The sequence below is a fragment of the Chiloscyllium plagiosum genome, unplaced genomic scaffold (assembly GCF_037043375.1).
Source record: "Chiloscyllium plagiosum isolate Xiang-an unplaced genomic scaffold, Cpla_swu_hap1 HiC_scaffold_1, whole genome shotgun sequence".
Lineage (NCBI taxonomy): Eukaryota > Metazoa > Chordata > Chondrichthyes > Orectolobiformes > Hemiscylliidae > Chiloscyllium > Chiloscyllium plagiosum.
The window spans coordinates 32,239,575-32,383,753 of record NW_028270139.1 but is presented as its reverse complement, the minus strand read 5'-3'; the positions used below and the strand labels follow the sequence as shown (position 1 = coordinate 32,383,753).

The 144,179-nt window shown below is 41.1% G+C and overlaps 1 protein-coding gene across 7 annotated transcripts; it reads left to right on the top strand.

Annotated features, from left to right (window-relative positions):
* Window positions 1-62,297: 62,297 nt before the first annotated feature.
* Window positions 62,298-124,932, top strand: LOC122553066 (TNFAIP3-interacting protein 1-like). 7 transcript variants are annotated; one of them, XM_043696547.2, is made up of 12 exons: window positions 62,314-62,536; window positions 84,496-84,625; window positions 103,221-103,322; window positions 106,175-106,240; window positions 107,351-107,473; window positions 107,709-107,837; window positions 110,984-111,109; window positions 111,459-111,584; window positions 111,706-111,780; window positions 116,213-116,380; window positions 123,187-123,262; window positions 123,570-124,932. In XM_043696547.2, exons 2-12 carry the CDS (start codon window positions 84,512-84,514, stop codon window positions 123,599-123,601), a joined length of 1,137 nt encoding a protein of 378 aa, XP_043552482.2. In that variant the 5' UTR covers window positions 62,314-62,536; window positions 84,496-84,511; the 3' UTR covers window positions 123,602-124,932. The 7 variants fall into 7 exon arrangements, with proteins under 7 accessions (XP_043552525.2, XP_043552482.2, XP_087841912.1 ...); XM_043696564.2 differs by lacking the exons at window positions 62,314-62,536; window positions 84,496-84,625 and adding exons at window positions 95,931-96,568; window positions 96,773-96,861; XM_043696590.2 differs by lacking the exon at window positions 110,984-111,109 and having other exon boundaries at window positions 62,298-62,536.
* Window positions 124,933-144,179: the final 19,247 nt, after the last annotated feature.

Here is a 144,179-nt window from a genome sequence, read left to right as displayed (position 1 = left end):
TGCTGATGTGACACGACATGTCCAGAGATAGTAATGATGTCAGAGATGTTATGTGTAAAGTATAATTCTGTGAGTGTAACTATGTCAGACTGTTGCTTGACTAGTCTGTGAGACATCTCTCCCAGTTTTGGCAATCACCCTTCCAGTGTCAGTAAGCGACAGGAGAGGTGACAGGGCTGAGTTTGCTGTTATAATTCCTGATGCCTCATTCATTGCCTCACCTTTTTTCTGTGCAGTTTATGATTTTTCCAGCTGCTGATGAGGAACAAGATGGTACCGATTTCTGACTGAAAAGCCTGAGCAGGTACTGTTGGGTGCAGCTCACCAATATGCTCTCTGGGCCTCCCTGTTGGCACTCAGTCTCTAACATCTCCTGCTACGTTCCATGGACAGCAACTATCTCCACTCAGAAGCTGGCATTGACAACACAACCATCTCATCACATCAACATGGCCAATCTCAGACCACCTCAGAACATCCTTCAACATTTCCTTCCTGCTCCTTAGAGCTCTCTGATGTTTTATATTGCAATGCTCCTGCCAGGTCACTTTGAGCGCAGGGACATCCAGCTGCACAGGATACCTGTCAGGACTCCTAACCTGCTTTTTTAGCTCTCACTCACTTTGCTCATATTTGGGCACTTACAGCATCTCGGCCTTGCCTCACCTTTCAGTGCAGATTGAAAGGTAAACAGTTTGTATTGTTTGCCAGCATTGAACAGTCAGAGGCGTGGACATGTTGCGCGGCCACATACTATGTCAATATCAAATCTATAGGTTGTGCCAGCAGCTTCTGTCACAAACACACTGCAAGTTCTTCAATGAAGTGGCAATGTCTGACAGTCATGTCAAAGGGGATTATGGTCAGTCAGGGGTGTCTCTACACTCAGTAAGTAGCGTCATCCAATCTCAGTCCACAGGGGTTGGCCACAGCCAACTGGATGCTTGCTGTAACCAGAGATCCACCGCCTTCCAGTCTAGGAACTGGGTCACGGTCAGTCCTATAGGTAAAGTCCTGCCACTTCAGTGGTTATGGGTGTGTGAGTCGGGGGTTGTAGAGACATCAGTCAGAGGTTGGGCCAGGCTTTGTCAGGTTTTTCCTTAGAAATCAGTCCTTGGTGTATCAGGGGGCCATCAATGTTTTATTTGTAAAAGTGAGAAACTGAACTGTGATAATCAAAGACATTATGTTGGGACACAGAGGGGACATTTCCTCTGAAGGGGGCGTGACTCTACATATAAAAGTAGGCTCTGATATAGTATGGGAGGGCATAGGGTACTGCAGGAAGGGGAGTTTCGCAACTCACCACTCCTGTGACATAAATGGGGGTCAATGGATAGCGATAGTGGGAATGGCTATGCAGCAGGCCAGGAATGAGGGGGAATATAAGGGATATTGATAGTTAAATAAAAGGAGTGGATGTGAACCTTAAAGCTGACAGGACTGACTCAAACAGTGGTACAAAAGGTACATGAATGCTGAGGTTGGGGAATGTTGATATTTCAAGCAGAGTCCGGAACTGACGCACAAAAATGTGACCTGGAAACTGTTCAACCTTCAGTCAAACCCTCAAATGTGCAATAGCGATGAGAAGTGGCTGCCGGCACAATCTCAGTGGATGAAGTAAGTTTGTTTAGTCTTTCAAGGAGCAATTGCATTAATCAGCCATCCGTAGATTCAATGATGACACACATCTGCTGTCAATCGCTCTGTATGTGCGGTTCAGGCAATGACTAACCACGCAGATGACAAACCTTGTTCATGAGCAATCATGACTGTTTCACTCAACATGACAAATTGATTGCCCTCATCTCTGTGAAACAATTTAAATCATTGGCAAACTTAACAGTGTTGCCTGCGTTCATTAATTTGTAAAGACACTCTGTCACAACTCATTGGGATGGCACAGTGAAACCAGCCCAGCCATTCCTGAAGACATCACAGAAGTTGAAGATTTTTAAAAAGAATATACAAATTCCCCAAACTACCCGATTTTTAAATCCCTAGTTGATATAAAGCACAGACCAGGTTTTCGTACTTCACAAAAATCATTGGTTATTACAGATAATCAGATTCTAGGCATAGGTAAATAATTAAACCATATTAATTCATTTTTACAAGTTAAAATTCCAAATCTCTTATGACCTTTCCTTTACACACAGAAAGACTGACAGAAATAGGGAAAACAAAACATATAGATGGAGGGAAAACTGGAAAAACAGTTCCATAGTTTTTTTTCACAAGATCAGTTGGGCTGTTGATGTGAGGGTTTCACCTCAATTTTTTTTTCTAAATATTTCCACCGGTTTGGAAAAGGCACAGGTTGGTTGCTTGAATTATGAAAGGAGCCTGACTTATGCAATTCAACGTCACAACTTGCAGCATGTCATAGAGTCATAGAGATGTACAGCATGTAAACAGACCCTTCAGTCTAACCCATCCATGCCGACCAGATATCCCAACCCAATCTAGTCCCACCTGCCAGCACCCGGCCCATATCCCTCCAAACCTTTCCTATTCATATACCCATCCAAATGCCTCTTTAATGTTGCAATTGTGCCAGCCTCCACCACTTCCTCTGGCAGCTCATTCCATGCATGTACCACCTTCTGCGTGAAAATGTTGCCCCTTAGGTCTCTTTTATATCTTTCCCCTCTCACCCTAAACCTATGCCCTCTAGTTCTGGACTCCCCGACCCCAGGGAAAAGACTTTGCCTATTTACCCTATCCATGTCCCTCATAATTTTGTAAACCTCTATAAGGTCACCCCTCAGCCTCCAATGCTCCAGGGAAAACAGGCCCAACCTGTTCAGCCTCTCCCTATAGCTCAAATCCTCCAACCCTGGCAACATTCTTGTCAATCTTTTCTGAATCCTTTCAAGTTTCACAACATCTTTTCAATAGGAAGGAGGCCAGAATTGCTCACAATATTCCAACAGTGGCCTAACCAATGTCTTGTACAGCTGCAACATGACCTCCCAACTCCTGTACTCAATACTCTAATCAATAAAAGAAAGCATACCAAACACCTTCTTCACTATCCTATCTACCTGCGACTCCACTTTCAAGGAGCTATGAACCGGCACTCCAAGGTTTCTTTGTTCAGCAACACTCCCTAGGACCTTACCATTAAGTGTATAAGTCTTGCTAAAATTTGCTTTCCCAAAATGCAGCACCTTGCATTTATCTGAATTAAACTCCATCTGCCACTTCTCAGCCCATTGGCCCATCTGGTCAAGATCCTGTTGTAATCTGAGGTAACCCTCTTCACTGGCCACTACATCTCCAATTTTGATGTTATCTGCAAACTTACTAACTGTACCTCTTATGCTCGCATCCAAATCATAAATGACAAAAAGTAGAGGATCCAGCACTGATCCTTGTGGCACTCCACTGGTCACAGGCCTCCAGTCTGAAAAACTCTCCACCACCACCCTCTGTCTTCTACCTTTGAGCCAGTTCTGTATCCAAATGGCTAGTTCTTCCTATATTTCACGAGATCTAACTTTGCTAATCAGTATCCCATGGGGAACCTTGTCGAACGCCTTACTGAAGTCCATATAGATCACATCTACCACTCTGCCCTCATCAATCCTCTTTGTTACTTCATCAAAAAACTCAATCAAGTTTGTGAGACATGATTTCCCATGCACAAAGCCATGTTGACGAACCCTAATCAGTCCTTGCCTTGCCAAATACATGTACATCCTCTCCCTCAGGATTCCCTCCAACAACTTGCCCACCATCGAGGTCAGGCTCACTGGTTTATAATTCCCTGGCTTGTCCTTACCACCCTTCTTAACCAGTGGCAGCACATTTGCCAACCTCCAGTTTTCCGGCACCTCACCTGTGACTATCGATGATACAAATATCTCAGCGAGAGGTCCAGCAATCACTTCTCTAGCTTTCTACAGAGTTCTCAGGTACATCTGATCAGGTCCTGTGGATTTATCCACCTTTACCCATTTCAAGACATCCAGCATTTCCTCCTCTGTAATCTGGGCATTTTGCAAGATGTCACCATCTATTTCCCTAGTCTATGTCTCCCATATCCTTTTCCACAGTAAATACTGATGCAAAATATTCATTTAGTATCTCCCCCATTTTCTGCGGCTCCACATAAAGGCCGCTTTGCTGTTCTTTGAGAGGTCATATTCTCTCCCTAGTTACCCTTTTGTCCTTAATGTATTTGTAAAAACCCTTTGGATTCTCCTTAATTCTATTTGCCAAAGCTATCTCAGGTCCCCGTTTTGCCCTCCTGATTTCCCTCTTAATTATACTCCTACTTGCTTTATACTCTTCTGAGGATCCACTCGATCTATCTTGTCTATACCTGACAAACGCTTCCTTCTTTTTCTGAACCAAACCTTCAATTTCTTTAGTCATCCAGCATTCCCTATACCTACCAGCCTTTCATTTCATCCCAACAGGAATAGACTTTCTCTGGATTCTCGTTATCTCATTCCTGAAGGCTTCGCATTTTCCAGCCACCCCTTTACCTGAGACCATCTGCCCCCAATCAGCTTTTGAAAGTTCTTGCCTAATACTGTCAAAATTGGCCTTTCTCCAATTTAAAACTTCAACATTTAGATCTGGTCTATCCTTTTCCATCACTATTTTAAATCTAATAGAATTTTGGTTGCTGGCTTCAAAGTGCTCCCCCACTGACACCTCAGTCACCTGCTCTGCCTTATTTCCCAAGACTAGGTCAAGTTTTGCACCTTCTCTAATAGGTACATCCACATACTGAATCAGAAAATGGTCTTGTACACACTTAACAAATTCCTCTCCATCTAAACCTTTAACACAATGGCAGTCCCAGTCGATGTTTGGAAAGTTGAAATCCCCAACCATAGCCACCCTATTATTGGAAAATGAATTTGTCTTCTTCAGTGGCTTACTGCAGAGAACTGAGAAAGCTATTGGCTGCTGCAGACTGGTTGGTTTTTCTTCTGGCCCAACCAGCTTCTTTCTGTCTCGTTCATATGCCATACTGTTCAGCTACCCAACAACCAATCACATGGTTGTTGGCAGGTAGATGAACTTTGTCATTGATAATGGTCCTAAGTCTTTAAAACAGTCAGCTTCATCATAAACAACCCCTCAGCCCCAGTTCATCTATATTGGAACACACAGCTAGACAAATAAGGCTTACAATAGGTATCAAATTCCTTACTTTCAAAACATGTTGCCATCCTTGTAAATTCCTCAAACAGTCCTTTCTCATTTCAGTTCATGGTTTTCAAAACCACCAAAATAAAAAAGGCACAGTCTTTACAAATGGGCGGCACGGTGGCACAGTGGTTAGCACTGCTGCCTCACAGCGCCAGAGACCTGGGTTCAATTCCCGCCTCAGGCGACTGACTGTGTGGAGTTTGCACGTTCTCCCCGTGTCTGCGTGGGTTTCCTCCGTGTGCTCCGGTTTCCTCCCACAGTCCAAAGATGTGCAGGTCAGGTGAATTGGCCATGCTAAATTGCCCATAGTGTTAGGTAAGGGGTAAATGTATGGGTGGGTTGCGCTTCGGCGGGTCGGTGTGGACTTGTTGGGCCGAAGGGCCTGTTTCCACACTGTAAGTAATCTAAAAAGCCCCATCATCACGCAAGGGTGGAAAGCTGCTCTCCTTTCAAAGAGAAATGTGAGTATGGAAGAGCATGAAAGAACATTCAAAGTTCTTTCATTGTTGATGTGAAGTGGGGGTAACTGAAAAGGTAATAGTATGACTATAACAGTGCAATATCCTGACACATTTACGTAACAAGGGTTGTGGTGCTTGCATCTGTAGAATGTGTACCCTGTCAAGGGCCCAAGTGAAGCATTTCAAGACCTATGAGGCTTCATGTCCTGCTGCATCAGGGTCGATGTTCAATTTCTGATTGACACAAACACTTAGGTATCACATCACTGATATGGTGGTACGTCTCCGATATTCATTGGATCCATCCTGAATGGGCCAGGCATGTTGTCACTGCCACAGTAAGGTATCAGCAAACCCAGGAACAACCTCCTGTACATGCCGAACAGCTTAACATGAAGAAACTGCAACTGACTCTTCCCCAGGATGCCAAAGAAGTGTAGAGAGCGAAGAATATACTGACCCCACTGCCATTTCCTCCAGATGACTGCAGCTCAGTACAGGCATAGACTAAGGATGTCCCAGGACACTTAAATAGAACAGTGTTACCCTCTGGATTAGGACTGGTGATCAACCCATTCCGGTGGCCATCAAGACGCTGGTAGGTGCCTAATCTTTATGTGACAGGCATCCTATAGGATCTCCCAATCCTTAGCTTACAAATTATCAAGAATGTCATAAATGCAAGCTGTGCAAGAACACACCACTTCATCACTTTTCTTTGTGCCTGGACAGTGGTAGTTTGCACAATCGCTGACCTCTCCCAGGTGAAGGGTGCTTTACACTATAAACATGTTACGTTGAAAGCAATGTTTTATAATCTAGTTGAATTCATTAACAGGTAAGTCATCCATTCAATCAATGTCCAACTCCTGTGTAATCATCATTACAGCATCTTTGAGGTCTGCACCTGGTAGCCCAGAATCTGTCTTGATAAGTATGTTCTTAATAACTCTCAGATGCTCTCTTCATTCAAAGGGCTGAAAACCAACAATGACTGTCTGCTGGGAGACAATGTCTACCCATTCAAACTATGGCTGATAACTTTATTAAGGTATCCCCTGATTTGGGCCTTTCAGTCCATTCCAGCTAGATAATAAGGTGCCACATAATCCTGGCATGCTGTTCTCTGCACAAGTGCAGCAAGCAAAGGGGGGAGTGACGTGTTCTGGATGCTGAGGAGCTAGGAGAGAAACAGCAGTCTTCTGAGGAGGAAGGTCAGAACATTGACCAGAAACAACATGATCTTCATCATGAGAAAGCAATGCTGCATCAGGTGTCATAAAGCCAGAGAGAACTTAATTTACATTCACTTTCAAGAGATTATGTTGGGTAATCACATCGCTCATTGAATGGAAACTTTTTATTGTGAAAAGGCACGCAGCCCCTGTTTATACATAGAACATAGAACATTACAATGTAGTACAGGCCCTTTGGTCTTGATGTTGTGCCAACTTGTGAAACCAATCTAAAGCCCATCTAACCTACACTATTCCGTTATCATCCATATGTTTAACCAATGACCATTTAAATGCCCTTAAAGTTGGCGAGTCTACTACTTTTGAAGGCAGGAACCTACCTCTGACATCTGCCCTATATCTATCACCCCTCAACTTAAAGCTATGTCCCCTTATGCTAGTCATCCCGATCCAGGAAAAAGGTTCTCACTGTCCACCCTATCTAATCCTCTGATCATCTTGTATTGCTCTATTAAGTCACCTCTTAAGCTTCTTCTCTCTAATAAAAACAGCCTCAAGTTCCTCAGCCTTTCCTCATAAGACCTTCCCTCCATACCAGGCAATATCCTAATAAATATCCTTTGAATGCTTTCCAAAGCTTCCACATCCTTCCTATAATGCAGTGACCGGAACTGCATGCAATACTCCAAGTGCGGTTGCACCAGAGTTTTGTACAACTACAGCATGACCTTATGGCTCCAAAGCTCAATCCCTCTATGAATAAAACCTAACACACTGTATGCCTTCTTAACAACTTTATCAACCTGAGGGACCTATGCGCATGGACACTGAGATCTCTCTGCTCATCCACACAATCAAGAATCTTACCATTAGCCCAGTACTCTGCATTCCTGTTACACCTTCCAAATTGAATCACCTCAGACTTTTCAGCATTAAACTCCATTTGCAACCTCTCAGCTCAGCTCTGCAGCTTATCTATGTCCTTCTGTAACCTACAACTTCCTTTGTCACTATCCACAACTCTACCGACCTTAGTGTCATCCAAAAATTGACTAATCCATCCCTCTTCACCCTCATCGAGGTCATTTATAAAAATGGCATACAGCAGTGGCCCCAAAACAGATCCTTGCAGTACCCCACCGTAACTGAACTCTAGGATGAACGTTTCCCATCAACCAATACCTTCTGACTTCTTACAGCTAGCCAATTTGTGATCCAAACCACTAAATCACCCTTAATCCCATGTCTCCGTATTTTTGCAATAACCTACCATGTGGAACCTTATCAAAGGCTTTACTGAAATCCATATATGCCACATCAACCACTTTACCCTCATCCACCTCAAAAAACCTACCCTTCACAAAACCGTGTTGACTATCCCTAATCAAATTATTCCTTTCTAGATGATTATAAATCCTATTTCTTATAATCCTTTCCAAGTCTTTGCCCACCATAGAAGTACGGCTCACCGTTTTATAATTACCAGGGTTGTCTCTACTCCCCTTCTTGAAAAAGGGACATTTGCTATCCTCTGGCACTATTCCTGTAGACAATGATGACATAAAGATCAAAGCCAAAGGCTCTGCAATCTCCTCCCTAGCTTCCCAGAAAATCCTAGGATAAATTCCATCCAGCCCAGGTGACTTATCAATTTTCACACTGTCCAGAATTGCTAACAGCTGCTCCTTGTGCACCTCAATCCCATCTAGTCTAATAACCTATATCTCAGTATTTTCCTCGACTTTTCCAGTGTGAATACTGAGGAAAAAAGTATTCATTTATTGCCTTTCCTATTTCTTTGGACAGCACGCACAATTTCCCACTACCGTCCTTGACTGGCCCTAATCTTACCCGAATCATTCTTTTATTTCTGACATACCTATAGAAGGCTTGAGGGTTTCCTTGATCCGACCTGCCAAAGACTTCTCATGTCCCCTCTGGCTCTTCTTAGCTTTCTCTTTAGATTCTTCCTGGCTAACTTGTAACTCTCAAGCTCCACGACTAAGCCTTCACGTCTCATTGTTACATAAGCCTCCTTCTTCCTCTTGATAAGAAATTTGACTTCTTTAGTAAAGCATGGTTCCCTCGCCCGACCACGTCCTCCCTGCCACATAAGTACATACTTAACAAGGACACGCAGTAGCTGTTCCTTGAACAGCTTCATGTTTCAATTGTGTCCATCCCCTGCACTTTCCTTCCCCATCCTATGCATCATAAAGCTTGCCTAATCACATCATAATTGCCTTTCCCTCAGCTATAACTCTTGCCCTGTGGTATATAGCTGTCCCTTTCCATCACTGAAGTAAACATAACCGAATTGTGGTCACTATCAGCACTATCGGTCATATGGGCAGCACGGTGGCTCAGTGGTTAGCACTGCTGCCTCACAGCGCCAGGAACCCAGGTTCGATTCCAGCCTTGGGCGACTGTCTGTGTTGAGTTTGTACATTCTCCCCGTGTCTGCGTGGGTTTCCTCCGGGTGCTCTGGTTTCCTCCCACAGTTGAAAGATGTGCAGGTCAGGTGAATTGGCCGTGCTAATTTTCCCGTAGTGTTAGGTGCATTAGTCAGAGGGAAATGGGTCTGGGTGGGTTACTCTTCGGAGGGTCGGTGTGGACCCGTTGGGCTAAAGGGCCTGTTTCCACACTATAGGGAATCTAATCTAATCACCAAATTGCTCACCTATCTCCAAGTCGAAAACCTGGCTTAATTCATTACCCAGTACCAAATCCAATGTGGCCTTGTCTGTTGTTGGCCTATCAGCATGTTTTGTCAGGAAACCCTCCTGCACACATTGGACAAGAATTGACTCATCTAAAGTACTTAAACTATAGCATTTCCAGTCAATATTTGGAAAGCTGAAGTCCCCCATAATAACTATTCTGTAACTTTTGATCCTATCCAGAATCATCTTTGCAATCCTTTCCTCTACATCTCTGGAGGCCTATAGATAACTCCCAACAGGGTGATCTCTCCTTTCTTGTTTCTAACCTCAGCCCATATAACCTCAGTGGATGACTCCTTAAACTGCTTTTCTGCCACCATAATACTGTCCTTGACCAAAAATGCCACACCTCCCCCTCTTTCATCACCATCCTTAATCTTACTGATATATTTAAACCCCGAAACCTGCAATAACCATTCCTGTCCACGTCTCCAAAATGGCCACAACATTGAAATTCCAAGTACCAACCCATGCTGCAAGTTCACCCACCTTATTCCGGATGCTCTTGGCGTTGAAGTAAGCACACTTCAAGCCACCTTCCTGCCTGCTGGTACACTCCTGCAACCTTGAAATCTTATTCATGACCTCACTACTCTCAAGCTTCTGTATACTAGAGCTACAATTCAGGTTCCCATCCCCCTGCTGAATTAGTTAAAACCTTCCTGAAAAGCATTAGCAAATCTACCCCCAGGATATTGGCACCCCTCTGGTTCAGGTGTAGATCATCCTGTTTGTAGAGTCCCACAAACCCAGAATGAGTCCCAATTATCCAGGTATCTGAATTCCTCTCTCCTGCATCATCCCTGTAACCATGTGTTCAACTGCTCTCTTTCCCTATTCCTCACCTCGCTAGCACATGCCAGGGGTAACAAACCAGGGATAACAACTCTGTTTGTCCTAGCTCTGAGCTTCCACCCCAGCTCCCTGAATTTCTGCCTTAAATCCCTATCCCTTTTCCTGCCCATGTCGTAGATACCTATGTGGACAACGACTTGGGACTGCTCCACCTTCCCCTTAAGGATCCCAAAAACACGATCTGAGACAACACGGACCTTGGCACCTGGGAGGCAACACACCAACCGTGGGTCTCTCTCGTTCCCACGGAATCAGTCCCCCTACATATGGAGTCCCCAATGACTAATGCTCTACTCCTCTCCTCCCTTCCCTTCTGAGCAATAGAGTTAGACTCTGTCCCAGAGACTTGCACCCCATGGCTTAGCCCTGGTAAGTCGTTCCCCCCAACAGTATCCAAACCGGTATACCTGTTACTGAGGGGAATGCCCACAGGGGATCCCTACCCTCACTGCTTCTTACCCTTTCTAACAGTCACCCAACTATCTTCATTTCTAGGAGTAACCACCTCCCTGTAGCTTATATCTATAACTGTCTGCCACCCGAATGATCCTGAGTTCATCCAATTCCAGGTCCAGCACCCTAACATGGTCTTCAAGGAGCTGGAGTTGGGTGCATTTTTTGTGCAGGTGTACTAAGCTGGGACACTAATGGTCTCCCTCATCTCAAACATTCCACAGGAGTAACATTGCACTGCCAGCACTGCCACTCCTGCTAACTTGCCTTACTAAGAAATGAAAGAAAAAAAAGCTTACCTGATTTCCCTCTAGTGGTGTAAGATTAGAGGAGGTGGGTGTGTGGGAGACTCAACAGGTCTCAGGTTTAGCAAAGCAAGTAGTTCCAGAAGCCTCTAGGAAGTGGTGGAGGCTGGTTCAATGCCAAGCAATGGTCATGTCCAAAAGGTGACAATCTAACCAAGAACCCTTGACATCACTGAATCCCCCAAGGCATTTTATAAGGTTCACCATGGTAGGCTCGTTCAGAAGGTCAGGATACGGGAAATTTAGCTGTCTGGATACAGAATTGGCTGGTCAACAGAAGACAGCGAGTGATAGTGGAAGGAAAGTATTCTGCCTGGAAGTCGGTGGTGAGTGGTGTTCCACAGCGCTCTGTTCTTGGACCTCTACTCTTTGCAATTTTTATTAATGACTTGGATGAGGAGATTGAAGGATGGGTTAGCAAGTTTGCAGAAGACACAAAGGTTGGAGGTGTCATTGACAATATAGAGGACTGTTGTAGGCTGCAGCGTGACATTGACAGGATGCAGAGATGGGCTGAGAGGTGGCAGATAGAGTTCAACCTGGATAAATGCTAAATGATGCATTTTGGAAGGTCGAACTTGAAAGTTGAGTACAGAATTAAAGACAGGATTCTTGGCAGTGTGGAAGAACAGCGGGATCTTGGTGTGCAGGTACATAGATCTCTTAAAATGGCCACCCAAGTGGACAGGGTTGTTAAGAAAACATATAGTGTTTTGGCTTTCATTAACAGGGGGATTGAGTTTAAGAGCCGTGAGATCTTATTGCAGCTCTATAAAACTTTGGTTAGACCGCACTTGGAATACTGTGTCCAGTTCAGTTTGCCCTCTTATAGGAAAGATGTGGATGCTTTGGAGAGGATTCAGAGGAGGTTTACCAGGATGCTGCCTGGACTGGAGGGCTTATCTTACGAAGAGAGGTTGACTGAGCTCGGACTTTTTTCATTGGAAAAAAGGAGGAGAGGGGACCTAATTGAGGTGTACAAGACAATGAGAGGCATAGATAGAGTTGATAGCCAGAGACTTTTTCCCAGGGCAGAAATTGTTAACACAAGGGGTCATAGTTTTAAACTGTTTGGTGGAAAGTATAGAGGGGATGTCAGAGGCGGGTTCTTTATGCAGAAAGTTCTGAGAGCATGGAATGCTTTGCCAACAGCAGTTGTGGAAGCGAGATCATTCGGGATATTTAAGAGACTGCTGGACATGCATATGGTCACAGAAATTTGAGTGTTCGTACATTAGGTTTACCTTACATGAGGATCAATGGTCGGCACAACATTGTGGGCTGAAGGGCCTGTTCTGTTCTATGTTCTATGTTCTATTAACAACCACTGCTACACTCAGTAGCAGCAGTGTATAATATCAACAAGACACATTGCAGCGAAGGTCCTTAGGCAGTTCCTTCTGAACTGCCACCACTTCCATCCAGAAGGACAGGAGCAGCAGAAACAAGGGAACACCACAAACTTGAAGTTCTCCTCCAAGCAATTCACTATCCTGACTTGGAAATATATCACTCTTCCTTCACTGTCATGGGTCAAATTCCTGGAATTCACTCCGTAAGGGTGTTGCTGGTCTACCTACAGTTTAGGTTTACAGTGGGTTAAGAAGGCAGCTCACCACCATCTTCTCAAGGGCAAAGTTAAAAATCACACAACACTAGGTTATAGCTGATAATGTGTTGCTGGAAAAGCGCAGCAGTTCAGGCAGCATCCAAAGAGCAGGAGAATCGATGTTTCGGGCATGAGCCCTTCTAGTCCAACAGGTTTATTTGGAAGCACTACTGCTCCTTCATCAGGTGTTTGAAGGAGCAGTGCTCCGAAAGCTAGTGTTTCTAAGTAAATGTGTTGGACTATAACCTAGTGTTGTGTGATTTTTAAATTTGTCCATCCCAGTCCAATACTGGCACCTCCAAATCATGACTTCTCAAGGGATGGGCTATAAATACTAGCCAGCCAGTAAGACACACGCCTCACAGCAAATGAATGAGTTCTTCTCCTGAAATAAGATCCACGGAGGAATTGAGTGTGATGAAAGTGGCTGGTAGAGCTGTTAGTGGCATTTTAGGAAGAGAACAGGTGGTTGGGTGTCCTCAGTGCATGAGTAGGAAGTGAAGAAGCGCTGTACATGCCAGAGTTACAGATAGCCGTCAAGTATTGGAATTTTTTTATCATATTTGTTCTGGGAAAGAACAGTAATGTTGTCTGTTGGCATCAGCCTAAGATATCAAAAAAAGATAGTTAAAAGTACTTTAGCTGTAGAAATGTTGGTGCTAGTAGAAGCTTTGGATACAGGGCTGTATTCATCTAATATACTAAAGTAAATCTGGTACATGGGGCAATCTGTAAAATGTTTGCCCATAGGATGTTTTATGGATGGCTGTTCTCTTTAAGACAATGTACAACCAACAAAGAATGTAATTGGGAATGAGTATCATCATTGTTAGTGTAAAGGAAATATTAGAAAGACTTTAGACAATTTACTGGATTGATATATAAATCACCAACTGTTAGGCTGTCTCCACAGAGAACAATCACTTGGTTCTCTCTCTCACTGACTGGCTTGGATCCAAATTCACAATGGGATACTATTCTATGAGAAATGTTATTGGAAATAATTGAACTTCAAACCCAGATTGATGACCTCATCTGGGCTTGACAAAGACATTTAGAAATAACCAAACTATGTACTGAGATGGACAGAAATATGTTGAGAATGGAATTTCCCAACTGAGCTTGCAGACATTTTCGATATTGACCTGTTTAAAGATGTTATTGCACAACACTGGAGCAGGTTGGACTTGAACCCAGTTCTCTTGGCTCAGGGGGCACTACCACTGTACCACAAGAGCCACAGCAATGATACATATATAAAATGTTAAACCATTTTCCCATTTATGTAGCTAATTAATTGGTGCTGAATATTTACCCTAGTTTTTTTTCTAATAAGCTTCAGAATTCAAAATGAAACTGATTGAAATGCATATAATTTGAATCTAATTTGGATCCAAAGTCTAGCACAAAATATGACGGCAGGAGCTAACTGAAGCCTCCTTGAACCGACAAGAGTTCATGCAGTGTTATATTTGAGCACCAGAATTACTCTTGTCATTCTATTGCAAGTCATCAATAACTTCCAACCTGCTGCTTGGTGGTGTTACCACATGCCTCTGGAGCAGGTGGTTCTTGAACCTGGGTCTCCTGGCTCAGATGCGCAACCTCAAGGTATTTTCCCTGGGATGGGGGAAGTCCAAACCTTGAGTGCAAAGGTTTGAAAGAGATCTAAGAGGCAATTTTTTCATGCAGAGGGTGATGCTCTTATGGAATGAACTGCCTGGGGAAGTACTGGAGGCTGGTAGAATTGCAACATTTAAAAGGCATCTTGATGAGTATATGAATAGGATGGGTTTACAGGGATGTGGGTCAAATGCTGGCAAATGGGACAACATTTATTGAGGATATCTGGCTGGCACAAATGAGTTGGACTGAAAGATCTGTTTCTGTGCTGTACATCTCTATTACTCTATGACACTGGGTCATAAAAACCTTGGAAGAGAGAGGGGCCATAATTATGCACTCTCCTCCATTTATTTAGAAAGACAAATAATGATTAGGGATCGTCAGTATGGCTTTGTGCATGGAAAATCATGTCTCACAAACTTGATTGAGATTTTTGAAGAAGTAACAAAGAGGATTAATGAGGGCAGAGTGGTGGATGTGATCTATATGGACTTCAGTAAGGCATTTGACAAGGTTCCCCAGACTGCTTAGCAAAGTTAGACCTCATAGAATACAGGGAGAATTGGAATTTGGATACAGAACTGGCTCGAAAGTATAAGGCAGAGGGTGATGGTGCAGGGTTATGTTTCAGACTGGATACCTGTCACCAGTGGAGTACCACAAGGATTGGTGCATGGTCCACTGCTTTTTGTCATTTATATAAATTATTTGGAAGTGAACATAAGAGGTAAGTTTGTAGTAAGTTTGCAGATACACCAAAATTGGACGTGTAGTGGACAACGAAGAAGGTTACCTCAGAATACAATGGGTTCTTGATCAGATGGGCCAATGGGCTGAGGAGTGGCAGATGAAGTTTAATTTAGATAAATGCAAGGTGCTGCATTTTGAAAAGGCAAATCTTAGCAGGACTTATACACTTAATGGTAATGTCCTGAGGAGTGTTGCTGTACAAAGGGAGCTTGGAGAGCAGGTTCATAGCTCCTTGAAAGTAGAGTAGCAGATAGATAGGATAGTGAAAGTGGCCTTTAGTATGCTTTCCTTTATTGGTCAGAGCATTGAGTACAGGTGTTGGGAGGCCATGTTGTGGCTGTACGGAACATTGGTTAGGCCACTTTTGGAATATTTCGTGAATTCTGGTCTCCTTCCTATCGGAAGGATGTTGTGAAACTTGAAAGGGTTCAGGCAAGATTTATAAGGGTTGCCAGGGTTGGAGGATTTGAGCCATAGGGGAGGCTGAATAGGTTGGGGCTGTTTTCCCTGGATTATCGGAAGCTGAGGGATGACTTATAGAGGTTTATAAAATCATGAGAGGCATGGATATGATAATTAGACAAGGTCTTTTCCCTGGGGTGGGGGGAGTCCAGAACTATCGCTATGACTCTATGACTCCATTGCTTTGTCTTTGAGTTAGAAATGGTTATACTCATCATTCTTTGTTGAACTGAATGTCTCTGTGGTGTATCTCTGAGATGTTGATAACTGCTTCAATTAATTTGTTATTTGCAGTCATTCACACTTTTTATTCCTTTCCACTTTTAAAAAAGCACAGCCTCTCATTCAGTATGCTTCAATGTTTATGACAAATGTCTCACCTGTCAGATGGTGAACCAGTTAAACCATCATATAGGCTCTGTTGTGAATAGCCCACTAGTATTAAATGCCCTTTATGTATTTATTTGAGAGGAATGGGACAGTAGATTCCATTCATTATATTTGTATGTTCCAATGTGCATTTTTTTCCTGCTCTTTAACACATTCAAAAGGTGGCAGAGGGAGGTCAGTGATACTCTGTGGACCCTACCATTTCCTGATGCTGGCTTCCCTTGGTCAGCCATTTAGGTCCCCTACCCAGCCCAAGAAAGTTCATGAGAACCTTAGACAAATTGCAATTTGGGTTACCGTTGTGGTGACTTTTTTGTTCACTGAGCTGGTTGTATCTTAGCGCCAGCAGCTTAAGTCCCTTAAGGTGGACAGTGTTTATAAAATTAATGGCCACAATTGGCAGCCAAGCTGTATAACTATCTGGGAGTCTTCTCACCAGGGACTGAATTGAATTGGGTTGCAGGGGTGCAGTGTGGAAGGAATGATGGGCCCTGACCTGCTTATCCAACTAAATTGCCCATCTCTCCAAACTTGGCCTCAGGGATGTATTAAATCCAGGTCTTTAGTTCAATGTAAACAATAATTACTTTTAGCTTTGAGCATTTGCTGGGGTCCTGAAGCTGGATGTAGAAGCTCTTTTCTCTCTTTCTAGTACAGCTAAAATCTGGGCTTCTCTTTCTGCTGCCAGAATTGCATGTGAGACAATCTAATTTACTGAATTTACCTTTGCCAAGGACATGTTTATGGGATGTTACTATATTGGAACAGTTGCTGTTTAGAAGTTAAATAAGCTGTTATTCTGTTAGGTTTTTCCCATAATGGTAAGTTGTTCCAATGCTTTGTTCTTTTGTTTGTATTTTACCTGTAGAGAGAGAATAAAGCATGTTTTGCTTTAAACCTGCTAGTTTGACCAATGGAATTGTATCTGGAACACAATGCCTTAAACTTGCCTTTAAAAATAAGAAAAAGCTGGGGTCTACGCTATCTTAGGCTACCTTCTTAATACATTTTGAGGGAGTTTGGTCTGTCCATAACAGTATCCCATCCTCCAGCCAGTTAAGGTATCATTATTTTCTACTATTTATTTTTTAAAACATAAGTTAATCCAGCTAACCAACATGCTTTGAATTTGTTGTAAGCTCATTTAACACCACCGTTACTCGAGCGAAAGTCCCTCATATCTTACGTAATATAAGGACTCATTCCATTCTCCTATTTTCTGATTTTTTTTATTCACTTGGTGAACATGGGCATCACTGGCTGGCCAGCTTTTATTGCCCATCTCTGGTTGCCCTTGAGAATGTGGTAGTGAGTTGCCTTCTTGAACCACTGCAGCCAATCCACTTTTAAGTTGACTCACTATGCCATTAGGAAGGGAATTCCAGGATTTTGACCAAGTGACAGTGAAGAAATGGTGATATATCTCTAAGTCAGATGGTGAGTGGTGGTGTTCCCACTGCCCTATGTCCAAGGGCAATACCTATTGCCCTTGTCCTTCGAGATGGAAGCGGTCATGGGTTTAGAAGGTGCTGTCTAAGGATCTTTGGTGAATTTCTGCAGTCCATCTTGTAAATGGTACACACTGATGCTACTGTGTCAGTGGTGGAAGAAGTGGATGCTTGTCGATATGGTGCCAATCAAGTCAGCTGTTTGTCCTGGGTGGGGTCAAACTTCTTGAATGTTGTTGGAGCTGTACTCATCCAAGTAAGTAGGGAACTTTCCATCACACTCCTGACTTGTGCCTTGTAGTTGGTGTTGAGAATGTGGTGCTGGAAAAGTACAGCAGGCCAGGCAGCATCTGAGGAGCAGAAAAATTGACATTTTGGGCAAAAGCCCATCATCTTCCTGATGAAGGGCTTTTATCTGAAATGTCAATTTTCCCGCTCCTCGGATGCTGCCTGACCTGCTGTGCTTTTCCAGCACCACACTCCTGACTCTAATTCCTAGCATTTACTGTCCTCACTTTCACCTTGTAGTTGGTGGACAAGCTTTGGGAGTCAGGAGGTGAGTTCCTGCTACAGGATTCTTAATCTTTGATCTGCTCGTGCAGCCATGGTATTTAAAGAGCAAGTCCAGTTCAGTTTCTGGTCAATGGTAACATCCAGGATGTTGATAGTAGGGGATTCAGTGATGGTAACACCATTGAATGTCAAGGGGCGGTGGTTAGATTTTCTCTTATTGGTGATGGTCATTGGTAATAACCTCTTGGTCTCTGTTCACATTCATGGGACAATGGTACCAGTACTAGGGAAGGCGGGAGATGTGTGTGTGTGTGTGTGTGCGTGTGTCAGCAGAGGTTAAAGTTTCCAGAACAAATAATAGGACAGAAAGTATGGAAAGTTCAGGAATCTAACTTCAGGCACAGTAGATAAGGAGACAACTGTGAGAAGAGGGGCAGTCAACACAGGACTGAGGGTGTTGAACTTAAATGCACACAATGTATGAAACAAAGTAAATGAGCTTATAGTGTAGACTGAAATTGGCAGATATGATGACAGAGATGTAACTGCAAGGGGATTAGGGCTAGGAACTAGATATCCAAAGGATACACATCCTATCAAAAGGACAGGCAGATGGGCAGAAGAGGTGGGGTTGACTTATTAGTATGAAATTAAATTAAATCGATAGCAAGGAGTGATATAAAGTCCAAAGGTGGAGAATCTGTGTGGGTACAGTTGAGGAACCTCAAAGGGAAAAAAGACCCTGGTGGGAGTTGTGTACAAGCCTCCTAGCAGTAGTCAGGATGTAGGAAGAAAGTAAATCAGGAGATAGAAAAGACAAGTAAGAAAGGCTCTATTATAATAATCATTGCAAAACTCAATCTGCAGGTGGACTGGGAAAATCAGGTTGGTAGCAGATTTTCAATAAAGGAATTTGAGGGATGTCTACGAGAAGGTTTTTTGGAGCAGCGTTTGGTAGAAGAAAGTGAGCTTTGCAGATGCTGGAGATCAGAGTAGATAATGTGGTGCTAGAAAAGCACAGCAGATCAGGCAGCATCCGAGGAGCAGGAGAGTCAACGTTTTGGGGCCTACCCCTTCCTGATGAAGGACTTATGCCTGAAGCATTGATTCTCCTGCTCCTTTGATGCTGTCTGACCAGCTGTGCTTTCTAGCACCACACACGCGACAGCTTACAGTAGAGTCCACTAGGGACCAGGTAATTCTGGATTTGGTGATGGGTAATGAGGCAGAAATGATTAAGGAGCTGAAGGTGAAGGAACCCCTAGGGGCCAGTGACCATAATATGATAGAGTTCATCTGAAGTTTGAGAGGCAGAAGCTGAAATCAGATGTCACACAATTGAGTAACCACGGCTGAAGAGTGAAGTCAGGAACAACAAAAAAGCAAAAGAAAAAGCATACAATGTAGTGAAGTTTAGTGGGAAGACAAAGAAAAGGGAAGCCTTTAAAAACCATTAGAGGATAACTAAAAAAGTAATAAGGGTGGAGAAGATGAAATATGAGAATAAGCTAGCTAATAATATAAAAGATTTATAGATCTCTAAACTAGTGGGCTAGTGGCTCAGTGATTAGCACTGTTACAAATTAGCATTCTTGTAAACCTCCTCTAGACACTTCGACCTGGTCTCGAATCCACCCTCAGGCAACTGTCTCCCTGCATCAGCATGGGTTCCCTCCAGTTGCACTGGTTTCCTCCCACAGTCCAAAGATCTGAAGTTAGGTGGATTGGCCATGTTAAGTTGCCCTTCCACACTGTAGGGATTCTATGATTCTAAAAAGAAAAAGAGAGGTAAGAATGGATATTGGCCCACTGGAAAATGCAGGCTGGAGAAGTATTAACAGAGAACAAACAAAAACATAGGTGGATGTGGTCAGTTTTCACAGTGGAAGACACAAGCAGCATAGAACTTTAAGAGAGCCAGACGGTAGAGGTGAGTGTAGAGGCTGTTACTAAGGAGAAGGTGCTGGGGAAGCTGAACAGTCTGAAGGTGGAGAAATCACCCAGACCAGATGGACTACACCCCAGGTTTTTGAAGGAGATAGCTGAGAAGGTTGTAGAGACATTGGTGGAGATCTTTCAGAATCACAGAGTCAGGGAGTATCCCAGATGATTGGAAAATGACTAATGTAACACCCCTGTTTAAAAAGAGAGGGAGGCAGAAGACAAGAAACTATAGGCCGCTTCGTCTGAACTGGGTTGTTGGTGATAAGATTTTAGCATCCATTATTAAGGATGAGATTGCGGAGTACTTGGAAGTCCATGGTAAAATAAGGTTGTGTCAGCATGGCTTCATCAAGGGGAGGTCATACCTAACAAATCTGTTAGAATTCTCTGAGGAGCAAGCGAGACAAAGGAGAGCCAATGGATATGATCTATTTGGATTTCCAAAAGGTCAAAAGGTTTACAAGAATGATTCCGGCAATGAAAGGCTTGTCATTTGAGGATTGATTGAAGACTTGGTTCTGTACTTGATGGAGTTTAGAAGGATGGGGGGGAGATCTGATTGAAACTTACTGAGAGGTCTGGATTGAGTGGACATTGAAAAGATGTTTCCATTCATAGGAAATGCTTGGAGCTGAGGGCACAGCCTCAGTGTGAAGGGGTAACTTTAGGACTGAGATAAAGAACTTTTTCAGTCAGAGAGTAGTTAATTTGGAGGACTCATTGCTGCAGAGGCTTGTGTGGGCCAAGACATTGAGTGTATCTAAAACAGACTTGATTAGTAAGGGAATCAAGGTTAAGGAGGCAGGAGAATGGGATTCAGAAACATATCATCTATAATCGAATCCTGGAGCAGTTTTGGTCGGCTGAATGGTTTAATCCTGCTTCTATATCTTATGGTCTTATTGAATATTGTACAATCATCAGTGAACATCGCACTTCTGACTTTATGATGGAGGGAAGATCTTTGATGAAGCAGCTGAAGCTGATTGAACATAGGGCGGTTCCCTGAGGAACTTCTGCAGAGGTATAGTGGGGCTACGATAACTAATCACTAATGTCTTTCTATGTGCCAGGTATGACTCTAACCAGTGGAGAATATTCTTCCTCATTCTCATTCATGCTAGTTTTGCTGGGGTTCCTTGATGCCACACTCAGTCAAATGTGGCGTTGATTCAAAGGCTATCAGCAATTTTGTCAATGTTTGAACTGACATATTGAGGTCAGGAGCTGCGTGACCCTGGCAGAATCCAAACTAGGCCTGAGTGAGCAGGTTATTGATGAGCAGGTATTGATTGACAGCACTGTTGATGACACATTCCATCACACTCAATTTGGATTTGTCTTGCTTTTTGTGTACAGGAGTAACCTGGGTAATTTTCCACATTGTCAGGCCGATGTCAGTGTTGTAACTGTATTGGAACAGCTTGACGAGAGGTGCAGCAAGTTCTGGAGCACAAGTCTTCAGTACTATTGTCAAAATGATGTCCTAGCGCATTGCCTTCTCAGTGTCCAGTGCCTCCAACCATTAGTATGATGTGGACTGAATTGAATTGTGTGATAGCGGTATCTGTGAACCACTGGAGGAGGCCAAGATGGATCAACAACTTGGCACTTCTGGCTGAAGATTGTTGTGAACGCTTCAGCCTTACCTTTTGCACTGATGTACTGGGGATGGGAATATTTGTGGTGCTTTCTTCTCCAGTGAGTTGTTTAATTGTCCACTAACATTAACGTGGCAGGGCTGCAGAGCTTAGTAATGATCTGTTGGTTAGATAAGTATATCATATGCTGCTCATGCATCTTGGCACACAAATAATCATATTTAGTAGCTTTATTAGGTTGACTGAGTCAACAGAGCTGTTTTTGCCAATGTCATTTCTGGTGCCAAGGTCGATGCCCGGTATTGTTGAGACTTAGATTCATAGAGTTATGCAGTCACACAGCATGGAAACAGACCCGTCTGTCCAATCAGTCTATGTCAACCATATATCCAAACTACACTAGCCTCACCTGCCTGCACTTGACCCACATCCCTCCAAATCTTTCTTCTTCATGAATGTATCCACATGTAACATTTTAAACATTGTAACTATACCTGCATCCACCACTTTCTCTGGAAATTCATTCCACATACGAACCAGTCTCTGTGTAAAAAAGCTGCCCCTCATGTCCTTTTTAAATCTTTCACCACTCACCTTAAAAATATGCCCTCTTATTTTGAAATCTCCCACCCTCGAGATAAAAACCCTTGTCATTCACCTAATCTATGACCCTCATGATTTTATAAAAACCTCAGTAAGGTCACCCCTCAACCTCCTATGCTCCAGTGAAAAACGTCCCAGCCTTTCCAATCTATTTTTGTATCTCTAACATTCCATTCCTGGCAACATCCTGATAAATTATTTCTGAACCCTCTCCAATATAATAATATCCTTCCTTTAGCAGGGCGATCAGAACTGCACATAGTACTCCAGAAGAGGCCTCACCAACATCCTGTACAACTTCAACATGACATTCCAAGTTCTATATTCAAACATTTGATCAATGAAGGCAAGGTCTTCTTAACTATCCTGCCTACCTGTGATGCAAATTTCAAAGAATTATGTACCTTAAACTTTATATCTCTTTGTTCTACAACACTACCTAGGGCCCTGGGTAGGACCTACTCTTGTTTGTTTCACCAAAATGCAATACGTCACATTTATCCAAATTAAACTCCATCTGCCACTCCTCAGCCATTACCCAACTGATCAAGATCCCTTTGTAATCTTAGATAACCTTCTTCACTGTCCACTATACCACCAATTTTGGTGTCATCTGCAAACTCATTAACCATGCCTCCTTTACTCTTGTCCAAATCATTTATATAAATGACAAACAAAAGTGGACTCTAAACTTATCCCTGTGGAAAACGCTGGTACAGACCTCCAGTCCGAAAAACAACCCTCCACCACCACCCTCTGTCTCATGCCTTAAAGCCAATTTTGTATACAATTGGTAAGCTCACTGTGAATCCCATGTAATCTAATTTTACTAATTAGTCTATGATAAGGAACCTTGTCAAAGGCTTTACTACAGTCCAAGTAAACAAAGTCTACCACTCTGTCTTATCAAATTTTTTGGTTACTTCATTATAAAACTTTTTAAAAAATTTGTGAGACATGACTTCTCTCACATAAGACTATGCTGAACACCCTTAACCAATCCTTGCTTTCCCAAAAACATCTAAATCTTATCTTTCAGAATCACCTCCAACAACTTACCCACTATCGATGTTAGACTCAAAGGTCTACAGTTCTCCTTACAGTCGTTTTTGAACAATGGCAAAAGATTAGCTACCTTCCAGTCCTCTGGTACTTCATCCATGTTTATAGATGATACAAGTATTTCTGTTAAGGCCTCACACTTTCCTCTCTAACTTCACACAACGTCTTGAGATACAATTGATCAGGCCCTGGAGATTTATCTACCTTTATGTTTTATAAGACCTCCAGCATTTCCTCTTCTGTAATGTGAACTGCTTTCAAAACATCAATTTCCTGAGATCTCCAGACTCTGTTTTCTTTTCAACAGTAAATACTGACACAAAATATTCGTTTAGTATCTCTCCTATCTCCTGAGGTTCAACACATTGATTGTTAAGGCATCCTACTCTCCCTCTCTAGTTGCTCTCTTGCTCTTAATGCATTTGTAAATTTTTTTTCTTTATGTTTAATGTTATCTGTCAAGGCTATCTCATATCCTCTCTTTGCCTTCCTAATTTCCTTTTTAAGAATGTCCCTACATTCTTTATCCTCTTCAAGAAATTCAGTTGATCCCAGTTGTCTATATCTAATATGTGGGATATAGGTAAAGCAGAGTTACTTCTGCAATCATAATTACTTATGCAAGGTAAATGAACTCACAACTAAGAGCTGAGTTAACAAGAATGAAAACTATGTGAAGGAAATATATAATTGTTTTTGTATTAGTTAAAATGTGCATACAAGAATGAAATGTGACTGCAAACAATGGTAGATGTTACAGACAAATAGATAAGGTGCTGTGAGGGGAGGGATTTAAGCTAGATATGCCTGTACAAACAGTAGTTATAAGCATCTGTTTCCTGCTTCTGCAAAAACAAGAGCAAAACACAATGAAGAGGTCATAAGGCCCAGTATGGGCAAAGAATAAAAGGAAATGTTGCTTTGGCAGGCAAGGGAAACATATGGTAGTGAAGAAGGATATATAACAATAGGACCACAGAGGGATGTGGTCAAACGGCCTTGTGGTGCCAGAGATAAACATTTTGCCACGGACAAGGCCAGATGAGTTCAGAGATAAACAAGAGTAGTGGGTGTCAGGCTTAGAGTAGTGGGAAATGTAAACAGAGGAGGAGCAATGGGAGGAGGGAAGAGAAACGAATTACATAAATATTGTGTTACTCGTTAGACTCGGTGTGTGTGTGAGTGACTGCCTTTGTAAACAGTAGACACCACACCCTTCTTGCAAGAGCGTAATAAACGATACTACTGCTTCAGATCTTGTCTTGGACTGATATTATTGAATTGAATGAGCTTCGTTTTCACAAATGTATGATTCTTTTTTACTCTTGACTCAATACCTTTATCCAACCATTGTTCCCTCATCTTACCAGCCTTGCCTTTCAGTCTAACAGGAACATAATGCCTCTGAACTCTCGTTATCACACTTCTGAAGGCCTCCCACTTGTCAGTCATCCATTTACCTGCGAATAATCTACTCCAATCAACTTTTGAAAGTTCTTGTTTCCTATCCTTAAAATTTGCCTTACTCCAATTAATTTGTGGTGATTGATAAACCGGGTGACTTGCTAGGCCATTTCAGAGGGCAGTTGAGAATCAACCATGTTACTGTGAATCTGGAGACACATGTAGGTCAGACCAGTTGAGGATGGCAGATTTTGTCCCCTGAAAAACTTGAGTGAGCCAGATGTATTTTTTTGTCAATTGGCAGCGGTTTTGTAGTCATCATTTAATTCTTATTTCAAATTTATATTTTATCAAATTCAAATTCACATTCTGCTATCGTGGGATTCATACCCAGGTCCCCAGAACATTAGCTGATTAATAGTCTCGCGATAATATTACTGGACCATCACCAAATCTCTTATCATCTAATAAACATTTCCATATGAACATACAAGTTAAGAGTAGAAACTGGTCATTTGAGCATGCTCTGTTGTGGCTATTTTGATTGTATTTGCAGATTCACATTCCCATCTACCTGATAACCTTTTCTAAAAACCTACTTCTACTGGCTGGCATGGACAAGGTGAACAGCCTGGGTCTTTTTTTCCAGGTTTAGTGAGTCCAAAACTAGAAGGTATAGGTTTAAGTTGACAGGGAAAATATTTAAAAGGGACCTAAGCGGCAACATTTTCAAGCTGAATGTGTACGCGTATGGAATGAGCTGCCAGAAGAAGTGGTGGAGGTTGGTACAATTACAACATTTAAAAGGCATAATTGGTTGCGTGATTAGGAAGGAGATGGGCCATATGCTGGCTAATGGAACAAAATTAATTTTGGATATCTGGTCAGCATGGACAATTTGGACTGAAGGGTCTGTTTCCATGCTGTACATCTCTATGACATTAAACGTTCCAACAACTTAAGGTTCTCTGTGAGAAATAATTCTCATCTTGATTTTCTGTTTTTTGCCAAGTTTTTATGCTGTCTTCAGGTTTTTGTTGACACTTAACCTGAACCAAACTTTATTCCATGACTGTGACAGCTATTCACTCCTTTGCCTTTTGTTGCATGACATCTTTGTTATTTAATCTTCTCACACGACCACACAAAACCTATTGAAGTCCGTCCTATTTGCATTTCTCCCTCCTTTCAGTTCTGAAGAATAATTTTCAGCTTGAAACATTATTTCTGCCTTCGTAGATGCTGCTGGACCTGTTCAGTTTTTCCAACACTTTGCTTTCATTACATGTTTGAAATTTAATGTAACAGAAAAACTGAGTGACTATTAGCAATGTGCACAAATCCATCAAAATATTGAGCATTGGTACAACACTGTCTATTACATGTAATCATGCTAAATGTGAAACATTCTACAACAAGTGCTGTAGGTCAGTGCAATTACACTGCAGCTGATGAGCAATCAACATTTTCAATTCTACAAAAGCTCTCCAGCAGTATGATTTTGTTTTGCTGTCATTAGCTGCTGTCAGATTCTCTTGGTGTGCATTTACCTGTGATTGAGCTAAGCTGTCTGTCGTTAAATTTTAAAATGTTGTAAGTAAACAGATTTACTGCTGCTGCCTCCTGATTGCAATCTTGGAAATGTCCTGTAGCTTTTCCATTACTCCGCCAGCTAAAAGGAAGGGTCAGTTTTCATGAATAAACCCAAAGTTCTTTTTAATTTCAAACATATACATTATTCATTCAAAATATCTTTATAAACATACATAGTCACTAAAGCAGTTTGGGTTCTGTATATAAAGGAACAAAGAAAAATGGAGTTTGAACAATCCAAAGGCATTTCTAACTTGCACAAGATTGTTTATGTGCATATTTGGGGCATCGGGATGGTCTGGTAACAGAACATACCCCCATTTAACTTTGGCAGAAAGACCTCAGATGGTGGTCTTTCCCCACTGTGTCTTGATGGTAGCTGCCCTGTACTTTAGCATGTCCCTCAGCACATAATCCTAGACCTTGGAATGTGTCAGGCTGTAACACTCCAACAGGATCAACTCCTGCCTCTGGAAGACCAACATGTTTCAGATAGACCAAAAGTGTCTTTCACTAAGTTGATGGTCTTCTAGGCACAGTCGATGTTTGTCTTGGTATGTAATGCGGGGAACAGACAGAGTCTGTGTCACGGAGTTGCTCGGGACAAATCTTGACAAAAACCACCCGAAGATAAGGGTCAATAGGACACATAACTACTGAGGCTATCAGAGTCAGCTCGATCCGATGTCTGTCTACAACTATCCATCACAATTTTTAATAGACACTACTGATGATATAATTTTCAACCTTTTAGTTTAATGATGCTGAGGTCATTTGCAGTCTCTCTGGTTAAGGTTAATTAACTCAAAACAGACCAGAAATCAAGTCTGGAAATCTGGATCTGTCTGATTCATGTTATGATTTTCAAATACATTTAAAAAGAGATTTGCCTTTCCCAGTGACTTATGCAAAGGAATAAATGACAAGATTGAGCACCTTAAGACTTACTGTGAGAATAAAACTAAAATCAACATTATTCAAACATCACCAAGTCATAAATGAACATACTCAACTTCAGAAAAGGTAGTTTTGATTATCTTCTTGACATAATTGAAAACCCCATGCTACATTTAAATATTGCACTACACAATCTGCAGGGTTGAAGTCTTGTGCTCAGTTGTAACAGGATCGCTCTTTGCTTCAGCATGGTGAATCTTGCAGTATTTGTCTGAACAAAATTCCCATCACTCAATGCTTTGCTGTTCCATGGTACTTGTTGGTGATTCTATGGTCTTTAGCTCTGCACAATCTATGTTTCCTAAAATATCAGTTTTATCGTCACCAGCCGTTGACTTGTTGATGAACCCAGGAGTAGTCCTTCACTTTGGTTTGGCATAGCAACACCTGTTTTAGATCACCTTGCTGTAAATCTCTCAGTCTAGCTGCCCCAGAAAGCTTGTAATTCTGTAAGTAGTGAGAACTGCTACCTGCCCTTTTCTATCCAGTTGTTAAAACATGCACTTTATTAATTAGGTTTTGATCAGGGCCCTGTTCCCCTGGCAACTAGGTCAGATGGCTTGCCTCTGAGCAGGACTCGTGGGAGGTCACATGTCATGTTGCAAATTGCTCCAGTGTAAGTTGAATTCAGGAAGGTAGTTTAAATATAACCATCCTGTAAAGTCTGGCAACTGTAACACTCACCATTCAACACATTTAACCACAGAGTCATCAAGGAAGCCCATGACTTCTCCTAAGCCACAAGCTCCACTATTGAAATAAATAAAAGCAGAAGGTATTGGGAAAAAAAAAGTTGTTATAGCAATCTGAAATACATATTGCTGTTCCTTCATTATTGCTGGACCAAAATCCTGGAACAAGTTCAAGGGCTGAGTGGACTATGTTTCTGTAACTCACTATCCCTCAATATTTGAGTGTACCTTCACCACACGCATCACTGCATTTGAAAAAGAAGGCCCATCACTACTTTCTGAATGGCAATTAGAGATGAGTAAACAACACCCTTATCAATGGTGCTTACAACCCAAGAATTAATTTAAAGCAAGGATATGAGCAGAAAAAGATTCACTCCGACACAAGTTTTCTTAACTTAACAAATATTGAGGTAAATATTGTAACTATACTCTGGCAGTGGAGGCACTAGCACCTCTAGTGGTAGAGATGCACAAATACAAGATGACAAAGGTAAGTTCCATTTACTGTACTGTACAATCTTTGTATGAAACAAGGACAAAATGTATCACTTTAAAAAGAAGATTAAATAAAATCTTATTGTACCCTCTAATGCAATGTCATTGAACATCTATTGCAAATTTTACATCTGCATACACTTCATGTTTTGATTTCCTATTAGCATGATAGACTTGTAGGGATGTCAGTTCTCAGTGAGTTTAAAGGTGTCCTTTGTTAACACCTGTCATGATTTAAAAGGTACATTTCTTTTCAATGCAGCCTTCACTTCCAGTAAACGCCTGTCTGTGGGTTTGGTGCACGGAAGGAAGACAATCACAGGCTGCTCAATGATCAGAGCTGTCAGGAATCCAGAGATAACTCATTTGTGATGGCGTTACATACACGTTACGTGGGTTTTCTCACTCATGATTTACATTCAAACAAAAACCTTGCGAATCCTTTGGTCAGATATCGAAAGAAACTGTGTGAATGCTGCTAGCCCTGAAACTAATAGCAAATTCGAGGGCTTTAAGGAGGCTGAGCAAGTTCAGTCAGTTTCCATCTATGTGCTCTATATTTCACACAGTGAAACTAAAAGGTGTCAAAATATATTTAAAGTCATTAAATAGGTCATTTTAAAAATAGTTTACAAAGGCTTTGAGTTTACAGCTTTTATATGCCATACATGTTTAGATGGTCATTCATCACTTATGAATATTGTTGCTGAGTCCAAAATTCTGCATGTTAGATGCCATGGAAAAAGAATTAACTTTCTCCTTCTTCGTAAAGAAACTGATCCACTGCATGCTATCAGTTTCAAAAGGCTATTGTAACTACGGAGGTTAGCATAGTGCTGGGTGGAAATGCTGGGATAGCTCATCTTTTATTTCCATGTTCCCACCCCAGTCTGCAGCCTCCAGTTCCAAGAAAACAAATCTGATGGTGGGGGTGGGTACGCTGCAAAGTCCAGCACAAAGCCCATTAGTTCATTGCTGTGTCTGGTTCCATTTGCTTCACTGACGTAAGCATTGCTCAGGAGCAAACCAGAAATTGCTGGAAAAGCTCAGCAGGTTTGGCAGCATCTGTAGAGCGAATTCAGAGTTAACGTTTCAGGTTCAGTGACCCTTCCTCGGAACTGATGGTAGCTAGGAAAAAGTTGGCTTCAATGCAGAAGATAGGGTGGGGGAGGGGGTAATGAATAAATGATAGGTGGGGATAGAGTCCAAAGAGAGAGAAAAACAGTTGGACAGACAAAGGAGTGGATAACAATCAGCCTATGAGAACGTAAAGCGATTAGTGAACAATTAGTGGCTAATGATGAATGGTGTGTAAAAGCAGACATTGTGACAACAAGCTGAAAATGTGTTGCTGGAAAAGGGCAGCAGGTCAGGCAGCATCCAAGGAACAGGAGACTCGACGTTTTGGGCATAAGCCCTTCTTCAGGAATCATTCCTGAAGAAGAGCTTATGCCCGAAACATCGATTCTCTTGTCCCTTGAATGCTGCCTGACCTGCTGTGCTTTTCCAACAACACATTTTCAGCTCTGATCTCCAGTATCTGCAGTCCTCACTTTCTCCCATTGTGACAACAAGGCCTGGTGTGTCAGGGTTGGGTAAGGACATGGAAGATGATGCCTCAAGCCCCATTGTTCTGGAGTGTGCCTTGACAAAGTGTGTGGCATGCAATGTACAGGGGTGGGCTTTGGCAAATTTGCTAACCAATGTGCTCTACCTCTAGAGGAAATGGTAAGCGCGTGGATGCCAGAACCTCCCTGGAATGTGCATGATCTGATGAGCAATAATGCCCCTGAAATCATCGTGCAGGATCATTCACCACTCAGGACCCAGTTGGTGTTTATGCCATGTACCGCACACCATAATAATTCAAACATGAGCTCGTCCTCCTAATCAAATGCAATATGAAGCAAGAAACGCATTGACAGAAGAAACATTAGAAGTATACAGCTGGAAAATATATCTTAACAACTGTGTAATGTTAAGAGCTTTGACCTTACATCTCTGCAGGTGTCTGAGAGATAGAAACTGTTGGTACTAGATGGCACTGAATATTTTTGATCATTAATAATGTCAGTTCCTGCGTTACATTAACCTTTTCATTCAGTCTCACGGTTTACCATTAAATTAGTATTAACCTAGATCATAACCATATGATACCATGGGCAACACTTGTTCTGTTTCACAGGATTTCTGAGTAAATTGCATGGCTTTTTATCATAAGAAAAGGCGAAGTTCATGGGTTATGCATTATTCTTGAAAATTGCTAACCAATTTTGTGCAGCTCAATTTCACAACATCATCAAAAGTTAGAAATATAAGTAAAGGTAAATCCAATGTGTTGCTTCATTTAATTCAACCCAAAATCCTGCAGACCAGTGATACTGGACAACTGAGTAACAATGTGGGTAGAGTGGTCATGGAGCAGCATATCTTCCAACTACACAAATGAGAACAGGTTATTGGAGTACTTTGGTTACAATACTGAATTGGTAACTCAGAGAGGAAAAATTACATCCATGATAAAATGGTGACAAAGTCAATTCAATAAAACTCATTATTTGCTAGATCCAGGAGAATAAAAAAGCAACAATTTCACTCATGTCTTTCAGAAACAACAATCTTGTTCATTGATTAATCTGACATAAAAGGGATCCAAGTCCATATTACATATAGACTCTTAACATAATGAGAAAACACTTAGCAGTCCTTTAATCATATAAAGATTGTTCAGAGTATTGAGTTACAGGCATTGGGAGGTCATGCTGCAGCTGTACAGGACATTGGTTAGGCCATTGGTCTCCTTCCTAATGAAAGACGTTGTGAAACTTGAAAGGGTTCAGAAAAGATTTACAAGGATGTTGCCAGGGTTGGAGGATTTGAACTATAGGTAGAGGTTGAATAGGCTAGAACTGTTTTCCCTGGAGCGTCGGAGGCTGAGGGATGACCTTATAGACCTTAAATCATGAGGGGTATGGATAGGATAAATAGACAAAGTCTTTTCCCTGGGGTGGGGGAGTCCAGAATTAGAGGGCATAGGTTTAGGGTGAGAGGGGAAAGATATAAAAGAGACATATGGGCAACTTTTTCACGCAGAGGGTGGTACATGTATGGAATGAGATATGGGCCAGGTGCTGGCTGGTGAGACTAGATTGGATTGGGATATCTGGTCGGCATGGACGACTTGGACCGAAGGGTCTGTTTCCGTGCTGTACATCTCTATGACTCTATGAACAATACATGTGGCTTAGTTTATGTAGATTACATCTAAATAAGAAATTAAAATAAAGGGAACCCATGCCAGTAATATGCATATCCAAATACATCTGTATATTTGTCTACTTCAAAAATAAACTCAACTTACGGACTTGATACACATATAGACAGATAGTTTTATTTGCATGAACTTTCGCCACTTTAAAGCTGTGCAAATTTTTATTGGTCTGAATAAAGCCTTTCATCAGAGCTTTTGTTCAGAATGTCAATTTTCCTGCTCCTCAGATGCTGCCTGACTGGCTGTGCTTTTCCAGCACCACACTCTCCATTCTGATCTCCAGCATTTGCAGTCCTCACTTTCTCCCTGTTGGCTAACACCACAACCACAAACATTCATGCCCTTAACCATTTATACATAATGCATCTGGTATCATTGTGGGCGGCACGGTGGCACAGTGGTTAGCACTGCTGCCTCACAGCGCCAGAGACCCGGGTTCAATTCCTGCCTCAGGGGACTGACTGTGTGGAGTTTGCACGTTCTCCCCGTGTCGGCGTGGGTTTCCTCCGGGTGCTCCGGTTTCCTTCCACAGTCCAAAGATGTGCAGGTCAGGTGAATTGGCCATGCTAAATTGCCCGTAGAGTTAGGTAAGGTGTAAATGTAGGGGTATGGGTGGGTTACGCTTCGGCGACTCGGTGTAGAGTTGTTGGGCCGAAGAGCATGTTTCAAAACTGTAATGTAATCTAATCTGTAATCTAATAACTACCAAATTCACCAAGGCTCCTTTGACAGCAACTGCCAAACCATCTAGAAGGACAAGGGCAGAACCTACATTGAAATTCCACCACCTGTAAGTTCCCAACAAGCCACTCAGCATCCTGAAATATATCACTGTTCCTTTAATGTCACTGGGTCAAAATCCCAGAATGCCTTTCTTAGCATCATTTTGGATTTGCCTACGGGAAATGGGTGCAGAGATTCAAGAAAGCAGCTCAGTATCTTCTCAAGGGCAAGTGGTATGGACAATAAAAGCTGGCCTAATCAGAAATGCCCACATCCTCTCTATGAATAATAATAATAAAAAAAGTTCCAAACAGGAATTGTGGGCCATAGAATGTGCATTCATAATGAGCTCAGGCAAGTTGACTGTCAGCCTGTAATCCCTCCAATGTCTGATAGCAAGAGTATGAGTGGGAGAGCCTGGCTAGCCATTCTGCAGAAGGCAAAGGCAATTCACTGGATTGTCATATGTATGGACCAAACTAATTGAAATGCATAGCCTTTGGAAAACAGGAATACAGAAAATGCTCATGCAGGCAGTATGCAGTTACAAACCAATGACATCTCATTTACAAGGCGCAATATTTTCAGAAGCAGCATTCTAACCGTAAGGAAAAATTATTATCAGGTCAATGAATCTCTAGTTTATTGCAGTCTGTGGGGACTTCAACAGTGGACCTTATGGCAGATCAAAGAATCACTGACAGCTCCATAGTTTACTTTGTATGGCTCGATGTCTAAAGATGCTGCCAGTTTAATTGTTGTAATGACTGAATACTATGGAATTTTCCAATACTATGGAATTTATCAAACATGTTTCCTACACTGTTCAGCAAATTCTAAATAATCAGAGGATTCTTGCCATTCAGGAAGTGGAACATGTCTTGAAGCTTTATATCAATTATCTTGAGAAGACCGGCATTGATGGCACACAAACAGCACTGCCCATGTGTACACCACGCATCCTTCAACATGAGCAATTTAGTACGTAGAAAGTTCAGAAGTTGTTCAATTTGTAAAATGCAGTTTCAAGTGGTAAATGTCACAGCAGCATGGTTTCTGTTCCATAAATGACTTTTATTGAACTAGAAAAGGTCAACATTTGAACTGTGCTACTTTACAGGTTGAGTAACAGACAAACGTCACTCTAAGTTAAGGTAGGAGGTATAAGAGCCATATATTCCTAAACTGAAGTGTAGTGTTTCATATCTAATAACATGGATGCTGTATGCATCAAGTAAGATTACTCCATTCTGTGAGAAAGATTTAATCAAACTTAAGCACTGTAACGTGAGTGTCTCCCAGGTGAGTGAGTTGTCTCATGCTATATAATTTATAAACTACATTACTCCGTGCCCAGGTGTAACTATTTATTTTCCTGGTAATGTATATATGAAGGGTAAACATCAAAGAATGGTGAAATTAAAGTACTATTTTTGTAGGGATATACAATTTGAGTGAGTACGCTGACTGTTACGAAACAATTGAAGTGTTGTAGACAGTTCTAGCTCTACACTTCAAGAATGTTATGAACAAATCAGAGAGGGAGCAGAAGAGGCTTGTGAGAATGATTCAAGGATGAGAAACTTCAGTTCTGAGGACACATTGAAGAAACTGGGCATATTTTCTTTGGAGAGTACAAGACTGAGGAGATTTGATATCTTTCAAACCTGTGAGGAATGTATTCTCATTTGTAAAGAAACTCTTCTCACTTATAAAGACTTGATAAAAAGAAGATATAGATTTGCTAATAAGGTAAATACAATATGAAACAGTGAGTAGTTAGTGTCTGGAATGTGCTACCTGGTAGTATGATGGAGGCCATTCTAGTGAGGCACTCATTGATAATTATTTGAATTGCAGAGGGTTATGGGGGAAAGGCACTAAGTCATGATAATGCTGGTTTGGAGAGCTGGGGTGCGGGCATGACAAGGATAGATTGCCTCATTTTGCACTGTAACTCTTTTCTAATTCTATGAATAGGCATATTGCTTGGAAAACACTTGCATGTGTTGAAATCGGTTAAGTTAGTGAGTCTAATTTCAATTATACTATATTTCTAATTGATTATTGGGTACTAATCAGGGCAGTAAGAGACAGAGGGGAATCTGTGAAATAAACTTAAAGCATTAAAATAACACACAAATTTAATGAAATTCCAAAAAAACCTGTTATATTGTGACAGTACTAATCAGGTTGGTTATCTAACTTCGACAAGCAGGAACTATTTTTAATGCACAAGAATGCAAATGTGACAAATTGGAGCTGTGAACTTTGGTGACCAAAATATCCGAATAAGCTAAATTTGCACTAGTTATGTGATTAATGTCAAGAATTACACCACACTGAGCAATATCTCATTTTCAGGTGTGCTCAGGAATACTATGTCAATTTATTTGCTTTCATCATTTTTTACATATGCTTGAACCTTATGTTTTTTCATTTTTCCTTTCGTTTTATTGCTCTTCATTCTTAAATCTTTCAGGGATTGTTTATGAGTTTGACTCTTTTAATGTTCTTTTTTACTTTCCTGGTTTTCATGCTTCTATTTCTTTCCCATTCTGTTCCCATTTTCAAAAATCAGCATGTAAAAATCATTTATGTCGAATAAACCTTTGGCATTTATGGAAACGAGACAGAACATTTATTCAGCAATACGTTTTCCAATTTCCTATGTGTCATGATCAATTTAAATGTGGATTTTCCATTAATGGCGTGTTATGACAGATCATACACTTTGATGTGCAGTATGGGAATTGCTTGGGGACTTCTGCCTCATTCATAGGAATCTATGGAATCGTTTACAGAATTTGAAGTTATTGCGTCTCAACATTTGGTTACAAAACCATAGAGCTCAATGTGGTGCTGATTGTGAAAAAATGCCACAGGCATATCCTATATGAAGCACTTTGGCACAATTTTCTTTGATTTTAGCACCAATTAAATAAGGTTCTTGTTCTGGGGGCAAAGCAGCCAGGAAAATGTATGGAATTGCAACAGACTGACTCCCAGTAGGGCTTTTCACAGAAGTGACGTGCTAACAGTAACTCGTCAAGCAGGCATTTATCAATGCTTCTTGTAGCATTGTAACAATTTTGGTGACATCACATTACCCCTCTTCCTCATTATGTCCCCATCCTGTCAAGTAACAGTGGGGCATGGCTGCACAGCAGGATCTTGAGGCTGTATTACACCTGAAGGAGATCTAACTGAAAGTGGCAAGACTGTTGAATTCCTACGGCACAGTCTTACATTGAATGTCAAATTTCTGGAGATAGATTTTGCCAATTGCCTAGAGCCTGAAGTGATCTCCACTGCTTCCGTGTTGGCTTCAGCACCTCCCTCCCATTCCTATTCATTGGGCTTTGGCAGCAGCCTCACTGGTCACTGTTGTGTAATTGGAACACAGCCCTGGAGCAACCTCATAATGACGTCACAATCCAAGGTACATGGTTGAGTATAAATACCACAAGGTCGACAGAATTAGGACACACAAGACTTGAGAAACTCTGAAAGCAGATTACAATTGCCTCTCAGAGAGAAACATTGGCAGAACATACATATGAATACACACAGAAGAATGATTACCTTACCTACTGAAACTACCAGCCCTGGGCTTGGTATATCCATCTACATCATATTAATGAATAATAAATAGTGTTACTTTTAATGTCTAAGCCTGTAGATAATCAAAGTTTGTGAGAAGATTTGTAGCTCGGGTGCTCGTTGTCGTGTTTCTGTTCGCCAAGCTGGAAATTTGTGTTGCAGACGTTTCGTCCCCTGTCTAGGTAACATCCTCAGTCAACAGACAACGGAATGAGGACATGCCACAACCCAAAGGACTAGCCATGTTACCATACATCAAGAACATTTCTGAACTGACAGCCAGACTACTACGACCACTAGGACCCATAACAGCATACAAACCAACAGCCACTCTCAGACAACAACTCACCAGGACAAAGGACCTGAAACCCAGCATGAACAAAACCAATGTAGTGTACAAAATACCATGCAAGGACTGCATAAAACACTACAAAGGACAAACAGGAAGACAGCTAATGATCCGTATCCATAAACACCAACTAGCCATGAAACGACACGACCAGCTATCCTTAGTAGCCACACACACAGATGACAAGCAACATGAGTTCGACTGGGACAACATTACTATTATAGGACAAGCCAAACAGAGAACAGCCAGGGAATTCCTAGAGGCATGGCATTCATCCAGCGATTCAATCAACAAACACATCGACCTGGACCCAATATACCGGCCACTGCAGCAGATAGCTGGAACTGAGAACTGGAAACGGCAGAGACAAACCACTATAAATGCCGGAGGAAACAACACAGAAGTGCTTCACAGGAGGCTCCCAAGCACTGAGGATGCCACCTAGACAGGGGACGAAATGTCTGCAACACAAATTTCCAGCTCGGCGAACAGAACCACAACCTGTAGATAATCCTTGACCTTGTTTTCTCCAAATCTCTATCTCCTATATCCTATTCTATTCACTCATTATTCCTGCCCATGCCCATTTAAAATTCTTAGCCATTTTTAAATTTAAAATCATTGCATTCAGTGGGTGTCACTGGTAAGGCCTACATTTATTGCCCATCCTAATTACCTTTCAGAAGGGCCACCTTACTGGCATCTGAGTGGTTTGTTCGGCCATTTCAGCAGGCAGTACAGATCAACCACAGTTTATAAAGTCACACATGGGTCAGTCTGAGTAAGAACAGTAGATATACTTACTCATGGGGCATTGGTAGGCATTTGGCTTTTACAACAATCCAGTAGTTACCTTACTGAAAATATTCTTTATTTTAAAAGGCATTGAGTTAATTTAATCAAATTCCCCATGTGTTATGACAAGATTTAAACTTATATCACAAACTAATCAGCTCACACCTGTTGATTCCTTAGCTAGTGACATAATCACAATGCTACTAGTGGTGGCCTGTGCTTCCAAATCTGCAAGCTCTGCAACCTTGTCCCAAACTCTCAATTTCTGCACTTTCATCGTCTTGGCCATTTCCCTATCGATTATTTTAGCATCCAAAGCTGTCTTTTCAGCCCCCAACATAGATCCTAAATTTTGGAATTTCTACCTGAAACCCTTTCACCTCTGTGACTCACTTTATCTTTGAAGACCTTCCTAAAATTCAATTCCTTGATAAAACATTTTCAAACCTCTCCCAATGTCTTATTCATTGGATCTCCATTCATTTCTATTGATTAAGACTAGAGATCCATTACATAATGGGTGACATGGTGGCTCAGTGGTTAGCCTCACAGCACCAAGAACCAGGGTTCAATTCCATCCATGAGTGATTGACTGCATGGAGTTTGCACATTCTCTCCCTGTTTGTGTGGTTTTCCTCTGAGTGTTCTGGTTTCTTCCTACTATCCAAAGCTGTGCAGCTTAGGTGGATTGATCATGCTAAGCTTTCCATAGTCTCCAAGGATGTGCAGGCTAAGCAGATTAGCATGAGAAATGCAGGGTTTTCAGCTAGGAGGGGTGGGTCTGCGTCAGAGTCTTTGGAGGGTCAATATGAACTGTATGGGCTGAATGGCCAGCACCCGCACTGCAGGGATGCAATAATTCTATGATAATATCATTGTGTTGGTGCTAGTTGGTTGTGTAAGAAAATCAAAATTTAGCATCTGCCTAATTAGGTCACTACAGATGCCATATTTCTCACAACTGTGGCCTCCATAAAATTGTCTCTCCCCTCCACCCTCCCCAATCTCAGAATTCAAATCTCCCCAGATTTGAGAATTCGAAAACAATTTAAATAAAATTCCATTTAAAAACAAAATGAAATAACGAGGGGAAATTTAGTTCCCAAAAGTGATAAGTGGGATGTGAAAATTGATGTGGTTTCTGCGTTAAAAAACCTACCAAATTATATTGTCTGAGTGTTCCCTATGCATTAGCCCTTGTAACATATACCGTGTAGACTGGACTGTTGTTAAAAAGATGACTTGAAATATATGAATACCTGTAACTACTTACATTGTTATAAGATCTCAGTTTTAGAGGTAGCCTATGCTTACTGAGCAACAACAACTACAAGCAAACTATGATTACTATTACTACTACCGAAGGTGAGTTCAGTACATTCTGCTGAAAGATCTTAATTATTTTAAGGTGTGCTGCTTGTCTGGTCTCGGATTCATGCAAAAATACAACAAAAACCTGAAACACAGGTTGCAAACCGGAACACAACCCACCTTGTGAGATTATTTTACTGGTTTGCAATGAGAAACGCAAATCCAGGATGATTTTCTGCGCTCTGTCATGGGGGAGTTGACGGCAACTGTTGGGCTGCCCTTGTGTTTTTCTTGGCCTTTTAATTGGAAATAGATCTTGCTATCCTCACGGGTCCACCCTATATCTGTTAAGAATCAAAATTAAGCTCTCTGTGATTTGTGCGATTCTGTAACATACTGAGTTGCAACTACTCATAAATATATTTGAAAGATTTACTGCTGTACACTCCTTTTAAGGATAAACCAGCTGCCGGTTTTGTCATTTAGTAATCCAATACCAATTGTTGCATCCCAACTGCAAAGAGGATCTAATTTTCTCTTGAAGATGGCACACACTGTGTTATGGGGCCAGCAAGTATAGTATTATTATTGCCTGCTCTTTGTCACGTCTTGCTCAGAGTGCACATTTTCTTAAAAGTACGAGATTTTACATCAATGTTAGGTTTCATGGGATGGTTCTTCTTAACATCCTGTCTTTGCTATACTCAATGATGTACATTTAACACTTCTTTATTGTATTTATGATCCTCCAACTTTTCAGAATATGCTCCATCCTGTAATTTTTGTTACAGCTGACAAAGAAAAATTAGGGCAAAGACTGAGTGGATCTTATTTCAGTAAAGTTTGTTTAACTTGTTTTGTGTTATGAATTAAAGATGAAAAGATGCTTTTAATTCTGCTTACTAACATGCTGAAAACTGAATGCAGCCTTCTTTTACATTTCCTGTTATAAAAGCTACTTTAGATCATCATTATTATTTACTTTGTTGATGCTATTTAAATTGCTTGAAATAAATCATTAAGGGAGTGTTGCACTGTTAGGAGTTTCATCTTTTTAATGTAATGTTAAACTGAGATCCCCATCTGCCATTCCAACTGGATGTGGCATTGTTTTAAGGAAGAACAGGGGAGTCCCCCCCTGTGTCCTGGTCAATATTTATCCCACAGTCAACATCCCAAACAGATCATCTGGTCATTTATTTTCTCCACCGTGTGTTTCTTAACTTGCAACGATAACTGCAGATGGAGTGGATGTTGGGAAGGTGTTTCCATTGGCAGGAGAGACTAGGACCCGAGTGCACAGCCTTAGAGTAAAGGCAAAACCCTTTAGAATGGAGATGAGGAGAACTTTCTTCAGTCAGAGAATGGTGCATCCATGAAATTCATTGCCACAGAAGGCTGTAGAGGCCAGGTCATTGCGTGTATTTAAATCAGATAGATTCTTGATTGCCAAAGGGGAATCAAGGGTTACAGAGAGAAAGTGGGAAAATGGGGTTGAAAAACCTTTCAGCCATGATTGAATGGTGGAGCAAACTTGATGGGCTGAATGGCCTAACTTTTGCTCCTATGTCTTATAGTCTTATGGTCTAAATGAATTTCTAAAATGCTTTGAGATGTCCCAAGTTTGTAGATGGAGCTCTATAAAGTCTTTCCGTTCAGTGAGGGTTTTGATTTTTTTCTGGCTGTTGTACATCTGTGGAACCAACCACTCATAGTGTAGACTGCTGCCACCAATAAAAGCTTGTTTGCTTAATAGTGGGAGTGGATGAACTGCTTTTGAGTCTTAACAAGAAGTGCTTCTGCTAATAAGAAGATGTAGTTTTGTTGAGTAATAGCAATGGTTGTGATTGCTGTCACTGCCTCTGCAGCAAATGCACTCACTGCCTAAGCAGTTGTAATGTCTGTGACGCCATTGTCAGTGACACAGCCCTTAGTGCTGAGATCAAAGAATAGCTCCAGCAATTAGAATAAGAACTAACTTTATTGTCACATATACTCAAATGAGTACATGTGAAAAGTTTATAAGTCACCACTTACAGTGTCATCTTTGGTACAAAGATATCCAGGTACAGCTCCTTGAGTTACAAGGTTAGTTACAATAAATGAGTGTTCCTCAAAGGCTGTGATTTCTGTCAATGCAACTGCAGGGGGTGGTGGCAGGAAATGCATTGATAGCAATACGGAGTATTCGACTTATTTTGCTAGTTAGACAAAATGACTGTCAGGAATCAGGAATGGTGCATCTGATCCCAACAGGAATTCAAGCTGCACTCCTCAAATCTTCGTGCAAGACTGTGTGACATTACCAAGTGGAGCATAATGCTGTCTTTATCATGAATCCTTTCAGAATCATTACTGCATACAGTATGGGCAATAATCTATTTTAAAATTTACCTTTATATAACACTTTGTAAAATAAAACTGGTAACTTAGTAGGCCAGAAACTCTTGATTTTAAGTCCCCATATGAGTAGTCTGGGTATGGCCAAGGCTGATACAACCAGCCAACCTACAACAGCATGGGGGGAGGGGGGAGATTTTAACCTGCAAATCTCACTGTATGTGGCGTGTATGTCACCTTATCTAAATCCATGGAACTGAAATCATTTTAACTGCCTGTCAAGTTTAACCAGTGGAACAGAGTTAAAATTGCCTTTTATACTTGGTCAGAGATTAGTTGCCATTACTTCAGCATCTTTTCAATGTGCAGAAAAAGAGAAGGCCTTAGCATTTCAGGTTGTTTTCTGACTTGTAGGTACAAAATCAAGGCAGGCACAAGGTGAGGAGGGCTTTAACCAACTCCCTTCTATTTGACTTCTCCAAGTGATCGCAACAAAGCTTTAAGTTTTATTTTTAGAATGTGGCAATACCCTTCTCCCATTAATATGTGGGGTGGCATGTGGCTCAGTGGCTAGCACTGTTACCTCATTGTTGTCAGGGACCTGAGTTTGATTCCAGCCTCAGGCAGCTGTCTGTGTGGAGGTTGTACATTCTCCCTGTGTCTGCGTGGGTTCCCTCCCATAATACAAAGATGTGCATGTTACGTGAATTGGCTGTGCTAAGTTGCCCAGAGTGTTCTGGGATAGATAGGTAGGTGCATTAGTCAAGGGTAAATGTAGAGAAATAGGGTGGGGCAATGGGTCGGGGAAGGTTACTCTTCAGAGGGTCAGTGTGGACTTGTTGGGCTGAATGGCCTGTTTCCACACTGTATGGATTCTATGATTTGAATATGTAGCTAACTCATTTTTACTCTTGGAGCAAATTACATGGTTTTTGTGAATGATAAAAGAACAAGTTTATTAACTCAGAAAAGTAAGAAAGTAGGTGGCATGGTGGCTCAGTGGTTAGCACTGCTGCCTCATAGCACTAGGGACCAGGGTTTAATTCGAGCCTCAGGGGACTGTCTGTGTGGAGTTTGCATTTTCTCCCGGTGTCTGTGTGGGTTTCCCCTAGGTGCTCCGGTTTCCTCTCACAGTCCATAGATGTGTGGGTTAGATGATTTGGCCATGCTAAATTGCCCATGGTGGGCAGGGATGTGTAAGTTAGGTGCATTAGTCAGGGGTAAATGTAGGGGAATGGGTGTGAGTGGGTTACTCTTTGGAGAGTCAGTGTGGACTTGTTGAGTCGAATGGCCCATTTCCACGCTGTAGGGATTTTAAAAAAATACTTCAAACATGGAACCTGATGGTGTCAAGTACAAAAGAAGGATTTTAAAAATATGGTTTAAAGTCCCCTTTGGGTAGCTTTGAGATTTTAATCTGAAACCACAAATGTTTTGTTAGGTTCTTAGACCATTAGCAGCAGCAAATATTGCAGTTATGTTTTAAGTTTTCAGTGTTCCAATATTTCTTTCCAATCAATGATGTTACCTAGCTGCTGTCCTTGAGTGACACTCACATCTCCTTGAAGTACAAACTTGTTTATATTTTCCAGGTGTATGGCAATATGTTTCTAAGGCTTGGTAGTTGTACACAATGTTTCATCTCCAACATTTAATGATTCTCATGATGGTGTACATCAACTTAGAAGAACAGGGCCTTACCACAGCTTCCAGAGAAATTTCTGGTAGGTTTAATCGTCCTTGCAGAAAATGTTCATTTTAGCTCAAGTTTCCTCCATGTTAATCCACATTAGTTTCATGAAAAATTGTCAACCTCCCCAGTCAGCTGTTGCCCATATCAGCCAAGATCAAATGGCATAGTAGACTCGATGGTTAGAATGGCCTAATTCTGCTCCGATATCATATGGTCTTTTGGCCTATGACTATTTTGAGACATTGTTTATGGTCCCTTTCAAAACTATTGCATTCCATATCAAATTGAACAATAGAATTCAAAAAGCAATACTCCGTGTTGTATGTCATTCATGACACAATGCAATCCTAAATTAAATTGAATTGAAAAATTTATTTTCACTTGTATTTTACAGTGAATAATACAGTAAAATACAGTGAAAAGCTTAAATTGTGGCCACAATTTGGTGTCATTTTCAATAGTTGAAGAATAAAAAGAATAAAAAGATATAGCTGAAAGATGTAGAGTCTGTCTTCATTCTGGCACCTCTGCCATGAATCCTGAGCCCTGAGCCATCTCACCAACAACACCTGCTCAGCCACCCCTTCTCCACCAACTCACTGCTAACTGTGCCAGAGCTACCAATGTAGGAGTGGCCACTCTTCAGGTGCCATCTTTTCATCTCTGGGCAAACCTCACCAACACCACCGTTGATGCTGATGCTGGATCCTCTGCTGGACTCACACTCGCTGCTCAACAAGGAGCCTCCAACTCCACTGATGCCACTGATAACCAGGAGTCCCTGACTCTGGGCCTACCATATCCTGGAGCTGCCACTGCCACCTAGCTGATGTCTGGAATCCCCGCTCTGGACTTAACTCAACCAGGGATCCCTGGCTCCGCTGCCAGGCCAGATCGCAGCCTTGCTGAGAGTTCCGCTCCAGCTGCCCTCGTCCATGATGTCACCTTTCTCCTCTGCTGCCGACTGGAAGAAGATGAAGAAAAACAAAGAAGATGAAAAGGTTTCGGAAAGAAGGGAGGAAGTGGCCAGACTGCAACAAGATTAGATTAGATTCCTTACAGTGTGGCAACTGGCCTTTCGGCCCAACAAGTCCACACCAACCTTTGAAGAGTAACCCACTCAGACCTATTCCCCTACCTTGTATTTACCCCTGAGTAATGCACCTAACACTACGGGCAATTTAGCATGGCTAACTCATCTAACCTGCACATCTTTGGAGTGTGGGAGGAAAGCAGAACACCCAGAGGAAATCCACACAGACATGGGGAGAATGTGCAAACTCCACATAGACAGTCACCCGAGACTGGAATTGAGCTCAGGTCCCTGGCGCTGTGAGGCAGCAGTGCTAACCACTGAGTCACTATGCTGCTCCTGGATGGGCAGATGGGCTCAGGAGGCCAAATGCTGCCTGCCTTGTCAATGCAGCCATCTTGGAATCCTCATTTATTGTGGGCATCTTTATGTTAATACAGCTAACCAGCCCCAAGCATTGGATAGCACATTATCTTTTACAGAGGTTCAGGTCCATCTCACCAAAGGAGAACTGAGTAATGAAGCACACATCAGTTGTAGCAGCCAGCCACAAGTCCATGTCTAATTGTTTAAATTGTTTAAATTCCTTGCCTTCATGGAAGATGCAATTGTCCCCAACCAAGCGAACAGAACCGTGTGTTTGAAGACATCTCTGGGAAACGGATCAGTCTGCTCACCTCCAACACAATTTTCTGCATCCACCAGCTGGTGTGTGAAAAAAAAGTGATAATAACAGCCTCTGGATTAGTGGTGCTGGAAGAGCACAGCAGTTCAGGCAGCATCCAAGGAGCTTCGAAATCGACGTTTTGGGCAAAAGCCCTTCATCAGGAATAAGGCTTTATTCCTGAGAAGGGCTGTTGCCCAAAACGTCGATTTCGAAGCTCCTTGGATGCTGCCTGAACTGCTGTGCTCTTCCAGCACCACTAATCCGGAATCTGGTTTCCAGCATCTGCAGTCATTGTTTTTACCTCCTGGATAATAACAGCCCTCATCCCACCAAATCTTTCTTACTAAACCCCATTGAGACATAGCAAATGCAGAATGAGGGATGTAAGTGTGCATATGATACTAAGGTAGGAAAAGTTTATTCCATTTTCTGAAAAATAGCCGCTATGTTTAGTATGTTATGCATGGCACCGTTGTGATCAATCAGTGTACCTTTTGTTATACAGGCAGTGATACACACGGACTGAATGATTCATTATGGGGACCGTGGAATCAGATTCTTCCTCAGTTTCTGTCCACACTCAACTTTGCTCACTTGACGAATTCTCCCCAGTTTCACAATCACTTTCATTAATCCAGAGTGCAGTGGATGTCAGAACACTGAATAAGTTTAAAGAGGAAACAGTTAATTAGTATTGAGTTAAAGGGTCATGGGGAATGGGCAGGAAAGTGGAGTTGAGGCCAAGATGAGATCAGCCATGATCATATTAAATGATGGAGCAGGTTAAAGGGGCTGAATTACCTACTCCTGCTCCCAGTTCTTCTGTGCTTAGTTCTCTTGAACCCCCAAGTAACTAAGGCCTGTATCGTTAGTGTTGCTTCTTTTCCGCTCTCACTTTCCATAGAACTGTCTGACCTGATGATCACTCTTCAAAGTCTTCAGACAGACCCTTCAAGTTACTAGGAAATGCTTTCCAGAAGCAAGTGAGGCTCAAAATACTTAATAAAAACCAAAATAACTCCAGACTCTGGAAATCAGAAATGAAAATTGGAATTGCTGCAAAGGCCCAGCGGGTGGCCTAATTCTAAGGAAGGGTCACTGGATCCAAAGCAGTAATTCTTATTTCTCTCCACAGATGCTGCTAGACCTGCTGAGCCTTTCCAGCTTTTGTTCCCAAAATTCTTAATATTTGAACAAAGCCCACTAGATGGTTGTATTTGATTTGAATGACTTGGACACCAGGATGCAGAATTAAACCAAAAGACTAAAATCTGGATTTTTAAAAAAAAATATTTCCTTTTTGAGTGAAACTTTTTTAATGCTCCCAGCCCTACAAATGTATCATAGCAGAAAGAAGCAAGTGCCATCATGTATATCACAAAAGAAAGTTTCACTTCTTTTCTTTCGCAACATGTATGCTGACTTACCACAGTTGAAGGACTCAGCATTTGTCCTGCAGAAAGGATACAAAAGATGATGTGGAGGCGCCACATTTCTTTCAGAAGTTCTTGGGGGGTTTTTTCAGGGGTGTGTCCCTCTGGCCTGAGTAAAACTAAATGTTCCACTGTTAACTGTGCACCACGTTCAATTCAGCCATCATTTTAAGGTTATGAAACCATTTCTTTTTCTTCTGCGGGATCTTTGGTTAACCTTTATTATCACTTCTACTTCGGCTTTTCAACACCCTGATGTGATGGGGATTTTTCTAAGCCCAATTGGGTCCTCCCACCGTTTCAAAATATAGTATTTGAATAAACTTTTAATATTGATGTTTGAAGATGCAGCTTTCTTGATAGTTTACTTTGTAATCAAGTAATTTTACCCTTTTTTCTTTCTTGTTATCAGAGGAAATATGCTGGACTCCTTAAAATAGATCAAAGTTATTTTTGTTAACCAGCGTCTTGCTGCAGCACTTTATGTGGGAGCTTTGCAGTCGACATTTTAAAGTGGGCTGTTCCTAGATGTCGTAGGATTGATTCAAGTAAATGACATTGATTATTTAAGGGAAAACCAGATAAATATGTACAGGGATGAATGGAATGGAAGTAAATAGGGTTAGGAAGTACCTGATGTGGAGTGTTATCACCAAGATAGGGCTTTTGGACCAAATGATTGCTCTCTGTCTGGCAGATATATATTTACACTTTCACTTGAAAACCAAATACAAAGATAATAACATCCCTTTAACAACAATATTATAATCACTTTATTCATAAAGACCATATCGTTCTAACATTATGAAAAGCTCCCAATCTACTGAAATGCGTTTCATGAATTCTAATACACCCTTGGTGATTCATGCCCTTAAAACCGGAATTAGTTTCAATGGATATTAACAGTTCACTTTTTAAGTTATTTCTCAACTTTTGAAATTCCATCTTGAAAATTACCAAATGGTGAATGAGTCATTTACTCCATGCCCTTTTCTGATTGCTACCATTTTCATATGACCTTTTACATTATCAATGCATGAATATTGTTGAGTCAATAATGGCCTTAAGCAGACTACTTTAACCATATAACATCAGTGCTGTATCTTAATTGCAGGAAAAATACATGAAAACAAGCCAAAGTATTAACATTTTGAAAATTCTTGAAAATTTCTCTTTGACTTTCTGTACATGAAGGACTTTACCCTCTCAGTGGAGTACAACATTATCAGCAATAGCCAACCTTTGGTAACTCCCCCAGACAGCGATTATTGATGTGATAATATGGTATTGAGTACAGATCACAATCAAGTTGAATCCTGTCCTCAAATGTCTCCATTCTATACACTTCCAGTAGAGGTCATTGTACAACACCAGTTCCAGGGACGCAGACAAACTTACATTTTCGTAATCTAGGAAATCTGTAGCTAATGTAACTGCAGTGCCGCTGCTTCTGCTTTTAGCTACTCCTACCAGGCCATCTGCACTCATGGTACATGTCGTTCAACTGCCTTGAATGAACCTTGCACATCCCCTGCAGCTGATCTGAAACTGCTTTATGATGTCTGTCATCCAACTACATTATAGTTGACCTCCCTTTCTGCTGCCCTCCACTATATCCACTAGATGGGGGTCTCTAAAGTTTCAGCTCAAATCAAATAAATGATTTACTGGCATTATTGGTTCTGGATGTCACTGTTTGCAATAGCAAGAAACAAAAAGGAAACTAAGCAAACTATACAAAATTTGCAGTTTGAGCGTTTTGAGGACATGCCTTGTACAGTTGTGACATCTTTATGTGGAATTTTAAGCGTGCCTCAGAGAAACCACATTTCAAAGGCCTCTATTTTCTTCCATAGTTTTTACTTCTTGTTCAGATTTCTGAGACGTCCAGGAAAGTCAAATGAGTTTTAACCTAGCTGCAAGCTTGAGTCTGCATATTGTTGACATACCCTTCATTTTGCTTCAGAGCCCAGAAGTTCTTTTAAATTCAAATTAGGTAAAAATTGCAAGACAGAAATATCAAAAATGTTGGGGAGTCATTGTCAGGGAGGGTTTGGACCGGATATGTCATATGATGTGAACTCAGTGGACCATAGGCCTGTATTTGTGCTGTAACATTCTCATCTAGAGACTAGATCAAACAAGTAGCCTTTCATCTTTCTGGAGATTATTTTTAAGTTTTCATGCCATTAGTCACAACGGACTAAGTCTTACTTTTTTTTGGCTAGGCCTGAGCTGCAGCAAGTTTTTTGGGGGGCATTACTATCATAAGGCCTCACGGGTCTCTCACAGTTTCTTACAAAACTTGTTTCAATAATTGCCCACCATGCCTGATGGAGTCTCTCACATCCGATATCCCACATTACCATGCATTTGCAACCTCATGCTGTCTAAATGTGGACCACTCTGATTTATGTGAAGGATGTACACATGCCCAAGTTGAGAACAGCACCAATTTCACCATATGCCATCATTTTGTGTTCACTATTGGTCCCTGCACGGCAATTTGACATTTATTCTGGGCTGGCTTTGAGCCACAAGGATATTATATGTGGGGGACTAAGGGGTTGACCGAAGGAAATGATTGTGAGTGACCGGCTCACTGTCTTCCCATTCATTCCTCACACAAGAAGTCAGGAGCTGGGGAGATTCAAAGCCCAGTAGCCTACCCACCATCTTTTAGTAAAGTAATTAAGGTTGGTAACAAGCCAATGGACTTGAACAATTCCCTGTCATACCATAAAGCAATTGAGCGGAAGCCTCTTGTGATATAGTTCCCTGTCCTGAACCAGAGTGACCTGGGTTCAAATCCCACCCGTTTTAGAGGTGTGTAATAACATCTCTGAACAGGATGGATAGAGAAAATATAAAGCATTTGAGTTGTGAGGTTCTTGTAGTGCTGTGGTAGTACCCCTATCTTTGAGCCAGGAGGCCATGGGTTAAGATCCCACCTGCCCCAGTGGTGTGTAATAACATCCCTGAACCAGTGATTCGAAGATATCCAAAATAGTTAAGATTCAGAAAGATGGCTTCTAAATAGGGAAAGGCAGGGTTCGTCTTCAGGAGAAAGTCACGTGTATCAGCAACTTTCAAGATGTCACGTACCTTTGTTCCTCCCTGACTTCACTTCAAAATCACACCCCTTCCCACCTAATACCCCTGCCCACACCCCATTTTTAGGCTCCCTAATCTCTCTCCTGCAGAATCCCCAATTTATCTCAATCTCAGAGCCATAGCTGTCATGGAGTCATACAGCATGGAAACAGACCCTTTGGTCCAACTAGTCCATGCTGGCTATGTTCTCAAACTAAACTAGCCCCACTTGCCTGCATTTGACCCATATCTCTCCAAACCTTTCCTGTTCATGTACTAATCCAAATGCCTTTTAAATGTTCTAACTGTGCCTGCATCCACCACTTCCTCTGGCAGTTCATTCCACACACCAACTACTCTCTGTGTAAAAAAGCCCTTCATGACCTTTTGAAATTTTTCTCCTCTCACCTTACAAATATGCCCCCTAGTTGTGAACTCACCCACCTAGGAAAAGATCTTTGTTATTCACCTTATCTTCGCCCTCATGATTTTTTAAGCTTCTATGAGGTCACCCTCCAACCTCCTACGCTCCAGTGAAAAATGTCCCAGCCTATTTTTATATCTCAAACCCTCCATTCCTGGCATAATCCTGGTAAATGTTTTCTGAACTCTCTCCAATTAATAATACCCTTCCTATAACAGGGCAACCAGAACTGCACACTATTCCAGAAGATGCCTCACAACCTGTACAACCTTAACATTACATCCCAACTCCTATACACAAAGGTTGAAGCAATGAAGACAAGTGTGAGAAACGCCTTCTTAACCACCCTGTCTAATTGTGGTGCAAATTTCAAAGAACTATGCACCTGAACCCCTAGGTCTATCTGTTCTATTCAAGGCCCCACCATTAATTGTGTAAGTCCCACCCTTGATTATTTAATCAAAATGCAATACCTCACATTGATCCAAATTAAACTCAGTTCATGTGGAGTGCTGGAAAACCATAGTAGGTCAGGCAGCATCCAAGGAGCAGGAGAGTCGATGTTTCAGGTCAATTCTCCTGCTCCTTGGATGCTGCCTGACGTGATGTGCTTTTCCAGCGCCACACCTTTTGACTCTGATCTCCAGCAACTGTAGTCCTCACTTTATCCTTCAATTCATCCGGAGCCTAACTGTAATCTCAGCAGCAGTCACCACTCAGCTCTAGCACCAGTAGGTCTGCTACAGCTGCCCGTCAATCACATTTTCAAGGTAAAAACAAGAACCGCAGATGCTGAAAACCAGAGTCGAGATTAGAGTGGTGCTGGAAAAGCACAGCAGGTCCTGATGAAGGGCTTTTGCCCGAAAGGTCGATTTTCCTGCTCCTCGGATGCTGCCTGACCGGCTGTGCTTTTCCAGTACCACTCTAATCACATTTTCAAACCTATTGAGGGGCAGAAACTTCTTCAAGGCTTCTAGCAACATGCTCTCACTTCAGGGTGGCCCTAACAAATGTTAGTCATTGAGGTACTGCTTTTGACCACCCAAGCCGGCTCCATCATTCAACAAGAATGTGACTGTTCTTCTGAACTTCAAATTCATCTTGCTGTACTATCCCCATATTCCACGATTCCCATAGCATCCAAAAATATAGCCATCTCTGCCTTCGGTATACTCAATAACTGAACATACACAGCTCCTCATCTGAAATAGCTGACCTCTTCACTTTGATTGTGACCCCTGGTTCTAGACAGACAAAGAAAACATTCTCCCTGCATCCACCCTGTCAAGCCCCTTAAAACTTTATATGCATCAATTAGCTTTTGAATATAGGCCTAGTTTACCAAATCTCTCCTCAAAGGACAGTGCTTTCATTTCAAGATTCATTCTAGTGAACTTCTTTTACATTCCGACTAAGTGATGCTGCCAGGATTGAAGGATTTGAGCTATAGGGAGAGGCTGAATAGTCTGGGGCTGTTTTCCCTGGAGCGTTGGAGGCTGAGGGGTGACCTTATAGACGTTCATAAAATTATGAGTGGCATGGATAGGGTAAATAGGCAAGGTTTTTCCCTGGGTTGGGGAAGTCCAGAACTAGAGGCCATAGGTTTAGGGTGAGAGGGGAAAAATTTAAATGGGACTTAAGGGGCAACTTTTTCACACAGAGGGTGGTGCGTGTATGGAATGTGTTGCTAGAGGAAGTGGTGGAGGCTGATACAATTATAACATTTAGAAGGCTAAATGGATATATGAATAGAAAGGGTGCAGAGGGCTATGGGCCAAGTGCTGGCAAATGGGACTAGATTAGGTTAGGATATCTGATCAGCATGGATGAGTTGGACTGAAGGGTCTGTTTCCGTGCTGTACATATCTATGACTCTAAATACATCCGTCATTTCCTTGGGAGACCAAAATTTACATTCTTTATCGGATCTCACTGAGGCCCAATATAATTATTGTAAAACTTATTTATTCTTGTACTGCTTTGAAATAAATCTGAAACATGACAAAACTGTGTCTGGATTTTTTTCATTCTTTGTATCATAATTGTTATAAAATTGAAAGCTTTTCAGCAATTTTCATGAAATGTGAACGTTGCAAAATGGCTAATGCCTACTGTACATGGTCTGAGCAAAATACAAAAAGCTGTTTACTATATTGCATTTCACAACTCACAGCCAATTAGGCCCTTTTGAAATGAAGCCATTGCTGAAATGTAGGCAAATGTGGCAGCCAATTTTCACAAAGCAAGATCCTAGAAACACCAATAAGCTAAATAATTAGATAATCTGTTTATGGTAATGCTTTTAACGGGATAATTATTGATCACGACATCAACTGGTTTTGCTCAAATAGTGTCATAAGGTCTCATACACCCACCTGAAAGTTTATTATCTCATGCTAATTTCCTACATTACAATGTGAAAAGCATTACCTCTGGCTGTGCAATGTTCCCTCAGCCTGGACTGGATTATGTGCTGAATTATTGATGATTAAACTCAAATGCATAACCTTCTGATTCAGTACAAAAGTACTACTATAGAGCCAAGGCTGAGCCCTTTGCTCCTCATCATTTAATACTACTTGCTAACCAGAGAATGCACTTATCTTTTAATGGATTTATTTCAAGTACTGTGTATTGTATTTTCTACAGAAAATTTTTAAAACATGATACATTGCAGTAATATTGCTTATTCTCACCATTTTCAAGAAGCTGCAAACATGTTTTCAGCTAAATTAGAAATCAAGGCCAAAAAAAGAAATAAATTATAACATTACTACAAATTAGACCATGCATTAGGCTTGGGGACCAAACTGGTGAGTCTTCGTCATTTAGCCTACTCATTTACATGATTGCTATGTTCATCCAGATCTGCCCCTTGCTGTTTGCATATCATCAAATTGTTCCAGTGCAGAAGGAAGCTATTAAGTCTACTGTGTCTGTACTGGCTCTCTGACTGTTTTAACTTATTGCAAATCCCCTGACTTTCATTCATAACTCAGCACATTATTTCTATTCATGAGATAGCTTTGGCAAATATTGTTAAGGAGAATCCAAAGGGATTCTATAAGGTCATTGAGGGCACAAAAAAACAGCTCGGGAGAAAATAGGACTGCTTAAAGATCAACATGGTTGCCCATGTGTGGAACCACAGGAAATGGGTGAGATGCTAAGCAAAATTCTTCACATTGGTATTTACTGTGGCGAATGACATTGAAGCTAGAGAACTTGGGAAAATAAATAGTAATAATAGTCTTGAAAAAAGTTTATATTACAGAAAGAGGAGGTGCTGGAGGTTTTAAAATACATAAAGGTAGATAATTCCCAGGACTTGATCAGGTGTTTCCCAGAGCTTTGTGGAAAGTTAGAGAAGGGATTGCTGGGCTCCTTGTGGGATATTTGTGTCATCAACAGCCATAAATGAAGTGCTGGAAGACTGGAGAATGTCTAATGTAATGGCATTTAAGAAATGCTGTGAGGAAAAGCCAGGGAATTATAGACTGATGAGCCTGATGTCAGTGCTGGATAAATTGTTGGAAGGGATTCTGAAGGACAGGATTTACATGCATTTGGAAAGGCAAACTAATTATGCATAGTTAGCATGACTTTGTGCATGAGATATCATGTGTCACTAAGTTGATTGAGTTTTTCGAAGAGGTGACAATGAAGATTGATGAAGGCAGAGCGGTCGATATTGTCTATATAGACTTCAGCAAAGCATTTGACAAGATTCCACATAGTAGACTGGTTAGTAAGGTTAGATCACATGCAATCCAGGGAGAGCTAGCCAACTGGATACAAATTTGGCTTGAAGGTAGGAGACAGAGGGTGGTGGTAGAGGGTTGCCTTTGAATAGAGGTATGTGACCAGTGGTTTGCCACAATGATCAGTGCTGGGTCCACTGCTTCTCATCATTTAGATAAATGATTTGGATGTGAACGGTTAACACGTTAACAGATGATACCAAAATAGATTATATAATGGACAGTGAAGAAGATTATCTCAGAGTACAATGGGACCTTTATCAGATGGGCCAATGGGCCGAGGAGTAGCAGATGGAGTTTAATTTAGATAAATGAGAGGTATTCCATATTTTAAGGCAAATCAGGGCAGACCTATACAGCTGATGGTAGGGTCCTGGGGAGTGTTGCTGAACAAAGATACCTTGGAGTGCAGGGTCATAGTTCCTTGAAAGTGGAGTCACAGGTACTCAGTGTGGTGGAGAAGTCATTGGCATGCTTGCTTTCATTGGTCCGACACTGAATATAGGAGTTAGGATGCCAATTTGCAGTTGAACAGGACATTGATCATGACACTTTTAGAATATTGTGTTCAATTCTTGTTGTCCTTCTATAAGAAGGATGTTGTTAAACTTGAGAGGGTACAGAAGTGATTTACAAGTATGTTCACAGGACAGGAGGGTTTGATCTATTGGGAGAGGCTGAATAGGCTGAGCCTTTTTTACATGGAGCATCAGAGACTGAGGGGTGACCTCACAGAGGTTTATTGAAATCATGAGGGGAATGGATAGGATAAATAGCCATGGCCTTTTTCCTAAAGTGGGGCAAGTCCTAAACTAGAGGCCATAGGTTTAAGGTGAGAAGGGAAAGATTTAAAAAGGACTTGAGTGGCAGAAGGTGATGCATGTATGGATTGAGCTGCCAGAGGAAGTGATGGAGGTGAATACAATTACAACATTTGAAAGGCATCTGAATAGGTGTATGACTAGGAAACATTTGGAGGGATATGGGCCAAATGCTGGCAATGGAATTAGGTCTAATTGGGATGTCTGGTTGGTACAGACAAGTTGGACCAAAGGGTCTGTTTCATTCATTATGACTCTATAAATAATCATCTCGTGCTCTCTTTAATCTGTCAATTGACTCTGCCTCCACCAATCTTCTAGGCTGTGCATTCCGGACCCTAACTATATGATACACGAAGAACATTTTTCTCACTGCACATTTGTTCCTTTCACAAAGCACTTTAAAACAGCGTCTCATTCTCAACTCTTTTATAAGTGAGAACAGTTTCTCCCTATTTTGCACTGTCTTGACCACTTGTGATTTTAAAAATTTTTATCAATCAATATCAGCAGCTGGCCCAAATTGAAACCTACTAGCATTGATAAGAGCTGGCCAGTATAACTTAAAATTATCCGGTAGCGCTTAACATGGAGGTGCATTGTGGCTGAAGCAGGTTTTCTGAGCCTTGTGGAAATTAAACCTGTGCAAAGAAAGGCAAAAGAAATGTTGCACATAGAAGAAGGAGAATACCTAGATGTTTTTGTTGCTCCTCTGGAAATCTTGACGGAGGTGATGGCTAAAAGGAGAGATAGCCTGTCATCTGCACCTCTTACTGTTCCCCATTCCCAGACCACTTTCTTACCCTTGTGACTTTTTCTCATGAATACACCCAAGGAATAGAACCTGACCAGGCAGCAGAGGAAAACCAAAGGGATAGTGAAGATAAAGACAACAAAAAGTGGATATGTGATCCTCAACTTTCATAATTGAGCCATTGCAGCTTAAAAATGTAACCAATTAATTGTCTCAATTATGGTATAGTCCTTCATTGATAGTCAGCATTTGAAATCACTATACAACATGAAGACACCAAATATTCCAATTATCAGTTAGTTCAAAATATGTCATAAATTATAAGGAAATGCCTACTCTAGGAAGTGGTTGTTTTTTTCTTCTTTCATCATGGCTAGACCAGCAACATTGCCCATCCTTATTTTCCCTTGAGAAGGTGGGGGTGAGCTGCCAACTTGAGCCACTGCAGTCCATTTGGTGAAACCACAATTTTGTTCGGAAAGAACTTTCAGGATCTTGACCACAAAACAGTAAAGGAACAGAATATATTTCTAAGTTAGGATATTTTGTGGATTGGAGGGAACCTGCAAATTATAGAGTTCCCACGTATCTGCTGCCTTTGTCCATCGAGATGGTAGTGGTCACATGTTTGGAAGGTGTTACAATGCATCTTGCAGTTGGTACACCCTGCTGCCACTGTGTTTCAGTGGAAGAAGGAGTGAATGCTTAAAATGATAAATGGACTACCAGTAAAGCTGGCTGTTTTGACCTGGGTGGTGTTGATCTTCTTGAATGTTGTTGGAGCTGCATTCATCCATACCCATAATGGAGCTTGCCGTCCTCCCTCACAATGACAACATTCATCATTCCCCACTGTCACGACACTAGTGTTCTTGCTACTATTCATTAGATAGTTAGTCTGTGCTAACCTGGTGCAGTCAGAAATTAGGCCTTCTGTGTCCACAGTTGCTCAAAGCAGACTCGTCCAGTGAAAATCAGAAGACATCCACTAGCCATGTTGAGGTATTCCTGTATTAGATCACTAGGACAGCCAAAGATCCCCCCCCTCAATAGACAAACACTCAAGGGGAATGCACAACCACAATTAGTTGACATTTGAGGCAATATGACATGGTTATATTTATAAACCTGGTCTGGAATGTTTATTTTCTGGTGATTGCTAATTTTGCACTGTGATCAAGTGTTCAATATAATGGTCAGTATCTAAGGGAAGGTAAATATTGGTGAATGGTGAATTCGAGTTCTGGTTACTGGTGTCACACTTGGACTGTATCTAGGATGGATGCTTATAGATGGATGCTGAATGACATGGACTATGGTGATAGATGTGACAGAATCGTGCAAGATCTCTTGTGAGGGCTATCTCAATGTCGGCATTTGCCAGGTATCAAGTGAACTTCCTTGCTCAGCAGTGACAGGTTACCTATAAGGGGGGGGGGAAATTATTGTTTGCTAACAACCTTACTAATGGCAGACCTTGCATCATTAATATGCAGCTTCCTATCTTACTAAATGTGTTAAACAAACTAGAAGTTGAGAATTCATAACATGGAAGTTAGAGAGGGAACCTGGCAACATCAGCTCACTCCTCGCTCCAAAGGGTTTCCATGTTGGATACCAGGCAGTAACCACTTAAGGACATGTTCCATGGGCATCAGGCACATGTACCTTACATCATTAGACATTGGCATCTGGCAAGTGCCAGTCTCTAGAAAACCCTCTGATCCAATTACAGGACACTTCTGCATTTCAAGGCTGTACTTCACGCTGCACAGACACAGATCATTGTGATGCTGCAAAATGGACACACTCCACTCAGGGATACACACCTAGCTCACAGACTGGACCAGCCTGTATCTCCAGCTTGTCACTTGCTGTCATAGCGCTCACTCATTCTGAGCCTCCCTGAGTGCTCATAGCATCCCCATCCGGCCTGGTCTGGCTTTTTTATACCTGGTCCCTTCACCCAGAGATGTCAGGCTCACAGTACTGCTGTGTTTCCAAGCTGTTTAGTGCAGACATAAAGCCAGGAAGCTTTCAACAATCTTCAACCAAGTCAAGGGGGTAATAACATTTCAGTCAGGACAGTCTTGCATGGTAAGTTAAGGACAGTCTCTATTAGCAGTCCAGGGGCTCAGACACAGTCAGGGAGCCATTTGGGACTGTCAGAGTCAGGATGCTCTCTATTTAAAGGATGAGGAGCCAATTCTCAGGCAACTCGCCTGATTCTTTGTAGTCTGTTGTGGGCTGTCTTTCTCTTGAGAGAGAGGCAGGTATCAAGGGAGATGAAAATGGGAGGCGGAGCTGTTATAGTCCTCTTGCAGATGGGGAGGAATCCCAGGTGAGTACGCGGGCAGTGTAGAGGGCAGGCAGGCTTAGTGGTGTTGGGAGTTGGGGTGGGTGACAGTAAGTGGGGAACATATTGCAGGCAAAAGTGAGGGTGGTAGAGCGGTGTGCCTCGATAGGAGGTGAGTATAATAACAGGGATGGAGTGGCACTTACGCTTGCAGAGTGGAGAAGGTCATTTACCTCCTTCCCAATTTACTGTGCACTCCTCCAAATAGCTGAGTCTGCATGGTCTTGGGGGATTCCTCAGACCAAGTGGGTATGTTCTGGTGTCATAACCTTCCTGTCCAGCAGGATCTTCAGGTTAGCGCTCCCTCTAATTTTCTTTCCGGTTGCAGGATCGTCCGAGGTCTGTGAGCAGCAAAGACTTCTAGATCCTGTGGTTGATGCAGCATGCGTGGAACCCTGGAGTGAGAACATTGCTCCAGGTCTCTGCCCGAGAAATGGGTGCCAATTTCTGCTTAACTGCAGTAGCCTGGGCAAATGTGAGGCAGCTTATAGGGCGGCCCCAGACTGACAATGTGGGTCAATGAACACAGTGGGCTTTTAAAAATGGCCCCAGTGCTAAGGATATTGGTTGCTTCCAAGATACTCTGGCAATGTGTCTAGATAGGCTCAGAGTGAGTGAGGGCTATTACATTAAGAGAACAGGTCGGAGAGAACAGTCCAGTCCATGAGTCGGTACATGCCACTGAGAGCAAAGTGACCTTTACTGTAGCACTACAATCATTGCTGGTGCACACAAACACATCACACTTCAATGACAGTGAGTCATTAAACCATTATTAAGGATCTTTTTGCAAGATTTTCTTGAATGAATGAAGAAGGATCATTTACCAAAGAAGCCTGAATAAAATAAAAGCACAACCTCCAACACATACTGAAATACAGGTATAAAATTTATGAAAGGGAGAGAGTCTAATACAACAGGAAAATAAAGATTACACAGTTTGAAAGGTTCTTGGAGGCCTTAAGTTATAGCTGAAGCTGATATCCTGGCTGTTCAGTTAATATTTTTTATCCTCAGTGAAACTTGTACAATCTTTTGAGTTTTCACTGAATGAATGTTTCTCTATTCTTTCTATCACCAATTGCTCGCTTTTGAAATATTCAAAAGGAAACATGAAAAGACAGTTTCCCAGTCCTTGTAGTTACCATTCCATTTCTTTCTCTCTGGCTGCTGCTATGCCAAGCAGCTATTGAAATACAGTTCATTTATGTAGTCTTGACTCTGACTTGATTGTTTTTCCAACTGAATATTTGCAGGAAAACTTTCATTTCTAATGTGTGCGCCATATCAAACAAATGTAAATTTCTTTCTTGATACATGACTCAATTGAATGTGTTTAGATAAAATGCTCATTTTAATGCAGACAATTTTGTTTATTTCAATTTACTTTCCCGAACTTGCCTCAGTCTGTGGTTGCTGCTGTTATTTCAGGCCACATTTCTTCCTATTAAAATGTCAATGGCCCATGAAGGCTTCAGATCTTAAAATCAGGTGGTAGAAGTTGAAAATTGAATACACATTTTTTAACCACAATCATGACAACCTAGAGTACAGGTCAAAGTCATTTCTATAATGCTTATATATTGGTCCAAATCTTCCAGTCTATGGATCATCAGAGATGAGTAAGTGACGTTATGGCATTTCTCCAGGTGACCAGTCCTGGTACCTTATTGTATTTGCCATCTCTACCAGGATGTGTTTGTTTGAGGTAGCTTGCCACCATATATCTTGATTTGTATTTTCTTTGCCTTGGACATATCTAGTGATTAGTGGTAGAGGATATATTACCATTGAATATCTGCAGAAGAGGCATCGTTCTTAGATAACCAGAAGGTTTATTGCATTAAGCCAATAAGTACTATTACACATAGGCAGCCATAATTCCTGGGTCCTTAGGGTGCTTGCACAGTTATATCTGCTCCCTTTGAGATTTGGATAGGAATACCTTGTCTCCACCCACGGACTGTGTGCATCATCAGGAGAACGGGCGGCATTAATATCACATGAACATTAACCCCTCCAAAAGCACTACCTTATACAACAGGATGAGCATTGGGAGAATGCACTTCAAGACCTTGCAGAGGGCCTGATGCAGAGATATCTGTGGACACTCCCCGGCAAGGCCTAATTATTCTGCTGCTCAGGATCCTGCATGAATATCTCTGACCCTGAGCTCAGGGACTGCATACTTTCTCTGTGAACACAACACACTTTAATACCTGGGATAATTCAATGGTTAGCTAGGATAACTAAGCTGTGTACTGTAACCAACCTCTTACTCCCTTTCAATTGTCCACCAACTAAACCATCTGAATACCGTCCTAACCACAGCACTGAGCATCTTTCTTGCATCTAACCCAGTCCAATGACCCCTTTCATCATTTGACTAGCATCCTTACTACCTAACTACACCCACTGACTAACCCACCAACTGGATCCGACTATCCCCACTTGACTGCAGACCAAACAACAACCCCAACAATTCACCCACACCCTGCTATCCTAACAAGCTGACTAAATACCAAACCAACTACCCACTCCCACCACCTCTCTAGCCATCTGAGCACTCAACTACTCTAACCACCTAATTAAACCTGAACTGACCCACCCTCTGTCCTCTCACTGAGCACCATGACCATCCAACTATCCAATGACTACCAAAACTACTGCCAGACCATTGAACTACTCCCAGACAATCAAGCTACATCCAGATTATCGAACTACACCCAGACCAGCAAATTACCACCCCTCAACTGGACTCTACTGCTTTGCCAACTCAAACCAAATTGGTCACCCTCTTTGATCACCTGAAAAGCCCTTGATCACCTAACTACTCCTCAACAGAACCAACCGCCCCCCACCCAGAAATAGCTGCAATTACTTGGCCACCATCTGACCAGACCCAACTGCATCCAACAGCACTTGACTACACTCTTCTACTGGCCAACCAAATAACACCCTGACCACTGACTGTCCCATGACCACCTGACAACCCCAACCAGGCCCACCCAGCTACAGCCAATCCAGACTCTCGATTGCATGTCTAAACTTCCCCACTCAACCACCTACTTATTCAATCTCGTATTCACTCATTCACCTAGCCACCCATTCCAGAATCCACATCTCTTCACTAACAGGCTTAAGACCGTTTGAAATGTGACACAACTAAGGCAATGTAAAAGTGGGGACCTGCCCTCTCCCTCAATCCAGTCACTGGATTTTCCTTGGAGAGGTTTTGCTGCCCATAGTTGGCTCTAGTAGGATCAGAAGCTACAGACAAAAATGAGTGGGAGCATCAGCTCAGAGAAATCACAGCAGCAAAGTAGCCAAAATTACTGCCAACCAGATCAGCCAAAGATTCGCTGATCCAGTGAGGCTCATCAATAAAAGCAGAAATCTCAGCAGGTCTGGCATCATCTGTAGAGAGAGAGAAAGAGAGAGAAAGCAATGTTTTGTGTCTAATGATTCTTCTTTGCAACACTGTCAGTCTCAGTGCTGGGATCATTGAGTATTAAATCTCCATGGCCTAGAGAGTACGATCACTGAGAAGGATCCACACTGAAGAAGTTCATATAACAGCCTTCTTCCTGTGAATCAAAATTTTCCTCATCCATTTAAGCCAAGGTAGTTAATATTTTTGTGAAATAGCTGACAGAAAAATGTTTGTCCACCAATAGTAATTCTTACATTTATAAAAGAATGTTGTCTCTGGAGATTTCATTTGTAGATTTCATTATCAAATCTGAATTTAGTTATTTTATCCAATTTATTACAGCTCCAGATATCCCAAACTGCCAAGCCCCCGGGGGAGGAAGGTTGAACTGACTCCCTCTCTTTACTCATTCACCCTCTCAGAAGGCCACAACAAGGTTAATTTTAAAAGGATCCCTTCCCTGTGGATGCCTTTCTCCCAAATCAAATGAATATAATGTTTGAAAAGAGGAAGGTTAATTAGGCTTTCTTGAATTAATGAGAGTGAGTTTATTCATTACTAATGAGAGACAAGTAGTAATGCAAACAACATCTGACTTGACGATATCACCCATTCTTGTCTGTAATTTCTGATCCTGCAAGAGCTGAGTCCAAAAAAAGTAAAAGATGGACAAAAATATACAGATCAGTCTTTGAGTTATGCAAAGAGTAGATGAAGTATTGCAGCCATTACATTGGGTTGAAAGCAGTTACATTAATGTTGGTCGGGGAGCAGTTTTTTTCAAGATGCTTGTAGGTCAGTTGGAAAACCTTTGTCCTGTCTCCTTTTGACTGCAGCTTTCCTTGACTTCTGGCTTCCAGCAAATACAGAGAGATACATCCTTTCTTTTGAGCTACAGAGATGATATAGCTGAAGGATTTCCCAGCTATGTCTCTCAAAGCAACCCCATATCCACTAGTATACACAGACAAGGTTGAAATGGCTTGTAACCCCTTTCTTACACATTCTTGAAAGAGCAAAGCACAAACTTGTCTCTCACCCAAATTGTTTATTTTCTCCCATGTTCACAGTTTGAGATAAATCACAGATTACAGCCCAGTTTACATTGCATGTCTCCCTTTGAATCCTTCCCTTTGAGGTTTATTTGACTCCCATCAGGATTGACATTCTATGGTCTCCCTTGAGGCTGAGGAGTATCCACACAAGCCTTCCAGACAGAATTATATTGCTTAGAATTCACATTCTCAGTCAATTCTTTTGTCTGCATATCCTTTCTTTAAAAAAAGTTCTAATTCAAAATTGAACATGTCCTTGAGTGATCAGGCTTATGATTCACCTTGATGACAAATCTGATGGATTAATTTGATGGGAGATATTCACGAACAGTTATTTCACAAAATAAATGTATCAGCTTGGAAATCACTGCTGAGCCTATACCACACTTGAATACATTTTTTAACCTGTCCGTTTTAAAACTCCTCTGCCAAAATATTGAAAAGCAGAGAAATATCAAACAGTTGCTGTAAACCTGGAATAAAGCTTAAAACACCAGAAAAACACAACAGAGTTGGTCGCACTTGAGACTTTTGTAAGGACTGGTAAAAATCAATAACAATCACTTTTTAAAAAATAAATAGCAATTATTTAAAATATATTTCATGCTACAGTTGAGAGCAATTTACAAGAATATGTATTTACTGTGTTCCTTGGTTAACGTTTCAAACACTGAAATGCTATCACAATGTAGTCAGTGATGTACCATTGCATCTCTTCTGCCACTCTTTTCAGGAAATTTTGTGTCAGCTTAAAAGTAAACGCAATGATTATTTTATTTAACAAACATTTACGATTAATATAAAGGTGTGCCTTTGGTAACTCCATGATTACTGTAAATTACAGCTCTACGATATTGTTATCATTGCTGTTGATGTAAGTTTTCCACTGGTGCAGTCCGCTCTGTTCACTGAGGCTTTCCTTTAGGGCTTCCTCTTGCAGCGTGGGAGTGCACTGACTCTTTTTTCCGTTACAGCTAAGTAGACAAGGGAATCCTCAAACTTGCAACACCGCTTAGGGACTCAACCTTTCTCTATCCATTTTAAAGAGAAAACTGTAGGAGGGTCACAAAGTTGAAACATTTTGATAACGATGAGAAAGTGACTGTTTTTTCTTGAAGGGGTTTCCCTTTGAAACGGGTGGATTAGTTTTTTTTCTTTCATATATATACTCGAACAGTTGCTTTTTGTCGCTGAGTGTCCGCTTTCCATTTCAGTCACAATACTACTTGTGGTGATGCTGCGATTACAACACTGAATATAAAACTAAAGAACCTGAAGAATTGTCTATAAAACATACTGTGGTAAGTAATATTAATTTTTTATACATTTGTATATTAATATAGGAAAACTGCTTAAGATATTTGTTATGAGAGAGTGAGACTACAGTCCTGAACATGTGGATTAAGAATATATTCTTCCAACAAGCATAGAGCTGACCTGTTTATCATTTAAAAAACACTGATTCAATGATAAAGCTTTTCTTTAAAGTGACAGCTGTGATACATGTTCTGAATATAATGGTATAGTATATTTTTTTTTTGTTTAAGACTGTATTTCATGTAACACAGTGTAGAGGAAATTTCATGTTGTGATTGACATGTGATATATTTTCCAGTGTACACCAGACTGAACTGAATTGAATTAGAATTAGCTTTATTGTCATAGAGTCATAGAGATATACAGTGTGGAAACAGACCCTTTGGTCCAACTCATCTTTGCCGACCAGATATGTAGCCTAATCTAGTCCCATTTGCCAGCATTTGGCCCATTTCCCTCTAAATCCTTCCTATTCATATCTCCATCCAGATGCCTTTTAAATGTTGTAATTATACCAGCCTTCACTACTTTCTCTGGCAGTTCATTTCATACATGCACCACCCTCTGCGTGAAAATGTTGCCCCATGGGTCCCTTTTAAATTTTTCCCCTCTCCCACATGTATTCACATGAGTACAGTGAAAAGTTTACAAGTTGCCACTTACGGTGCCACCTTAGGTACCAAGGTAATTAGATACAGTTTCTTGAGTACAAATTCCCAGGAACAAAAGTAAAAAACACAGATGTTCCAAAGTACAAAATCATAACCATAAATTGGAAAAATAAAGAAACAGGAATTCTTTGTGACACTCTCAGAATGTCATAGAACATTCAGGTAAGGATCTTATATGTTTATCTCACTGATGTTTGAATGGCTGCACCCATGTTCAGATCATCTAACCAGAGAATTTAAAAAATCATAATTTCATCAAGATGTGCAAATCTCTATCAGAGAATTTATGGCGATAGCATCACATGTCTTAATGCTGCTCAGATTTCAAAATAATAATTGAGATTGGGCCCACATCTCCCAGGTCCACATGTAGATTATGTTTACGGTCTGTAATGGGATCTGATCTTTTCCTAGTTACCCTCTTGTGCTTCATATGTTTAAAAAAACAGCTTAGACTTGCCCATATTCTATCCACTAACCTTTCTCATGACACTCTTCTCTTAGATTTCTTAATTTACTGTCATGAGTTATCTTTTGAGCTATTAGAATGCTCAATTAAATTCCTTTTAAAAATAGACATAGAACAATACAGCGCAACACAGGCCATTCGGCCTTTGATGTTGCACCAACCTGTGAAACCGATCTGAAGCCCGTCTAACCTACACTATTACATTATCATCCATATATTTATCCAATGACCATTTAAATGCCCTTAAAGTTGGTGAGTCTACTACTGTTGCTGGCAGGGCATTTCACGCCCTTACTACTTTGGAGAATGGTGATCTTTTTTTACATGCATCAATCAAAATAATTTGTATATGTGTAAAATCGCTGTATATATTTCAAAGATTGATGCTCCATGAGGAAGGACAATAGGCTGAATAATCTGGGCGATCTTCATTGCTCAGACCATTGAGTGTAGGAGTTGGGACGCATGTTGAGATTATATAGGATGTTGATGAGGCTACTTTTGGGTATTGCATACAGTTCTGGCCACCCTGCTATAGGAAGGATATTATTAAATTGGAGAGGGTTCAGAAAAGATTTACCAGGATGTGCCGGAACTGAAGGATTTGTGTTATAAGGAGAGGCTGGAAAGAATGAGGATTTTTTTCATTGGAACGTAGGAGCTTGAGGGATGCCTTTAGAGATTTATAAAATCATGAGGAACATCGGTAAGGTGAATAGCAAAGGTCTTTTCCTTAGGGTGGGTGAGTTCAAAATTAGGGGCATTTTTTAAGGTGAAAGAAGAAGATTTAAAAGGGACTTGAGAAACAGCATTTTTTGCACACAGGGTAGTTCGTACGTGGAATGAACTGCCAGAGGGAATGGTAGATGCAGGTACAGTTACAACATTTAAAAGACATTTGGACGGGTACATGTCTGGTAAATGTTTAAAGGGATATGGGCCAAATGCAGGCAAATGGGATTAGTTTAGTTTGGGAAATTTGGTTGGCACGGGTGAGTTGGACCAAAGGACTTGTGTCCGTGGTATATGACTCTATAACTTTATGTGCGAAATTCGTTGTCACTTGATGCTGATTCTTGATTTCAAACAATTTACCAACATTGTTAAAAAGTAAACAATACCTACCGGCAGATTTTGTACATTCAATTTTTATAGGAATAGAATCTAAGAATACAAATGGCAAATGATTAAAGGAAGCAAAGCAGGTAAACAAAGTTAAAACCAAAACATTGGGGTTTATTCCTAGAGGAATAGAATACAAAAACTGTGATGGCCTTACTGGTTGTTTGGTTTCTCGATATCATTGAATAACTCTTGCTTCAATTAATAGGAGTTGAGCAATTCAGCCACAAAAATGATATTGAAAAAAAGTTATATGAGAGGGGCTTTTCAAGGTTTCAGTGAAAACTGAAAGGATTTTACCACAAAACCCAGGAATGCTGCCTTTATGGTTTATTACTCTCCAGAAATTTGTGAATGAATTTATTTTATTCACTTGTGGTACGTGGGCATCACCAACTGGGCCAGCACTTATTGTTCGTCCTTGAGAAGGTGGTGGGGAACAGCTTTTTGAAACACTGCAATCCATGGGCTGTAGGTAGACCTGCAATGCCATTAGGGAGAGAATTCCAGAATTTTGACCAAGCAGCATTGCAATGCTGTAGCCAACTTCACAAGGCTGGTAATTTCACAACATCTGCAGAAGCACTAGTTGTACTTAGTTGCAGCAAAATGTGCTGGTAAAACAGTTAATGTACTTTAAGGCAACGATTTGTACATAAATCACTTTGATGTGTTTCCCTATTAATTCCCGTAGCATGGTACAATTGCAAAAATTTCTTCCACGCTGAAAGGTATGTAAATTATTGGTGGATAAAGATACAGAACAGGGACATTCATTCAAAACATTTATCATGATATCTAAAACAAGAGTAAATCAATGTAGACTTCAAAAGAGGCCTACAAGGAATGGCTTTTTAAAAATTTATACTCATTGCCATCAAACAATTCCAAATATCAGTAACATTATGTATAAATCAGACATAGCATGTGTTTATTGGGAAGTGCAGACCTGACATCAGCAAACTGTTAGCATTCTGCCATTTTTATATGAATCTGTCTTGGTCTTAAGTAGCGATTAACATAATCTTGATCAATACCATTCTGATTTTAACTGCTCTTTGATCTTTCCTGTATTAATATATTAATGACCTCTAAAGATTCACACATCGTATTATTCACAACATGACCCATGGCAATAGAAAATATATAATTTAATGAATTAGCGATGATATGGTAAGGTGTGAAAACAGTTATGAAGCAGATTCATATTACTCTATGACATCCTAAAACATTTGAATAAAGCATCAAACTGCTATTGAACAATACAGTGGTTTACTGTTTGTACTAGATATAAGGGTAAATGTTCTGAACTAACATGGAGATTCAGTCACCAGTAATTCATTTATCCACATTTTTGACGTAGTATTTACTGGACCAGAACAAAACATTTGGTTACTAGGTCTATGCAGGTGCTTACATCCCACAAAGGATTCCTGTCATCTTTACCCATCGTTCCATTTATATATCTTTCTATTCCTTTTTCCTGGAGAAAATGAGGACTGCAGATGCTGGAGATCAGAACTGAAAATGTGTTGCTGGAAAAGCGCAGCAGGTCAGGCAACATCCAAGGAGCAGGAAAATCGACGTTTCAGGCAATCATTCCTGAATTCATTCCTGAATTCATTCATTCCTGAAGAAGGGCTCATGTCCGAAACATCGATTCTCCTGCTCCTTGGATGCTGCCTGACCTGCTGCGCTTTTCCAGCAACACATTTTCAGCTCTATTCCTTTTTCCTCTTATGTTCTAGACTAGCTTCCCTTTTAAAATATCTACGTTATTTGCAGCAATTGCCCCAAGTGGTAGTGAATGCAACCTTCTCATCATTCTCTGAGTAAAGATGTTTCTCAAAAATTCCTTGTTGAATTTATTAGTGACTATGTTGTATCTGTGATCCTTAATGGAAACATCCTCTCTAATCTACACTATCAAGCTCCACCACAATGTTAAAAACCACTATCAGATCAACTATATATTTTCTTTTTTCTGGAGAAGAAAATCAATCTATTCAGCCTATCCTTACAATTGTACCATCAAAGTTTCTGCAACAGAAATGTAAATTTTTTTTTGCATTTCTCCAATGTGCGTGTTTTAGTGAAATGTATGTCAGCATATAGTATTGTATTCTAAATGTAGTCTAACTGGGACTTGAAGTTTGTTTGCAGTGTGATGGGCTCATTTTCATTCCAACCTTTGTAGCTGTGGGAGATGTCCAGCAAAGGACAGAAAAACATGCAAAGTTGCTATGGATTTTTTAAATTAGCATTTACAGTTTATTCCTCTTTTCCTGAAAAATACTAAAGAGCAAGTTTTGGTTTCTGCTATTATGTTCATCCTTTTGTTCTGCACCAATGAGTAGATAGACAGCATATCAAGGCACGTTAAGATTACAAACTATTTATTTTTGGGAGCCCACTGTTCGACCAATTAGTAAAGCAAGTATATTAAGTACATCCAATTTTAAAAAAATTTTGTAGGCTAAGCCCTGAGGTCCAGAAGAACATAAAAGCACATGGTAAATCGCATAAGATAACGCAACACGGGGAGCTGACTTCTCATGAACGTTATATCATGCTAAGGCAGTTACTGTGAACAAGATGTATTTTTCATAAATAACTATTATGTTATCAACAAGGGTTTGAGCTATAGGGAGAGAATGAGTAGGCTGGGGATATTTTCCCTGGAGTGTTAGAAGTTGAGGGGTGACCTTATAAAGGTTTATAAAGTCATGAGTGGCATGGATAGAGTGAATAGACAAGGTCTTTTCCCCAGAATGGGGGAGTCTAAAACTAGAGGACATAGGTTAAGGGTGAGAGGGGAAAGATTTAAAAAAGACCTAAGGGACGACACTTGCACGAAGAGAGTGGTGTGTGTATGGAATGTGCTGCAAATGGAACTAGTGGAGGCTGGTACAATTACAACATTTAAAAGGCTTCTGGATGGGTTTATGAATAGGAAGGGTTTTGAGAGATATGGCAAAGGGACTGGATTAATTTAGGATATCTGGTTGGCATCAATGAGTTGGACCAAAGGTCCATGCTGTACAGCTCTATGACTCAAAATCATTTTGACACAAAGGCCGAGACATTACAGTTGGCAATATTTGTTGTTGAGTACTTCATAATTTGTATAACATTTCTTGGCTGTTTTAACAGAAGTGTTTACCTATTAAGATAAATGAGTGAGGCCAACTTTAAATAGTAGATAGAGGAATAAAATATTAAATCAATAAACATCTATCTACTAATATTGGCAACAGTAAATTGTATGCTCTAAATGTATTTACATTTTAACAAACGGAAAGTGTAGTATTTCATTCATGGCTAACTTAAAGTTGTATATGTGCCAGAACATAATACCTTTGTTTATACTTTAACAAAAAAAAACTACTTTAAGATTTTAGGAAATGCATCCAACTAAGTAACAATATTACCATTTTTCAGAATAAGACCACAGAGCTATTGCCTCAATTAAAATAAAACCCTGCACATTATGTAGAATATGTTCACTTAAAAAAATTGCCACTGGCTAAATCATAATATTTCCAAAGCCAATTAATTAAGCTTTTTTTTCCTCCAGCCACTGTGTTAAGAGCCCTAATTTTAAATGTTCAATTTCACAAATGAGCAGCTGGAGCTTTTAGTGTTAGCCAGAGCATCAAATATAGAATGAGTGTCCCACATTCTAGATACTTGTAATCTATAAGAAAATAGTACAATTGGAATTATACCATATTGGACTGGTTCCATTTCCACTCTCTGAATGTGAAGTTTATTCACTATGGCACACCAGGGCATTTTGCTCATTCAACTGACAAATGTAAGTCTTTTAGGTGTAAAACTTACTGAAGATTAAAATTTTTAAAGTATTCTTGTTACTATTTTTACAGGCAAATGAAGAAATATTTCACTCCATCAATATGTCTTCCATAAATATTGTCACTGCCAGGTATTTAGCATTATTAACAACCCCGATCATTCATTGATGAGCAGGTTAGTTGAATTGGCCATGCTAAATTACCCATAGTGTTCAGGGATGTATAGGTTAGGGTTATTAGTCAGGGGAAATGTACAGTTATAGGGCAGGGGAATGGGTCTGGGCGAGTTACTGTTCGGAGGGTCGGTGTGTACTTGTTGGGCCCAATGGCCTGTTTCCACACTGTAGGGATTCTATGAAAGTTCTCCTTCACAAAATCAACACTTTCTGCAGCCTGTCTGGTATTTCCTGCTTTCAAGGAGAAATGGTTGGAGCATTTACAGCATGTACTAGTCTTATTCTTTCAGCAATTGAGAGGCCCAAGTCATCTGGTGTGGTGAAACTCTGCTTATAGAAGTTATTAAATATGGATTTACTTTTAAACTCTTAGGAAATTATGATGACAAGGATTAAAAGTTGATCTGGTTGTAATACAGATGTGATCAAGCTAAATTCAGATGCCTTATATTTTAAACAAGTGCTACTCCTGGATGGGTCAGTTTTAAGGCACAGTCAGAGATGTAGCATCATTTTGGTTGCAGAGAGATTTCGTAAAGCAATTTCCTAAGAGTTTAAAAATAAATCCATATTTAATAACTTCTATAAGGCCCTCCCTAACAAGTTATAAGATCACTTTTGTGACTTTGACCCATGTTGGATAGGTAAACAATTAAACTCTTAATTCTGATGAGTGACCAATATGTTTCTTCAGATATGAGCATTGCAATGTTAATTTATCACATAATTGTATGTGGCTTACTATGGAGAGCTGTGATCCACAAACTCACCGCATACAGATGGCACAGCTTGCAGACCCAATGTGCTTCCAATTTGTTGTGAAACGGTCATTAGATGTGTCACCACACAACATTATAGGCGGCACGCTAAATATTCATTCTATCAGCTCTAAGCACAAATTGAACAAGGTTTTATATATTGAACCACATGAGACGGAAGTATCATTTGACAAAGCACCCTCAACAGAGGACACAGCAGCAGTTTCATAAAGATTGTCTGAGTAATAATTTCCATTTATTCCTTTTAGATATTTCTAAAATGAAATATTTGAAAGAAATGCATATACATTGACGTTTGGTATTCCCCTCCTCCTACTCTGATTGCTCTTGGCCACATTTATGTCATAATAAATGATATATTCAAAATTAGAAAAATGGTGAGAGTCAGTTTAAAGATGCATTTTAAGAATATGTTTAATAAGTCCAGTCAGAACAGCATGTCATCAGTCTGCACCAACTCTCCGAGCAAAATGAGTCGAATGGTCATTCATAAATTGAAAACAGACCATGTTGTATTGTTTTCATAAGATATGGCTCATCAAATCAGCATGCAATTTTTATTCACATGGTAAATAAACAAAATGTAGAAAGTAAGATTTATTTTGGAAATTAATAACAGATTTCTCAAATCCGGTTATAAAGAGATAAATTATACAGAGTGCAATGAACAGTTAAGCAATGTTCCTTTTGTGAGAATAAACTGGCAATTCTTTTTTTTATTCATCCGTGGGATGAGGGCATTACTGACTGGCGCAGCATTTATTGCCCATATCTAATTGCTCAGTTGACTGTTAAGAGTTAAACACTTTGCTGTGGGGTCTGGAATCACACGAAGGCCAGACCAGGTAGATGGCATTTTCCTTCCCCAAATAGACATATCTATCATCGTGCATCTCTTGAGACTCCAACAGTTCATTCCCTTCCACAATAATCAAAGAAGAATGAATAACTTAAATCATTCTGATATATTCTTTTCTATTCTTTAAGTAGCATTTCTAAGAGCAAAGGAAACTGGCAGCTGCAGTCCAACTGCTTTCCTGCTTTCCTGTTAAATCAAACAGGGCAGAATGCACAATTAAACTTACACATGCATTGCCTTTCATTCATCAGTGTGGTTTCTAGCCAGATACAAGCTTGTGGGACAGTCACTAATTTTTCCAAAAAGAAATATAAATATACAATCATGGAAATATATCATATGGGGAAATACCGCGCTAGTTTAGAAATCCCCTCAGAATTCTTTATAACAGCTTCCAATATGCATAACAGCTGTTTATAAAATTTAATTTTCCTTTATAATTAATAAATCATTTTTCTTATTTATTAAAATTGCATATGAATAAATAGCATGGAAGCAAGTTTTATTTTACTTAAAACTCAGTTAAAATGTTTCACAAAATAATCTCTCATTATCATCACAATTTACACAATTACTTTCTGCTGCCCCCTTGAAATTTTTAAGGCTGATATTTTTGTTTTAGTAAAAATTAGTGAAAGCTTTTCCTTCTCTGTGGTTGATGGCCTAATAGTTAAATGATAAAAAGTCTCCATCTTTTATTTTGGAGAAGGTGATTTTGTCAACAAATTAAAAACTGTGGAAAAATGATCTCCCATTGTTCATCAAAGAAGATTTTTTTGTGCTCCATAACAGTCACTATTCTCTTCCCAAAATAGAAGGACAGAAAGAACAGAGTATTCAAGGGAATGGAGTATAAAGGTAGGGTGATTTTGCTAAAAATATACAAGGAACTGGAACAGCTGTGAACAGTTTTGGAGCCCTTATTTAAGGAAAGATGAATTGGCATCGGAGGCAGTTCAGAGAATGTTCACCAGGCTGATACCATGTATGGAGGGACTGTCTCATGAGGAAAGATTCTATAGATTTGGCCTGTACTTAGTAAAATATAGAAGAATGAGAGTTGCTCTTATAGGAACATATAGGTTTCTTAGAGAACTTGACAAGGCAGATGCGGAAAAGTTGTCTCCCCTTGTGCGAGGGTCTGGGACCAGAGGGTGGAATCTCAGGATAAGGAAGCACCCATTTAAGGCAAAGATGAGGGGGTGTTTCTTCTCTCAGAGGGTTGCGAATTTATGTAATTCTTTACTGCAGTGGTCTGTTGAGGTTGGGTCATTAAGTGTATGAAAGACTGAGAAAGAGACTTTTTATCAGTAAGAGCATCAAGGGTTCGGGGGAGAAAGCTGGAAAAGTAAAGTTGAAGATTTACATCAGCCATGATCTCACTGAATGGCGAAGCAGACTTGATGGGCTGAATGGCCTACTGCTGGTCCTACATCTTGTGGTCTTATGTGAAGTATTCACTGAATTGCAATTTCAAAGTGCCTGATTTTCCAGGTCCATATGAGACCAGTTGGATATTTATTCAACTTTTAAAAAAATAATAGGACCCCAATATTATTTTAAGATGGAAGAGTGTGGGAATCTGGAAACAGCTCCATGGGCAGATACAGGCAGAAAAAAGCAAAAAGGCCTTTTCCCAGCTCAGTTTAAAACTTTCCATTGTGGAGCTGAAAGCAACACAAGTGCATTGCTTAATTGCAGGTGAAACATGTGGGTCTGCTGTATCTCAGATAACCAAAATGGCTGCCTTACCATCAAAGCCCCACCCTCCACTCATTCTGGGGCAGATGGTCAATAGCGAGAGTGATCTGTTAAAAATCTCTCCAAAAGTAAAAATCTGGCTGTCTGTGGGAAGGGTGGATAATCAGATCACATCAGCTTGCCGGCTGGTGAGACAAGTTGTCTCCCTGGGTGCAGTATTCCCTCTAAGCCCATGGTCTTCAGTACATAGATCATGATCATCTAGTCAATCGCTGAGTCTCTGACAGTTAATCTCACTACTCGTCTGCATTACCTTGTCATGGGCACATCAATTATCAGCCCTTCCACCTCCTCGCATTGTGCACTGCAGGAAAAGGGCTTGCTCTTAAAAGGTTTTTGCCAGCTTCATCCGTCATGTTTCACTTTGATGCAGATAGATGATCATTACAGGGTAAGTAAGTTTTGTGGTGGCCAGTGTAACAGAGGATTAAGAAATATATCATTGAAATCCTTACTCGATGAACATGATGCTGCCTATGGTGAACCAGTTTCCATCCTGATGTGAAGTGGTTAAGTTGAAGGAAGTTCCTGCAATGGCTTTTAGATCTGATGCCTGAAACCGCCACTTTTCTTAAATCAAGGAAAGAAGTATTCAGTGAACTACTAGACAATGCGTGGTTGCTCAACTCTGGTTTCCCTACAGACATAACGTGAACTGCAGGGAAAGGACAGAGATTTAAAATATGATTAGTGCTTGGAATGCATTTAAAATGAAACTGTATTCTGCAGTCCTCCCAGTTAAAACAAAATGGTGTAATAATCTGGAGATTGGAGAGAATGTGAGAAAAATTGAAAGAAGAAAAAAAAATTCACCTCCGAAAACTACTGTGCACACCTTAGGAAACTAGAAGAGGAATTCAACAAGCAATTTAGGAATGAGATAAGACCATAAGAAATAGGAACAGGAGAAGACCATTCAGCCTATTCAGTAGGATCATGGCGGAACTGTCACTTCTCACATCCACTTTCCTGCAACACTTGAAGTATCTGTACCTAGGTGCTCTGTACCTAAGATGGCACCAAAAGGTGACATTACAAACTTTTCACTGCATGCATTCAAATGCATGTGACAATAAAGACGATTCTACAAAGGCTATTCTATTTCTGTGTAACCCTTGAATCCCCTACTGATCAAAAATCTATCTATCTCAGCTTTATACATGGACTGCCCACACAAGTTTCTGTGGTGAGGAGTTCCAAAGACTCATAACCCTCCAAGAGAAAAAAAATCCTTCTCATCTCAGTCTTAAATTGACACCACGTTATAATGAGGCTATGCCATCTGGTCCTAGACTCTCTCATAAGGGGAAACATCTTCTCGGAATTTACCCTGTCAAGCCCCTTAAGAATCCTATGTTTTATTGAGATTGTGTGATGGAACAAATCATCATTTTGTCTCAAATCCATTGCTTCAAGTATAGATTGCTGAGGGCTCTACCAAATTCTGTCAGGTATTTCATTCACAAAGCAGTGGAGTGATAATTACTGTGTAAAATTATATCAAGCTGAAAGTCAGATCAAGGAACAGTGCTTTTTGGGGCCCATAAAAAGAGTAAACTATCCACTGCAGCAGTCCTTTGCTTTTGAGATCAAATACTGGCCTCACCAATGACTGTATACAACTAGCAGTCTCAAATTACAACACAAAATCAAGGCACTTGTCAAGTCCAGTTACAGGTGTCACACTGAAACTTAGTGAGAAGAGGATAAAAATGAATAATTGTATATAATTGGTTTCAGATTTATGTAGCCACAAATAAACTGTTTTTTTTTTAAGCTTAAAGCCAAAAAGTGATCTTGTGCTTCAAAAAGTCGGAGGCCACTGCTCTAAGCTGATTTGGTTCATGGCTGTGTAAAAATCCAGAATTTACCACTTAGGGGATAAACAGGCCACTCACAAGAAGTGTGATTGTTAAGATGTATTTATGTGTTGATGCAGAGCAATCTTAGCAGTACAGTGTAGAATAAAACACAAATCATAGACATCAAAGGCAAATTATAGGGAACACGGTTGTGTGTTTGTGAGCACAAATGAAGAAGGGAAGCAGGAAATAGTAAATCTGTTTTGATGAAAAGAATAATTAATCTTCACGTTTTTTAACCAATTCTTTTTTGGAGACATTTTAGCATAACGATTTATTTATGACCTTGTAAAAGAATTATTGGCTTTAGAATTAATTAATGATAAATTTAAGTCATCACTTTTGCACAACACATTTTAATATGTTTCTTGACCTTATAGAAGTTTATATAATTATGAGGGGCATAGATAAGGTGATTAGCCAAGGCTTTTCCCTGGAGCAGGGGATTTCAAATCCAGAGGGCATAGGTTTAGGTAGAGCGGGGAAAGATTTAAACAGATCTAAGGGCAACTTTTTCACAGACAGGGTGATGCGATATATGGAATGAACTGCCAGAGGAAGCGGTAGATACGGGTACAATTACAACATTTAAAAGGACAGATGCATGGATAGCAAAGGTTTACAGAGATATGGGCCAAATGTATGCAAATGGAACCAGTTCAGTTTAGGAATGTTGGTAGGTATGGACAAGTTGGGCCGAAGGGCCTGTTTCTGTGCTGTATGACTCTATGACTTCAGTATCTTGGATGTGGTACTATTTTTGTTATGTTACTGGACTAATAATCTAGTTCACAATATATTCATCTGGATTCATCAGTTCAAATTCCACTACAGCAGCTGGGGAGTTTAAATTCAATGAACTTAAAAAAACCGGTATGAAACACTAGCGGCAGTAAAGCTGACGGGGTTTTTGTAAAAAAGCTACCCAATTTATTAACACGCTTTTGGGAAAGGAAACCCACTGTTCCTATCTAGTCTGACCCATTATGTCAATTTCCAAAGCAATGTGGTTGACTTTGAAATGGCTGAGCAAACCACAACATATGCAAACTGGATTCACAACTCGGACAAAAGAGATTTTGTTTCCTTAATTACGAGATACTTTGCTCTGAGTCATTGCCAGAGTGGCAGTTGCCTTCATTGTTACAGATTAAATGAACTTTATCATTCGGAGCCATGTATTTCTACTGAAGCATTCATCAATAAAGTATTAACATCCTCATTGATTTATTTGCTAGGTGTAATCTTGTCTTGAGTTTTATCTCTAAATATTGATGTGGGCGACTAGTGGGAAAGTTTCCTATCCTGCTCCCAGTATGTTCTTCGCCCATTCTACCATCAACTGAAAGCCGTGATATTTCTCTCTTTCCCAAACAATGGCTAATCAGTGAGTTCTTATCACTGGTAAATGCTAAGTTAGATAGTTGAGATATAGATACTGACTCTGCTGGAGAGAGATTACGCATTTCTTATTAATATCTTCTAAAACAAAATTTCCATTTCAATTGATCACACTTTGCAGTGGCACTGGCTCCTGTATTCTTTCACTCCTGGTGTCTACATGTTCAAGGGTTGAATTGGTGGTGCTAGGAGTTCTGAATTTCTCCACTTCTTTTTTCAAAGGCTTGATGTTGACACTTGACTGTCCGAAATATACATTACACCAAATACTGATCCTTTGAACTTTAGGTATGAAAGAGTATACTGAAGACGTTTAATGTCATGAGTATATTCTTAACTCCAAACCAGCAATCTCCTATGTTTCCCACAGACTTAAATTTTACCCAGATTCTTAACATAACCATTCTTGGGGTTCAGTTTGACTTAATTGCTGGATGTTGTGATTGACTGGTTTGATCTTACCAAAAGTGGAACTACTATGAAAGCATACCTAAATCTGATCTGTGTACCATTGCAACTTTGCTGTAAATGAATATTGTTCACCTCTCCAAAATTTGCTTGTTTTTTTCTTTGCATAATGTAACTGTTGCTATTGGCTATGATCACTGTTGCCAATGTCATATGACAGCTGCTCGACACATTTATGTCAGTTTTTTTTTTCTCCCACATATAAATGGAGGCTATTAAGTATAAGCATTATTCAAATAGAAGGAATAAATTAGTTATCAATAAGTTTTGTATGTAATCAATTTCTGGTGTTGGGTGATTTTAAAATTCTCCAAAAAGATCTCTTTCATATATTTCAATCCTCACTCTATGCACACTGTATTTTTGCTGCTGTTGTGTTCCATTCAAGTATGTGTCCAGTGCTTTAGCTGTTCTGATAGGTTGTAAAATTTATGTTATGACCACTTTTGACAAATTGATCAAAAAACATATTTTCTAAAGATTTGTGAAAACGTTGAGACAGAAGAATGCTGTACTGAGAATTAATCTGGAACAGCCTTTACATGGAAAGAAATCCAAGTTAATGGTTAAAGCAGAAACTATGTCAAAACAGGGTTGTGTGAAATGACCTGTTGCTGTTGTGTAATTTCTATGTATTGTTGGCATATTTCAAGTAACTCATCAAAGTTATAACCAAATCTACATCAGAGTAGTCAAAGCAACATAAACCCTACAGTTACTCTGTGAAAATATTATGATAGAAATAGCTCAGAAATTCAAAGGCACTGTAGCTGTCATTGTTAGGTTCAAAATGGGTACCTAAGTATCCAATCTGCTGACTCTTCAAGCTCACCACACATCGGAATTGTGACATTGTATCAGACAGAGAAAAGGCTCCTAGCTGGATCTGAAACAATCCTCGGGCCTGAATAGGGACTTCATGTTTGATGGCTCCTTTGAAAAGTGGGGGAGGTGGGGAAGAGAGACTCTCTTTCAGGCTGATACATTCAGAGAAACATGGTCCCTATGTAGATAAATCAGGGGTTATGAAGCTTTAAAAATAAGAACTTACTGATTGTGGAACTAGGAAGGATTCCTCCTAGTTTCACTGCACTGCCAAAGAACCATTGTCATTCCCATATTCCCCTTCTCCTTTCACTTTCCTTGATCATCCTCCAACTCACCGTCTCACTCTGATCGCTTCCATCTCTGTCCAAGTAGTGCTGTGAATTTTTTGTGCAGCCATTCAAAATTGCAACCCTCTGTACAGACAAGCTGCTTTGGGTCATGCAACAAGCATCTACAGTTCAGCAGTTCCACGTAAATGAGGTTGAAAGCCTCATTGGTTGTGCCATTCTGGCAGAGTGATCATTTTAATAAGTTAGCAAAAGTGCTAAAGCACTTCAACCCGGTGTTTGTATAGTGCACAGTGAAGAGAGAGTTTTAATGTTGGCTAGGAATCTCAAAGGGATTTTCCCAGAAGAAAGGCTAGTAATATTTAAATTTGAGTGCTTCCTGTTTAAGTTAAACAGAACTTTGCATACTGAGAAAATTGTGCAGTCTTTTGTTTCAGCTGGGACAGAAAGGGTAAGTGTTCAGCTTCATTTCTCTGTATCTATATTCTTCTCTCCTCTTTCCTCTCTGCCTATTTTAAATCTCTTCACCCTGATAGTTGCTTCTTTACCAATCATATTGACAATTGATGCTGGTTGTGAGCAACTTGGCAAAAGTAAGTTCAACATAGCAAAATTCATATTTGTGGTGGCAAAGAAGAAGAAATGTGCATAGGTGACAAAAACAAATTGGAAAATCTCAACAAGTCTAGCGGCACCCATTGAGAGAAATCTGAGTTAACATTTCAGGTCCACTGACCCTTCTTCAGAACACTATTGTGAAAGTGGCTCTAGCATGTACTGTGTATGCCTTACTTATAAGCCTGAGGGAAAGCAAACCAGATGGGACGTATAGTAGATAACTAATCCTATAATCCCTGTTTTGCACCACAACTCTTAGTGTTTTTCCGGTATTTGTACAACTCTTTACACACTTCAGATGAGTGAGAACACTGGTAACAAGGTGAATTGCGAGACTTAACCTCTCTTCAGTGTGAGACAGTGCATTTAAACAGTGTATCGGTTACTAAAAAACAATATGGCATGGTACTAATTATCACAAATCATTATCCGGCATAATTATTGAAGCAAGATAATTTATCAACATAGCCTAAAACTAATTACCATCCTCTAAAACAGTCTTTAGAGGATAGTAGAAGTTCTGAATTCAAGTAGAGTATCTGTTTACCCTAAGCTCTGGTGGTTATGGTTTTTAATGCATTTTGCAAAAGGAAAAAAAAATTATAACTGATGTCTGCCAGAGACATTGTGTGGGATTATCTAGTTACTAGTGACTCAGTGTTGAGTCAATCTTCTTTGTCGTGCACGTTATATCGCTGCCAAATTTACGACCATTATAGCCTACCTCAATCCTCAGAACAAAAAAAAGATACAATGAACATCAATCAAATGTGCAAAAAGCTATTTGTTTTAATTTTAATGGGATTGGCTTTGGGTACACGGCCAACACTGTCTGAAACAATGTGAGCAGAAGCAATATGGTTAATCTGTACAGTGCACTTGTTACTGGCGACTTTATAGGGTTTGAGTATGTGCGAGGTTTCTTCACATGCTGATCTGAATCTGATTTCTTCAAGGCTATGCCTAATTGTTTTCTGTCAGTATCTATTTTACACATGTTATTGTTGTCATGTTATTATGCACAAAAACATAGCAAGACTTACCATCATTCACTGACTGTCAATGAAAGGCTGAGGCTTACCCAGGATTGTGCGTTTCTTCTGTGATTAAATAGGATGGCTCTCGAGCCCTGGGTCTTTGAGCACGCGGGGCAGGATGTCCCGCAAGGGAGACAGATACAGAGTGCTCCTTTGTCTTACCTTCTTTCTGTCACTCGGCCTCATCGCTGAGGCGTCTGGACTTTAAACATGGTGCAACTTGATGGACAAATTGTCACCATTTTGGAGTTAGAAACAAACCCTTCCCAGTCATGAACGTCAATGCTACTTCTGCCTCTTGAGGAGAGCTTCAGAGTGTCTTGAGGCATTTTCTTTATCCTCCCCGGAGGACTGACCATTTTAATGTTGCAAAAAAAAGGACTTGGCAGAGGAGGCCTTTTTCTGCCATCTGAGAGTTTCCAGTCCATCAAGGTTAATTTTTGCAGGGGTTTGGTCTGAACATTTGTAGAGTTGCTTTGAAAAGGACGCAAGCATTTGTTTGGCAGTCCTCAGAATAAATCTGGAGAATACAGTGAAGATATCGCTTGCCGATTTTCTCTCGCGCTCGTATGTGTCATTGGCGCACAATCCAGGACTCACTGCAGCACGTGGACATGGTGATGGCAGCTGCGCTGTACACTAAGATCTGTGTGGACTTCTGATGGATTTTCTGGTCAAATTCTTCCTGCAATACTTGCAGAAAACTGAGCTGGTGCAGCTGATCTCATGTTGGATCTACTAAAATGTGATAAAACGGTAAACACATTAGTCGATAAGACTGTGGAACTGTAAAATTACAAAGTTCAAGGCATAGAAATGTTTTTGACACACGAGTAGGATTGCAGATAACTGTAGGCATGTCAAACATCCACTCTGGATGTGGTTAGTCAACATTTTAGAGATGAACACTGAGAAATTCAGATGTAACCACATGTACTTTTATAGGACTAAAAACATACCAATTGTCAAGTATAAAAGTGTTTCAAATTAGCTTAAATGCATAACTTTTAATGTAAGAATGTTTTTAAAATTCTGAACCTCAAACTCTTACAGTACTTGATTAGTGTGACAAACAGGAAGGAAGATTCATCATTCAGAGGAAATGTGTAAACTCCAATATTGGTTCCTACAGCCATTGTCTGGAAGATCTCTCTGGTCAATCACATGGTGCTCGCGTTCCCTTAGATCTTTTTCAAAGAAATAAGTAAATTATTTTATTTTGGATTATTTGTTACAAAAGAGATGTCACAGGAAATACTTAATTAATCAGGAAAGAAGAGCAAGAAATGATGTTGAATTTGAACAAAACACTTGTTAGCCCTTAGCTCGGCTATTGTGTCCAGTTGTGGTGCCACATTATAGGAAAACTGTAAATGCTTTAGAAAGATCACAAAAGCGATTTACAAGAGTGGTTTCAGAACTGAGAATCTTCACTTATAAGGATAGAGTGAAGAAGACAGGTCTGTTCTCCTTGGAAAGAAGGTTACTGGGAGATTTGAAAGAGGTGTTCAAATTCATGAATGGACTGGATAAGTGTGAATAGGAGAAACTGATCCCTTCCCATTGAGGGTTTATGTTAAGAAGGTAGGATTAGGTAGTAGTGTGTGCAAGTTCAGATCAAATTTGAGTTGTTTGCCTTTTTTGCTCCTATTGGTTAGCTTCTCCCAGTTTGGAATGTACCTGGCTATATTCATCACCCCAACAATAAACAATCCAAGGCATCTTACGATTTGGAAAAAATATGTTCCTACCAATAATTGACAGGGAATCAGGGAACTTTTTATCTTACAATATGCAGATTCCATTGCACTTAAACTGAATATTTGGTGTGAAATAAAAGTGGGTGAGGATGATAACTCCATATGAGACGCTCTTAACTTTTACTTAGCTACCTAATCATTTTAAAACATAGATTCAATGCCAGGTATTGTCTCCAAAAAAAAGGCTAAAGGCTGACAATTGAAGTGCAGCAGGAAATGAGACTCAAACAAAATAAGTCATAGTTCTGAAAAACATCATCACCTACAGCTGACAGCAGCAGATCCTGGAGAATGTATGGGAGGCAGCTCCTGATCTACACCTCAGATTATTACTGATAAAAATCAATATCATCTCTTATGTGTCAGTAGAGCTAATTTGAAAACAAAATTTAACTTTCTGAACATGAATGAAACTGACCAATATTTCTTGACAAGCTGGCAGCTATGATGTTAATTAAAAATGACAGATGAGTTTTCAACTCTGCAATGGGCAGCATTTATTGCCAATAAAGCAGTAAACTAACCTCATGATCTATCTATACAAACAGTGTAAAAAATGTGCCTGTACAGTAAAGGGAGTGCTCAATCTGATGTCATCCATTAAACATATCATCACAATTGGAAGCACAAGCATTAGAATGTGGAAGGTGAAGGAATAGAAGCTGGAATAGGCCCTGTGGCTTTGGAGCTTCCACCTATATTCAAAAACAGATCATGACAGAATCTCTACTTCAATGCCACAATCCTACATTTTGTCATGTCCCTGAATTATCTTATTACTCAAAAATATATCTTTAATGCTCTCAATAACAGAACATCTACAGCTTTCTGTGGTAGAAAATTCCAAACATTCACAACCCTTTGAATGAATAGATTTCCTCTCATCTTGGTCCTAAATCACCGGCCGCTTTTTCTGACAAAGTGATGCCATGTTTTAGATTCCCCAGGCAGGGGGAATGTCCTTTCATATCCATTCGTGGGTTGAGAAGATGAACCAATAATGAAGGATTGAGTGAGTTTGTCCAAGTCTCTCTAAATGTTAGAAAAATGAAATATGACCTCATTGAATGACATCCTGTTCTGAGCAGCTTCACAGGGTTGATACTGAGAGGTGGCTTCCCTTGGCTAGGGAATCTGGAACATGGGTACAGCCAGTTAAGAGACCACCACCTCTACTGCCATTGAGGATGATGGCCTGCCTCTCTAAGTGTGGTTGGTCCAAACAGTGGCCAATTAACTTGGCAGCAACATTGATAGATTGGCCATAGATGTGGCTGAAAGAAGGTGGACGGTATCTTCACGTTGAAATGCCCTCAAAGTACTGGGAAGACATTTTCTGAATGGGTTGAGTCCTCAGCAAGAGGCAAAACCTCCAACAACAGTGTCATAGCCACCGGGACATCCACTGCTGATAGGGTGCTCCTACACCAGCCTTTGAACATCTAAAATGTCCCCTAGAGGAAACTATTGGGAGACACCTAAATGTCACTGGTAGCCCCATACAGCAGGGGACAAGCCAGTAAAATGCTCATACTTGGATTAGTGGTCCAGTACTTGGCTGCCTGGCTCTGATCAGTGGGATTCTCATCTTTGGAAACAGTCTATGGCAATGAGAAGATGCCAAGTTTTGACTGTCAATTTCTAACCTTCATACCTCCCAATAATTCTTTAGAGGGCTATAAAATCTTGGAATTTGTTGCATTCACTCAAGTGAAAGTGTATTCTCCTTCAGATAAACAGCCCAAGGCTGTGCAAAATCCTCAAGCTGTGACTTCACCAATACTCTGCCTAAGAATATTTTAGTGGTCCAGTTCCTTTGTCACAAAAGACATGGCCAGTATAGCAAAGAGCCAAAAGGCGCCACCTGCATTGTAGAAGGCCCATTGGGATTGAGTGCCCACGAAGCACTAAACTGACCAGCATGTGCCGACCCTGGGAATCGAGATCCCAAGACTTAAAATCCTGTCCCTGAGAGCTGCCCATAATTCAAGCACAAACTCCTCTCTGTTGTCCAAAAGTGCTACCAGGTGCAGTGGCTGTGGCCAGTAATGCATTTACCAGAGGCCTAGAACAATGAGGGACTCAGAGTACATTCAGTGAGAGTGAGACATGGTCTCCAAAATCATAACTGGATGCATTAATTTTCATCCAAAGGTTCTGAAATGATAATACAAGCGCAGAGTTCAGATTCTAACACTGGATGTATGTAGGAGTTAGGTAGGATTCAACTTGGGAGATCAAGGAGATCATTACAGAGGGCAAGCTTGAACAAATTGGATTGGATTCCAGTGGTTGTAAGATTTGCTGAGATAGAAGTAGACAATATTTTGAGTGTGGGAGTATGTGGCCATGATGATGGACTAGCTGATGTTCAGCTCCAGTTAATCATTGGTGCAAAGTTTGACATTTGTAGAGGTTGATCTTAGTATATTAGTGGGATATGAGCATCACTGGCTGAGCCAGCATTTTCTGCCCACCCCTAATCACCCAGAGGCAGATAAGAGTTGACCACATGTCTGTGGGGCTGGAATCATATGTATGTCAGACCAGGTAAAGACATTGAGATTTCCCTTACTAAAGGACATATGTCGCCTCTATTTTTACAGTAATACTACTAAAAATGAACAAGCAGATCCAGTGGATTTCAGGAGTGATATTCTGGGCAGTAGCCATTGTATTGTAGTCAGGCAGAGCCAACAGAATTTTAGGAAGGAAAATCATGCCTGAAAAATGGATTACAGCTCTTTAGGGAATGTAGCAAGTTGGATAGTGCATTTGGAATTCCAGAAGATATTCGATAAAGTTTGTTCTCCTTATATAAAGGAGTGATATACTTGTATCTCAAAAAGTTCAGGGAAGATTCACATGGCTGATTCCAGGATGAAGGGGCTATCTTGTGAGAAAGGTTGATCAGCGTTGAACTTTACCTTTTGGTTTTCAAACAAGAAGAGATGGTTTTATTCAAAGATATAAGATTCGAAGAGATCTGACAGGGTAGGTGCTGGGATAATGCTTTCTTTCAGAGGGGAATAGGAACATAGGAATTAGGAGCGGGAGTAGGCAATCCAGTCCTTCGAGCCCACTCCGCCATTTAACATGAACATGGCTGATCTTATCCTGGTCTCAACTCTACTTTCTTGCCTGCTCCCCAGAGCCCTTTATCCCGTTTTTCATCAGAAACATATCTATTGCTTTCTTGACTGATTCTGCTGCCACTGCCGTCTGGGGTGGTGAATTCCACAGATTCACAACCCTCTGAGAGAAGCAGTTTCTATAATCTAGAATGAGGGGGTGCAGTTTAAGAATAAAGAGGTCTCCCATATATGATATGGATGGGGATGAATTTCTTCTTTCAGGGTGCCGTTTTGAATTCTGTTCCACAGAGAGCCGCAGAGTCCGTGAATCTATTCGAGGCTCAGTTGAGATAGATTTGTGATCTACAATGGAGTCGAGGGTTACTGAGTAGGCAGGCATATGGAGTTAATGCCACAATCAGATCAACTAGGATCTTAGGAATCGTGAAGCAGGTTCAATGGGCTGCCTCTCCCATTCATGCCTCTTATTTCTTATGATCTTAGGTAGGTGAAGAAAAGCCATTGCAGAAGATATTGGGCCTGAGGGACTGTGGGGTCATGAAAGAGTGACATTGTGCAATGGAACACAAAGGAGGGACTGCAGAGGTGAATGCATCAACTAAAGGAATACTGACTGATTGAGAGAGGGATAATGCATCATAGTCAAAATTGTAATCATGAATTAATTTAAGGCAGTCTCATCACTGCAAGTGTGGTAGAAACCTGAAGAGAGTCAACGATGTAATTGTAGGAAAGATATGAATAGGAAGGGTTTGGAGGGATATGGGCCGGGTGCTGGCAGGTGGGATTAGATTGGGTTGGGATATCTGGTCAGCATGGCCAGGTTGGACTGAAGGGTCTGTTTCCGTGCTGTACATCTCTATGACTCAATATTGACTGAATTGAGCAACAGTGACAAGGCTCCCATGGTTTTACTGTCACATCTGTATTGACAGGTACACAACTATCAACATGAGTACTGAGACACAAAGTTGGAGTGAGAACGAAAACATCAAACAGAAATTTGAAATTGTCCCCAAGGATCAGTGGATTAACAAGAATGTAGACAGCCCTGACATGCAGAAGGTGAGTGGTTATTCACTTTAGCTTCATCACCAGGAAACTGAAATGGAGAACACCCTCTAGGAAACAACTGAATCAAACCCCAGTCAGAACTTCCTGCTTGTAAGAAATCTCTGAATGCACACAGCACACATTTCCTTTTATATCACAGCCCCTGTTGTACAGGAAATAGATGATGTGAGAAAATTGTTCCTGTCATATGGTCTTTTGAAACCTACTGAAAGACATCATTTGAAAATACTGTGGCTTTGGTAAGTCATATAATTGATATATTTTTCAGCTTTCTATCAACAATTTAACTGAATCTCACCTTCAGTCAGCTGGGATGAGAAAATGCAGTCAGATATCGTCAGCAGCTTGATAAACAATGTTATCTGCACTCAGGAAACAATTTACAAATAATGCTCAACACAGGCAATGCTTACTAGACCAGCAAATGAGCAATCCAAAATGCACCCTGGTCTACTCTGTGAGCTTGGTGCTTGTCCCTGTGTGCAAGTATCCTGATAGCAGCTTTGTAATGCTAATTGTCAGCGCACCTCGAAGTGTGCATATAAAGTGCAGAGGAATCCTGCAAGTGGACAACAGAAGTGCTACGAGAGTTCTAAGAGGCTGGTGTTCAGAGATGAGGGACATGTATATCTTGTGCCATGGAGTGTGCCCTAGATGTTGTTACCAGGTGTTCAAGATGGGACCACTGGAGGAACCAGCTAGCAAGCTGCAGTCAGCAGGTATCTGCTCTGCCTTTCACAGCTGGAATTGTCACTGTAATAGTGGATGGTAGGATAGGATGCTACATATTATTGAAGCCATATTCGGTGTTAATGAGGCTATTAAGGAACAATAATCCCAGTTGTTAAGTAGCTTGCCACTGCCTAGCAATAACCTCACGTCAATACCTGGAATGTTGGCTCCATCGGATTTCTCACTGGATTCTTGCAGATTTTTCACTGCAGACCACATCATGCAGCCCCTTATACGATAATGCTGTACATTTTCAGAGCTGCTATCGAAAATATTATTGCATGACAAACCTTCTGGGTCACAGTCCCTTCCTCCAGCTGCAGGAAATATTATTAATACACAAAAAGTAGAATACATTCTGATAGTTTTGTATTCACTTTATCTTAGGTCCCAATTTAAAAATTCTCTGGAGCCATATTTATAGATAAAGTATGCAGGTAATTCTTTTTCTCTTGAATGAAATGGGCTACAATTGATAAAAGCTGTTTGATATTCATGTCTCTGAAGAAGGGCTTATGCCCGAAACGTTAATTCTCCTGATCCTCAGATGCTGCCTGACCTGCTGTGCTTTTCCAGCACCACATTTTTCAGCTCTGATCTCCAGCATCTGCAGTCTTCACTTTCTCTTAAGAAAACATACACATTAAACTAAAGAGGGGAGCCAATCATCCTGTAAAATCAGTTGCAAAGAACAATGAGCAATTGTTGAATTAATGTTTCCAAGCTTTCAATGTTACTATAAACATTAAACCAAGTTAAGATTCTGACTAAAGTTTATGTTAATTGTTATTCTCATGGCCTGTCTTTCCATGGATCAGATCAGCTGATAGCCATTGTAGCACTGTCAATCAGCAATCTTGTGATCCAGTGGAAAATTGGTCTCTATTTTAATACAGATTTCACATAAGCTCATATTATTCTTTTGGATTTCATGTTTATATGATTAGATTAGATTAGATTACTTACAGTGAGGAAACAGGCCCTTCGACCCAACAAGTCCACACTGACCCGCAACCCACCCAGACCCCTTTACCTAACACTGTGGGCAATTTAGCACGGCCAATTTGATTGAGCATTAGAAACTTTTGCTAGGAGGGTTGTGCATGAATAACTTTCAAAAAAGCCTTTTGTTTGAAAGGTTCTGCTGCTAAGGAGAAGGCAGTTGGTCCTGGGTAGATTCCACTCTGTTTCACCACAATAATAAGTTGCCTTCATACAGAGATTTCAATATTAAACATGCCAAAGCACTTCACTGGAGCATTATCCAGCAACATTTGATAGCAAACAGCATAAAGAGACACTACTCAAGGAGGCAGATGTTTTTTTAAAGACCCCTGTAAAGAAGGAAATAGAAGCGAGGCGGTTTAGAGAGACAAATCCAAAATTTAGGGACTAGGCAACTGATAACATAAAGGAAGAAAGAAAATCAGGGAGATAGGGAAGACAAAGGGAAATCGGACTGTTGGTCTTTGAAAGATGTTAACTAAGATCCATCAACAAATGTCAAATGCTTCGTGCTGTATTCCCAATTCTTTCCAACCCCATGTAAAGTTGTTGCATGGCTCATCCACTGGTCTGGGAGGAGAAAGTGAGGACTGCAGATGCTGGAGATCAGAGCTGAAAATGTGTTGCTGGAAAAGCGCAGCAGGTCAGGCAGCATCCAAGCATCCTGAAGAAGGGCTCATGCCCGAAACGTCGATTCTCCTGCGCCTTGGATGCTGCCTGACCTGCTGCACTTTTCCAGCAACACATTTTCAGCTCATCCACTGGTCTGGCCTCCTAAGGTCGGATCCTTAAATGGTGGCTCAGTGGTTAGTACTGCTGCCTCACAGCACCAGGGTACCAGGTTTGATTCCAGCCTCGGGCCACCGTGTGGAGCTTGCACATTCTCCCCGTGTCTGTGTGGGTTTCCTCCCACAGTCCAAAGATGTGCAGGTCAGGTGAATTGGCCATGCTAAATTGCCCATAGTGTCAGGTGCATTAGTCAGAGGGAAATGGGTCTGGGTCGGTTAATCTTTGGTGAGTCGGTGTGGACTGGTTGGGCCGAAGGGCCTGTTTCCACACTGTAAGGAATCTAATCTAATCTAAAGTTATGCTTCTATTGGAAAAATTGACACTGAGTGATATTTATAACGAAGCATCAATTTCTTTTAACACCTTTCTCTCCCTATTAGTTTCTGTTGTCGTGAAAGGTGACATATACCTGGAATATGAGTTATTTTCCACAAAACCTTCCTTCAAAATTGTTGCTTGCTTCTGCAGTTAAACAACAAAACAAGAGTATACAAGACAAATCCATAAGTTGTCACCAAAACTGCAATTATTACAACATTCTCAGGTATTGGGCATATTTTTTCTGGACCAAAGGGAAGCGGGTTTGAGTAGGTGGACAGTTACATAAAAGGAGAAATTGGATGTAAATATCATGCTTTCTTTCTCTGGCTTTAACATGGAGTTATTCTTGCAGATGTTGGTTAAAAGATTTCAATTTTCTAATAGGCAGTTAAGTTTTGCTTTAACCAAGGATTTTGCATTAAACAGGCAGCAGGCAAACGTCTTGAGCTGTCAGCACCTCACCAAGGCCAGTCCACAGAGGTTGGTAGTAATATTTCATCAGTGAAACTGACAGACTGAGAAAGCACTGACCAGTGAAACTGAATAGCCGCAGGCGTGGCCAAGTGAGAGGCTGCTTCTCAGAGTTTGCCTTCTGCGTCTGACAGGTGACTGCCAATTTCTTGGGAATTACTTAATCTGTATTGCACTTCATCACATTCCACCACACTTTCCTGCTGTCAGCTATGATATAGGGGCAGCTCTAACCTGTCTAAGGAGCAAATGAAGCAGCAACACCGATAGAAGCATTCCCAGAAGGATCCATTGGAGCAAAACCAGTACCAGCTGCCTTTTCCTCAGGCATGTACTGCTCCACATTTTAGAGCTCAGAGTCAGAGAGTCACACAACGTGGAAATAGATCCTTCAGTCCAACTCGTCCATGCAGATAGACACAGAGATTGAGCTCCAAAGAGGCATGACCCTAGCAACCAGATTCACAGAGGATCATTTCTCTGGAGGGGACTGGTGTTCCAGAAGGCTGAGGGAGCCGTTCACTGCAGATTATTGTTGTGACAAATGTCATGTCTCCCTTTGAGGGGAGGGCATGGTGTAACAGTAATGTGACTGGGCAAGTAATCCAGAACCTCAGATTTACAATGTAGGTTTGAATCCCACTATGGTAGATGGGGAAATTTGAACTTTTTAAAAAAAAATCTGAACTAGAAAGGTAGTCCCGTGGTGACCATGTGACCATTATTAATTATGCTGAATACCTATCTGGTTCATTAATTCCTTTTGGCAAGGAGATTTACCATTCTTACCGGGATCACTGGACTCATAACATTAACTCTGCTTTCTCTCTGCAGATATTGCCAGACCTTTTCAGTTATTCCATTAAGTTCTGTTTTTGTTTGGTATGAGACACTGTCCTCTTCCTTCCCACTCTGGAAAAGTCATACATTGCTGTAGTCCCTTAGATTCCATAGTAGAACTGCCAAGTCTGAGTGACGGACAAAGAGAGCAGCCTTTTCTGGCCCCTTCTCCATTTCTTGGGTGTCTGCAGCTATAAGAAGCCCTGTCCAGTCCAACAATTCTGACTTCTACTGCAATCCCTTTAACCAGAGTTCCTTCCTTTGACAGATCAAGCATGTGTGAACTATCACAGCTTCCTTGAGAAATCATGGAAGCGGGAAAACTTAGTCCGAGAGCCTCATCAGAGCTCACTGGAGAGTTTAATGAGTTCCAAACCAACTAATTATCTTGTTGTTTTGGTGTCAAATCCCTCTCTAAGGTTTGGACTCATCACTTCCCAGGTCTGGGTTTGACCACAAAATTCCTATCTGGGTAGATCAAAGACTTATTGTTTCACATAAACAAAAAATGTGGGAGAAACTCAGGTCCAAAGAGTCACATTGGACTCAAAACACTGACTCTGTTTCTCACTCCATAAAAAGATGGCAGAACTGCTGAGTTACTCAAGTGCTTTCTGCTTTGATTTCCAATTCCAGCATCCTAAGCACTTTGCTTTCATTTTAAGCCTTATTGTGTTCAGTTTTCTAGTGAAGCTGTGCCAGTCTGCTCCAGGATAATCTGCAAGCAGCCTGTACTAGAGGAATTTGTCTTTCCATAGCTGTGTAAAATATAACCATATACATTTCCTGACATTCCAAGTAATTGGTAAGGTACTCTGTCAGATCAGTCACTCTACAATTCATACAAACAGTAGATGTGATAAAACAAATGTTCATATTTATTACTCACAGAGTTTAGCCTCAATTTGTGAAAACAGAAAGAAATCTGAAGCAACAACACTTTACAGTAAAGAAAGGGTCAGCTGAACTATTGGGTTTATTCGCTGTCGTATTTGCTCAAATGCTGCCTTGATATAAAGGGCAGTCACTTTCTTTTTGCCTCTGAAATTCAGCTCTTTTTGTCCATCTTCACTTGTATCAAGGCTGTTTGTCGTCTGAATGCTGGTGGAACTCAAACCGAGCAAATTATTGGTGAGTAACTGCACTTGTTGACAACATCATCCATCACTTGCAGGGGTGGTAATTGGTTGGATTGAATTGACCTAGTTTTTGGGGACTAAACCTACTTGGGCAATTTCACACTTAGCTGGTTAGATCCCAGTCTCGTAGCTGTACTGGATAATGCAGAAGATAGTTCTTGAGCATGTCATAGTGATGCTGTCAGCATTTTCCAGAGACCGTAGTTTTTGCTGTGCTCAGCACCATCAATACTGTAAAGAAAATTGAACTGGTAGAAGATGATTGCAAACATGTTAGCCATATCTTTTGAACTGTGATGTGGGGCTCTCCCATCTCTGAGAATGGGGAGATTCACAAAATGTCCTCCTCCCAGTGGTTGTTTGATTGTCGACAAATCATCATGACTAGATGTGGCAGAACCCGTAGGGTTTTAATCTGACCTCCGGATTGTGGAATTGGTTAGCTCTGAGTATAGCATGTGGCATTCCTTGTTTAAAATCACACGACACCAGTTTATAGTCCAACATGTTTATTTGGAAGTACAAGCTTTCAGAGCACTGCTCCTTCATCAGGTAGCTAGTGGGGCAGGATCATAGGACACAGAATTTACATTAAAGGATCAAAGTGTCATATACCTGATGCAAGGTATTTCTTGTTTGGTTTACAAGTAGTCTGCGTTATAGCTTCACCAGGCTGGTACTCCAATTTCAGGTATGCCTGCTACTGCTCGGGGCAAGCCCTCCTGCACACTTCATTAAATCATGCTTGATGCATCTTTATGCTGAATGGTAATGGTAGAATGGGGGATATGTTGGGCTGTGATGTTGCAGATTCATAGCAATGCCTCACGGCTGGCCATTTTGGAGCAAGTGGGTCTGTTCTGGATCTAACTTTTTTAACACGTTGGGAATGTCACATCATTCAGTGGAGGGTAGCCTCAATGTGATGACAGGACGACATCTCCACGAGAACTGTGCAGCGGCCACACCACCAAAACCATCAGGAACAGATGCATCTACACCTAATAGCTTGGTGAGGATGAGGCCATTTTTTTTTTTACCTTTTTTTTGGTTCTCTCAGCATCTGTGGCAGACTCGTGTGGAGTTATGCCCTGCCAGACTTGGCGAGCTTGGTTAGTAGTGCATTCTCTGTCCTTGCCACCCTTTTCTTCAAAAGGATGTTCAAAAGGATGAAAGAGAAGTGATTAATCAGTTGGAGGAGGATTAGCATTGGTAATCCATAGGAGGCTTCTTTCCCCATTTTTGAGCTTTTGCTACAGCGGGGTTCAGAAGTAATGTTCAGGACTTATGGAACAACTCTTTCCTGACTGTATAGCATTGTCTCACCACCTCTACTGGAACAGCCGACCATTGGGATAGGTTTGGAGGCGTGTGGGATTGTTCACTGAAAGCGATGTCTTAATGTGGGCTCAGGACAGGTATTGCATCATGGCCTACAGCTCTGCTAAGGGACCAGCTGTGCTTAGGTCGTTAACCTTGGGTGAGATTGAGGGCCAGAAATAGCACCGTGGCCTGTCATTTCTGTTTCTGCCCCGAGCATGGCTATGTCAGGCTGTGTTTCTACCTGTCCATCTTCCTTCCCACCTATCCACTCCACCCTCCTCTCCAACCTATCACCTTCTCCCCACCTTCACCTACCCATTACATTCCCAGCTATTTCCCCCACATCCCCACCCCCCTCCTATTTATCTCTCAGCCCCTTTGGCCCACAAGCCTCATTCCTGATGAAGAGCTTATGCTCGAAACATCAATTCTCCTGCTGCTCAGATGCTGCTGAACCAGCTGCGCTTTTCCAGCACCGCTCTCTTAACTCTGATCTCCAGCATCTGCAGTCCTCACTTTCTTCCTGTGTGAAACATTTTCCTATTTGTATACCAGTATATGTTTGTAAAGAGGAATTCACAGAGTTGACTGGACAAGGTACATCCTGTCCACATTCCATGTCTAAGTTGATGCTGTTGTAATCAATCCAATTATTTTCATATTCATATTTTTCATTGCATTTTCGATGAAGGTGAGTAATACATGAGGCCATGTTGAAAGGGAGTTAACAGTCATCCATATTGCTGGGGATATGGAATCCCCAGCAATTAGGGCGGCACGGTAGCACAGTGGTTAGCACTGCTGCCAAAGGGGTAGCCATGGGCACGCGTATGGGCCCCAGCTATGCCTGGCTCTTTGTTGGCTACGTAGAGCAGTTGATCTTCCATAATTACACCAGCACCACTCCCCACCTCTTCCTCCGCTACATTGATGACTGCATTGGCGCCACCTCGTGCTCCCGCGAGGAGGTTGAGCAATTCATCAACATCACCAACACATTCCACCCTGACCTTAAATTTACCTGGACCATCTCTGACACCTCCCTCCCCTTCCTGGACCTCTCCATCTCCATTAATGGCGACCAACTTGACACTGACATTTTTTACAAACCCACCGACTCCCACAGCTACCTGGATTACACCTCTTCCCACCCTACCGCTTGCAAAAATGCCATCCCGTATTCCCAATTCCTCTGCCTCTGCCGTATTTGCTCCCAGGAGGACCAATTCCACCACAGAACACACCAGATGGCCTCCTTCTTTAGAGACCGCAATTTCCCTTCCCATATGGTTAAAGATGCCCTCCAACGCATCTCATCCACATCCCACACCTCCGCCCTCAGACCCCACCCCTCCAACCGTAACAAGGACAGAACGCCCCTGGTGCTCACCTTCCACCCTACCAACCTTCGCATAAACCAAATCATCCGCCGACATTTCTGCCACTCCAAAAAGACTCCACCATCAGGAATATAATTCCCTCCCCACCCCTTTCCGTCTTCCGCAAAGTCCGTTCCCTCCGTGACTACCTGGTCAGGTCCACGCCCCCTACAACCCACCCTCCCATCCTGGCACTTTCCCCTGCCACCGCAGGAACTGTAAAACCTGCACCCACACCTCCTCCCTCACCTCCATCCAAGGCCCTAAAGGAGCCTTCCACATCCATCAAAGTTTTACCTGCACATCCACTAATATCATTTATTGTATCCGTTGCTCCCGATGCGGTCTCCTCTACATTGGGGAGACTGGGCACCTCTTAGCAGAGCACTTTAGGGAGCATCTCCGGGACACCCGCACCAATCAACCACACCGCCCCGTGGCCCAACATTTCAACTCCCCCTCCCACTCTGCCGAGGACATGGAGGTCCTGGGCCTCCTTCACCGCCGCTCCCTCACCATCAGACGCCTGGAGGAAGAATGCCTCATCTTCCACCTCGGAACACTTCAACCCCAGGGCATCAATGTGGACTTCAACAGTTTCCTCATTTCCCCTTCCCCCACCTCACCCTAGTTCCAAACTTCCAGCTCAGCACTGTCCCCATGACTTGTCCGGACTTGTCCTACCTGCCTATCTCCTTTTCCACCTATCCACTCCACCCTCCCCTCCCTGACCTATCACCTTCATCCCCTCCCCCACTCACCCATTGTACTCTATGCTACTTTCTCCCCACCCCCACCCTCCTCTCGCTTATCTCTCCACACTTCAGGCTCACTGCCTTTATTCCTGATAAAGGGCTTTTGCCCGAAACGTCAATTTCGAAGCTCCTTGGATGCTGCCTGAACTGCTGTCCTCTTCCAGCACCACTAATCCAGAATCCTGCTGCCTCACAGTGCCAGAGACCTGGATTCAATTCCTACCTCAGGCAACTGTCTGTGTGGAGTTTGCATATGCTCCCTGTGTTTGTGTGGGTTTCCTCCCACAGTCCAAAAAATGTGCAGGTTAGGTGAATTGGCCATGCTAACTTGCCCATAGTGTTAGGTGTAGGGGAAAGGGTCTGGGTGGGTTTCTCTTTGGAGGATCGGTGTGGACTTGTTGGGCCGAAGGGCCTGTTTCTACACTGTAAGTAATCTAACCATAAGGCAATCAGATAACTTTATGATTATCATTACTGATGCTAGTTTTTTAATTCCAGATTTGATTAATTAATTTAACTTAAAAGTAATCCAATTAAACAACTTTTCACTTGTGGAATATTTGTTCAGGTTGTTGAGTCAGACAGTAAGTAAAGGTAACATTAAGATTAATAGAGATTGGCACATGCCTCAAATTCCTCCTTATCCTACCCCCTCCCCAAAAACAACCTAAAACAAAGAGATCTTGATCAATTGGGTCAATGGATTGTGGAGTGACCGATGGAGTTATAATTTGGATAAATGTGAGGTGTTGTGTTTTGGTAAAACAAACAAGTTACTAGTAGGTCTTACACAGTTACTAGTAGGGTCCTGGGTATGTTGTAGAACAGAGAGACCTCGGGGTTCAGGTAAACAATTCTTTGAAATCTGCGTCATAAGTTGACAGGGTGATTAAGAAGGCATTTAGTCCACTTGCCTTCACTGCACAGATCTTTGAATACAGGAGTTGGAACATCAGGATGCTGGTGAGGCCTCTTCTGGAATACTGCGTGCAGTTCTGGCTGCCCTGTTATGAGAAGGATATTACTAAACTTGGGGGGGTTCAGAAAAGATTAACCAGGATGTTGCTGGGAATGGAGGGATTGAGATATAAAAATAGACTGGAAAGGCTGGGACCTTTTTCACTGGAGCATGGGAGGTTGAGGGATGACCTTATTAGGGTTTATAAAAAATCATGACAGGCATAGATAGTGTCTTTTCCCTAAGGTGGGGAAGTTCAAAACTCGGGGGAATATATTTAAGATGAAAGGAAAAAGATTTAAAAAGGACATGAGGACCGGTTTTTTACATAGAGTATGTGGTTCATATGTGGAATGAACCGTCAGAGAAAGTGGTGGATATGGGTACAGTCACAATGATTAACAGACATTTAGATAGGTTCATGAATAGGAAAGGGTTGGAGGGATATGGGGCAAACACAGGGAGGTGGGTCTAGGTTAGTTTGGGAACATGGTCGGTGTGGTCGAGTTGTTTTGAAGGGTCTGTTTCTGAGCTCTATGACTCTATTGCCTCAAATCTCCACAGCTCTTTCACATTTGGACAATTACTGCCAGCACTACTTGTTTGTTTTATTTGTCCAACAGAGGTGGGCATTGCTGGCCTGGCCAACATTTTTTTGCCCATCATTAATTGCCTGAAGAACAGGTTCTGGAGTCACATATAGGCAGGACCACGTAAGGAGAGCAGATTTCCTTCATTAAAGGATATTAGTGAACCAGACAGGTTTTTATGACAACCAGGAATAGTCAGGCGGTTGGCATTTTGCCAGCTTTTTAAATTGAATTCAAATTTCTCCATCTGCTGTGTTTGGATTTGAACCCACATCTCTCGAATGTTAATCTGAGGCTGTGGTTTACCAAGCTTTCCTTAAAAAAAACCTCCTGAACTTGACAGAAGAGTCCTGATAATCATAACTTGTGACTAAAAAATCATATCTTTGTGCATTAACATTTTCTAGCGAAACTTCAGGAGGCAGTGTTAATTTAGACCCTACTTATGGTCACTTGTATGCCTCAGTACAGCTGCTACACTGCATACATACAAAATAAATAAAGGGTGAAGCAGTTCCAATCTGTGCCAAATGAAACATGTCCTAACCGTCAGATAAAGGTGAGGATGTTTACATGACTCATACCATAAAATGTCTTCCGTTGGCTTTTAAAATATTTGAAAAATATAGGAGACTTGTTAATTTATTTCCTGCTGTTTCTAAACAGAATGTGCTGCAATAAATTAATTAGTTGGAAATTGAAACCCCCCACAAAAAACCTGCAGCAAATCTTCCGTCACAGCAAGAACTTCCTGTTGTCATCATGGTTCTGAGGTGCAAAGGTTTTGTTTGATGACTATTAGAAGCAGTGTTTTTGGAAGTTTTTTTTCTGATACACGGTTCCTATTTTACGACAGATATCAGCTAGTGGCTCATCAGCAGAGCACCAGTATATTTTTCCATCATTTCTTGTGAGCCGCTTAGAAAGTTCACTGTAATTAAGAATTATTTTATATGGGGGAGGGAAGTAAATGTTGAAAAGCTTAGAAAACATAATGTAAACAACAGCTACAATTTTAACTACTTTTTGGGCTGAGTTTGGAACCAAAGTCTGATTAAAATAGAACTGGGATTAAAAGGGGTCAATTTGTTTTTTTTAAATCTCCTGCCTTGGGAAGATTCGCTGCTGGAGGGCTCTGAGAGCAGAAATTATAGGACGGCCCAACCTATTTCCCAATACCACGAGTGAAAATATCTTAAGTTCTTGAAATCCTAGCGGGTGAAACTCCCTGTGCAAGTTTCGAAGTGTCTTCTGAAAGACCACTGACTGCAAACACTTAAGAATAAAACCCGAATTCCAAACACAAGACTAAAGCCAAAACAGTTTGCAGGAGGGAGGCGATCTTGCTGTGGTCTGAGTACATTCACAAGGAACAGGTCGTCAATATCATCCTGTTTTGATACGATAAACTGTGCTGTCCTTGTTTCAGTCAGATTCACACTGTTATTTTCAAAACAAATCCAGATGCAAAGCTCCATTAGAGGGCAGCATCAAAACCCCAATACCTGCAGATTTATTGGTGAGAGGATGCGGCAGTTAATTATCGTCAACCGTGTTGGAGCTGAATGTTTTTAAATAAGCAAAAAACTGAGAGCTTTATTTTTGTGTACCTTCCAATGAAATGACGTGGAGGTAAGGCTCCTCTCGGTATATTAGCATCTGTTGAATGGGAATGTTTTGGTTAGCTGCAAGGCTATTTTAATCAAAAAAAAAACAAAGCAATTGGGTGAAAGCTGCGCCGCTCCACGGTTTGAAGTGGTGCAGGTTATTCGCCTCAGCGCTGTGCTAGTTGCACTGCCATGTGTGAAACTGGCTGCTAACTATCTGTTTAAACAGCTGCACGGGGAAAACGGTACTCCTTCGACTTTCAACGGCTGGTGCACTTAAGAGAGAAAAGAAAAAGACCCCGAGCTGTAGGGATTGCGGTAAGTGAGCGAGATGTAAGCCCGGAGTTTCTGTGTTTACAAACAGGTTCAGAGAGAGAGAGCTTTCTATTTCAGTTCAAGCATGCTCCTTCCTAGTGGGGTTCAGATTTTAATCTGAAAGGCAGAGACTGCTGTGGAGTCTAGATCTGACCAAGAGCAGGAGGAGAGGTGGGACCTAAGAAGGTGGTTTCGGTGGTTAATTAATGCCAAGGGGAAAATAGCCATTTATCTTTACTTACCTTTCACATCATAAGGGGCAATTACAAATGGAAACTAACGGCGGTGATACCGTGAATACAAAAATGCCAATGTTAGTGTCCGGTATATGTTTCAGTCCGGACTGCCTGGTTAAAACGTAAAATTGGTGGGAATTTTTAAAGTAAAGGATTTGTTTGAGGCACGGATTTCTTATAGTTGTATCCACTTCGAGCGTTAAACTAGATTTAAAAAAAAATAAATTGCAGAATTGTGCCAATAGAAATCTGGGACAAATTGGTAATTTTTTTAAATATTAATTTGTTTCCAATGTAATTTGCTACGTCCCTCTGCACTAAAATTACACGAGATACTAATGAACGTGAACGTGGTACACTATTCTCTCCTGTTCCAGCAGAGTTTGCAATCTATTTGTTTGTAAAAGGTTAATTTTGTCGCTAATTTCGAGAAGGAGAGCTATTCCTGCGGGAGCTCCGTTTGCCTTTGAACACTTGTACATTACTGTGGCTACAGCGCTCAGATCCTATTACCTGTCACTTAAGTCCATTTGTGACATTAATTTACACACAAAGTCTTAAAAATGTTACGGTTGATTATGTAGAATCAGAGTCATGTTTCTCTGAGGTGAAAGGGAAACGAGGGCTTGAGAAATACAGTATTATAAGAATACCCCATTTGCAAGTTCCCCTTCAAGCCATAGACCATGCTGACTTGAAGCTATGTTGCAGGTCTGTCCCTGGATCAAAATCCTGGAACCCTCTTCCTCAGGGTGCTGTGGATCTCCCTAGATCACATGGAAACAAGCAATTTGGCCCATTAAGTCCACACTGACTCTCCAAAGGGTACCCCCACCAGACTCACCCCATCCCTGTAATCCTGCATTTCCCACGGCCAATCCATCTAACCTGCACATCTTTGGACTTTGGGAGGAAACCAACACCTGGAAGGAACCTACGCAGACATGGGGAGAATGTACACCCTCCACACAGGCAGTGGCCCAAGGGAATCAAACCCTAGGTCCATGGTGCTGTGAGGCACCAGTGTTAACCACTATGCCACCTCATACACAGCCTGCAGCAGTTCAACAAGGAGGCTCAGCAACTCCTACTGAAGGACATTTAGGGCTGGGCAGTAAATGCTATCCATGACAGTGACGCCCACATCTCGTGAAGTGATAAAGTAGCTTCAGTGTGCCTCATGATGAACAATAAGACATGAATAATGTTTCTAAGGAAAAGATAAATGGGAAGCATGGTGAAAAATGAGATGATTGAAAACCTTCATCACTTCCTCACTAATCATATCTGAGTGTTGCAAGATGTGGCTTGCCCATTCATTGGTATTGATTTTTATGAATACAGTGATTTTAATTACATTGGTGTAGTGTAATGGATTTTCTGGCTATGGATTTTAATAACTTGACAACCAGGCCTTCCCTAAACTGCCATGCTGACCTCTGTACCAGATTCTCAGTTTGAAACTTCCACTGACGGAGGTTCCCCATTAATAATGGGACTAGCGTCAGTGGTACTGTGTTTTTGGTGGTACAGATGTGATGGACTGAAGGGATTCTTCTGTACTGTTTGATTCAACTTCCAATTTCACAGCAATCACCCCACACTTATATTATTCAGGCTATGTGTTCACCTGGAACTGTCCCCAATATGTATTAAGATGCAGAGGAATCACGTTTAAAAATCATTCATGGGATGAGGGCATCACTGGCTAGGCCAGCATTTATTTTCCATTCCTAACTGCCCAGAGGAAAGTTAGGAGTGAGCCACAGGTCTGGTGTCACATCTCGGCCACACCAGGTAAGGATCGAAAAATATGACCTAAAGTGACATGAGTGACCTAGATAGGTATTTCCAACAGTCAACAATGGATTGATGGCCATCATTAGACTCTTAATTCCAGATTTTTATTGAAATTAAATTCCACCATGTGCCATGTTGGGATTTGAACCCAGGCTCCTCGAATGTTAGCCAAGTTTCTGGATTAATTGTTTAGTGATTAATACCACCAGGCTGTTGCCTCCCTGGTTACTAGTTATATTCTGCTTCTTTGACTGTCCGTCCTTATTGTGGATCACTTGCTTCCAGGTCATCCCAGATGGCCTCCTACTTCAAGGACCGCAATTTCCCCTTCCATGTAGTCAACAATGCCCTCTAGTGCATCTCCTCCACTTCTTGCACCTTGGCCTTTGAACCCCACCCCTCCAACTGCAGCAAGGATAGAACTCCCCACTCCGCCTCCCCCCTTCCACCCTACTAATCTTTGGATACAATGCATTATCCTCCTCCAATTCTGCCACCTACAATCAACCCCACCACCAGAGATATATCTCCCTCCCCACCCCTATCAGCATTCCACAGATACCACTCCCTCTATGACTCCCTCATTAGGTCCACGCCCCCCACCAACCCACCTTCCACTCCCAGCAACTTCCCTTGCGCCCACACCTCCCTCCTCACCTCTGTTCTATGACCCAAAGGATCCTTCCACATCCGGCAGAGACTTTCCTGCATATCCAAACACCTTGTCTGCTGTGCCCATTGCTCCTGACGTGGTCTCCTCTACATTGGGGAGACAGGATGCTGGCTCTCAGAACATTTCAGGGAACATCTGTAGGACACTCGCTCTAAACAACCCCACCACTCTGTGGCCAACAACTTCAATTCCCCCTCTCACTCCACCAAGAGCATGCAAGTCCTGGGCCTCCTCCACCGCCAAATCCAAACCACCCAATGCCTGGAAGAAGAACGCCTCATTTTCCATCTTGGGACCCGCTAACCACATGGCATCAATGATTTCACCAGTTTCTCATCTCCCTTCCCCCCACCTTATCCCAGATGCAACCCTCCAACTCAGTACCACCCTCTTGAACTGTCCTACCTGTCCATCTTCCTTCCCACCTGTCCACTCCACCCTCCTCTCCGATCTATCACCATCACAGCCCACCTCCATCTACCTATCGCATTCCCAGCTACCTTTCGCCCCCCCCCTCCCCAAGCCCCACCATCCCTCCTATTTACCTCTCAGCCCCCTTTCCCCCATGGCCACATTCCTGATGACGGGTTAATGCCTGAAACATCGACTTTCTGCTCGTCGGATGCTGCCTGACCAGTTGTGCTTTTCCAGTGCCATACTTTTCAACTCTGATCTCCAGCATCTGCAGTCCTCACTCTCTCCTGATCACTTGCTTCCACTCTAGTTATTGTATTCTGAGATGGCTGAGAGGCCCAAATGTAATCTGCTGACCCTGCCCAAGTTGGTCACAGGTCAGGGACTCCCACGGGTTGTGGGGGCAGAGGAGAATGTTTGATCTCCTTGGTGATGCTTTGGGAGTATCCTTAAAGCAATTCCTCTGTCCCCCTGGGAGTGGCCCGCCATGATAGAGTTTCAGATAGAGCATTGTTTCAGGAGCCTGGTGTCATGCATACAAAGATATCACGGAGCTGGTTTTGAGTAATTAAGGGCCAGTTATCAGTAAAACAGCCCCAAGTTGGTGTTGGTTTTCCTGACTATTCATAAACCCTCAGAGCTGTTGATCACAAATCGGATGGTTCCATATTTCTGCTGTTGTTTGTAGCCAGAGATTTGCTGTCCAGATATGTCACATGCCACCCTCACACCTCCACTGTAGTTCATCTGGCATCAGTTATCTAGCTTAGCTGTTCTTCCTTCTGCTGCTCTCTACTTTGCCTCTGGGAAAAAATCTCTTTATTTTAGAAAAACAAGATTAGATGCTGTTTCTTCCTATTCTACTCAAACGCAAAAAAGAATTTCTTCCTTCTTTGTTTTTGGATGTTAAATACTCATCTGGACTGATGCAAGCTCGAGCAGAGGTGATTATATTCTGCAATGAATCAAATTGAAAGGGGCTTTTTTATTATTCACTTAAATAAAAACCAAATAATGCAAACAGATGGAATGCTGGAGAAACTTAGTAGGTTTGGCAGGATCTGTGAAGGGAAATATTTCTGTTTGTTTCCTTTTCTTTTAATAGTTAAAGTTAAAGTTCAACACTTCCCCCATTGTGCAGCAATCCAATTTAACTACTGCTGCTAGCAGGTTTGTCAGGTATTGTAATTTCCAGGTCATCTTGATTGTGTGTACAATATACCTTAGTCATTTGAGCAAGGCACAATAGGTTTGCATCATAATGGGAAGCCCTGACCTCTTTCATATCGACTCATTGATCAAGAATGTTGAAATGTCCTTTATATAATTCGGTGTGGTTTGAAATATGATAAAGACATTGGGATCATTTAAATGCCTAGGTGTATCTATGTTTGTATCAGTGCACTGTATCAGAACTGTAAATACACAGACATTGTCTTCACTTTGAAAAGCCCCAAAAGCTACAGTAAATAAACCTACAGCTCCCGAGGATGAAAAGCAAAGATTATATAAAGGTGGGTAAATTCATAGTAAAGAAGTGAAGTGTCTTAAAGCTGCATGACCACTTTTATCTGCTGCTGTTTGAACACCTTAATCTAAAAGTCCATCCCGTAGAGGACTATAGCATCAAAATAATATTGGATTAACCTTTTTGCTTTGCTAGGAAAAAGTAGTAATTATAAGTCTGCATGTACTTACTGTGCAGTTCTAGTGAGTTTTTTTTAAGAAAAATTATAAGGATTATATGGTTAACAAGAACAATCAGAATTTACCTAGATGGAATCAGATAATGTTTCCTAGAAGATCATTAAGAGATTATGTGTGTCTTTATTGTGACTGTTCTAAAGTATTGGGCCTAAATGACTGAAATTTCTGTCAGTGATGCTGGAAAAGCAGGGTGTGCACAATTCACAGGTTGAGTCAGAAAATTAGTGAGTATGGAGGGTTATAAATGTAAACAAGCTTCTAGAGGTGAGGAGGGGGAGCATGGTTGGGGGTGGTGGTGTTGGTCATGGTGGGAATGGGGTATTCAATAGCAAAGTTACACCAATGCAGATCAGCTAAGAAAGATGTGGTGAATATAATAATGTGAGAAAATTCTATTACAACTAGTCAACAAAACAGAGATAATGGGTGGAGGATGCCATGATAACACTGTCTGTATCTGAAGGAGAAAATGAAAGGTTAATGTATTGATGGTCAGTGACTGGATTGATGAGATTCAAACAAGGGAGTGTAGACCTGTAAACAGTAACATACTGAGAAACAGGAGGCGAAAGATAAGGCCATAAATAGGCTGAAAATATCAAAGCTCAGCATTTTGAAGAGGAGGTATTGTCAGGGAAAAGAGAAAACAACAGAGCCACATTGAAGGGAATAATTAATTTATGTAATCAGATATGGGGCTGGACAGAGTAATGGTGTGGTTAAGATAGCAATTATATTTGTCTGTATATGTGTTTAGATGCTGAAATTGTTGATGGTTTTTGAGGCATTTGGCTAAGTGCAAATCCACGTGCCTGCTTAAATGTGAATAAGTTAAATTAACATTAGCAGATGATTGCTATTATGTTGGGCACAGTGTTTGCTCCAACTCACTTCCTCTGCTGCGATCTGAACAAAATATTGAATAAAAGTACATGGAAGCCAAAAAATATGGCAATTTAGCATAATACAGGGATGGCATGGTGGCTCAGTGGTTAGCACTTAGAGCGCCAGGGACTCTGGTTCGATTCCAGCCTCAGGCGACTGTCTATGTGGAGTTTGCACATTCTCCCCGTGTCTACGTGGGTGTGCTCTGATTCCCTCCCACAAACCAAAGATGTGCAGGTTAGATGAAGTGGCCATGCTAAATTGCCCATCGTGTTCAGGGATGTGTAGGTTAGGTGCATTAATCAGGGGTAAATGTAGAGTAAAGGGGAATGGGTTTGGGTGGGATACTCTTTGGAAAATCAGTGTGAACTTGTTGGGCCTAAGGGCCTGTTTCCACACGGTAGGAACTCTGTGATTGTAATACCACAGAATGTTTGCTTTATTTGATAAAGGAATGTTGAAATGGTGCCTTCAATTAAATAAGTGACCTAGTTTGTATTTAATGTTGCACACATGAAAAAGCAATTTAAATTATGACTCTTGAAAACATTTAACATATATTGTGTGTGAGCGCCATAAAGTGCAAAACTAGAAGGGACACGAGCAATGAGAGAATGACAAGATTCTTCTGCCTTCTTTCCTGCTAGAATGTGACTGGAATGGAAATCGAAAACCAAAGAAGCCTATCCACGGATGGAAAAGAAGCTTTTGAAAGACAGATTAAGATTTTAGAAAACCAAAAAAAGGAGGTATGTTCAAATTTGAAATTGTTGCACTCCAGTCTCTGATTAGAATGACAACTTACATTTGTGTGTTATCTTTAAGTGGGATGCTGGCCTTTATTGCAGAGGCCTGGAGTATAAAAACGGTCAGGTCTTGTTACAGCTGTAGAGAGCATTGGTGGGACCAAACAAGAAACATTGTAAACAGTTTTGGTCTCCCTATTTAAGAAGGGGCATACTTATATTTTGGTCCAAAAGCCTTAATGATTAGGCAGAGTGGCAGCAGAGAAAATAAGTAAATGTTGCATTCGGGGTCCCTCTACCTTTTGGGAAGTCCTACCCGATTTGCCCAAAGATCAGTGAGTTGCGAGTCAACCTGTTCAGTCACCTGATAATCCACGACACAAACTCTGCATTTCTCAGTAGATGGCATCTTCAAATCAAAGAACAGCAGATGAGAACAACTTGTACTGATGACAGCTCAGAGAATTTTCCTTGCCTTGAAAGGGTTGCTTTATGAAGCCGAGTTGAGCAAGTCGGCCTATACATATTGGAAATCACAAGAATGCGGTGTTCTTGTGAAATAGTAAAAAGGAAGGTCTATTACAGAGTGGAATGCAGGACTAATTAAATGCCAAAAGGGATGACATTGCAAGACAAAAGGAGATGGTAATATGACCAGTCAAGAAACAAAAGATAGGTTTTGAGGAGCTGTCAATGTCAAAGTTGTCATTTCAGTTACCATCATTTGCCAGCTGAAAAAATTGGAGACAGTGTTTAAAATCTGAAATTGTCAAACTCAGTTGGGAAGGCTGCAGAATGCAGAATTGATGAATGAGAGGCTGGGCTGACTACTTCAGAGCCTACCTACTGTTCGTGGTCTGGGGATTAGCTCAGGGTGGGTGGGAACGTGGTGGGCAAGTCACCTAGCCCATTTTTTGTACCTACCCACAAAAACCGTGCATGTTATATCTAGCCAATTGTTTTCAAAACTTCTTTTGAACTTAATCTGATCAGCAAAGGAAGGCAAGGTCTAAGTGGGGTTACAGCAGAGGATTAAGCTATGGTGACTGAAAGATTTGGGATATATTTGTGGATTGTACAATGATGTTCATCCAATTAATCACCAAATGTGTGTTTGATTTTTTCCCAATGGACACCATCTTACATCTTAGTTAGTGACATTTCTTATGCGGATAGTGCATGTACTTAAAATTATTCTTGCTAATACAGAAATCCGAAAGATTGTTAAAACACAGTATGTTGTCTAAACTAAATCATGCTTGTTTTATTTTGAATGCTGATGTATATCATAATGTAATGTTAGATTATTCTCGGTCACCCCATAGTGAGTTCATCAATATCTCGAATTCAGTATAATACATTTGATGAAGTACAAGTAAATCACTATTTCTCCTGGAAGGAGTGTTTGTGGTCCTGGACGATGGAAAGTAAACAGGAAAAAGGACAGATCTGGTATCTCCAGTGCTTGCACAGAAAGGTGTCATGGGAAAGAGTGGAGGTGTTGGGACTGATTTAGAGAGTGGATAAAGATAGTATGGTGGAAGGAGTCCCATCAGAATTCTGGAGGGTGGAGGGAAGTGAAGAAAACAAATGATGGTGGCACATCCTGAAATTACCCTCCTAAAGTGGTTGTGTTTTTTTAAATATTCTTTCCCAAGTCAGTGGACATTGTATTTAGGGCTCAGTTCTTTCCAAGCTGTAATATTTTAAGAAATCATAACATTTAGGCTGTGCAGGACCATTTGGATACAAAACTGGCTCAAAGGTAGAAGCCATGGTGGTGGTAGAGGGTTGTTTTTCAGACTGGAGGCCTGTGACCAGTGGAGTGCCACAACGATTGGTGCTGGGTCCATTACTTTTTGTCATTTATATAAATGATTTGGATGTGAGCATAATAGGTACAGTTAGTAAGTTTGCAGATAACACCAAAATTGGAGGTGTAGTGGACTGCAAAGAAGGTTACCTCAGTTTACAATGGGACTTTGATCAGATGGGCAATGGGCTGAGGAGTGGCTGATGGAGTTTAATTTAGATAAATGTGAAGTGCTGCATTTTGTGAAAGCAAATCTGAGGAGGACTTAATGGTAAGGTCCTAGAGAGTATTGCTAAACAAAGAGACCTTGGACTGCTGGTTCATGGCTCCTTGAAAGTAGAGTTGCAGGTAGACAGCATACCAAACACCTCCTTCACTATCCTTTCCTTTATTGGTCAGAGTATTGAGTACAGGAGTTGGGAGGTCATGTTGCGGCTATACAGGACATTGTTCGGCCACTTTTTGAATATTACGAGCAATTCTGGTCTCCTTCCTATTGGAAAGATGTTGTGAAACTTGAAAGGGTTCAGAAAAGATTTGCAAGGATGTTGCCAGGATTGGAGGATTTGAGCTATAGGGAGAGGTTGAACAGGCTGAGGCTGTTTTCCCTGCATCATTGGAGGCTGAGAGGTAACCTTATAGAAGTTTATGAAATCATGAGGGGCATGGATAGGATAAATAGACAAAGTCTCTTGCCTGGAGTGGGGGAGTTCAGAATTATAGATTTGGGTGAGAGGGGAAAGACTGGGATCTAAGTGGTAACTTTTTCATGCAGAAGGTGTTGCATGTATGGAATGAGCTGCCAGAAGATGTGGTGGAGACTAGTAGAATTGCAACATTTAAAAGGCATCTGGATGGGTGTATGAATAGGGAGGGTTTGGAGGGATGTGGGCCAGGTGCTAGCAGGTAGAATTAGGTTGGGTTGGGATATCTCGTTGGTTTGGACGAGTTGGACCGAAGGGTCTGTTTCATGTGCTGTACTCCATATCTCTATGACTCTGATTCTAAATGTCTCTTTCTATTGAAATTATTGTCCTGTCAGCTCTTGAAGATAAATAAACAATGGGACCAGGAGTTCAGGAACATGAAGGCAGTGTATGAGCAGAAGGTAAAACACTACGTCTCTTCGGCATTTTATTTCTTTGTTAGTGACATTCCTTGTGTGGATGGTGCAGGTACTTAAAACTAAACTTGCTGATATAGAAATACTAAAGATTGTTGAAACATAGTATGTTGCCTAAACTAAATCATGCTTGGTTTTATTTGGAATGCTGGGATGTAAAATGTGTTTTATTAATTTCATACCAAGTCCTTAATAGTAGCAACGTAAATGCCCCTTTTGAAGTAATTGTATGTATCAGAATGTGATGTGAGACCATTCTTGCACACCCCCTAGTGAGTTCATCAAGAATTACATCTTCCCAGAACCAGCAATGAATTATTTGAACACCACTTGAGTTGGAAATGAAGTTCAGTGCTTGTAATGTAGAAAGGTTGAAAGAATAACAACTTACGAATTTGACATACAATATGAGAACAGAAGGAGACCATTTGACCCTTCAAACCTGCTGCACCATTCAATAAGGTCACAGCTGATTTGTTTGTGTCTCAAATTCCACATTCATATCTACCCCCAATCATCTTTGGCTCTTGGTTAAGGGTATCAGTTTACTTCTGCCTTAAATAAACAGGCTGCACCATTTCCATGGCAGAGATTCCAAAGTTGCACAGCCTTCTGAGAAAACAAATACTCCATATCTCTGCCCTAAAGAGGGGATTCCTAATTTTAAATCAGCGCCCCTTGGTTCTGGACTCTCAGCATCCTCTCCATGCTGATCTTAACAAGACCGTTCAGGGTCATATACATTTCAATCAAGCCACCCCTCACACTTCTAAACTCTAGTGAAACAAGCCCAGTCTGTCCATTCTTTCTTCATAAGACAACCCACTCATTTGAGGTGTCAATCAAGTAAACTTCATCTGAGCACCTCTGTTGCATTTACATCCGTACAAACCTAAAAATGAAATGGAATGTATTACAGTTCTCAAAATGGAGAGTTTAGGTCCAGCTTTGGATTCTTGATTCTTTATGAATCACAAAATGTCCCTGCTTGCGCTTATCACCTGTGTGGCCTCAGACTTCTGTGTTTGAGTTAATTGAAACATTCATCACTCCCAAATCCATAATGAATTCTTCACTGGCTTTCATTTTCTACAGCTGAAAGAAAAGTTCACCACTTACCAACACTCCCTGAGTGACCTAGAGAAGGAGCTGGATGAGAAGCAGAGGGATTTTGATAAGAAGTTGCTGCTTGCCAAAGCAAAACTTGAAACAGCAGAAGTATGCTTTTTACTAATATTGGCTTGAAAATAATTAAGATTTAATTATAAAGGAACAAGTAGATTTATTGGAAACCTTGTATTCCATGTGATTCATAAGCTACAACTGTTTCAAAGTTAATATTATGTTCAGCTACATAAATGTACCATTTGAATATATGTATCCTGAAAATCCAGTCTTCCTGTTAGTTACATTGTGTTTTTTCTCTTTTTATCCCTCCCCATTTTGGTAAAAGGAACAAAAGCAGACACTAAATGCAAAATTGCTTGAGGCTGAAGAAGAAAATAAACATTTGAAAGAATGCCACTCCTCAATAACCAAACAAAAAGGATATTATGAACATGAAATTGCTCGTCTCAATAAGGTCAGTACAGTTTCAACTCTGTTCTGTTAAACTGCGCGGTCATCTATTGCCTAGTGCAGCAGTGTCTCACCTCTAAGCCTGCTTCTCATGTTCATGACCACAAAATCGTTTGCAGGATTTTTAAAATTCCATTTTCTCTACTGTCATGTCCTCAAGGTGCTGAAGCACAGGTTTATGGGCACCACCTCTCTGTGTCAGTAAAACCTAATTGCAGAGGGTTAGCCCATTTGTTTTCAATAGGTAGCATAATGAAAAACGGGGTTGGCCTCACTAATAATCTTCAAAATGTTACCATTTGGAAATTGCCTCTGCCTAGCTTCTTCATGTTCTTTTTAGTCAACACACATTCTGGTCAACTGCTGTCGAGTGCTGCACTGCATTTGGTCTTATGGTGTGTGAAGTATGAAAGTTTTGGGCATTCATACAAAGTTCCGGGGCTCAAGTCTTTCTCTATTGATCATGCTCATTATCAAGATGAAAGCAGGCATTAAACGGTTGGTGTAATGTCAGAATCTATTCATGTTTGAATGAACTAGATTTTGAAAGGTGAGCCAGTGCATGTGTGCATGCATATTATGTGTACATATTGTGCAATGTGTTATACTATCTCTTTAATTCCTCCCTGTAATGTCAAATTGTATTCCTGATCTCCTCTAGACCATGCTTGGGAAGACTTTCAAGGAAATTCAAAGGATTGGTTAACCTGCCCCTCATTGTGTTTTCATAGTCCTTTTATTATCAGTAAGACTCAAGGAACACTTTGTCCCACCTTGTAGATTTGAGAAATAGTATTCGTCACAGGAGGCCTATAGGTAGAAAATAGTGAGGCAAAAAGAAAACAGACATGTTTTTGTTAAATGGTTTAAAGTCAGAAACCACAATGTTTTGTTAATAGAGAAAAAATGGCAAAAGAGAATTAAAAATAATTTTCATTCCATTTGGAACTGATAACCACCCAAAACTAGGAAACAGGTGTGCTATCTACTACCGGATTATGTCCACCAGTTGATATTCAATTATCAGTCTCCCACTGTTTCACACAGCACTGAAATCTATGAAGGAGACCTTCAGTACTGGAAGATTTATTGTTAAATTTCTGAATACATGGAATATATTTATGTGCAAGTCCTTGACTCTCTCAGAGCTGCAGTGAGAGTTGCTTTCTTGCAGTAACAGATTAAAAGTAGACTGTGCTGTGACAACTTCGGAATGAACCGCAATGCATATTTTGTTTGCTTCCCACTGAGTTTTGCAAATGAAATTGAATTTATATATGTAGCAACAATTAGATTTTAACCCTCATTGCCAAAGCCAGTAAATTATTAGTGTGAAACATTTCAAGAATGTGAGGTGATAAAGAGCAGGGTGAAATTAAAACAAAATGCTGGAAATAGGGAAAGCCTGACAATATCTGAAGATGGAAAAAACAGGTACTGTTCAGATGTAGACCCATCATTGTAACTGAAAAATACAAGCACAAAAACACAGATATCTTCCCACTTTTTTAAATGCTATTTTGCCAGTGACATTTTTTTTCCCCTAATGGCCAAATCTGAATTTGCAGAATATTCAGTTAGAGTTCAGGTAGTTTGGTTGGATTTGTGTGTTTGTAAATGTTGCTGAGATTCAGAATGGTTTTCCCCCTTGATTGTTAGGAGATATTGCTATTTGGCTGCTGATTTCACCAATGACTCGATTGGTGGAATTATCCCCTCTCCAAGAGAGGGCAAGAAGGGGAAATGATTGGGAAAATCTGCTGTGGCGAGAAACACAACAATTCTCAGTGTCTCTGGCTAAGAAGGTCAGAGGGCAAGTCTCTCAACTCCCCAGTAATTAAGGCCCTTATATGGTCAATTAGTATTAGGGCCTCAACTTGCCACCTTCCCAATCACCTGCTTCCCCAGTGGATGTGAAAGGTAGTTACTTTCCCAAATAGGAAATCATGGGGTGGGGGCTCCTCCAGTTGCCCTAATTGGGGTAATCAAAGATGCAGATGGGGAGCAAAATGGCAGCCTCTGAAATGGCAGCCACCCCACTTCCCTTGCATTTTGACCTCCTCCTCAACACAAGCCCCCAACTCACATCTCAAAAAAAAAAGAGGAAAAAAAGCCTTATATTCTAGTCACTGGATCTCCTAACCATGAATGAGTGTCTTTAATTTGTGTTTAAAAAATTTAATATTCCTGTTTTTGGTGATAAGTTTTTGATAGAAATGAATGGAGGTGTATCTAACTTCCTTCTCTGTCAACAGAAATTATCCCAGGACATTTCTCCAGCGTTGACTGTTTCTTGGCTCAGACTTTGCGAACTCTGATCTTCCCAAATGGAATCTCTAACATTTCATGTCTTTTGTATTCCCGATTCTAATCTAGAACTTCAGAGCGAGTGCATTGCACTTCATTTTCTTTGCCCATCCATGTCAGTAAAGTGATGTGTTTTTTCAGAGATGTGTGACGGATACGATTTTACTTGCCCCACTGGCTGTGGTTTTTTGATGGGGTGGTGGCCACATCAAATATGTTGGGTGGCAAACTCACCAACTTCCCACCCCTCCCAGAGATCAAGCCCACAATACATTTGTTCTTGTAGACCTTTCCAAACCGACCCCGCTATCAGCCCTCATTTTTTAGCTCCAAAGGTGGGAAGGAATTGGGGGCACGTCATTCATGTGTGCACTGCTCACATCAGGGTCACCCCCACAAGATGCTGAACCCTCTCTGATTGACCAGCAGCTTCTGCCCTTGCTCAGATCCATGCCCTTGCTCACCGGTCAGTTCTTAATGAGCTGACTGGCAAGTGATACAGTGAGTTGCCTCAACAGTAGGGAGTTAACAACTAATGTGCTTGGCCCACACTTGGGTTGCAATTTTCTGACAAATTTTCAAAATTTCTTCTTCATAAACAAAACTATGGAGCTTTACCTCACCATTGCTTGGTAAAAGGAAACATTAAAATGGCATTCTTATCTCAAAGGAGTCCAGGCGGTGATACGTAAGCTCAGCAGACTGGAATTCCAAAATGCTTCACCAGACAGTGGGAGGATGTCAGGCTGGACTCCTTTTTTTTTCAAAAACGTAGTCTCCATTATTGTGACACAATGGAAAGAGATTGTTAGTCTCAGGTGTTTAAAATTAATTTTGTTTCAGGCTCTGTCTGATGCTTTAAGAAAGCAGAATGTTCCTTGCATGTCTCACGGTTTTGATAATGCAGAAATAATGAGAAAGTCTCATCCTGAAGAACTGACAACACAAATTGAGATCCTAAAGCAACAGGTAATATCCAATATGTTGAATGCTTTTCATGGAATTATAACTTGATGTAGCGTATGATGTTTAGATAACCCTGCTTATTGCTTCATTTATATTTATGTCCTGAGTTTAAGTTTAAAAAAAAAACCTTATCCTTCTTATTAACTCTCTATATGGTCTTGCCCCTTTAAAATCTAGAGGCCCAACAATCTTAATCTGATCTCTGTGCATTCCAAATTTTAATCTCCTTCAGCCCCTATATAATGTAGCCCTCTTGTGTTATTTCTTCTGTAGATAATCAAGAATATTGGCCAGAATTGGTTCTTCCAAATTATATCGATGAGCTCTTAAAATGTTTGGGATTCTGTTAAAGGTGCAGATATTTGAAGAAGACTTTCAGAAAGAACGGTGTGACCGGGAAAGAATGAATGAAGAGAAAGAAGAATTGAAGAAAAACATTGAGCACCTACAATCAAAACTTACTCTTCTTAACACACGGGTATTAATATAGAAGCTGTCTTTCTATGCTGCTAATTTACTGAATAATTGTTTCATGTTCCAACCACTTGTTTGATTAATGGCCAGACGTAACTTAGGGCACCCTTTATTTTTTGTCACAGCTTAAGACTTATGAGGAAGACTTTATCAAGGAAAGGAAAGAAAAGGACTTACTGGGAAAAAAGCTGAAAAAACAGGTATGAGACCATAATATTAAAATGGTTTCGTGTGATGCCCTTGAAAATACCACCTAATGAAACAAGTAAAAATTAAGAATTGGTTAAATGGATCTTGATTTAATATAAACTTTGTGCAATTAATTATTCTCTTCTTGGAAAAAAATACCCGAAGGTTATTACCAACATCTTCAATACAACTCAGCTAGCTGCGAGACAAATGAACCTTTACGTCTAGTTGACAGGCTGTACTGAGTGAAGCATTTACAGCTGAGTCTATGTCCACTAAGCATAGACATCCCATCAAAATCATCTAATAGTACCCTGATTGAATGTATTCATCAAGTAACCTTTACTATCTATTAATCTAGTCATATGATAGTATGATAGAAAAAGCAACGTATAATGATTTTAAAAAAACTTTACTCCGTTTGCCGTGGATTTAAGTTTCTCTGGTTCAACCATCTATTATTCTTTGGGGAGGAAGTTGTTCTGAAACTGAACCATATAGCCCAGCTAAGTTCCATCTTTTTACTCTGGTCTTTGCTGAATGCAGAGTTCGAAGCAACTTCTGGTGGTTCCAATTAGAACCAATCAGCTTAACATTAGCAAGAGAAGAAATCATTGTGTATTCCAAATCCTAATAAAGAGAGGCCTGTGTTGAATGAGTGAGAGTAATGTAAGGATCTGGCCAGCCATGATGTCATTGCATGGTCAAATCTCTTGACTACTCAGTTTAACTGATAATCAACGTTTTCAGTGAGGTTTAGGAGGCATTACAGATATATCTAGAACATGTCTCCCAGCATGAGTCACTGCCTTTACGAAACTGTAAAAATATTTGATTTCAGTTGTTTCTCAGATAGGGCACATACTTATCTATATTTTTCATATGTAAAACTACTTCTGCATATATGAGGTAATTTTAACAGATCTTGAAGTTCTACAGATGATAAAGATTACTGTACCATTAACTTTTGTCATTCATTTGTGACCTTTGACAACTTCTGCAGATAAAATAACTTGGATGGTTCAACTGAAACTGAGTCCCTGATGCTGTTATAGTCAGCAATGCCTGAAAATCCTCTGTCACTGCTGTCCATTAGGACACATACATACAAAGCAAGAGGAATTACTTTGTAATCAGAAAGCCATCTTAAAGAAGTGAGTCTTGGGCTATGTGACAGACATCATTAAAACCTCAGGGTGCCTTCATGCACTTGTTCAGTCTTTATCTGCTCCTGAAATAATATGATGGTCAGTGCCTTTGTAAGACAATGTTTACAACAGTAAAGAGAGGGATAGGCTAGAATTTCAAACAATGGCTTTTAGTTTTTCAATGAATTAACCCAGAATGGGAAAATGTCTTCTAGACATTCAGCTGCATTTTTCAGAATAGCGAACATTCAAATGTGAAAAGATTGGTATTGTGCTAAATGCTATTTGGATTTGAACAGCACAGAAACTTCCTTTTGGCTTGTTGATTTATTTGGGTATTTATTAATTCCCAAATTCAAACTCCTAGCTATTACTGAAACTTAGGGGGTACATTTTGACTTTATTTAAAACTGGTCATGGAGAATTGATAGTGTGCTTTACATTACTCCTACATTTTATTTCCACTGGCTTCATGGGTGCAGCTGTGTGCACCTGGGGTTGGCAGGGAGGATGTCTAATTAGCTGGGCAGGGGACAGAACTGATGCCTGCCTTTTTCTGCTTGGAATTAAGTTTGGTATAGGAAACCCAACCGAGTACCACTCTTCTGTCCTTCCCTGTAATGCTCCACACAACTCCATATCCCTCTGCTTGCAGCCCCCAAGCCTGGACACTTACCTGTCAGATCAGTCGCTAACTTAAATGCAGTTAACTAGGTGTGCTAAGTCTAGTGCTGAAAATGTGTTGCTGGAAAAGGAATCCTGAAGAAGGGCTCATGCCCGAAATGTCGATTCTCCTGCTCCTTGGATGCCGCCTGACCTGCTGTGCTTTTCCAGCAACACATTTTCAGCTCTGATCTCCAGCATCTGCAGTCCTCACTTTCTCCTTTGTGCTAAGTCGAGTAAACAGTACCAAAGGGCCAATCTGGATTATATGTTAGTTGAGAGGAGAGAGATTTCAAAAAGACATGAAGGGCAAATGTTTTACACAGAGAGCGGTTCGAGTGTGGAATGAGCTTCCTGAGAGTGTGGTGGATGCAGGCACTGTTACAACAAAATGCAGCTAAATGTCGAGAAGACCTATTCCCATTCCAGGTTAATTCATTGAAAAATTAAATGCCAATTGTTTGAAGTTCTAACCTACACAACTCTTTACTGTTGTAAATGTTATCTTATAAAACCTCTTACTTAGATACGTACGTGAACAGGAAAGGTTTGGGCGTTTGTGAACCAGGAGCAGGCAGATGGGACGAGTTTAGTTTGGAATTATGTTCAACGTGGACTTGATGAACCGAAGGGTCTGTTTCTGTTCTGTATAACTCTGTTGGAAGTGACATCTTTACCAGTGGGCTTGATAAATGGTTAGTGCCTATGATGAGGCTGGACTGTGTAAATTAGACGGATTATTATGTAAACATGTGGAGAATGATTATCTCCTCCCAGGAGGTGGAGAGAAAAGTGCTGAGAAAGGCAAATATTTGGGTGAGTTGGCTCTGGAGAGATACTTTTCTCATTTTTATTAAGTTGGAGGCCCAATTAGGAATTTTCTTACTGCCGATGAGGGGTCTTGTGTGGTCAGTTAAGGACCACCATTCACTACTAGCCCAAATGAGAAATGATCTCAATGAAGCCTATAAAATGCACAAAGGGAATGATGGGACAGATGCATGTAAGATGTTTCTCCTGGTTGAGTCATCAGGAACCAGGGAGCACAGCTTCACAATAAGGGGCATGTGACTTAGGATCAAGGTGAGCAGAATTTTGTTTCACTGAAATTGTGAATTGTTGTAGTTCAGTATGTCGGAAGATTGTGGAAAATAACTCATTGGGTACGTTTTAAAGTAGTGGTTGAAAGATTTCTAAATGCTGGTTGTAAAGGATATGAGGATCATGAGGAAGAAGGGCATCGAAGTGGATGATCAGTCTCTGGGAGCTAAACTGGTATAATCTGCTCTTGGAAAAGAGATGATCCCAGGGGAAGGACAGGGAAGACTAACCTATCAAGTGGTGTCAAGAGGAGCATCAATGCTCCTTCTATTTCCACATCATGGCCCCACCAAAAAAAGAATTGCGAAGGAAACTGCACCCTTATATTTTTAGGAGTGGCATGTAAAGAACCTTTTAAGACTACCAAAGCTTTAGTTTTGGCCTTGACTGGCCCTTACTGAAGGAGCAGCCAGCCTAAAGCCCAGGAGCAAGGTCAAGAGTCTGCACCTGACCCTGAGTGTGGTAAAACCCCACTCTCACCACAAACAGAAATTATTATTAGACTATACATCAGAATCATAAGGAATAGGAATAGGAGAAGCCTACTTGGCCTTCCTCACTTTTAATAAGATCACGCCTGATCTGAGTTCAGCATGAACTCAACTCTGATATTTTTCACTTTTATTTGTTATTTAAATTTGTCTCCAAACTTAGTATCTTATTTTCTAATTCAGAGGAAATATGAATGGAGGAATTCTTTTGATTTTTTTTTTCTTAAAAAGATAAAACAAAAATAAAGTAGAAAAGAAAGATAATGGACTCTTCTAGCACTGAATGAGATCATTTGGCTTTTTATGAATGTGCCAGTTCTTCGAAAGGGCTGTTCAATTTAGCCCACAACCAGGTTTTTCCTCAATAGTTCTGCCAACAATATAGGTTTGCCTAGAACATAAAAGATAAGAATCCCTGGTATCATCCTAGAAAGCCCCCTGTTTACTATCTCCTGGCATCTGTTGTGATGCTTGAACTCCAGCAGAAACCTAGTTAATAACCTGTTGAGGTTTACTGTTTTAAGGGGATCACGGGTTATGGGAGAAGGCAGGAGAATGGGGTTTGGAAACCCATCAGGCATGATCAAATGGCAAATTAGACTCAATGGGCTAAATGGTCTAATTCTGCTCCTATATCTTGTGGTCTAACATGGCTCACTTGGCTTTTATTTTCAATGCTCCTACTTACAAATCCCAAGTATCCAGCACACTACTGTTTCAATTTGCCATGTCAGGATTCGTGAGTGTTGTTTTTGAAACTTTGAAATAAACTGCTGCAAGGACAATTAAAGGTTTGAAATGTTTGTGAGGGATTCAAATGCAGCCTTGCTATTAACCTGAATTAAGTTGGAAGCAAGCTGTTCAAAGGCATTGCTGATTGGCTGGGCTGATGGAAAAATTCACACTGTTCAGAAGTGCTGGGATGGTAATAGAAGATAAAAGGAGTGAAGGCATATTTCAAGTCAATGGCATAAAATTTGCAAGAACCCATTCTGACAGTCTCAAAATAAATAATTTGACTTTTTGTACATTTATCTCAGGCTACAGGCATTCCGCAGTCACCTGCAACCCCTTACCCACCTCTGGCGTATGCACCTTGTGCACCATACATTAACTATGGACATCCCTATGGAATCCCTGTCCACTATCCAGGCCCTGCATTCATGATGCCTCAGACAGAGAGTAGAGGTTATCAGCAGCATCCCATGGTGAGTAATTCTTTGGTCAGTGCCGAACACTGAAATACTAAATATACACCAAGCATAATTGAAAGTATGATCTCATCCCTAAAGGAGAGTAAGGTGTAAGGGAGCCATTTTTTTGTTATGTACTCTATGAATTTCTATGTTCATGTTCAATTTATGTATTGATGGGGACTCTCCATGCTAGCCCTCACAGCTTTTTTTTCTCCAAAAGTATGTGATGAGACATCACAGTAGCTGGAAATTATTTATCACGTGACTGGAATTCACTTTGTTTCCTGAAAGTGCAAGATCTCTTGTCTTTAATTCACCCTAACAGGAACATCCTGTGTGTGGACTCTTGTTTTCTCATATTTCCCATTTTCCAGCTGTACCTTTACCTGCCCACATCCACACTTAGTCTACTTTTGAAAGTTCTTGCCTAATACCATCAAAATTGGCCTTCCTCCAATTTAGAATTTTAACCTTTTGATCCATTTCCATGGTCGCTGGCCCCAAAGTGCTCCCCCACTGACTCCTCAGCCACCTGCTCTGCCTAATTTCCCAGGAGTAGGTCAAGTTTTGCACCTTCTGTGGTAGGTACATCCACATACTGCATAAGAGAATTTTCTTGCACACATTTAACAAATTCCTTTCCATCCAAGCCCTTAAAACTATGGCAGTCCTCATCTATGTTTGGAAAGTTAAAATTCCTTACCGTAACCACCCTATTATTCTTACAGATAACTGAGATCGCTTTACAAATTTCTTTTTCAACTTCCTGCTGACTATTGGGGGGTCTAAAGTACAATCCCAATAAAGTGATCATCCCTTTCTCATTTCCCTGGATGTATTCCCAGAAATATCATCCCTAAGTACAACCATAATGTTATTCATCATCAGAAACGCCACTCTCCCTCCTCTCTTGCCTCCATTTCAATCCTTCCAATAACATCTATACCCTGGAACATTAAGCTGTCAGTCCCGTCCATCCCTGAGCCACATCTGTGTAACTGTTATGATATCCTAGTCCCATGTACCTAACCATGCCCTGAGTTCATCTGCCTTCCCTGTTAAGCTCTTTGAATTGAAATTCATGAGTCCTGCCTTGTTCTCTACTTTGTTCCTACCTGTCCTGTTTGTTTGATTTATTCCTTTTCCCAACTGTACCCATGTCAAACTGATCTCTTTCCTCATTATTTCCATGGTTCCCTCCCACCCTCTGCACTAGGTTAAATCCTCCCGAGCAGCTACAGTAAATCTCCCTGCCAGTATACAAAGAACCTTAGAGCACAGGAACATGCCCTTTGGCCCTCCAAGCCTCCGCCTATCCAGATCCTCTATCTAAACCTGCTGCCTATTTTCTAAGAATCTATATCACTTTGCTCCCTGCCCATTTATGTATAAGACCATAAGACATAGGAGTGGAAGTAAGACCATTCGGCCCATCGAGTCCACTCCGCCATTCAATCATGGCTGATGGGCATTTCAACTCCACTTACCTGCATTCTCCCCATAGCCCTTAATTCCTTGTGGCATCAAGAATTTATCAATCTCTGCTTTGAAGACATTTAGCGTCCCAGCCTCCACTGCACTCTGCGGCAATGAATTCCACAGGCCCACCACTCTCTGGCTGAAGAAATGTCTCTGCATTTCTGTTCTGAATTTACCCCCTCAAATTCGAAGGCTGTGTCCACGGGTCCTAATCACCTCGCCTAATGGAAACAATTTCCTAGCATCCATCCTTTCCAAGCCATGTATTATCTTGTAAGTTTCTATCAGATCTCCCCTTAATCTTCTAAATTCCAATGAATACAATCCCAGGATCCTCAGCCGTTCCTCGTATGTTAGACCTCCCATTCCAGGGATCATCCGTGTGAATCTCTGCTGGACACGCTCCAGTGCCAGAATGTCCTTCCTGAGGTGTGGGGACCAAAACTGGACACAGTACTCCAAATGGGGCCTAACCAGAGCTTTATAAAGTCTCAGTAGCACAACAGTGCTTTTATATTCCAACCCTCTTGAGATAAATGACAACATTGCATTTGCTTTCTTAATCATGGACTTGACCTGTATGTTTACCTTTAGAGAATCCTCGACTAGCACTCCCAGATCCCTTTGTACTTTGTATCCATCTAGATACATCTTAAATGACACTATCATTCCTGCCCCTATCACCACTGCTGGCAGCACATTCCAGACACCCACCACCCACTGCGTGAAGAACTTTCCATATATATTTCCACTAAACTTTTCCCCCCTCACTTGGAACTCCTGACCCCTATTAATTGAGTCCTCCGCTCTGGGGAAAAAGTTTCCTGCTATCCACCCTGTCTCCACCTCTCATGATTTTGTAGGCCTCAATCAGGTCCCCCCCTCAACCTCCATCTTTCCAATTAAAATAATCCTAATATACTCAATCTATCCTCATAGCTAGCACCCTCCATACCAGGCAACATCCTGGTGAACCACCTCTGCACCCTCTCCAAAGAATCCACATCCTTTAGTGCCCTTCTAATTCGGGTGCAGTCTGTCCTTCTTATACAGGTCACTTCTGCCCCCAGAAGAGATTCCAATGATCCAAAAATATGAATCTTTCTTGCCTGCACCAGCTCCTCAGCCATGTGTTAATCTGCTCTATCCTCCTATTCCCATCCTCACTAGCTCGTGGCGCTGGGACTAATCCAGATATTACTACCCTCGGACCTCCTTTTTAAATTCCTGCCTAATGTCCTATTTTCTCTCCTCAGAATCTCAACCTTTTCTTTTCCTATATCGTTAATTTCAGTGTGTACAATGACCTCATTTTGAGAATATTCTGCACTTTGTCTGAAATATCCTTGATCCTGGCACCAGGGAGGCAACACACCATTCTGATACCTTGCTGGCGGCTGCAGACTTATCTATCTGTGCCTCTGACTTTAGAATCCCTATCACAATCAATTGCTTGGAACCTGGCATACTCTTTGTTAAATTAGAGCCAGTCTTGGTACCAGAAACCTGTCTATCGGTGTGACATTCCCCTGAGAGCCCATCACCCCCTACATTTTCCAAAACAGCATACGCATTTCAAATGAGGTAACCACAGGATACTCCTGCACTACCTGCCTCCCTCACCTGCCTTTCCTGGAGGTAACCCATCTACCTGACTGTATCTGCCGTTTATCTCCCTCCCTGCAACTGCCATCCATCACAGCCCCTAGCTCCTGTAGATTCCTCATTGCCGCTGCAATCAATCCATGCAATTCGATAGGATTCACAACCAAACACACTTCCCATGGTTATAATTGTCAGTAACATGGAAACTCTCCCTAATCTCCCACAATCGACAGGAAGAGCACATCACACTATGAAAGGCCATTTTTGTACCTTAACAATCTGCAGAAAACAGCACAGTCTTACTGCTCTTAAAAAAAAAACACTGTTCCTGGACAGCTTATTTTGTTTGTTTTTATATTTTTGAAGTTTAATCAAGAAGCAGATCTCAAAAACAAAGTATGATTAAAAAAATCCTCACTCTGCTCACTATTGTGGATTTACAAAAGAAGAACAGTAAGGTTACACTTTAAAAATGTAATTAGCTGCACCCCATGCTGTAAGCTCCCACACTCTGGATTCTCCAAGGTCAGCTGTAAATTTTGCTGTTTGTTTATTTTCCTTAGAGGAAACTCGGCTATCCAGAGTTTCTTGAAACCAGACAGCAAAGGCAGCAGATACGCAGATTACTGCTGGGTCAGATGGCAGTGTCGGTTTCTTTCTCTGTTTGAGTCACTGCCCATGTGGTCACTGCCTTTGTCTCCCTCCTTTTAAATGTGCCATTGTTTTGATTTTTTTTTCCCCCCCCAAAGTTCCAAAACAATGCACCAGCCTATAAAACAGTAATTACTGCTCCTACAATTTCAGGAAATCAGTTCTAATACTGAAAATACCTCAAAAAATGTGCAGCTCTTACAGCCATAACTTTTACCTGTCCTCCATTTTGAATTACCCAGAATCCTTTCTTGAAAGTTTTCACAAGACTGATAACATATGGAAACTCATAACAGTAGTATGCTATTAAAATTAAAACAGAATTATTAGTAATAAAACTGGTCTTGTATAGTATTGTGATATTCATCACAGAAACAAGTCATCCAGATCAACCAGTTCTTATTGATGTTTAAGCTTCTCCTCCTCCCTATTTTCTTGTCTAATTCCTAGCCATCTGTTCCCTTCTCCCTCAAATGCTTGTCTTGCTTCTCTTTAATGTAATGATACCAACTAGCCCCTGTGGTAGTGAGTGCCATATTCTTGCCACTCTTTTTTTATAAAGCAGTTCCTTCTGAATTCACTATTGAATTTCTTGTTGACCGTCTTCTATTGATAGCTTCTAGCTGTGTGTTTTCCCAGAGGAGCAAAAAAATCTGCTTATATCCACTCCACCAAAACCTTTCACAATTCTAAATACCTCTATAAGTCATTTCTCAGCCTCACTTTATTAAGGAAGGAGAGACTCTGCTGTTCGTCCTATCCTGAGATATATGCCCAAACATTCCTGGTGCCACCTTTGTAAATATTCTCCAGATACTCTCCAATACCATTTTTAAATATGCTGCTGATCAAAAATACACAGTACTCTGTGATTTAGCTAAGTTTTGATGCAGATCTAGCACAACTTCCCCAGTATTCAATTCTTTATCTCCAGAAACAAACAATTATGCTTTAATTGCTTTCATTATGGTCTTGCCAACCTTTGACGCAACCTCTAATGATTCATGCATTTGTACCTCACAATTCCGTTACTTCTCTCTTACTTTCTTGCGCTCTCTAGAATTGCATCTTCCTTGGGATGAATGACTTCCCTATTTGTCCTGTCGAAATGTACTATCTTACATGGGTGGCACAGTGGTTAGCACTGCTGCCTCACAGCGCCAGAGACCTGGGTTCAATTCCCACCTTGGGCGACTCTTTGTGTGGAGTTTGCACATTCTCCCCATGTCTGTGTGGGTTTCCTCCGGGTGCTCCGGTTTCCTCCCACAGTCCAAAAGATGTGCAGGTTAGGTGAATTGGCCATACTAAATTGCCCGTAGTGTTAGGTGTTGGGGAATGGATCTGGGTGGGTTGCTCTTTGGAGGGTCGGTATGGACTTGTTGGCCCGAAGGGCCTGTTTCCACACTGTAGGTAATCTAAAAATCTCATCTAATCTACATTTGTCTATGTTGACCTACATTTGCCAATTAATTAAACATTTTTCAAGTTTATTTATGTCCTCTTGTGTTTTGTTGCAATTCTTCTCAGTTTTGATTATCCCAGCCAATTCATTGTGACCCACAAATTTAAAATTGCTTTATTAATTCCAATGTTAAAATTGTTATTCTAAATTCTGAACACAACGGTCCCAGCATTGATTCCTGTGGAAAAGCACTTCTCTTCTCCCTCTCTGATTTAACTACCTACTTATAACTCCCACTCACTGCTTTCTGACTTGAAGCCAGTGAATAATCCATTCTGCCAACTATCTCCTGACTCCACATTCTCTGACTTTATTCATTAGTCACAGTGTCCTGCAGCAATTCAACACCGCTCCATCGATAACATTTTCCAAACCTGTGATCTCTACCATCTAGAAAGACCAGGGCAGCAGATGTATAGGAAACACCACCTGCAATTTCCCTTCCAATTTACACACCATCCTAGCTTGGAAATATATTGCCGTTCCTTCATTGCTGTTGGGTCAAAGTCCTGGCACTCCTTAACAGAATTGTGAGTGTACCTACACCTCAAAGACTGCAGCAGTTCAAGAAGGCAGCTCACCACCACCTTCACAAGGGTAATTAGAGTGCCCTGGCCAGTAATACCGAAATACTGCGAACAATATTTTTCTAAAAATCTGTTATGAGACATCTCATTGAAGATCTTCTGAAAAACATTCAGATAAGTTGCATCTTGCCTAGTAACAAAAGGTTGGCAATAATGAATGAACATCCCATTTGGCATCATACCTGTTTATTTACTGGGGTAAAAAAATTGTTCAACTCCTTAGTTAAAAATCACACAACACCAGGTTATAGTCCAACAGGTTTATTTGGAAGCAGTACCTTTCATCAGGTGGTCTGAAGATGAAGGAACAGTGCTTCCAAATAAACCTGTTGGACTGTAACCTGGTGTTGTGTGATTTTTAACTTTGTACACCCCAGTCCAACAGTCTGGCCTCTCCAAATCATTTCAATTCCTTAGTTTTCTTTTCCCATTGTTCCATGCTGACTGGTTGATTGATTAGTCGCCATTAGACTACAAGTAAGGTCAGAAACAGTTAAAGTTTCTCATAGAACCCGCTATTGCCAGATTTGCACTTGGACTTGAGATCAGTGTCACCACCATGCTCTCCCCTGCCCCGGAGATAATCTGAAATCAAAACGAATGGTAAACATTACCAAAGATACCTTTGAATTTAAAGTGTTGAATTCTACAATAGCTCTGTACCTTCAGAAGAATGCTCAAGGCTCAGGCTGTTGTACAGTTTTATCTTCTAGTATTCCTTTTAATTCTGCTTCTTAGTACATTCACTGCCATTTTTCACTCTGCTCTAAGCTCAAAGTAGATGTTGAATTTCTCTTTCATGCCAGATGCACTGTTTCAATAGAAAAGCATTTGTAGTTGCTATCTAACCCAACATAATTTTGTTTCATGTTTGTGGTCGAAACATATTTAGAGGTTTTCTCCAAACGTGACATACCGTTAATTCTGGCCTACCCCGAAAAAATCCAAGAGTCTCTTGTTATTTTTGTCAACTATTCAATAAATCCCCAATCTTCTTATTTATTTCTTATGTCTGCATAATTTGTCATTTTCAGCCAGAGTGTCCCTGGTATCTTCCATACTCCGAGCTTTCACCAGATCAACAAAATGTTCAAAAATGCAGGCCGAAAGGTAAGAAACAGACTAGCCTTATACTAAAGCATTTTAAATAAGCTTGCTTTATTCCTGGGATTTAAGTTGGACATTCAGTTTCGTGTATCAAATAAACTTGCCCATTTGGCTCAGTATTTTTGTATACTTTTGTGGAAAAGTTTCATTCTGGAGATTCAGTTTTTAGTTTGACTTTACTGAGTATGTCTGCATATATTTATGTTTAACATGAACTAGAAGACCTGTATTCAAATCCAATTTAAATGCTCTTTAGAAATGTATTAAACGAATTCTAAACTTTCTTTCCCTCACTTTTTTGAAATTGCAGATATTACCTCAGCAAAAAGAAATGCAAAATAGACACCATGGAATAAAAATGATTTGTTATGAATATTTATCAATGCCTTCAAACAACACTAGGCCTTTGCTGACTACTGTCCTGTTGCAGTTGCTGCTGTTTAATATATTTTTGAAGTATGCTCTTTGTTTCCATTTCTAAACAAACCATAATGATATGTTAAATATGAAACAAAAGCTTGCCTTTTCAGCTGTAGTCAGGGATGATATGATTTTCATTTGCATGACTTATTTAATGTAGTAAACCATCCCAAAGTTTCCATAGGGGTGTCACCAAACTTCAGTATTCCACCACAAAGGAGAATATCTGGTGGTAGGTCTGCCTTATGGACAGAGATTGAACAGTTTAGGCCTATACTCCCTCGAGTTTAGAAGAATGAGAGGAGATCGAATGAAGTATGTAAGATACTCGGGGGTATTGACAAAGTAGATGTAGAAAGGACATTTCTTCATGTGGGGTAATCTAAAATAGATGAAAAACTGCTTCCCCAAGTCTATAGAATTTGCTATCCCAGACTATGGTGGATGTTGGGACATTGAGTAAACGTAAGGAGGTGATAGCTTTTTGATTAGTATTACTTTGAAGGGTTAGGGAGAATGGGAAGGAAAGTGGAGTCGAGGCCGAGATGAGATCAGCCATGATCGTGTCAAATGGTTGAGCAAGCTCGAAGGGCTGAATTATCTACTCCACCTACTACTTATGTTCTTCAAAATTGGAACACTTGATGTCATGGAAGATATAATCTCATTTTTAGAATTTGGATTTTTTTTTAAAAGGCAGATGGATTTTAATTAAATCTGTGAAGTGTTTTGGTCACAAAAGTGATCAAAGTCAATTTGGGACAGTGAGCTAAATAAATCATTTCTAAGACAACATTATAAATTCAGCTAACTGCCTAACGAACTCCCTAAGGCATTAATGGGGGAAACATGTTTTATACTGTTAGGTTTACGGGGGTGGGGGGGGGGTAGAATAAACACATTAAGGCAACTAGTTTAGTTTTAACTTCAGAGCAGAAGATTCAAAGTTTGTTCAGAATGTAGAAAATTTAAGTTCTCAGAATTGTGGAAGTTTCATACTATGACACCAAGAAAGCTATCCTAAAATGGTCTGTACATTTAAAATAAAAACTGGACAGATAAAAGATCAAGTAAAAGTTTAACACCTGAATTAGGAGCAATATTTCTTTGGGATTGAGTCATTGTGACAGGTGGTGTTGGGAAACCAGTTGAAAATTTGATGTTTGTGTTAAGGTCTTCCTTACTGTATTATATATGTATAGCTTTGTTTTGCTTTTCTTTTATGTAATAAACTTGTTTTGTGTTAAAGAAAATTTGCAGTCTTGTTTGAATGTGTTTGTGTTTAACCACTGTGTTAATGATCTATAGAAATTAAACACATTATCTATTTAAGCCAGATTTCATTCGAGGGTGTGAATTGTCTAGTATTTCCATCAGCTGGGATCATAAATGATCAACCATACAATCAAAATTGTCACAGTGTACGAAGAGGCCATTCATGTTTGTACTGTCTCTGAGCATTTCACCTCTCTGCCAATCATTTCCCTTTTCTCCTAAAACCCTTTCTGATGTTTTCATCTCGATAATTATCCAATGCCCTCTTCTATCTCTCACTTGTACCCACTTTCCCCAAACTTTCAGGCAGTGCATTCCAGACCCTCACAATTTACTGTGTTATAAAGATTTTCTCACCTCACATTTGCTTCCTTTGCAAAACACTTTAAAATTGTGTTGGCTGGTTCTCAATTCATTTATAATTGGGAACAATTTTGCCTTATCCACTCTGGATTGAAATTTTCAAAATTTTGAGTATAATGTCTTAGCCTTCTACTGTCCAACTTCTCTAATGTTCCCTTATAACTGAAGGGTTTCATCACTGGAGCCATTCTAGTAAAGCTCTTCTGCACACATTCCCTCTCTGCTGCGTTCACACCCTATCTGGTTCCATCCAGAACTACACACAGTACCTCAGCCAAGATCTGGCCATAGTAGGAGAGAGGTTTAACAAAGATGTGAGGGGTAAATATTTTTACACAGAGGGAGGTTCGCATGCAAAATTAACTTCCTGAGGAAGTGGTGGATGTGGGTACAATTACATTTAAAAGCCATTTGGATAAGTACATGATTAAGAAAGGATTGGAGGGACATGGGCCAGGAACATGCAGGTGGGATGAGTTTAGTTTGGGATGATGTTTGGCATAGACTGGTTGGGTCAAAGAATCTGTTTCTGTTCTGTATGACTCTGTAACTACCCAACTCTTGTATTCTCGGCCTTTATTGAATAAGCCTGGAATATTGTATACTTTATTACCAACAGTCTTCCCCTGTTTTGCCACCTTTAATGACTCTGGTCTCTTCTCCTACGCACCCTTTAGAATAGTAGCCTTAATTTTATGCTATCCCCATTTTATTTGTACCAAGGTAGATCACCTTAAACTTTGCATTGAACTTCATCAGCCATCGATCCACCCATTCCACCAGCATGTCAATGTTCTGCTGAAGTTTGAAAAATTTGAGGAAAGCCAAAAGGAACGGTTTAACAAACAACATAAAGGATCAGCAAAAATTGGAGAAGCAGAGAGAATTCCAGAATTTGCACCGCAAACAATTGCAGTTGTACAATGGCACAACAATAGAAATTAAAGTATGTTGTCAAATATGGAACTTTGCCAGTGCATTCTTGTTTTTCTTTTGTCAACTTAGCCTAGTTTATCTCAGAGGAATTTAAATCTGTCCTCAGGAGCAGCATGGGAGCCCTGAGCTCCATCACTGCCCTTAACATGACAAATTAATGACCACTTTGGTGGCAACAAGATAATGCCATTTGTGGAATTCTGGGAACAGTTTGTGGTGCGAGGAGGTTACCCACTAAAAGCTGGGTGGGCCACTTTGTAAGTTGGGGGAGGAGTGATAGGGGAAGGCACCCACAGCATGTCATTTTTGAAAGATCTTACCAGCACCTTTGCCAATATTCCTCCTTGGACAAGCACAAACAAGAACAAGTTTACTGGTTGTTTTTCCCACTGCTTGAGCAAAATAGCTGTGATGCTCATCCGCAATAACTGTTCCACAATGTAACTTCACTTTATGTGAAATGTTTTGATACCTTTTTTTGAGGAGCAAAGATATTTGCTTATATAACAGGAATAAGAGCAGACTGTCAAATGTTTTACCGATCAGTGAAAGCCTGGCTGATCTAACACCAACTCCAAAGTTTACCCCATCTACCTTTTCATACATTTTGGTTCACAAACATCTAATCATTTTAGTTTGAAGATTAATAATTTATATAGCATCAATTGCCAGTTTTAGGAGAATGTTACATAATTTTTTCATAAAGAAACCTGTTTTTAATTGGTCTCCTGAAAGGTCTAGCTCAATGTTTCTTACCATGCACCATTGTTTTGGTTTGACTTATTATTGTCACGTGTACCTAGGTACAGGGAAAAGGTTTGTTTTGCATGCAATGTAGGCAGATCATACCTTGCAAAGTGCACAGGGATAGTAGAACAGACCCAGGAATACAATATTATGGCTGCAGAGAAGGTGCACAAAGAGCAACATCAACATTAAAATTTGCGAGGTCCATTCAGAAGTCTGATAAGACCGAAGAAGAAGTTGTTCTTGAATCTGTTAGTTCATGTGTTTAAGCTTTTGTATCTTCTGCCTGACAGAAGAGTATGGAAGAGGTTATAACCGGGACAGGGGAGGGAGATCTCTGATTCTGCTGGCTGCCTTTCCAAGGCAGTGAGAAGTGTAGATGGAGTCAATGGATTGGAGGTTGGCTTGTGTGATGGACTGGGCTGTGTTTGCAACTCTTTGTAGTTTCCTATGGTCCTGGGCACAGTGGAGGCCATAGAAAGCTATGATACATCCGGATAGGATGTTTGTTATTCTATATTCCCCAGCTAACTAAACATAACTCCTCCCAACCTGCCCGAATTGTACTTTCTAATAATTTGAAAGATGAAATCAAATCACTCTCTAACCATCTAAATTCTGGGGGAAGCAACTTTTATTTGTTTAATCCTTTCTTTTAGCACAGCCTTTGGAGTTCAGGTGTCAATCAAGGAAATCTATCCCTCTAAGGCCAATATATTCTTAAAAGCCAAATACAGTTGATGTTAGGAATCTGAATTTAAAACTGAACATGCTGGAGGAAACCCGGCAGGTTTGTTGGTCTGTATGGAGAGAAAAATATTATTAATGTTTCTAGTCCAATTTGACAAAGAGTCATTGGACTTGAAATCCTCTCTGTCACAATATATCCTTCTGGGGTGTGTGTGTGTGTATGTACAACACAATACAAAAGTAGTTTAATTTATTGCATGTTTTAAAGTTAAATACTTTGCTTTTTTTAGTTGCATGTGACCAGCTAGTCTTATTGTGATATTAAAATAATGTTGCTGCTATGAAGATAACTTTGTATAACTTCAGTTTGTTTTGAAGTAATGCCTCGTCAATGGCGCTGATGAGACATGCAACTCGACTTCCAAAGAAAGAGAGCACCTTTGCAAGTCCAGTGCCTCGTTGTTTGTGTAAGAATACATTTTGGGTTAAAAAATGCAAGCAGTTTCTTTTCTTGTCACTAAAAATAATGTAACTGAGTTATCTGAAGAAATCATAAAGGATATTTGACATGGGACAATAGAAAATTAATGGGAATGCTTCACATTCTGATTAAATTTGCAGTCTAGCTGAGAGTTGTCGTCAAGGGTGAAATTTGAATCCACATTAATTCAAGGATATCCTTTTGGGTCTTGAACATTTTTCATTGTCCATTCCTCTGGAACACTGTTGCTATGGTAATATTTTTGTAACTTATTGGCATTTTGATGAAATGTATTTGTAAATTTTGGATGCATTTTGTAACTTAATGTGACATTTTTGTATAAAATGGGAAAAGAGAACCAGCCTGACAATTTGTGTGCTTATTTGGAAAAGTATTGTTGCATTATTATATATGCATGGATAACAACACTTTCACACATTTCTCCAGGTTCCAGTATATTCAGTGTTATCTAGTCAAGTAATGGTGAATGAGAGGGCACAAGATGAGGAGAAATCTATTTTCTCAGAGGGGAGTGAACCTGTGATATTAGAGTCATAGACTCATAGAGATGTACAGCGTGGAAACAGACCCGTTGGTCCAACCCGTCCATGCCAACCAGATATCCCAACCCAATCTATTTCCACCTGCCAGCACCCGGCCCATATCCCTCCAAACCCTTCCTATTCATATACCCATCAAAATGCCTCTTAAATGTTGCAATTGTACCAGCCTCCACCACATCCTCTGGCAGCTCATTCCATACATGTACTACCCTCTGCGTGAAAAAGTTGCCCCTTAGGTCTTTTTTATATCTCTCTCCTCTCACCCTAAACCTATGCCCTCTAGTTCTGGACTCCCTGATCCCAGGGAAAAGACTTTGTCTATTTATCCTATCCATGCCCCTCATAATTTTGTAAACCTCTATAAGGTCACCCCTCAGCCTCCAATGCTCCAGGGATAACAGCCCCAGCTTGTTCAGCCTCTCCCTATAGCTCAAATCCTCCAATCCTGGCAACATCCTTGTAAATCTTTTCTGAACCCTTTCAAGTTTCAATACATCTTTCCAATAGGAAGGAGACCAGAATTGCATGCAATATTCCAACAGTGGCCTAACTACTGTCCTGTACAGCCACAACATGCCCTCCCAACTCCTGTACTCAACACTCTGACTAACAAAGGAAAGCATACCAAATGCCTTCTTCACTATCCTATCTACCTGCAACTATTCTTTAATGCAGAGGACTGTTGAGGCTGGTCATTGAGTACATTCAAGAGGTAGACATATTTTTAATCAGTGAGGGAATCAAGGGTATTGGGATAATGCAGGAATGTGGGATTGAGGATTATCAGGTCAGCTATGGTCTCAATGAATGACAGAGCAAACGTGGTGGGCTGAATGGGCTGCTTCTGCTCCAATATCTTATGGTCGTACATCATATCTAAAGTGATGCTTAGCTGGGCTTTTACAACAGCACTGCAGGCATGAAAGCCGGAATGTCCCAGCATTGATGAGCACTTGCCTCTCTGGCCATGTGATTCCCTGAGAAAGTTGCCTGACAGCCCAGTTACATAATTAATGAGATGAAAACTGGAAGTTTGGGCTAAACATGTCATTCCAATCCATGGTGTACCAAGCATCATGGATCTCAATCAAAGAAATGCTTAACTGAAAATGGGAAGATTCTATCCATATATTCCACCACTTAACCACTGAGGAGAAAGGTATTTATTATAAAGATAATTGGCAGCTATTTTAGATTTTTTCTGATTTTTATTTCCATTGAAATTAATTGCATTTTGCTTAAGGGGTTTACAATCTTACAATGGTCCAGAATTTCCCTTATTTTGTTTACACCACAATCACACCAACATTTGTTTTAACTACAGCTTCTCTTATGGAAATTTACAATTGCAGTTCTTGTGGAAAACGGATGACTTTTTTGGAAAGTAGTAACTGGTGTAAACTTCCAGCAACTTTCTTTTAGTTGTGGAGTTAGAGACCTACCCGAAGGAGGTAGTACAGAACCTGATGTTATATAAACACCTGGATAATCCAAGATGGAGGACGGGAAACATTTCTGGCTGTAAGAGCTGCTCCTTTTTTTGAGATATTTTAGGTGTTGGGGGTGATTTCCTCGAATTCCAGGAGCAGCAATTACTGTTTTATATGCTGTTGCATTGTTTTGGAACTTTGGAAAAAAAAGTCAAAACAAAAGCAGTTTTAAAAGGGAGAAGAGCAGACAAAGGAAGCACATGGTGAGGACAGTGCAGGAGAGAGCGAGAGATAGCCTGCACAGTTACTGCCTTTGCTGTTTGAATTCGTGTATCGCTGGACATCGGAGTGCATCTGGGAAAATTAACTAACAGTGATATTCACAACTAATCTTGGAGGAACTGTTGGGTGAGGTTCACAGCACAGAATCAGATAAGTTAATTGCTGTTTTAAGTCTGTCCAAGAGAAAGGCTGCAGTAGTGAGTATAGTGGATTCTTTCTTGATTATATGTTTTTGGAGATAAGTCTCTTGATTAAACTTAAAATATAAGCCATAGCTATTAATTTAACCTGGGGCAAGTGTTTGTAGAGGAATAAGACGGTGTTATTTTCTGGGTATGTAGATTGTGAAGGAGCAAAAATGGCCTTTGCAGTGATATGTACTTCTTGTCAGATGTGGGAGTTTAAAGAGAGTTTAAGGATTACTGCGGATTATATCTGCCATAAATGCTATTGGATGTGAATCTTATCAGATCAGGTGGATCGGTTGGAGAAATAGATAGAAGCGATGAGGAATTTGCAACAGTAACAGTATGTGATGGATGGCAGTTATAGGAAGGGAGGAAAGTCTCAGATACAGTCACATAGATGGGTTAACTCCAGGAAGGGTAAGAAAGGTAGGCAGCTAGTGCAGGAGTCTTTTGTGGGTATACCCATTTCAAACAGTTATGCTGTTTTGGAAAATGTAGGAGGTGATGGATTCTCAGAGGAACGTAGCACGAACAGCCAAGTTTCTGGTATTGAGACTGGCTCTAAAACAACGAGGGGTACATCAGCTTCCAAGAGATCAACTGTGTTAGGGTATTCTGTAGTCAGAGGTACAGACAGACATTTCTGTGGCCAGCAGAGAAAAATCAGAATGGTGTGTTGTTTCCCTGGTGCCAGGATCAAGGATATCTCAGATCAACAATGTTCTCACAGGGGAGAGGGGCCAGCAGGAGGTCATTGTCCACATTGGAACCAACGACATTGGAAGGGAAAAGGTTGAGATTCTGAAGGGAGATTACAGAGAGTTAGGCAGAAATTTAAAAAGGAGGTCCTCAAGGGTAGTAATATCTGGATTACTCCCAGTGCTACGAGCTAGTGAGGGCAGGATGAGGAGGATAGAGCAGATGAATACATGGCTGAAGAGATGGTGTATGGGAGAAGGATTCACATTTTCGGATCATTGTAATCTCTTTTGGCGTAGAAGTGACCTGTACAAGAAGGACAGATTGCACCTAAATTGGAAGTGGACTAATATACTGGCAGAGAAATTTGCTGGAACTGCTTGGGAGGATTTAAACTAGTAAGGTGGGGGGTGGGACCCAGGGAGATAGTGAGGAAAGAGGTCGATCTGAGATGGGTACAGCTGAGAACAGAAGTGAGTCAAACAGTCAGGGCAGGCAGGGACAAGGTAGGACTAATAAATCAAACTGCATTTATTTCAATGCAAGGGGCCGAACAGGGAAGGCAGATGAACTCAGGGCATGATTAGCAACATGGGACTGGGATATCATAGCAATTACAGAAACATGGCTCTGGGATGGGCAGGACTGGCAGCTTAATGTTCCAGGATACAAATGCTACAGGAAGGATAGAAAGGGAGGCAAGAGAAGAGGGGGAGTGACATTTTTGATAAGGGATAGCATGACAACTGTGCTGAGGGAGGATATTCCCAGAAATACATCCAGGGGAGTTATTTGGGTGGAACTGAGAAAGAAGAAAGGGATGATCACCTTATTGGGATTGTATTATAGTACCCCAATAATCAGAGGGAAATTGAGAAACAAACTTGTAAGGAGATCTCAGCTATCTGTAAGAATAATAGGGTAGTTATGGTAGGGGATTTTAACTTTCCAAACATCGACTGGGACTGCCATAGTGTTATAGGTTGAGATGGAGACTGTGTACAAGACAATTTTCTGATTCAGTATGTAGATGCACCTACTAGAGAAGGTGCAAAATTTGACCTACTCTTGGGAAATAAGGCAGGGCAGGTGACTGAGGTGTCAGTGGGGGAGCACTTTGGGGCCAGTGACCATAATTCTATTCATTTTAAAATAGTGATGGAAAAGGATAGACCAGATCTAAAAGTTGAAGTTCTAAATTGGAGAAAGGCCAATTTTGATGGTATTAGGCAAGAACTTTTGAAAGCTGATTGGAGGCAAATGTTTGCAGGTAGAGGGACGGCTGGAGGGTGGGAAGCCTTCAGAAATGAGATAACAAGAATCCAGAGAAAGTATATTCCTGTCAGGGTGAAAGGGAAGGCTGGTAACTTTTGGGAATGTGGATGACTAAAGAAATTGAGGGTTTGGTTAAGAAAAAGAAGGAAGCATATGTCAGGTATAGACAGGATAGATCAAGTGAATGCTTAGAAGAGTATAAAGAAAGTAGGAGTATACTTAAGAGGGAAATTAGGAGGGCAAAACGGGGACATGAGGTAGCTTTGGCAAATAGAATTAAGGAGAATCCAAAGGGCTTTTACAAATATATTAAGGACAAAAGGGTAACTAGGGAGAGAATTGGGCCCCTCAAAGATCAGCAAGGCGGCCTTTGTGTGAAGCCACAGAAAATGGGGGAGATACTAAATGAATATTTTGCATCAGTATTCACATGGAAAAGGATATGGAAGATAACGACTGTAGGAAAATAGATGGTGACATCTTGCAAAATGTCCAGATTACACAGGAGGAAGTGCTGGATGTCTTGAAACGGTTAAAGGTGGATAAATCCCCAGGACCTGATCAGGTATACTCGAGAACTCTGTGGGAAGCTAGAGAAGTGATTGCTGGGCCTCTCGCTCTGATATTTGTATCATCGATAGTTACAGGTGAGGTGCCGGAAGACTGGAGGTTGGCTAACGTGGTGCCACTGTTTAAGAAGGGCGGTAAAGACAAGCCAGGGAACTATGGACTGGTGAGCCTGACCTCGGTGGTGGGAAAGTTGTTGGAGGGAATCCTGAGGGACAGGATGTATATATATTTGGAAAGGCAAGGACTGATTCGGGATATTCAACATGGCTTGTGCATGGGAAATCATGTCTCACAAACTTGACTGAGTTTTTTGAAGAAGTAACAAAGAAGATTGATGAGGACAGAGCAGTAGATTTGATCTATATGGACTTTAGTAAGGCATTCGACAAAGTTCCCCATGGGAGACTGAATAGCAAGGTTAGATCTCATGGAATACGGGGAGAACTAGCCATTTCGATACAGAACTGGCTCAAAGGTAGAAGACAGAGGGTGGTGGTGGAGGGTTGTTTTTCAGATTGGAGGCCTGTGACCAGTGGAGTGACACAAGGATCAGTGCTGGGCCCTCTACTTTTTGTCACTTACATAAATGATTTGGATGCGAGCATAAGAGGTACAGTTAGTAAGTTTGCAGATAACATCAAAATTGGAGGTGTAGTGGCCAGTGAAGAGGGTCACCTCAGATTACAACAGGATCTGGACCAGATGGGCCAATGGGCTGAGAAGTGGTAGATGGAGTTTATTTCAGATAAATGCGAGGTGCTGCATTTTGGGAAAGCAAATCTTAGCAGAACTTATACACTTAATGGTAAGATCCTAGAGAGTGTTGCTGAACAAAGAGACCTTGGAGTGCAGGTTCACAGTTCCTTGAAAGTGAAGTCGCAGGTAGATAGGATAGTGAAGAAGGCGTTTGGTATGCTTTCCTTTATTGGTCAGAGTATTGAGTACAGGTGTTGGGAGGTCATGTTACGGCTGTACAGGACCTTGGTTAGGCCACTGTTGGAATATTGCGTGCAATTCTGGTCTTCCTATTGGAAACATGTTGTGAAACTTGAAAGGGTTCAGAAAAGATTTACAAGGATGTTGCAGGGTTACAGGATCTGAGCTACAGGGAGAGGCTGAACAGGCTGGGGCTGTTTTCCCTGGAGCGTCAGAGGCTGAGGGGTGACCTTATAGAGGTTTACAAAATTATGAGGGGCATGGATAGGATAAATAGACAAAGTCTTTTCCCTGGGGTTGGGGAGTCCAGAACTAGAGGGCATAGGTTTAGGGTGAGAAGGGAAAGATATAAAAGAGACCTAAGGGGCAACTTTTTCACGCAGAGGGTGGTACATATATGGAATAAGCTGCCAGAGGATGTGGTGGAGGCTGGTACAATTGCAACATTTAAGAGGCATTTGGATGGGTATATGAATAGAAAGAGTTTGGAGGGATATGGGCCGGGTGCTGGCAGGTGGGACTAGATTGGGTTGGGATATCTGGTTGGCATGGACGGGTTGGACCAAAGGTCTGTTCCCATGCTGTACATCTCTGTGACTCTATGACTCTGTCTCAATGGCTGAGTTAAAGAATGAGAACTTGAAAAGAGCCCATGGCGAGTTTCATCCCTACTGATTACCCTGTGTTAGAAATCAGCTGACACTTGAAATCTCCCCGCAAAATATCATGCAGATGGCTGATTATTTCTTGAAGCACTAATTCCTAATGTGATCCTGTCTGAGAGGTTTAATGATATGCACTACACAATAGTTAAGGACGTTATATTGGGTGAGCTTCTGTCTTGTCAAATCCCTTTTATGGAGAAAGTGAGGTCTGCAGATGCTGGAGATCAGAGATGGAAATGTGTTGCTGGAAAAGCGCAGCAGGTCAGGCAGCATCTAGGGAACAGGAGAATCGACGTTTCGGGCATTAGCCCTTCTTCAGGAATGAGGAAAGTTGGTCCAGCAGGCTAAGATAAAAGATAGGGAGGAGGGACTTGGGGGAGGGGCGTCGGAAATGTGATAGGTGGAAAGAGGTCAAGGTGAGGGTGATAGGTCTGACTGGGGTGGGGGCGGAGAGGTCGGGAAGAAGATTGCAGGTTAGGAAGGCGGTGCTGAATTTGATGGATTTGACTGAGACAGGCTGGGGGGAGGGGAAATGAGGAAACTGGTGAAATCCGAGTTCATCCCTTGTGGTTGGAGGGTTCCTAGCCGGAAGATGAGGCGTTCTTCCTCCAACTGTCGTTTCGCTGTGGTCTGACGATGGAGGAGTCCAAAGACCTGCATATCCTTGGTGGAGTGGGAGGGGGAATTGAAATGTTGAGCTACAGGGTGGTTGGGTTGGTTGGTCCGGGTGTCCCAGAGGTGTTCCCTGAAACGCTCCGCAAGTAGGCGGCCCGTCTCCCCAATATAGAGGAGGCCACATCGGGTGCAAAGGATGCAATAGATGATATGTGTGGAGGTACAGGTGAATCTGTGGCGGATATGGAAGTTTCCTTTGGGGCCTTGGAGGGAGGTGAGGGGGGAGGTGTGGGCGCAAGTCGTGCACCTCCTGCGGTTGCAGGGGAAGGTGCCGGCAGTTGAGGTTGGGTTGGTGGGGGGTGTGGATCTGACGAGGGAGTCACGGAGGGAGTGGTCTTTGCGGAATGCTGATAGGGGAGGGGAGGGAAATATATCCTTGGTGGTGGGGTCCGTTTGGAGGTGGCGGAAATGGCGGCGGATGATGCGCTGTACATGGAGGTTAGTGGGGTGGTAGGTGAGGACCAGTGGGGTTCTGTCCTGGTGGCGGTTGGAGGGGCGGGGTTCAAGGGCGGAGGATCGGGAAGTGGAAGAGATGCGGTGGAGGGCATCGTCGACCACGTCGGGGGGGAAATTGCGGTCCTTGAAGAAGGAGGCCATCTGGGATGTGCGTTTTTGGAACTGGTCCTCCTGGGAGCAGATGCGGCGGAGTCGAAGGAATTGGGAGAATGGGATGGCGTTTTTACAGGGGGCAGGATGGGAGGAGGTGTAGTCCAGGTAGCTGTGGGAGTCGGTTGGTTTGTAGTAGATGTCCGTGTTGATTCGGTCGCCTGAGATAGAAATAGAAAGGTCAAGGAAGGGGAGGGAGGAATCTGAGACTGTCCAGGTGAATTTGAGGTCGGGGTGGAAGGTGTTGGTGAAGTGGATGAACTGTTCAACCTCCTCGTGGGAGCACGAGGCGGCGCCGATACAGTCATCGATGTAGCGGAGGAAAAGGTGGGGGGTGGGGCCAGTGTAGTTGCGGAAGATGGATTGTTCCACATATCCTACGAAGAGGCAGGCATAGCTGGGGCCCATGCGGGTGCCCATTTTATGGCCCTGCATTTGTTTGAATAAATTACCAAGAACCTATACTCCTGTGATTGATTATTAGAAATCACTACAACACCCTTTATTAAAATAGGATGCTGCTTTCCTGTTTTTCATGTCAAAGTGGGCAAATTCATATTTTCTTATATGATATTCCATCTACCAAATTTTTATTCATTTACTAAACCTACCTATATATAGTGTATCCCCTTGCATTTAAAACCATCAGTGCAATTGTACAATATCCAACTCCTTAAAATAGGCATAAATCAATTACTAGATCATGATGCAACTTCAGTGATGATACTTTCCCACACATCACACTGCTGATGTTTGTCGTAATTGCTGTGGAAGCAACCACGACCAGATAATGGTTCAATTAGAGTGTTCGCTTCTCCTCCTCTAAAAACATTACTTAAGTTACAAAAGCCCTGGTAGGGTTCAGCATTTTAAACAAATTTCTCCTTTCTATACTTGGTCTAAGAACATTCCTGAAGAAGGGCTCATGCCCGAAACGTCAATTCTCCTGCTCCTTGGATGCTGCCTGACCTGCTGTGCTTTTCCAGCAACACATTTTCAGCTAAGAACATGTTAGGTTAACAGTGATAGAAGATGAACCACCAGTGAGATTGAATAAAAAGGAACAATTATCTTAACAACAATATGTAGTTTATTCTATGTGAAGTGGGAGATGGCACAGGGCAGGGTGACACCAGGCACACAGACACATAAGATGGCCGCTGAGCCATAAGTTGGCTACTTGACACACAAGATGGCAGCTGGACCAAACATGGAGAGAGACAGCAGAGCAAACACAGATACTGCCTGGAGCCATCAGAATGCCAGCATAATGCACTTCATTCTTCATTCCTGAAGAAGGGCCTGTGCCCGAAACGTCGAATCTCCTGTTCCCTGGATGCTGCCTGACCTGCTGTGCTGTTCCAGCAATAAAGTTTCAACTTTGATCTCCAGCATCTGCAGACTCACTTTCTCCTCCAGCATAATGCACTCACAACCTAGTTGATTAGTTTAAGGCGGGTGGGGGAGAAAATGCACATGAAGTGTCTGGGTCCAGCTAACAGTTTGATACAGACTCAATACAAAGTGCTAATAGCCAGGGCTGCAGTAAGCATCCTTCTCAGGAAGAGTGATTAGCACCCATTACTATAGCAATGGACTTCAGCGCTGACATTGAAACTGACAATGTCTGTGTTGAAATTGACAACAACCGCACTGAAATTAACAAAAGCTGCCCTGGAACTGACAATGACTGCATCAAAACTATCACTGATTCTGCAATGTTTACAATAAACAAACTATGTTACAGAGACAATAACCTCATCACTGACCTATTATATCACACAATGTATAAAAGTATCTTTGACAGGTGCTTCGGGGAGAGAGAAGACTTGCAGCTGACCACTGTGCTGTTGGTGTCTTTCTTTCCCCAGAGCTCCAGTATTTCCTTGTATAATAAGCTCTGCCATTGAATCCCCAACTCTGACTCTGAGGCTGGTGATTTTCCCCACAACTCATGATAATAATAGATACAAATTATTCTGGCTAATTTGGTATAATTACTAAGACTTTTAGGGCCAGGGATGATGTCAGACCTCATTGGAATATTGAAGTCATTGGAATCTCCTTGTTTCCCCATCTTACCCATCCAAGGCTGCATGAAAGCATTAGACTGGAAAGAGTTAATGAAGTCTCAAACATTAACCCTTTCAGCCCATACTTTAGCTCAGTTGGCTTGATGAACTTGCTGAGCAAATAGTGGATGCAGGCACAGTTACAATCTTTAAAAGACTCTTAGATAAATACATGAATAGGAAAGGTTTGAATGGATGTGGGACTATTGCAGTGCGGCACGGTGGCTCAGTGGTTAGCACTGCTGCCTCACAGCACCAGGGTCCCAGGTTCATTTCCAGCCTGGAGCAAATGTCTGTGTGGAGTTTGTACATTCTCCCCGTGTCTGCGTGGGTTTCCTCTGGGTGCTCCGGTTTCCTCCCACATTCTAAAGATGTGCAGATCAGGTGAATTGGCCATGCTTAAATTGCCCATAGTGTTAGGTGCATTAGTCAAAGGGAAATGTGTCTGGGTGGGTTACTCTTCGGAGGGTCAGTGTGGACTTGTTGGGCTGAATGGCCTGTTTCCACACTGTAGGGAATCTAGAATCTTGAATTTTAGTTTGAGATTATGTTCTGCACTGATTGGTTGGACCAAATGATCTGTTTCTGTGCTCTATGACTGGTTTACAACACAAAATGATCCATCACGATGGGCTCAATCCCCATGCCAGCTGAAAGACTCCCATTCTCAATGTCCCTCCTTGCCTGAGGTACAGATATCCTCAGGTTAAGCCACCACCAGTCTTCTCTCTCTAATGAGAATCATCCTCTAGGACTGTAACGACTTTACCTTTGTACAAGTATTCACTGTCAGAGTGAATAATGGACACTCAGAGGAAGGACTAGAGAAAAAAACTCATTGGTTTGGAATTCTCTCCCCAGTAAGGAACAAACAGAAAGAGGAGAAAAGACCATGAAAAATTACTAGTAAGGAAAAAAATAATCTTATTTGAATTTAAGGTGACTGAACTCTACTGAAAGGATAGCTATAAGTAGTAATAACTTCTCTGAAGATCAAGTGCAAGATAGTGATAATGTTTCTACATAATAACTTGTCCTAAACTATTGCTTCCTTAAAAATTGTAATAAATAATTATTACTTTTGTTATAATTAATCAATTTAAATGAAGCTGAAGCCAGACCATAACTAGACTGTATAAGAATAATTGGTATTTTGAAACTTGGAACACCTGACAAGTACAGTTACAGTACTTTTTGAAATCAGAGAGAGCAGGGCTAAATCTGTCTGTCGTAGTACTGTTGGTGTTTTCAGGCAGGAGAACATCTGCTCCTCGCACATTATGTTCAGACGCTGTCGGAACAAAGTGAATGGCACTCTTACATTTGAAAAGTGCAGCCAACAGAGGAAGAACTGTACGCATAAACAACCTGATCTTTGTTCTTCCGTCTGTGCTGAAGAGCCCAGATTTTCATAGATCTCGCAAGGCTGCATTGAACTTCTGTTTATAAATGGATCTGTAAAGCCAAATGAAGTCACTTGCAGCTGAGAGTGTGGCAGGTATCCAACTTCTCACAGTGGCACCAGGTAAAATAAACAGGCAAAGGGAGAGAGACATGTACATCTCCATTAGTGCATTGCCACCCAACCCCCAACCCCCAGCAAATAAAATTGTACTGTGACACTCCCAGCTGTGCAAGAATGGAACACTTTTAAATTGACTCTATCTTTATTTGCATGAAGTATTTTATTATTTCTGCGAAACATGTGGGTGGAGAGAGATGGGTTCTCACAACTTTCAGTGGAGCCTCTTACTGCGAGGTTGCACTTTGCCGCAGTTTGATGATGTCATCAGGTCACTGAGCAGGACTCTGTCAAAACAAAAGGGAGCTTGGACCTCGTAAAAATTCCACATCAATAGGTTAAGGGTGCAGCAGATGTACCAAAAACATACACCGATGGGAAAAACCATTTGGCAAATTAACAGCATTCCTGTTACAACATTCAATTGTCATTTAAATATTTCCAAGGTTTTTAACACCACTTTCCCGCTCCAGATATTCTAATGTCTCAGGATTTTCAGAAAAGATGTTTTTGGCTGTTCCAGGAACATCCATAAAAAAACTGAAAGGAAGATGAAATATAGGCTCTACTGTCCCACACCTGCTATTTGCTGGAAATGCAAATTTGCACAATTACACAGATGTGATGTTTTTTCCCATTGACGCTATTGGAAGTAAAATCCTCAGGCTGAGTTTGCAAACCTTGCAATACGTTTTGTCAATAGGCTCTGGAAGCAATACAGAAGCTGATTTTAACTCTTCAATATTACAAACTTAGTCTTAGTTTACAGGATATGATATAAAATATATATTTTATCAAATAGAAGGTTTCAAATGAAATATTGGGCTGTTTCCACTGACTCTACATAGATCTAAAAGAACCTATAATGTTAATTAAAGGTCCAGTCAGAATGATGGGAATTTCACTTTGGCGCAGTTAAAGAATGCTCCTCTCACATTGGGTGACACTATGTATCTTTGGGTCAAAGTGGTGGGAAGTTTATTTTGCTTTGATCTATGCAAAACCTAATCTGAAACCGTTTGATGTACCGTGTGGAAAATATTCAATTTCTCACCCTAACGTCACTTAACTCTATAATTGGTAAAATGCACCAATATACAAAACATTACTGCCTTTAGCACTGAATTTCCAACTTTCTCCTCCCATTTTGAGCATACTTTGTATTTAATTTTCTAACTACTTCAATGAACGATCTGAAAATTGTCTGCAATATGCATCTTAAATTCTGGCGTATGTCATCTGCATGATAGGCATGGGTAATTACTTCTGTATTCCTGTGCGTTTTCCAACTTGTCAATGAAGCTGTGAAAATGTCTAACCGCAAATAACCAAAATGGACATTACCTCTTTGGAAACCAAAGACTGACCTTGGAAGATTCAAAGAGAAGTATGAAAGGAACTGCACATTAAATTGCTGCACATTTGAGGTTACATTACAAGTGACTTAAACAGAAACTTTGTACAAAGATTATAAAACAGGGATTCTTTATTCTTCTGGCAGCAAATATTTGTAGGTATTAAAGGAAAATTATAACTTAGTAGAATTAACAATTTACAATGGATATTCTCCTCATGTCCCTGATCCACCAAGTTACTGTTGTAGAGCATAACACCAGATCTCTCATCAATTGGGCAGCCAAATCCTATTGGTAAAGTTCCTCCTGCTAAATTCATGTGTCATGATCATGTGTCATGTGACCTTGTCTTCCAGACACAGAAGAGGACCTTCTTCTGCTTGCTCTCTCTCGAACTCAGATTTTGCCCAGATGGCCCACCTCAGACTCCTGCAGCTGTTTGCCTGCTCCACTTTCACTTCTCAGCTCCCCAGCCACCATCAGTGGCTTCAGTCTGTGTTGCTTGCAGCCCTGACACTTCAGAACACTGCTCCAGCTGTAACTCCTGCCCTGATCTGTTCATGAGGAAAATAGCAACTCAGAGGCAGGCAAGTCATTTCTGGCTTGGTATCCAGCATCTGCATGCCTGCTCCAATTCCCCTTCCTGGTCTTGCAGTAACCACCAGAGACGTCCAGCTGCTACTTGCAAGTTTTTTCTCCTTCATTTGTCTGTGTCCCACAGTGTCTGGGCCTGACATCGCAGCTTATCAAAGACGCTGCACTGTACAGGAAGGAGCCCAGAGAGACTGGTTATTTCCCCAGCTCTGTGCTCTCCCCTACCATCGCCGAATGTCAGAAGTCTCTCTGTAACAAATTGCTTATTTTGTGTCTCTTCATGAAAATCATCTGCCAATTTGCTAGCATGTATTTTACACCATGGCATTAAAAGGTACTCCTGAGACTGAGATCTTGCCTAGGAAAATACTTTGGGGAAACATGGCTTTAGTAATAAGGCATAGAACACAAGAGTAAAGAGGTCAAGCTGAATTTGTATAAGATACTTACTAGACATCAGCTTGAGTTACGTGAACAGTTCCAGGCACCACACTATAGGACGAAATTGAATGCATTGGAGAGATTGCAGTAGAGATTTATAAGAATGGTTCCACAATGGAGGATCTCCTGTTCTGACAATAGATTAGAGAGATTAAAAGTGTACTCCTTGGAGAGAAGATGGCTAAGAGAGAACTCATTAAAGTTTCCAAAATCATGAAAGGGTTGAATGGAGTAGGTTAGGAGAAACTGATAGCACTCACAGAAGAATCAGGAACCAGAGGGCATCGAATTAAAATAATTTGCAAATGAACCAAAAGTAATATGCAAAAAATCTTCTTCACACCATGGTTTAGATTTGAAATGCACCACTGGGAGGATGGTGGAGGTGGGCTCAAATGAGCCATTCAAGAGGGCAAAAGATGATTATTTTAATAATAGCAATGTGTACGTGTATAGGGAAAACATGCATGGGATGGCATGGTGGCACAGTGGTTAACATTGCTGCCTTACAGCACCAGAGACGTGGGTTCAGTTCCAGCCTTGGGCGACTGTCTGTGTGGAGTTTTGCACATTCTCCCCGTGTCTGTGAGGGTTTCCTCTGGGTGCTCTGGTTTCCTCCCACAATCCAAAGATGTGCAGGTTAGGTGAATTGGCCATGCTATATTCCCCAATGTGTACAGGGATGTGTAGGCTAGGTGCATTATTCAGGGGTAAATGTGTGATGGTGGGGTGGGGAAGTTGGTTGCTCTTTGGAGGGTCGGTATGGACTTGGGCCATACTGTAGGGATTCTGTGATTCTGTGAAAAGGCAGGAATTTGACACAAAGTCATGATGCTCATTTGGGGAGACATGATGGGCTGAGCCCTAATCCTTCTACACTGTAACATGTTGGCGATTCTGTGATCAATATCTAACAGAATAGTCACATCAGAGAGTACTATATAAGCTGCAAGTCTCTACTTGACTGGATGGGTGCAGCTCCAACAACACTTAAGATTTTTGACACTATTCAGGACAAAGCAGTCTGCTTGATTGGCACCTCAAACACAAATATTCACTCCCTTCACTATCAATGATCAGCAGTAGCAGTGTGTGTCATCTACAAGATGCACTGCAGAACTTCATCAAGGCTTCTGAGACAGCACCTTCCAAACCCATGACCACTTCCATCTAGAAAGAAAAGGGCAGCAGGTATGTGGAAATACCAACGCCTACTCAACATTCTGACTTGGAAATATTTTGCTGTTCCTTCACTGTTGCTGGGTCAAAATACCAGAGCACCCTTCCTAACAGCATTGTGGGTCTAAGAAGACCCAATGTTCAAAAAGGCAGCTCACCGCCAACATCGAAAAGGCAACAAAGGACTGGAAATAAACATTGGCTCAGTCAGTGATGCATTCCATGTAGTTACTAAAGAGTCTGACCAAGGAGATAAATGAGAGTACTGAGAGTGAAACAGAAATAGAAAATTTAGAAATCTTTTGTAGGTCTGGCTGCATCTGCAAAGAGAAAACAGTGAATATTCCAAATTATTCTGGATTAGAATCCCTACTTTGTCGGCAATAACAGCAAAGTTACTTAAGTATCTTCATATGACTTTTCCAAACCAACTGCCTATGAAAGATGTTTTGCATAAACATGCAACACTCTATCAATGATCCTGATGGCTTGCCATAATCATGTGATCTCTACCATTAGGCATGCACTGTGGACTTCCACCTTTCAGTCAGGTCAATAAAGACAGTACAGGTCAGAAAGTGTGTAGTAGTTGGGACCAGATTGACCTTGGTGACTTTGAAGTTCTTGACTGGGATGTTAACCTGAGGCAATCAGGAAAGCCTTGGCTGGTCAATATAACCAGGAAATTAGAATCTCCTCAGTTGAGAACTGACTCCAACCTGGCTGGCCAAAGCCAGTGTACTGTGCACAAGTAAGTAAAGGGTGATTTGGTGACGGGACCCTGCCTCTGTGCAATTATTTCAGTGTGGGTGTGTGAGCTCATTTCAGAGGATCCTCCCAAACAATGCGGCAATCCTCAGAGGATGTGGTGAGGAGGGTCAGGAATCTTGTAGAGGCCACACCTTCTCTTTACAACACCAGTTGTAACTGCAATCATTCTTTTACTCAAAGAGCAG

What these genes read in the sequence shown, in the direction of transcription:
- LOC122553066 (XM_043696547.2), top strand. Translation starts at nt 84,512, where the DNA reads ATGAGTACTGAGACACAAAGTTGGAGTGAGAACGAAAACATCAAACAG. An exon ending in AGGCAGTGTATGAGCAGAAG is followed by an intron (nt 106,241 to 107,350) that starts GTAAAACACTAC and finishes CATTTTCTACAG; the next exon opens with CTGAAAGAAAAGTTCACCAC. An exon ending in CAAAACTTGAAACAGCAGAA is followed by an intron (nt 107,474 to 107,708) that starts GTATGCTTTTTA and finishes TTTTGGTAAAAG; the next exon opens with GAACAAAAGCAGACACTAAA.